General features: G+C 43.0%; 5 protein-coding genes and 1 long non-coding RNA gene across 10 annotated transcripts; 3 read left to right on the top strand and 3 right to left on the bottom strand.

Annotated features, from left to right (window-relative positions):
- Window positions 1–42375: 42375 nt before the first annotated feature.
- LOC105017826 (forkhead box protein A2-like) lies at window positions 42376–45164 on the bottom strand. 3 transcript variants are annotated; one of them, XM_010882740.5, is made up of 2 exons: window positions 44404–45164; window positions 42376–43900 (listed from the first exon to the last, which is right to left on the bottom strand). In XM_010882740.5, the coding sequence occupies exons 1-2, from the start codon at window positions 44485–44487 to the stop codon at window positions 42725–42727; spliced, it is 1260 nt and encodes a 419-aa protein (XP_010881042.1). In that variant the 5' UTR covers window positions 44488–45164; the 3' UTR covers window positions 42376–42724. The 3 variants fall into 3 exon arrangements, with proteins under 3 accessions (XP_010881042.1, XP_010881043.1, XP_010881044.1); XM_010882741.5 differs by having other exon boundaries at window positions 44419–45163; XM_010882742.4 differs by lacking the exon at window positions 44404–45164 and adding an exon at window positions 44194–44372.
- A 5893-nt stretch (window positions 45165–51057) lies between these two features.
- Window positions 51058–54065, top strand: LOC105017823 (protein CEBPZOS). Of its 2 annotated transcripts, XR_004574735.1 has the most exons (7): window positions 51058–51115; window positions 51436–51553; window positions 51627–51671; window positions 51842–51923; window positions 52063–52172; window positions 53206–53268; window positions 53495–54065. XR_004574735.1 is itself a non-coding variant. In XM_034287791.1 (5 exons), exons 2-4 carry the CDS (start codon window positions 51436–51438, stop codon window positions 51919–51921), a joined length of 243 nt encoding a protein of 80 aa, XP_034143682.1. In that variant the 5' UTR covers window positions 51058–51115; the 3' UTR covers window positions 51922–51923; window positions 52063–52905. The 2 variants fall into 2 exon arrangements, 1 of the variants encoding a protein (XP_034143682.1); XM_034287791.1 differs by lacking the exons at window positions 53206–53268; window positions 53495–54065 and having other exon boundaries at window positions 52063–52905.
- On the bottom strand, window positions 51560–60573 carry cebpz (CCAAT enhancer binding protein zeta). The gene is made up of 16 exons (XM_010882738.4): window positions 60335–60573; window positions 58458–59956; window positions 58034–58265; window positions 57705–57870; window positions 57465–57556; window positions 56340–56393; window positions 56079–56181; window positions 55664–55732; window positions 55511–55577; window positions 55115–55221; window positions 54398–54464; window positions 54082–54275; window positions 53149–53238; window positions 53002–53066; window positions 52812–52893; window positions 51560–52126 (listed from the first exon to the last, which is right to left on the bottom strand). The coding sequence occupies exons 1-16, from the start codon at window positions 60518–60520 to the stop codon at window positions 51975–51977; spliced, it is 3225 nt and encodes a 1074-aa protein (XP_010881040.2). The 5' UTR covers window positions 60521–60573; the 3' UTR covers window positions 51560–51974.
- On the top strand, window positions 55203–56345 carry LOC117593294. Its single transcript, XR_004574736.1, has 2 exons — window positions 55203–55293; window positions 55536–56345. It is a non-coding gene; the product is annotated as an uncharacterized LOC117593294 (long non-coding RNA).
- Window positions 60574–60798: 225 nt separating the features above from the next.
- Window positions 60799–68144, top strand: ndufaf7 (NADH:ubiquinone oxidoreductase complex assembly factor 7). The gene is made up of 10 exons (XM_020056168.3): window positions 60799–61200; window positions 61291–61454; window positions 62401–62481; window positions 62644–62754; window positions 63392–63605; window positions 63744–63802; window positions 63926–64039; window positions 65075–65218; window positions 66321–66494; window positions 67200–68144. The coding sequence occupies exons 1-10, from the start codon at window positions 61131–61133 to the stop codon at window positions 67437–67439; spliced, it is 1371 nt and encodes a 456-aa protein (XP_019911727.2). The 5' UTR covers window positions 60799–61130; the 3' UTR covers window positions 67440–68144.
- A 1078-nt stretch (window positions 68145–69222) lies between these two features.
- On the bottom strand, window positions 69223–109748 carry LOC105017821 (serine/threonine-protein kinase D3). 2 transcript variants are annotated; one of them, XM_020056167.2, is made up of 18 exons: window positions 109307–109748; window positions 87734–87872; window positions 83673–83804; window positions 83020–83222; window positions 81333–81498; window positions 81096–81173; window positions 80668–80848; window positions 80365–80488; window positions 80145–80222; window positions 78672–78948; window positions 76945–76997; window positions 76681–76753; window positions 76165–76271; window positions 75233–75394; window positions 74635–74733; window positions 73686–73953; window positions 72332–72417; window positions 69223–71971 (listed from the first exon to the last, which is right to left on the bottom strand). In XM_020056167.2, the coding sequence occupies exons 1-18, from the start codon at window positions 109658–109660 to the stop codon at window positions 71798–71800; spliced, it is 2754 nt and encodes a 917-aa protein (XP_019911726.2). In that variant the 5' UTR covers window positions 109661–109748; the 3' UTR covers window positions 69223–71797. The 2 variants fall into 2 exon arrangements, with proteins under 2 accessions (XP_019911726.2, XP_010881036.2); XM_010882734.4 differs by having other exon boundaries at window positions 81333–81525; window positions 83065–83222.
- Window positions 109749–110457: the final 709 nt, after the last annotated feature.

Below are 110457 nucleotides of genomic sequence, written 5' to 3'. Positions count from 1 at the left end.
TAATAAGGATTTTTTGCTAACATAAAAATAACTCCTACCACACACATACATGCATTCATAAAAATACTTACACTCACCTAAAGGATTATTAGGAACACCTGTTCAATTTCTCATTAATGCAATTATCTAATCAACCAATCACATGGCAGTTGCTTCAATGCATTCAGGGGTGTGGTCAAGACAATCTCCTGAACTCCAAACTGAATGTCAGAATGGGAAAGAAAGGTGATTTAAGTAATTTTGAGCGTGGCATGGTTGTTGGTGCCTGACAGGCCGGTCTGAGTATTTCACAATCTGCTCAGTTACTGGGATTTTCACGCACAACCATTTCTAGGGTTTACAAAGAATGGTGTGAAAAGGGAAAAACATCCAGTATGCAGCAGTCCTGTGGGCGAAAATGCCTTAATGATGCTAGAGGTCAGAGGAGAATGGGCCGACTGAAATAACCACTCGTTACAACCAAGGTATGCAGCAAAGCATTTGTGAAACCACAACACGCACAACCTTGAGGCGGATGGGCTACAACAGCAGAAGACCCCACCGGGTACCACTCATCTCCACTACAAATAGGAAAAAGAGGCTACAATTTGCACGAGCTCACCAAAATTGGACAGTTGAAGACTGGAAGAATGTTGCCTGGTCTGATGAGTCTCAATTTCTGTTGAAACATTCAGATGGTAGAGTCAGAATTTGGCGTAAACAGAATGAGAACATGGTTCCATCATGCCTTGTTACCACTGTGCAGGCTGGTGGTGGTGGTATAATGGTGTGGGGGATGTTTTCTTGGCACACTTTAGGCCCCTTAGTGCCAATTGGGCATCGTTTAAATGCCACGGCCTACCTGAGCATTGTTTCTGACCATGTCCATCCCTTTATGACCACCATGTACCCATCCTCTGATGGCTACTTCCAGCAGGATAATGCACCATGTCACAAAGCTCAAATCATTTCAAATTGGTTTCTTGAACATGACAATGAGTTCACTGTACTGAAATGGCCCCCACAGTCACCAGATCTCAACCCAATAGAGCATCTTTGGGATGTGGTGGAACGGGAGCTTCGTGCCCTGGATGTGCATCCCACAAATCTCCATCAACTGCAAGATGCTATCCTATCAATATGGGCCAACATTTCTAAAGAAGTCTTTCAGCACCTTGTTGAATCAATGCCACATAGAATTAAGGCAGTTCTGAAGGCGAAAGGGGGTCAAACACAGTATTAGTATGGTGTTCCTAATAATCCTTTAGGTGAGTGTAGAACAAGTATTTGATACACTGCCGAATTTGCAGGTTTTCCTACTTACAAAGCATGTAGAGGTCTGTAATTTTTATCATAGGTACACTTCAACTGTGAGAGATGGAATCTAAAACAAAAATCCAGAACATAAATAATTAATTTGCATAAGTATTTGATCACAGTCTCAAAGAAAACCATTAGTAACACACTACGCCGTCATGGATTAAAATCCTGCAGCGCACGCAAGGTCCCCCTGCTCAAGCCAGCGCATGTCCAGGCCCGTCTGAAGTTTGCCAATGACCATCTGGGTGATCCAGAGGAGGAATGGGAGAAGGTCATGTGGTCTGATGAGACAAAAATAGAGCTTTTGCTTTGGTCTAAACTCCATTCGCTTTGTTTGGAGGAAGAAGAAGGATGAGTACAACCCCAAGAACACCATCCCAAACGTGAAGCATGGAGGTGGAAACATCATTCTTTGGGGATGATTTTCTGCAAAGGGGAAAGGACGACTGCACCGTATTGAAGGGAGGATGGATGGGGCCATGTATCACGAGATCTTGGCCAACAACCTCCTTCCCTCAGTAAGAGCATTGAAGATGGGTCGTGGCTGGGTCTTCCAGCATGACAATGACCTGAAACACACAGCCAGGGCAACTAGGGAGTGACTCCGTAAGAAGCATCTCAAGGTCCTGGAGTGGCCTAGCCAGTCTCCAGACCTGAACCCAATAGAAAATTGAAAGTCTGCATTGCCCAGCGACAGCCCCGAAACCTGAAGAATCTGGAGAAGGTCTGTATGGAGGAGTGGGCCAAAATCCCTGCTGCAGTGTGTGCAAACCTGGTCAAGAACTACAGGAAACGTATGATCTCTGTAATTGCAAACAAAGGTTTCTGTACCAAATATTAAGTTCTGCTTTTCTGATGTACCAAATACTTATGTCATACAATAAATTGCTAATTAATTACTTAAAAATCATACAATGAGACTTTCTGGATTTTTGTTTAAGATTCCACCACTCACAGTTGAAGAGTACCTATGATAGAAATGACAGACTTCTACATGCTTTGTAAGTGGGAAAACCTGCAAAATCAGCAGTGTATCAAATACTTGTTCTCCTCACTGTATGCACATACTTACAGCACATAAATATCCACAACCTATTTATAAACTGTCTGGTTTCAGCCCTGAATTGCTGAAAACCATAGTACATCCAAACGTAAGCAATGGGTACAGGAAATAAAGTTGTTTTCGTTCTATTTACATTGGTAACCAATGCATTTGGCCAATACACCACCCATGGACGGCTGTATCCAGGAACTAAGTGTGGAGCCTCTCTTACCTGTGTATGTTTGTATGTACAGTGGGTATAGAATGTCACCACCCACTTTCAAAATGTTCACCTTTTGTTGCCTAACAGCCTGAAACACATAAAAGCAGAGTTTTTCCAGCTTCATTTGCACACAGTTACCAACAATAAGTGAAAGAAAATCTAAAAAAAACTCTGAAAATGTATACAAATTCAAACAGTGTAATACCCAATCTAGATAACACCCCTTGAGTTAAAACTTGCTGGAATCATCTATTGCTTGAATTATAGCAATACATCGGGGCTGGTGATATTGTGGTAACATGCCCACATTGACCAGTCTTTGCCATAAAGGCCAGAAGCCCCTTCAAAGTTGCAATTGGCATCTTGGTATCTTGACCTCTCTGATCAGTCTCCTCCTTGCCCGGTCATCCAGTTTGAAGGGGCGGCCTGATCTATGCCAGGTCTGGGTGGGGCCATACACCTTCCATATGTGCAAATAATGCCAGGAAAAGTCACATTTTAAGTGTTTTCATTTCAAGCAGTTAGGCAAGAAAAGGTGAATATTTTGAAAGGGTTGGTGACTTTCTAAACCCACTGTATAAATATATATATTGTATACATACTGTATAAATTGTATATATATATATATGATAGTGCCAGCCATCGAACGTCAGATCCTAACATTGGTGCACAGACTAGCCTTTGCACCCGTCCTTCGTGACAGCTATCAAGGAAACTATTTCTAAAAACAATGGCAGAGACAGCTAATGTTGTTCATTTCTACGCTTGACTTCCAGTGAATAGCCACATTACCCCATGCTAAAATGCTCCTCCCAGGCAGAAAAGGTCTGAGCAGAAGCAGGACTGGCGCCTTCTGTTTCCCAACACTGTCATTTCACCTAGCCAGGCACTTTAATGGAATATAGAACGAAACTACTGAGCCGATAGGTGACTCAAAACAATCTTTTCTTTGGGGAGAAAGGTTCTACTTTGAGGTGCCTGCAATAGTGTTTTATACCTCTTCGCTCAAGTGAAAGACAAAATGTGTTCCTTTACAGACTGTGCAGAATGTTTGAGAAATCACAATAAGATTACCTCCCACAGTTACATACCACTTCACAAACACTACAAACACTAACATATAAAAATCCACAAATATGAAAACATACTTTAGATTTCTTCACAACAAGTTCAATAATAAATTTTTTAAACAAATGTGATTTTGTATGTAAACACTCATTTTACGAACATACTTCCATCCTTTCTACAGGGCATAATGCTGTGGGTATATATTTACTTTGAAAGTGCTGGATTAGAAAAATATTTTATTGTTAAATATGTAAACGCACTGGATAGGAATTTATCTCCTATGAGGGTTTGATTCCAAAGAATCTGGTCTGGACATGTAGGGCTTTTGTTTGACATGATGTGGATACGCTTTTTTCCGATTTTTTATGTGGAATTCAGGGACAGTCATGCATGGAGCATTTAATCATAATATGATCCTTACTCCCCCCCCCCAAACACAAGGTACATTTTTACTGTCTTTAGCATGTAAAAAGGCTATGGTAAAATATCATACAGACTGTAGAAGATTGTGAAATAGAATGCAATAAATTCAAAAATGTATTCATTATATTTAACATCATAATGAACATGAGTATGACCTATCCTTTTCTATACAACTCTTAGTTCTAGTTACTAATCACTATAGGCAGTCAGATAATTGCATTTCATTGACATATATCTACATCACATCGATAACACACAGACAGAACATTTTGTTTTCAATGGAATGTAACATGGATTTGAAAGTAAAGTCACCACTTGTCTTAAGTTTCCACCTGGCCTGTGAAAATATATTTCATTCAAAAGGCTTTTTATCTAGTCATTAAACAACAGACACCTTGCTTCACAGCAGGATAGGAGAGTGTGGCTGTTTTTCCACACATACCATAAATCTCTTCATTTCCTGCTACCCAGAATGCACCCTTTTCTTTATTTAGTGCACAACTTTTGACCAGGGCCCATTTGAAAAGCAGCTTATGGCAGAGACCTGCAGGTGAGGAGACGGTCCTGTAGCCAACACCAACATAACCACCGAAAAACTACTGGAACACTGACCCCTGCTCCTGATGGCACTTTCGTCAGACAACCCCACACAACCAGACAGCTAAATCAGGCCCCAACCTGGTCCTTAGCAACACTTTCCCTGAGAAGCATTATTAAAAAAAAATCACCATAAGTAAATATTTGCCAACTCATTGTTTTCTCTCAAGGTGACTCAAATGAAATGGTGAGTTTATTTTAAAAGCTGAATGGAGTCTTGAAAACGCTGCGGGTATGTAACAATCCTTAACAACGCTGCCACCTACTGTTAAAATGCAAGGCATCCTCGTATACACATCCTCTGCCTGTATAGCACATTAACACCTTGCAAGTGTGTATTTCTTATTTTGCTCTAAATGTACAATGTTGGCAGTGAGATCTATTGCACAATAAATATACTTCATATATACAGAAGACATTCACATGAACCTATTAATTTCTTCCAGCTAAAACGCTGCATTTGCGAACATCAATGTTTTCAGGCCTTTATGTTGTTGACACTTTGTCAAGAACCCAGATCTAAACATGCAATGCCTCTGTGCTCGACAAATCTGTGTAAAATGTCTGACCACCAGTAGAGGTCCGCTACGTGGGTATTCACCCAGGGGAGCTAATGCTTGACCGATTTGAACTCTCCAAGGTAAATGCTCAGTTAACTCATGTAAGCTGGAAAATCACTTAAAGTCCCTCTGGCACGGATAAATACCTTGATGCTCAAACTATTGCATTCATTCCTGTCTTCCCACTGCTAGGGACAGAGTAGAAGAGAATTCAGAGATCAATATTATTTAAACACCATTGAAAATTACATCTGGGTAATTTCTCCACTTTGCGAATTAGTATTGAATTAGTATTGATAAGGAGAATGTTTCTCTGGCCACTGGTTGTAAAAGTGCCACTGTCGAGCTAAAACTGTATCCCCCAGAAATTGTCATGTCATGTATGTGCCGATATCTCATCAAAACTTCACGCTTTCAAATTTGGGCTTTCATGTGAGGAACGTTAGTGATTCTACTTATAGATTATCCACATACAGACAACCTATCCAACACAAAATGGGACATAAAAAAAAAAAGGTTTCTCATAATAGTTTGCAAAAATCTGAAACTACATCTTTAAGAGATTTGCAAAAGTCGCAACTAACTTGTTAATAAGTTTCATTACTGACATATAGAACGAATCCTCTGACATAAGGCACCTGCAGCAGAGCCGGGCAGAGAAACAGGGTTTTCCTTCTGGACAGGGGAACATCTTGTGAGGGCTCAGCGGCCTTTCTTCACATGCAGGCAAACGATCCGTGAGGGAATTAAATGGAAGTTGTAAAAATAGATGGAAAAAAAAGTCCCTGTTCGGCTGTTGTGGTGGTCTCTACTTCTCCCGGGTGAATAGTCTACAGCTGAAAACACTGAAGATGTTTGTGTTTAGAGGGAACATTTCACATCTATCATTCATTGGGGGGGTAGCTGGCGGTCCCGTTTCCACAATTGACATACCACTCAGTAGAGCACGAACAGCCGAGGGACAGAGCGAGAACAGGGAATCTAGCCTAGAATGGTCTCTTAAAGCTATTCTCACTGCATCGGTTCTTATTGATTTTCCATAAATGTTTTGGCCGAATTCTCACCAGGGGCTATGTGGCACTTTGCTGCCCTCTAGTTAAAGTGTGAGACCCAAACCCACCTTCTATACAGCGTTAGCAGCATTAACAATCGCCCTGATTAACAGACAGGCAGCATTTTAGAAATACTGTGAATGTGCAAATGGCATCAAGTCTTGCCCTCTTACCTGTCGTGGATGTTAAAAGTGATTTTGGGAAACTTTGGCTCAAGCTGGTTAGAAATACAGTAGTCTAAGCGCCAATATCCCAGGCGTCTTCATCATGAGCCAAGTCCACACAGACACCACTTGTTTTTAAACTGAGGCCTGGGATGAATATGTGGAGCTCATCTGTGTAAAAAAAACTAAAAACTAAAAGACATAAAATTTCACAGAGCTGGAGTCATCTACACAAATATCTTGCCTGAAACTGTATGGGCGACACCCATTGTATATTTTACTTGGCCACAAAAGGTGCCCAGGGTGTAATACACTGTGTGTCCTTTGGTACTATTTAATGTAGAAACTCCAAAACTCACAAATGCAGTATAACCAAATGGAATGTTCCAAATACAAAACCAATATGGCAAACGCTTCATAAATCTTCCCTCTTCTCCGGACACAGATCAACCTCATTGGATTGATGGGTGAATCCATGCCCAGATTTTCTGTTGCTGGTTCACCATCGTTCGTTTTTTTCAGTCTGTTGGTGGCCTAGGCCCTAATCACCTTGGCCTCCCTCAGAGACCGTAAATTGCTCAGATGAGATGAAGTCCTTGTGTTGCTCACACAAGCAGCAAGACAGAATCTGCCACACTGTGTTTTGACAGCCCTGGACATTAAATCATGGTTTTATGACGGCTGGGGAAAACGTGTCCATGTTCTCTGGTGTTGATTTATTCTCATTGGAGTCTGGAGGATTCGATAATTCAGCCCCAAACAGATGTATTGAGATAGAGAGATACCGAAGGGCATTCTAGTCCATGCATTCTTAACATAAATGGAATTTACATGCTTGCAGATTCAGAACATGGTGACATCTCCATTCATACTATGGGTGCTTATCACACGTAGGCAATAACAAGCTATTTAAACAGGCTCTTAAAATTAACATAATATCCACTGACTTTTCAGTTAAGCGCTACTGGCTCCACTAAATGTGGCCTATAAATGGCAAGTTCAATATTCCACGCAGTATATTGCGTATCGTAATTGAGAAAGGGATCTTTGGTCGGTTGTGTTCACATCACATCACTCACAGTTACAATAAAGAGATGCACTGATACACCATGAACTACGTAATACAAACACATGTACTGTAAATCTAACTGATGCATGAAATACGACTAATCCCTGCTTGCTCAACCACTAAATGACAGTTAGTGAGAGAATGATTAGCAGTTACTAAATACATTCATTTTCTGGCATTCTAAATTCCATAGTCTGGGGAAGCATGCGTGTCCCAACTGCCTCATTATTTCCTATATAGTGCACTACCTTTGGTTCCATTGGAGGTTAACGGTAGCCCCAGAAGAACAGGGACAGTGTGCCTTTTGGGACGCACATGAAAGGTCACAAAACAGTGGCCCACAGTGTTTCCCTACCTTGCTAACTGAGAAATTGCCGCTGCCTACACCTGGAACACGTCGGCAATGCTGAGACGTCCACAGTTCAGTAGTGACATAATCATACACACAACCACCATGTGAGCCTCCTGAATGATTTACAGTAGCTCTGTGGGATGATCTCAGTGAATGTGGGATTGGCAGCCATTTTGGTTTCTTTTCCATCCTCTCTGTGTTTTTTTTTTAAACTGCATAGGCCCTGAACATTATGAGGTCAGCTGGATTGAAGGTTTGGTTTAAAAAAAAAAAAAAGTGTGTGTATCAACACAGCACACATTTGTGTATTTGTGTGTGTCCACTGTTAAATCCAATTAAAATAATTTTTGAAAACATACAGTAATGGAATCTCTGGGAAGGATTCACTTCTCAGGAAATGAATGTCCATGCGTTGGGAATTAAATAGGGACGGGAAACATAAACTGTCCTGTCATCTGTTAGATGTAACATACGGTCAAAGGCCTGATAATAATACCTAACATGTACGTTTTTGGTAAGGTCAAATAAATACTTTTCACAAACCGCTCACAGGGCCTCCCCAGATGTTTCCCAAAAATGGCGTCCTGTCAAATTCTTGATGATAAATCGGCTAATTAATTCACGTGGACAAGTTTAGGATGAAAGCTAAAATTGTGAACGACTGAGGAACATGGATGTAAAGCAGTGGTCTATTATATATACAGTATGATGGGGAAACCCTACGATACAGGAACACGTTTTTTCGAGCCATGCTATTCTATCTATTCTATTTTATTATCCAATATGGTAATTCCCTGACCTCTAGTAGCTCTTAACAATTTCACGTAGCCTATTGCTCGTGATGATAGCTAAACACTAGGAATAGGAAATACTAAACATTCCCTATGTCCACATCTCAAGAATAAAAAAAATATATTTTACCTTTTCTCGGGGATTACAAATACAATAAAAGTCAAAGACTGAAATTCGTTCAGCTCCTGAAAAATACAGGTTTTCAAATTTGTTATTAACTAGAATACATGTTAGAACAAAACTATGGTCTGTCGCTGACAAGGTCACGTTCAGTTTTGCGCGCTTTACGCGGAGGATGGTTTTCCAACATGTGGTTTCATCCAGGTTAGCTAAACAGACGAAGCAGCTATGACGTTAAATGCTTTGGATTGTGTAACAGTTTGGATCGACGGAATTCAAAGCCGTACGTAACATATTTTGTTCCAAAATTACGAATCTTTAGCATTTTAATTGTGGCACATAACTTTTTTTTTTGGTCGGTTGTGAAAACAGCCACTTTCGTTCAACCTCCATTTTGGATTTATTTGTATGATTTATGTCTGTTTAAAAAATCCTCCAACTTTATGGAAAAATATTTATTTGACAATCCGTAAAACATTTAACTAAGACACAGCAGTGACATTAGTGGGAATTTGGTCCATGTAGAAGGCAGTGAGTGGGCCCTCACAGCCTGGAAAGCCATTTAGATTCAGTCTTGGTGGTCACCCATGGCCTGCAATGGTTCCCTAGCCTGGCGCAGCAAATGCTTTTTTCTCATCAGTGGCAGCATCGCCCAGTCCCAATCCCACTACACTATAGAGTTGCTACCATGCTGGCACCCTATTATTTTTATAGGGCACTCATTTTGACCCGGGCTTTAATGTATTTTTGAAAAGTGTGACATTCTGGATGCAGGCAGAATCCAGGGAAAATCCCCATTTATTTTCTTTACGATCGTATGGCTAATCTGTTTTACCTTCTGCTACCATTACAGAAACCTCGAAATGTGTTACGCTTCAAAACTATGTTGATAGCCTAAGCAGCTAATGGAAAAGGGAACCCGGTATCGATCAGCAAACCTTTCCATGGCGGTACCGGTTTTCATTCATGATTCGTGGACCGGTTACTGGTGATTTCAGAAAAGACATGTACATTTTTTAAACACGATAGGGTAAACTGGTGTTTGTGTCACGCAAGGACGTTCCTTGCCGTAGCCTTAACTAGTACATTAGCATTTTGCCCGATGTATTGTTTTCACGCACACCTGTACTGACACTACCTGCAACTAAACACCAGCAGTTTAGGTGACATGTCTGTACAAATCGAGAATTAAGACCGTAATCGCCAATATGGTTAATAATGGTTTGTTTAACATTCTCCTGATTTACCTAACTGTAGTCACCAAACAATGGCTGTTCACCAGCTGATATCCCAGCGTTATAGCCTGAACCAGCCCATGTGTCAACAGCTGCCTCACCTTTATCCCTAAAAGGATGTGGCATGTATTAATGGGGTCAAAGGTGAAGGAAACGGGGGTCGCAGCTGAGAGCTGTGTATAATCTATTACCACTCAAGACGGATACATTTTATGTGGAACAGAACGACTGATCTCAGAGCTGTCCTCTCTTTCTCTGCTTTTTCCAGGGTGGGTGGGATGCTGGCCGCTGCCTCTGTTATTGTTAACCACTGAAGGATTTCAAATGGAGTGGGGAACAGTACGGACTGGCTTGTGGAAAAAGTGGGCTTGGTGTGGATTGAGGAGGAACCGATTTGACTGCGTGGAGGTCTGTGACTTCTGAGCGACGCCTAATTTGTCACCACCTTGCTGTCTTTTCAGTGATATGGTTTAATATTTTACAGAGCCACTTATTGAGGCTGAGTGTGGTATCAGGGGAAAGTTACATATGGACTGTCAAGGAGTTGTTAGTGCCTCTCTGTGTTCTCCTTAAATGCCCTCTGTCTTTAAAAACTGGTTAGAGTTGGTAAAATGAAGGACCATCTTTATTTTGCTGGTTTGTGGTGGTGCTGTCATGGTGGTGTGTCCATCAAAGCACTGAGAGTTAAGTTTTGGTTAAAAGAGCTGTTGCCCGATGTTGCCTTTATTATTGCTGTGGAATGGTGGTAAGTTAGTGAGAATGGATGAAATGAGGTATGATGTATGGATGGTTAAAGGGGAAAGAAAAGGCAACTGGGGTAGTACTGCATACATTGCATATGAATCTGAATAAAAAAAATGCATATGGCTAACTTAAGATATACAGTGGATATAAAAGGTCTACACACCCCTGTGAAAATGCCAGATTTTTGTGGTGTAAAAGAATGAGACAAAGATTAATCATGTCAGAACTTTTTCCACTTGTTATGTGACCTATAATGTGAACAATTCAATTGAAAAACAAACTGAAATCTTTGAGAGGGAAAAAAGAAAAAGAAAAACCTTGTGCACACCCTCTTATAACTGGGGACGTGGCTGTGTTCAGAATTAACCAATCACATTCAAACTCATGTTTAATAGAAGTAATTATACACCTGCCATTCTTTAAAGTGACTGGTTAATCACAAATAAAGTTCAGCTATTCTAGTAAGATTTTCCTGACATATTCTTAGTTGCATCTCAGAGCAAAAGCCATGGTACGCAGATAGCCTCCAAAGCATCAAATGGATCTCTTTGTTGAAAGATATCTGTCAGGAGAAGGGTACAAAATGTTTTCCAAAGCATTAGATATACCATGGAACACAGTGAAGACAGTCATCATCAAGTGGAGAAAATATGGCCAACAGAGAAATTACAAAGAACTGGACATCCCTCCACAATTGATGAAAAGATGAGAAAAGTGGTCAGGGAGGCTTCCAAGAGGCCTACAGCAACATTAAAGGAACTGCAGGAATTTCTGGCAAGTACTGGCTGTGTCCTACATGTGACAACAATCTCCCTTATTCTTCATATGAATGGTCTGTGGGGTAGGGTGGCAAGACGGAAGCCATTTCTTACAAAGAAAAACATCCAAGCCCAGCTGAAGTTTGCAAAAACAAACATCAAGTCCCCCAAAAGCACGTGGGAAAATGTGTTATGGTCTGATGAAGCCAAGGTTGAACTTTTTGGCCATAATTCCAAAAGGTATGTTTGGCGCAAAAATAAACACTGCACATCACCCAAAGAACACCATACCCCCAGTGAAGCATGGTGGTGGCAGCATCATGCTTTGGGGCTCTTTTTCTTCAAAAGGTGCTTCAACAAAGTATGAGTTTAAGGGTGAGCGCACTTATGCAACCAGGTTATGGTGAGATTAAAATGTTTCCCCCTCAAAGATTTCAGTTTGTTTTTCAATTGAATTGTTCACGTTATAGGTCACATTAAAGGTGGGAAAAGTTCTGACATGATTTATCTTTGTCTCATTCTTTTACATTACAAGAACCTGGCATTTTAACAGGGGTCTGTAGACTTTTTATATCCACTGTACATAATAACTGAAAATGATGTTAATCAAAATACAGGTCATTAAAAATGGTAGGAACGGGGGTCAAAAACTAGTGTTGCATTCTCTGGAACACAATGTTTTAGTCTGCTCTACTGACTGGTGACAGGACTGTGTTTTTCAATTGTTTAACTGTAGAGCTGAATAAATACAGTTAAAGAAGGATCTTGCACAAGCAGATGGTTGTAAGTGCAAGATATTATTATAAGAATTGTATAAATGATTTGTGCCCTTCAAATTGAACATAACTAAGTCCAAAAGGAGATAGTCTTTAACAATTACAATAATATCATACATGATTAATTAAAAAGAGACAAAATCAAATAATGTCGCAAAGTCTATTTTGTGGGAATACTTGAGAACAGATTTCCTAAATGAAACACATTTCTAACTGAATTTCGGCTGATTTTACAATATTTATTTTACAAAATAATTTGCAGGATGGATTTAGTCCACAGGCTGCCAGGAAGTGCCTTGGGTGCAGGGGGATTGGGCAGGGATGTTTAGTGATAGGAGGAGGGGGCTGTCTGTTAGGATAGGAGCCAATCAACAACGGTTTCTGTCCTTTAAGGTTAGATGCCTCTGGTAAGTAGTGCAAACCCTTCAGACACATATTTAAGTCTAACACAACTGTGGTCCTAAAACAAATTCCCGAAGATGTACAGTGTTATTATTAGCACCACTCTTGCGTTATATAGTATACCTACAATTATTATAATGTTATATTTATTGACATGGACTGACATTTTTAGCCCAAATGTTTAGACCCTGTGTCTGACACATAATTGTCACATTATTCCTTTGCTAGCAAAATATGAATAAGCTAGCACTCCACATTTAAAATAAAATGATTTAGAAAAATGTGAAATGGTCTGTGAAATGGAACCAGGAGCTGGTTCTTTCCATGAGTTCGATATTTATTAACAATTCAATTTTTGACCAGAGTCTCTCTCAAATAACTAGGCAATTAGCCTTTGCTTAAAATGGGGGAAATGTCCTCAAACTTTGTCCCATTTTGTGGGAATAAAAACACTTTTCTATCCCAAATGAAAATTCACGTAATTATTAAAACTGTAGTTTAAATAAAAAAAAAAAGTAATATCCCAATAGCTCTTTCAATGAGGATGTATTTTTTAGATTATAAAACTTATGACCATACTTTTAAATCAGCAGTGTATTGATTTACTGTGATTTAAGAGAAGAGGTTATGAAAAGCAGTAGAATGCTTAACAAATCATATTATGCTGGGAAATTCACAACTCCAACCAACAATTAACATGAAACTTGGTGATTCAACTGTTAGTACTTTATTAATATAATTAAAGTAACAATTGTTTAGAATTAAGAAATTAAAGTGGAGATCATTCTAAAAATGGGTGAATCCTGATTATTGTCAAGCATATTGAGGTTCTAAAAATGCATTGGATTACAGGGGACTCCTAGACTCATGCATACAGAAGTCTGCAATAGCCCAAGACATTTTTATTAATTTACCAATGGATTGGTGGTCTAATCCCATAGGCTAGAAACAACTCTACAGTTCTTTGCGGTGATGTGTTGCTTTGGCTGTTTGGCAGCACATAAACCTAATTCTCCTTAAATAATGCAACAGCGTAAAACACCTATACTTATTACTTCAAACTGTATACATGACTGCAAGCGTTGTTGGTGTGGCCCCTGCTAATACCCAAAACCACTGAAGTGTACAGGTGGATATAGGTTGTCTTCCAGGACCTCCATGAACCTTTACGTTTGCCATGTGTGAAATACCTTAGAAGTCACAAAATATTGATGTGGAAACTGTGCAGTGACATAACAGATGAGCCTAAGGCAAACTGTCCTCGAGCAAGAGTTGACTCTTTTAGTTGATTTGTGCACTTATTTACACAATTTGAAATGATTGCCCTGTGTGAGAGGCATATGCTGTTAATGTGACTGTAACTGGTTTTTGACTAACCACTAGGTGGCGCTATGCGCTAACAAAATAATCGGCCCACTTTTACACGTTCTGAGAGTGAGTCATGCTTACTCAAAGAACAAAAGCTCCACAGCTATGGTTTTTACTTAATCAATCATCCTTAAATGTTGACACAGCGATGTCTCGTTTCAGCAGCTTCTAAAGTTAACCCAAATGGCACCCTCTTCACTATATAGTGCACACAAGGCCTATGTAATTGCTCTGGTCAAATGTACTACACTATAAAGGCTGCCATTTGGGACATAAGCAAAGTTTTTTTTTTGTTTTGTCTGAGTCAGGCTTGCCTTCCCCCAGGACTAGTTAGAACTTGCAGGCATGAGAACAAATGGCAAAACACAGACATCTGGGTAAGGCCTAAAAAACTAAACTGGATGTAAAATTCCAACCTTAGTTTGTGTTACGGACTGATATCACAGCACCTGCCTGAATGGTTATAGGTTTATGCTAATTCATTGTAAAATCAGTATAGCTAGAGTAATTAGGACAGGTCTTATGTCCTGCATGATGGTGTCTTGTCGAGAAGCAAGCCTTTAACTGGGCAAGCCTATGTCTATGGCAGAAATTAGCTAAAAACGTTACTGCTTGCAACACATCAAGCAGAAATGCTGGATTGGGTGGAGCTTAAGATACAACACCTATAAAATTTATCAAAGCCATCAAATGGCTTTCTTTTTTTGCTACATGCTTTTTTGCTACATCCTGGAACTATTTCTACTAAATGACACAAACCTGCAAAACTTTACGAATATTTTTCTTTTCTTTGTTTGAAATATATTTTAGGCCCCTTCTTAGATGTTCTTGAATAGATGAGGTACCCATCTGGTGGGTGTGGCAAGGAAGGTGTGGCTTAAGCAAAGACTGACGGACTCTAAAGGACAGTAGCCATAGTGATAGTATACACTCACCTAAAGGATTATTAGGAACACCATACTAATACTGTGTTTGACCCCCTTTCGCCTTCAGAACTGCCTTAATTCTACGTGGCATTGATTCAACAAGGTGCTGAAAGACTTCTTTAGAAATGTTGGCCCATATTGATAGGATAGCATCTTGCATTTGATGGAGATTTGTGGGATGCACATCCAGGGCACGAAGCTCCCGTTCCACCACATCCCAAAGATGCTCTATTGGGTTGAGATCTGGTGACTGTGGGGGCCATTTCAGTACAGTGAACTCATTGTCATGTTCAAGAAACCAATTTGAAATGATTCGAGCTTTGTGACATGGTGCATTATCCTGCTGGAAGTAGCCATCAGAGGATGGGTACATGGTGGTCATAAAGGGATGGACATGGTCAGAAACAATGCTCAGGTAGGCCATGCATCATTAGGGACTACAGAAGAAAAATAACTTTTTAGCTAACTCTGGCGCATTTACATTTTGAATGTAAACAAAAATGTGCATTGTCCCTTTTAAATACATTTGAAAAAAATAAATAAACAATAGACGATGCCCAATTGGCACTAAGGGGCCAAAAAGTGTGCCAAGAAAACATCCCCCACACCATTACACCACCACCACCAGCCTGCACAGTGGTAACAAGGCATGATGGATCCATGTTCTCATTCTGTTTACGCCAAATTCTGACTCTACCATCTGAATGTCTCAACAGAAATCGAGACTCATCAGACCAGGCAACATTCTTCCAGTCTTCAACTGTCCAATTTTGGTGAGCTTGTGCAAATTGTAGCCTCTTTTTCCTATTTGTAGTGGAGATGAGTGGCAACCGGTGGGGTCTTCTGCTGTTGTAGCCCATCCGCCTCAAGGTTGTGCGTGTTGTGGCTTCACAAATGCTTTGCTGCATACCTCGGTTGTAACGAGTGGTTATTTCAGTCAACTTGCTCTTCTATCAGCTTGAATCAGTCGGCCCATTCTCCTCTGACCTCTAGCATCAACAAGGCATTTTCGCCCACAGGACTGCCGCATACTGGATGTTTTTCCCTTTTCACACCATTCTTTGTAAACCCTAGAAATGGTTGTGCGTGAAAATCCCAGTAACTGAGCAGATTGTGAAATACTCAGACCGGCCTCGTCTGGCACCAACAACCATGCCACGCTCAAAATTGCTTAAATCACCTTTCTTTCCCAGTCTGACATTCAGTTTGGAGTTCAGGAGATTGTCTTGACCAGGACCACACCCCTAAATGCATTGAAGCAACTGCCATGTGATTGGTTGATTAGATAATTGCATAATTGAGAAATTGAACAGGTGTTCCTAATAATCCTTTAGGTGAGTGTATCATACTCACCAAAATGTCTAATTGTGAACACCATGTCTTTGGTCTATGGTCCGTGTGCCTTTTATAACTTTCTTATAAACAATCAAATTTTCTTCATAATTATCCTAAATAATTAACATTAGTTTCTGTTGGACACAATCTGAAACACAAGGGTAGCAAACTGCAAATTACTACGCGTTTGTACATTAGCATATTTGATGTAGTTGTTGTGTGCTTGGATTATGGGACCAAATCCTGAAAGTTTGTCACAGCCATTACACAGCCATTAAGGCTGTGTACGTATCAATATAACTTTAACACTAAAAGTGTTGTAGTTTTTCAATAATATACCAGATATGGATGAATGTTACCTGGAATGAAAGCTGACATACTGCTCAAAATGCACTTTAACCATTTAACCATTATGTAATTTCATCAACCAACAATGTCTCACTGTCCAAATACATGTGACTCCTACTCAGTGTTTGCACTTCACCTAGTATGATACGTTAAAGAAATACAACATTCAGCCTAAAGATAAATCCAGTGCACTGAGTTCTCACATAGGACGTCAGGCAGGCCCGTCCCATCTAATTTTGGAAAGCCTGTGCTCCGTATGAGAATGGTGGCTTAGTCCCTAGTCCACAGTGAGCAGACAAGAGAATAACAGCTTTTGCGTGGCTTTACGCAGCTTTAGTCTTCCTGCAGAAAGATGTCTTTGAACATTTAAGGCATGATTTGGATGGGTGACTCGGCAGCTGGTGATAATAGAGAGCTGTCTCACCCCTGATCAATGCAGGGGTACTGACTTAAAGGATTTCTCGTCCGGATTCCCATTTGGCACGCACAGAGGAAAGTTGAGAGATCCTGTCGTTGTGCGATTGCCAAATGCGACGTCGTGTATGGTGTCTATGGGCTGATGGAATGCATTACATTGTGTGGCAACTGCAGTTTTTAATTACGACCACATGCCCGGTTATTGGGAGATGGCGGAAGAGGTTAATTTTCCTGCGCTGTTTTAGAAGCAATGAAAGAATCGACAGTAAAGAGTGATCGCTATCACCATGATACAAAATGGCCCGCCATTTATGATGACCTCATGAGCAGGGGACAACCATTCAAAGCACTCAACCAAACCACTCAAAGGAAAACACACTATTAACCATAACTGGACGACCATTAAAATATCGCTGACTGAAATTATCCTGGCAATGTGCTACCCGTGTTTTCATTACTTGTCCTTTTTTGTGCTTTCAGACACTGCCAGCGAACACTCAGCAAGGTAATGTTTTCTGATGTGGTTTTTTACAATTTTCTATAAGATTAAGAGTTCAAACAATTTGGCAACACAGGGGCTGTGTCTTAAATGGTGCCCTAGTCCCTAAATAGGGCGCTACTTTTGACCACAGACCTATGGCAAAGGGTGCCGCTTCAGACGCACCCAGAGGGCGGAGAGGCTTGGGTTAGGAACGAACAGTGGTTTTCATAGAAACCTGTGAGTCATCGCCCTCTTGGCCATTAATGCTGAACCAAAGCCTTGTCAACAGATTTTCACACAGTAATGTTAACATGTTGTAGCTAAGCACCATGTCAATAGTGTCTGTGTACTGTGTGAACATTTATTTTCTGCTATGAGAAGTTTCCTTACTGTGAAATGATAAGGTGTATCTGTGTGCTTGTGGCTTTGGGCCTACTAGTTTTTTTTTTAGGGTTCACCTTTTGTTGAATTCCTAATTATTTGTTGTTATGTACTGGCCTGGCCTGTAGATGGCAGTACCTACCTTTTTACCCTCCACTCAGCCTAGCTATAACGCTGGCATGAATCATCCACTTTAATCCCAGTGGTTCAATAGCTTATCATGTTAAAACCAACACGGCATATTTTTATTCTTGATAAAATGTCTTATTTACCCTGTAACTAATTATAGGAATTAAAGTGACATTATGCAACATGTTTTATACAATTGTCTAAAGCTAATTTAGCAGAGGACCACACCGTTCTTAATCCAAGTTTATTTGCCCCAAAAGGCCTCGGTTTGCTCTGTTTTCGTATTCTGTTTCCTTTCCAGGCATTGCGTTCTGAAGCGTATGCGTAGGTGCATTTAGGAGAACCGGTTGAAATATTGGATGGTAAATTTAGTTTTGATGGAGAATTATAAGAAGGAAATCATCTAATTATAAGAATTATGATGGTGATCAATGAGCCGTTAACCACAATTATGGGATTTCTCGGTAAACTAGGCCTACTGTACGTACAACCAGTAGTAGGCTACTGTTGTGGTTTGGCGTGGCATATTATTTTCATCCCTGCAAACTGTGTATTCAACCCTGTTTGCTAAGTTATAGAGGATTTGTTTACAAGTCCTGCTTGTGTAAATTGTATGTGGAAAACGGTATGTTTCATTCAGCTCGTTTGCATCGGGTGAGGAAGGGAGAGTTTTATATTCTGCCGAAATCATAAAGTGACACTCGAGATAAACAGAATGTTTACTCTGCGCGTGTGAGCCGAAGCTGATATGTAAATCCAGTCTTTTCTTTCGTCACATTTGCATTCAACCTCCTAACCAAACACCATGGGGCTCCAGTCCAAACAACTTGAATGATGGTCATCTCTTTATGACTGACTGCTCTGGCGCTGGAAAGGGAACAAGCAAATGAGATTTGGATGAAAAGGAAGGAATCGTGAAACTTCTTGTCGCACTGTTAACAATAATTGCATCAAGGTTTTTTTTTGGTTTGAATGGGCAGTGATGTGATGCTTCACTGGGTGATGTGTGATTCCACAGATTTTCCACTATTTATCATCGCCTTTTTATCTGCCGCGGACAGACCCTGCCTCGACTGCATATGGCTGCATTTGCAAGACTTGCTATACAAACAAGTTTGATCACTAAAGAGGCCAGCATCAGTGTAGCCCTATGTGGAATTACTGTTTTTTGCTGTGCATAGGTCCATAGGTCTGAAGATTTGCTGCATTTATTCCCATACGAAATGTCTATCATTGTATAAACAAAAAACGGATACGCCAGGGGTCGGCATCATAGATCAAATAAATGAATACATGGATTTGTATTTTCTCTGAACATTAGAAAATTAGTAGGCCACAGCATCTCTTTCACGAAAAATCCAGAAGCTATTGCGCACGTAATTAGTCACAATTCTCACACACTGCTCTGATTCGATCAACCTGATGTATGAAATGTCTAGCTGTGTCATATTTCGGAACTTGAGATCAATCTGCCAAGACGTGGGACGGTAGGGGACCCTGATGCCGATGTTTAAATTATCTGACCAATAACGGGAAGGTCAGTCCATCGAATCTCTCTCTGTGCAAGGCAGTTAGCCAAAATTGTTCCGTTTCATTGCTTATAATTAGATTGGGTTCTTAGTTACACCTGCAAAAATAATGGTTAAATGAAAAGACTTGCGGCTATTTAAATGAACATTGCGAAATGAATCAGCCTATATTGCCTAAGGACACAGTCATGTAATTATTTCACTCGTGAAACCATATGACAGCTAGCTGAATGCAGTTGCAGCCGTCTGCTAGAGTTATTTCTAGGTTTATTCGAACTATCAAACCGTATTCAGTTTGGTTGTAACTAGCTTACTCCGTATAAAGAAACATGCACAGAACGTGATCTGCAGAATCTTCTGGATCATTTATGTTTTAATTTGTTAGGTAAGAAATATGTGTAACCAAGGGTCTATCGCTTGGTTACACAAGTCACATAATCAGCTCACTAACAGAGATTGGGGTTCAATCCCAGCATCTTCTCTTCCTATTGTTCTTCCTCCTGTCTGTCTCTCCCTCTGTTTCCAAGTGTATAAACAAAAGGAAAATATCACCTCCCCCTCCTTAAAAAACCCTAAGTAAGAGTTTAGTTAGACATCTATTTAATTTAGGAAATTGTTATTCATTTTGGCTTGGGGTCATTTGCAGTGTAACAATATGTTTGTAATAGGAATACATTGACATCATCATAGGGAAAGTTGCTGTGTAGTTCATGAGGCCGAACAGAATCTGCCTCATGAAGTAGTTCGGAGCGCCAGAGCACATGAGAAAGGAGAGAATGCGGTGAGGACGAATTGGCCTTCTAGATGGCGCGGTGGTCTTACGGCAGTCTTTCGTATCCCCAAGCTGTTCACCACAGTCTAGATTAAAGTATTGCCCAATGAGTGGCTGTGAAGCCCTGTGGGCAATGCAAATTGGCAAACATTTGAGATTTTGTCAGCTGAGATGTCCTGTTGGCTAAAATGATCACTTGAGCAAGCGTGCCCAGCACACGCGTCAATCGACATATGACTCCATGCTGGTGGCGGGAGAGCTGAATGGCTAGGAGGAGGGAATGTCTGTGAGGACAGCTTGCCACAACTCTCAAAAAACCAGTTGAGAGGTGTTGCAGTGCGGCAGGGGCCGTAGATCCAATTAGATATGACGATATTGGGAAGGGAGAGAAAAATGGTCCAGAAATGCAAAGGGGTTTCAGGACAGGAGAGTCTACTCGACTTGAGCCTGCAGGTTGTCTGCGGGAGGAGTTGAGGGAGTTGCTTTTCCTTGTAGGTTTACTGATGGGATGTAACATTCCTAATTCCATATCTCTTTCCCCATTGTAATTAACATGCCTTGGTTTTAATGCAAAATCTCACACTGTCTTGCTTTGAAATATTTATAGCTTTTTTTTTGTTGAAAGGGCATGGTTCCTAAAATGGAATGGCTGCTGGGATTCAGGCCGGGCGAGTAAATCCCCTTCCCACCTCCCCTTCTTCCATCTTCCTGGCAAAGGTTCCTCCTGCCATTCAGAGAACTGCCTGCCTGCACCGTGCCCAACACACACAGCATGTTTGTTCTCCATGAGCAAACAGATTGCAAACTGGCTGATCATTTTTTGCTCTGACAATGTCATTTGCGGCCGTCAGCCCCCTTTTGCCTGGGTACTGTTTGCTTTATTTAAATATGATGAGGGTGGACTTCCCTCTGAATTAAAATCACATCAGGCCCCATATCATTCCTGCCCTTATCTCAGAACTCATTGGAGGCAATCACCTGGCTGACTGGTTGCTTTGCTGTTGCCGTGGAAACAGAGAAGTATTTCCTGGGACTTCAGGTGGGCACCGTGGACAACCTGAGAAACCTCAAGTGTCCGTTGTGTCTTCAACTGGCTTTGACCAATGGACACGTTGTCTCCTTACTGAACATTGGAAATGTAATTTTAAAAAAATAAGGATTTCCTCCACACTGACTAATGTAAACTTAAGATGTAGACCTGTTGTTCATCGAGGCTAGAGCACCAAGTCAAAATTAATCAGGAGCCAATTGTGTATATTATATTATCAGTTCATTACAGAATATTGGACTGTAAACCTTCCACTCTTAGATGTTCATCAAAGTGAGTTGAAGGAGGAAATTGAGGAGCCGTTGTGAGCCAAATAAAACAAATTGTGGACTGTGTTTACACTGCAACATTCGCAGCAGAGCTTCATGCTGATTGACAGACCATGACTACTGTCTTTGCGTCCCTCTGTTATATTAGAGTCTGCGATGCAACTAAACCGTTGCCCAATGCGAATCTGTACTTGTTGTTTTTAGGCACAGGTGGTGAGGCTTTTGATTCCACGGTAGCGGGCATTGTGTCATCGCGCTCTAGAATCCAGCCTCCCCGAGTTCCGTTCGTAACACATCGGCAGCATTGTGCTCCGATTGCATTCATTGTGTTCTCTGTGTAAAATGGTTCTTCTTCTGGGATTAACTGTAGCCGGGATCACTGTCATAGTAGACTTAGTTCACTAAATGAAGGCTTTATGGTGTTAGTGGGAGGGGGCTTAGATCGCGGCGGCCACCCAGGTTTTTCTGGATGTGGTGTCTGCCTGCCACACGCACAAGCCTGCAAATGAGACCTCATAGTTTGCCAGAGCTGTGGCTTTTCGAAGCCGTGAACCCATGAGCTACCTGGGTGGAACTTTACCCCATTTATGCCAGATGACTAAATGAACAGTCATATTTGAATGAAATAGCTTGCACGGCAGCCAAATGGCAACACTGGAAAGAACAGACACTGACTGTGTTTGATCCAATCACTTGTTTGTGTCTGATTAACAGATTCTTAAATTGGTTCAAATCTTAACAATTGCCAAGGAGCGAGCTATTGAGTTTCCTGTCACTCTTGATCACTGTTATTACAATTATTTTCTTTATCTGGCATTACAACGGATCCTTTAATGTTATTTTTTTTTTAAAGTTCTGCCTTTGATTGTTCTCCCGTTATCCATGAAAAGGATACGCAAATTCGATCTGAGTCACATGCATTGTTTTGTTCCTGACAGCTGGACCCCTGATCACTGGGTCCTCTATCCATTATAGATGTTGACCTTTATCAGATGATAAGATATAGATTAGTCACAATAGTCTTTCATTTGGATTTTACATAGAATAGCCTGTTATCGGGTGTTAGTTAAGTGGAGTTTGGAAGGGTTTGATGGTGTCTCTTGGTGGGCTGTGTGTGTGTGTGTTCTCGTCAGGGGCTCTTTGTATGCAGACAGGGGCTTTATCTCCTCGGATTCTGCTGAGCTCTGGACCTGTGTGAGTGTGGGGAGGGGACGGGAGGGGGGGGTCGCTACCATCTGACTGAGTTGCTCGGTTTATTTAAGGAACGATCACTAATTTCTTGAATAATAATAAGCCTCTCTGACTAATGGAACTGCTGCATGCTTCTCAGGCCAAGGGGAGGCTTTGTCGGAGAGCCCAGCCATCAACGCCGTGTTTGGACAAGCACCAGTTTACCATCATTGATCTAGGGATACACAGACACACACACGCACACACACACACACGCAGACACGCGGTAGATATGTGTGTGCTGGGGGAATGGGGAGGTATCGTCTTGATATCTGCTCGGTTATGCAAACGGTCGTCTGAATCAAGCCTACCCACAAGGCCACTGGGTCATTGCATGCTGAGCAATATTTCTTGTCCTTTTCTCCCCCCCCCCCCCCCCCCCCCGTCTTTGGAGCAGTGGCGAGGGAGGTCGTTGGGGCCGTGTTTTGACCTATTGACCCCACTGAGTAAACCTGCATTCCAGAACACTTACACCGTTAGCACTTTTACTCAGGGGCTACTCACACCAAGGTCGTTCTGTACTGTCTGTTTACCTGATTCTCTGTTGTTGTTTTGATGGTCTTCAGATCTCTAGCCAAGCTCAGCCCCCTGCCTTCAGAGCCCTCCCACTGAGTTAACCTGGACACGTGGATGGAGATCTTCCTCATATTTGCAGTGTGCTTTTATCAAGCGCTGATTGGTTTCCACAACAAACTTTAGGAAAGGACAACACCGCTGACATGTTGTGAGCTAACAGACACAGCGTGTCACCAGCGCCAGATATTTACATCGACACAAGCTGTTTTGCTGAGGCTTTTCTTTAAAGTGAGAGGCACAAATTAGTCCGTGCACACAGAGGTTAGGATGAATGCAGTGACAGTCCTGATCAAGCTATTATGGCCAGATTAGATCAGAGTTTATCTTTCACCTTTTGAAAGGATTTGATTTCGTGGATCTAATCAAATAAACAGTTGCAGCGGTTTGTATTTGACCATTTATGGCACTGGCTGTCCGTGGAACCACAGTATTTGCCTAAAACAAATACTTGTTTGGCGAACATGTTTGGCAAAATGTCCATTTGACTGCAGTGAATGTGTGCCATGCATATGTAGTGGTCAACGTCCTAGCATCCTTTTAAAAGATGCATGCCAACTAATGTGGAGAGCCTAACGTTATTGTCACATTGTCGTCTCATTGTCGTTGTTTGTTGTACGTACCCAGTACTGTACATTAAATGTCAGGCAACTGTTTTGCATTTTGTACTTAGTTGTGAGAGAAAATCCTTTTAGAGGGGAAAATATATTAAAATACAGTACACTTACACATCTGGTCTGTTTAATAGTACTTCTTTGTTGGCTGTTGAAGTTTGATATTCTTGGGCTTTATGGGATTTATGCTATGATTTAAGTGTAATGTGTCTGTGTGTGATTTTGATGTGTCTGTCTTTCTCTGAATGTCTGTTTTCTATGGCTGTCTATGTCTGGATGTCTGTTTTCTATGGCTTTCTGTGTCTGGATGTCTGTTTTCTATGGCTGTCTGTCTCTGGATGTCTGTTTTCTATGGCTGTCTGTGTCTGGATGTCTCTTTCTGTCTTTCTCTGGATGTCTGTTTTCTATGGCTGTCTGTGTCTGGATGTCTCTTGGTCTGCCTTTCTCTGGATGTCTCTGTCTGTCTTTATCTGGATGTCTCTCTTTCTGTCTTTCTCTGGATGGCTGTTTTCTATGGCTGTCTGTCTCTGGATGTCTCTCTTTCTGTCTTTCTCTGGATGTCTCTGTCTGTCTTTCTCTGGATGGGTCTCTGGCTTTCTCCGTCACTGAACATCAGTCTTAATAGCCAAGTGGAGTAGGTCTTTTGTGAAACATGTGTTTAGGGGTTTGACACAGGCCTGATGAGGAACCACTGAAAGGGGTCTTTTGTGGAAGAGTTAATGACTGATACAACCCTCCAAGCTGCCTTCCTTTTGTGAATGGGCCCGCATGGCTCAGCAACCTCACTTCGCTCTTCTGACTGTTTATTCTCTCATTGTGCTGCCACCTTGTCTGAGCTATTTTTATTGCCACTCATGTTGTCCATATTGCTGCTCTGGTTGCAGTCAATCACCTTTACAATCAAAAGCTGTCTGCCCTGTGCTTTTTCTTTTACTATTGGGGCCTTCTATAAAGACTTATCTGGGCCAGTTTGGACCTCCCCTCCAATAAGTTTTCATGTTTTACGTGCTAACCTTATCTTATCTCCATCATCTTCACACAGTCTGGGTGCTGACCCTGTGCTCCTCCTGGTTAATCAATGTTGTCAAGGTGCTCCCTCCATGACCAAGAGAGGAACCCATGGACATCCAAGTTCCAGTCAACTTATCCCTGCACTGAAGCACCTTCTCGTCTTTCGGGTTCGAACCTTTTCTGCTGAATGTATTTTATTCAGTTTTCAATCGCCCTGTCATTCCTAAAGCCCATAGGTCTTGTGCGTGCTGTTAACGGGCTGCTGCGGTAGTGCGCCTTGTTTTATTCATGAGGACAGGAGATGGTGTGTTTGTTTTATCTCATCAGGCCCTATTGTGCTACAAACACACAGTTGGCTGGATCCAGACAGGTCACCTGCCGCTAAGGGTTTTCCGTTTGTTACTGCTTCTCTCCGCTGCAGGCGATGGGCTGCACCCCAAATTACACCCTCTTCCCTATATAGCACACTACTCTCAACCGAGGTCCATCAGAAATAGTATACCGTGAGGGCCTTTTTGTGCCTAAGGCCATGGCTCACCGGCACTGCAGCTGCCCCTGAAGGACAGACCATGTTTACCTGACTTGACAGGTGATTCTCAGCAGCCTCCCAAATGCCACTCTGTTCCCTGTATGCCTCAAACTGCCTCCCAAATGCCACTCTGTTCCCTGTATGCCTCAAACTGCCTCCCAATGCCACTCTGTTCCCTGTATGCCTCAAACTGCCTCCCAAATGCCACTCTGTTCCCTGTATGCCTCAAACTGCCTCCCAAATGCCACTCTGTTCCCTGTATGCCTCAAACTGCCTCCCAAATGCCACTCTGTTCCCTGTATGCCTCAAACTGCCTCCCAAATGCCACTCTGTTCCCTGTATGCCTCAAACTGCCTCCCAAATGCCACTCTCTTCCCTGTATGCCTCAAACTTCCTCCCAAATGCCATTCTGTTCCCTGTATGCCTCAAACTGCCTCCCAAATGCCACTCTGTTCCCTGTATGCCTCAAACTGCCTCCCAAATGCCACTCTGTTCCCTGTATGCCTCAAACTGCCTCCCAAATGCCACTCTGTTCCTTGTATGCCTCAAACTGCCTCCCAAATGCCACTCTGTTCCCTGTATGCCTCAAACTGCCTCCCAAATGCCACTCTCTTCCCTGTATGCCTCAAACTGCCTCCCAAATGCCATTCTGTTCCCTGTATGCCTCAAACTGCCTCCCAAATGCCACTCTGTTCCCTGTATGCCTCAAACTGCCTCCCAAATGCCACTCTGTTCACTGTATGCCTCAAACTGCCTCCCAAATGCCACTCTGTTCCCTGTATGCCTCAAACTGCCTCCCAAATGCCACTCTGTTCCCTGTATGCCTCAAACTGCCTCCCAAATGCCACTCTGTTCCCTGTATGCCTCAAACTGCCTCCCAAATGCCACTCTGTTCCCTGTATGCCTCAAACTGCCTCCCAAAAGCCACCTTCCCGAGGTAACACACACCTAACATCTTTAACGTAGATGCATTATCAACTCTTTGCCCGGCTGTTCACCGCTAGAATGTCACAAATGACATAATTAGTAACACCAGCACTTGTGGCTGGCAACTGAGCTGCCGTCAATTTCAAAGTAGACAAAACCTCAACCTACCCGGAGTATTAAAACAAGTCACCCTAATCCGTTTTGGAACAGGTCATGTCGAACGGCACGTCAGTCAAATGTCGTGCAGCACCTCAACCCAACAGTAGCGCTACTGGATGAGGGCGAAAAGACACCCTCGGTATTTTGAGTTCTGGTTTGTGCAGAATGTTGTCCCTTCATCTGGAGTATTTTAATGGTTAACACTGAGTTTTGTACCTGATAACACACAGTTTTGGTGAATTCTGTTGTGGGGTCATTCGACCAGCAGAATATAAAGGTTTCACTGTAAAACCACGCGTGATCCTGCATTTTCAAGTAGGACGCGTGGGAATGGATCATCTAATTAAATATCCTGAACATAATCTGGGTGTAATGTCGTACCCATAGTATACAATCTCATATACCATGGCCATCAGCCAACCAGCATTCAGGATACAAACCACCCAGTTTATAATACAATATAAACTATTTGCATTTCGTAACTCTATAATTGTAAGAAGAAGCCCCAGTTGGTAATCCCTCCAGAGAGGAACTTCTTCCCCCTGTGTCCTGGTCGCAGTACCCCTTTGGTTCTGGACGTGCTGGTTGCCTCTATAAAAATTCACTAAGAACATGGCGGGGTCTAGTCAGAGAGGACCATACTGGTGAGAGGAATGTAAACAGACCCAATGATGCAATGGCAAATTGTCCGTTGTCTCTGTCAAAGCAAATATAGTACACTCACGGAGACATTGCATCCATAAAGACAACGCAGTGAAGTCTTCATTTATGAATCACTACATCAGTAAATGCTTTTTTAAATGATGTGTACAGTGGTACGCTCCCATGCTCTGGCATTGGCCTTTTAACTGATTGGAGAGGCCGCTTTTTCTCTTTTACACTCCCAGCTGTTGGAAGAGCCTGCCAAAGAACCTGAGGAGGGTGGAAAATGTCTTCATTTCGACTTTACTTTGCTCTTATTCTTCAATTTTTTTACTTTTATTTTGGTCCTTTTTTGTAATGTAATTTGTACAGGGTTTATTTAATAAAAGTTTTTAAAAAAAATCTATTTTGTGCATGTATTATTCCTTTAACAGATGGCCACCTTCATAAAGATTCCCTCCCAGTCTAATTCAGACCAACGAAATTAGTTAATAGCAAACCTGTAATCTGTACCCCTCGTCGTACAAATGACCGTCACTGCTGATCATTCCAAGCCACAGTGAAGCCACAACATCTGTGCTTCCCCATTGTTTTAGGGGACATTGGCTTATTGGTAACACTTTAGTTGGATTGTCCCAATAGTGTATCTCTAGATGCTCTACAGATTATCTACCAGCTAACCCCCACCCTAACCTTTTCCTAACCTTAACCCCTAAGCCTTATTTTTAACCAAACCTTAGTATTTGCTTAATCAAGATTGTTGATGGCATCACTATCCATAGAACATCTTAATATGGAAATTAAGCATCTCGAAATAGTTTGAGTGCCTGACACATGGTCTTAATTGGCAGCGTTATTGGTTCACTTAATTGGATCCTTTGATATGTCATGTCTTAAAAGTGATTGTTTTAAAAAAACACAAAATGATATATAGCTGCAAGCAGCAATTAGGGGTCCAAGCAAACAGAGCGCAAGACAAGGATTGGCCACGCAAGCCCAAGAGTAGGGCCAGCAATTTGTTTTTGCGTTAGGTGATAATGAGTGTTTAAACAGATTTTCCGAAACAGCGCCCCCACATGACCGATCAGCGCCACACACCACAGGCCTCTTTCGCATCTCGTTCCGACCACATACACCAAGTTTGGTGACAATTGGAACAACGGTTGATGAGAAACGCCCTCACTTCCTGTGAAATTTTCAGATACAGGAAGTTGTAGGCAGGTCACGTACGCGGACCTCCACGGCACCTCATTCCGACCAAGGATACCAAGTTTGGTGACAATCGGACAAATGGTTGCTGAGAAATGCCCTCACTTCCTGTGGAATTCTCGGACACAGGAAGTTGTTGGCACATGACGTATGCAGACCTCCCATGCACTCCATTCCGATCACGGATACCAAGTTTGGTGACAATCGGACAAACGGTTGCTGAGAAACACCCTCACTTCCTGTGGAATTTTCAGACACAGGAAGTTGTTGGCAGGTGACGTACGCGGACCTCCACGGCACCTCATTCCAACCAAGGATACCAAGTTTGGTGACAATCAGACAAACAGTTGCTGTGAAACTCACTTCCTGATAGTTGGCTTTGCCGCCATTTTTGATCGGCTGCAATGGGCAAACGATTTTGCAAATCAAAAATCCACCAAGTATCTTTTGTTTGGCTTCGCCTGTAGATCATCTCTGCCAAGTTTAGGGAATATTGGAAAAAAACTGCAACCTCTGACATTTTTTAGAGCTTTAACAGGAAGTTGAATATGGTGAAAATACAAGATATTGGAGCTCGATGTTCCAAGAGGCAATTTTGTTTAGCATACTGCCAGTCACATTGTGAGATAGGTTTGGTGATTTCAGATTCAAGGAGCACAAAGATATTGCTATTTGAAAAGCTCAAGTTTGACGACACACTGTAGCGCCCCCCCTGTGGGCAATCTTGCCCAAACCTTTACTGGTTGTTGGGGGCCTATAAGGCTTTCTATTCATCACCATTTCTGATTGACTGCAACAGGCAAACAATTTTGCAAATAAAAAATCCACCAAGTAACCTTTTGTTACGCTTCGCCTGTAGATCATCTCTGCCAGGTTCCGGGAAGATTGGACAAAACTTGCGACCTGTGAAAAAATGTTGAGGTTTTTCACAAAATCCAAAATGGTGGAATATCTAGTTTAAATTAAAATGACCTCTAGGAAGGTTGTTCAGCACGTGGTCATGCATCATGTGACACTGGTTTCATGTTTGGCAGAGCCCTCTATGGATGTGCCAAGTTTCAAAAAAGGTTAGCCAGTAGAAATGGGTAAATTTGCAAAAATGGCGGGAGAAAGAGAATAATAATAATAATATTAATTAAAAAAACTAACAATTACAATAGGGTTCCCGCAGCTTCGCTGCTTCGACCCCTAATTAACACACTGCTATAAAATATTATTCAGTAATGATTGTGAAGGTGGATGATTTATCTGTATTCCAGCAGTGTAGTTTTTATTCCCTGTAGCCACGCTAATTTCCTCTCTACCCTCACTTTACAACTTCACATCCTCTTCTGTTGGTTTTGCGTGTTTGCTTCAAACACCTTTATCGTCTTTTTACTGATAATTCACTGATTTACTGCGACCGTGATTGCTGTGAATTTGAACACGAATGGATGAAGTACAAACACATAAATATTTGAACAAAAACAGATCAGCCTCAGCATGACCCAGATATAGTTTGTGTTGAACACCAGTGGTTGAGCCGATTTGTAAATAAACTGTTATATTCTCAAGTGTCAATACGTCTGTTATTCATAAAGAAGTGATACAACTCTGATGGGAAGTGTGGTGTTTAATAGCGTTTATGTATTTGTATTTCCCCGAAAACTGTATTTGCTGTGGGTGACGCTGCCGTCTTGAGCACTGGCCTGCTTCATTAATTTGGGGTCACGCATGGTTATGGATCCACTTGAGAATAATTTGTCTGTTTTGTTTTCCGAAGGGAGGGCTTTTTACACTGTAAATTAGTTAGCTCCCACCCATCGTTTTGCCATACGGCGCTCCTGTTTTAAAAGATTTAGCTTGCCTCTGCCTGCTCCTCTGCTCTTTCCCAATATTCATTTTCTTCTCTTTTTTTCCCCTGCATGCGTTCAAATGTTCTGGGTGGATTGTTACAAATGGGAGGCAGTCGTTAGAAGCGGTTAGACTTGAAATGTTAGATCACCAGGAAGTGCCCGGGCAAACACAGGGTCTCATTGGATCAGGCATTACTGCTCGTGTTTGCGGTTGTCCCTGACAGCGGGCGTCACTGGCTCCAAAACACCTGTGTTTGCTCACTGGCTTTCCCCAATCTACTAGGAAAAGGCCCAGGCCTGTCACATGGCAGCCAGATAACCCAGGCCCCAAGGGAATACAAAGGGCCAGGCTTTTAGCACGGTTAATGATTAATGGACACCTTTCCTTCTGCTTTGTCCCATTCAGGCTCTTTGGCGAGAGCGTTGATATTTCATATTTGCTTTGGGACTAAAGAGTAATCATATCTTAATAGCACAGTTAATATTCCAGCCTTCAGATTTTTCCCTCACATCTTCCACAGAAAGGTTCAGACGGTAATGGTGCTGATGAATGGACTGTTGTAATTGAAAAGGTGATGCAGGGGTGAATCTACGGACAGCAGTGAATGTTTCTGCTTGTCTGAACAGTTGTCTGGTTTAACACCTCCTTCACGGTGCCAGATCAGCAGAAAATAAACCTGTAAGACAATCTACATTAACCAATTGGGTTGAAGCTCTGTCATAAAAAAAGATCTTCCGAAATATACACTTGAATGCAGACATTGTAGAAACAAATATTTGAAACATTGACTGCATATGTCGTCTCATCATTTATGCTTGTATTTTTGGTAGTAGTACAGTAACAATCTCACATATGGCCCCTTAACGCATGTTGTTTTTCTCCTCCAACGAAACAACAGCTGATTCAGAGAGCATGTGACAGAGACCAGTTTCCATTTTCAGGGACACGTTATTCCCCTCAACAAATGTTGGCTTTTGTGGAAGGACACCTCAGGTACCCTATTTCCTCGAATCTCTGAACCACTTTTGGATTTCCGGGTAACAGAGAAGAAAAGCCAGCGAGGACTGAATGTTTCATTATAATTGAGAATCTCCGATAGTCATAGTTGTCTCCTGCCCCGGGCTATGTGTGACAGAAGTGTGTGACAGTTCATTAAACCTCCACTCATCTTATTAAATGGGGAATTTGTGCTTCCGTTCTCATTCCTGCCCTGAATGAGGAACATACTGATTTCCTCGTTGTCAAGTGCTTTTATTGGATGGAGGAAATGAATCTCTTAGAAAAAAGAACCTTATCATCATACTGGGGTACTCACAGAGACCCTTGTCCGGACTCTTGGTGTCTTTGTCGCCGTGGTGGCCAGGAATGCTTTCTTTAGTTTGTGTCCGACTGTGACGTTTGTTTATTTGCTTTTTCCCAACAGAGAGCATTTTACCGGTACGTTGTGGGACTTGGAAGAGAGGGAGAAATGAAAAACATGCTGAAACTCCACTGAGTCAATAGACAGGGCCAAACACTGGACGACTAGAATGTGGGAGTGTCACGTCAATAATTTACTTCAGCGGGCTGAGTGGCCTGCGCTGAAGGGCTTTAGGGACGGAGAACGTCAGGATGACCGCACAGGTCGATGAAGAGGAGGGTGGAGCGGCCGGAGACGTGAATGACGGAAAAGTTCAGTCAGGTTTCTGCTCTTCGTGGGGCTCGGGTTTTATTTCAGCTTGTGGACGTCCAGCAACGTGCGACTGCTTGATATACGTGAAAATCGAACGGCCACTATGCAACGATCCATGTTTTGTTAATGCTTGAAAGTCTCTTGCTGAAAATGCTTCTGACTCTTACCTCTGACTAACCTGATTATAGAAATAGTCAATAACCATTGGGTGATGTTACCCTTTTCTCTTGCTGAAAGTGCTTCTGATTCTAACTGTGAATGTGAGCTGATTAAATGAACAGTCAAAAACCATCGACATGGAAACCGTTCCAACGTGGGTGTCTACGGATAGAACTACACAGATCATAGGACGTTTACCGGCCGCTTGCTATCGGTTTTAGTACATTATGGATGAACCATGTTGACACAGACAGGGAAACACCTGTCTGGTTTATTTTATAGTTCTCTGCTGTTTATGAAGGTACCCCCGCCCTTCCAGAGAGCACCTGGCCAACTGTATTTCACATAAAACTAGTTTGTGCTGGTAAGGAAAAAGTGGTGTGCAGTAAATGCTGTCAGGCTGCGTTAAACAAACGTGTCTTGTGTTATCTCCACACCAAGGAAGCTGAGGACACTCGCCCATATCCGTAGTGACGTTTTGTTGATGGGGGGAGCCACGGCTTTGACATTGTAAATGTTGACTTCCAATCCTGTGTATCTTTCTTAAAAATGTTTTTTATTATTTTAATATTTTATTTATTGAAGCTGTTAGTCCACACAGCGGTCCTTGTTGAGCATCTTGTGATGTTTTGTTAGCGTGGAGACCTGGTGTGTTGGTCGGTGCTGTCACAGTAGACTGACAGTAGACTCCTTTCCAAGAAAGAGGAGCGAATTCCATGTGGCTCCGGAAAATAGCGTGGGCTAAATGACTTGGGTGTAAATCTGAGGTGAATGTCTTGTTGTACATCGGTGCCAATGGGCCATCATTGACCAGAAGCCATGCATAACTGAAGGGCTTCTTTAACACTCATGTTTCGCGTGTATCTCACACTTACTCACTCACACTGTTTTTCCTCCATCTTATCTTTCTCAGACTTGACCAACCCCGGGTTTACTGGTATCAAACTAGCTTTGGAAGGTAAATGGGGACCCTAACACCTAGTGATAAACCTTTTTATAAGCCAGACGTGTCATACAGTCCATAGAGAGAACGTAATGCAAAAACACTCACACAGACATGAGGCAGAGGTTAGTATGAAGAGCAGTGTTGTAGACCATTCCATCTTATTGTTTGGCGTTCCTCTCTAGAGGACCATTCCCTCAGTATTGGCATTAAGTCCTTTTCGCATTGCTTATTTATTTATTTTTGCCCTGTGCAAACATGGCTCCTGGTGGTGGGGACAGAGATATCCCTGGAAGACGTTTAACATATTATTCACGTGTTATTTCATCCAACCTATAGTTATTTCATCCACCAGGATACACAGGAAGCTTCTTGCTCATTTCTTGTCAGTGAGGTCAGTAGAACAGGGTTGTGTCCCAAACGGGTGCACTGGTTTGGGACACACTCCCTTTGCGGTGCGCGTGCTTGTCGCCAGGGCCACCCGGGATAAATCCTAGGACTGTGATTGAGTGGTGAGTCCTTTGAACTGAGCATTGTTTCAGCAGCAGTGAAGGGTGAAACAGGTACCAGCCTCGTCCACTCACTCACAGAGGATTTACACGATATCTGGCTAGACCACAGGTTACACAAGGGGCACGAGCACATCCAGGTTATCTCAGTGGGCCTATTCAAAGCCTGTCATGAAATCAGGCTGCATGAGACCTTATATTGTGGTCTAGGTGTTATGTATTACTGCTTTACAACATCTTATCAAAACAGGAGTGTCAAACGGTGGAAAGCGGGCTGGAGCCGGCCTGCAGGGGGTCTAATTCTGCACACGGGTGGTTTGCGTAAGAAAAACTAAATATCAAGGAGTATCGAAAATAAGACTTGTTTTGAATGGAAGGAAATGTAGATTTCTTCACGACATTTTTACAAGGAGCGTGTGTCAAGGAATTGATGCGCACGCTAATACATTTAGAGGCACAATAGAATTGTTGAGGTAGAGTTTAACCACAACAATTATGGACCCTAAGAGACAGCGGAAACAGTGAGTCTATGCATGAAGTCCATTCGCAGGGCCTCCGACCTGAAAGAAGTTCAACGTGTTGCAACCTACTACTTCTTTCATTTTTGGCACATTTTGGTACTTTTCTCATCTTGCAACTTTCCCCCTAGGCCCTTGTTGTACAATAAATTGGACTGCGCTACGTTTTCTGTCAATATACCTGGATAAATAGGGGTTCATAAATGACTCCTATAAAGTCTATTAAATGTTTTTGAGAAATTCTGTAAACATTTTTCACAAATTTAGTTTTCTCTGTTGTATCTTTGCTGGCTAAGGGATCTTTTTTGGGGGGAGATTATTACCTACTGATATTACAAATACTAAGAGAGAGAAACTAAATTCCGGTCCATTTCAAGGATTAAGTGAATGTGCTCTTCAAACAAAAGAGGAATGTGTGGCCTTTGACAAATGTAGCCTAATGCTGCTACTATTTTGTACAAGTAACAAGTGGATCCAAATAATATTCTAATCATAAATATAAAGTGTTATAACACCTATGGTTTTTACTGTTGCAATATCTGTGGTTTAAACTGTTTAGCTCTGAGGTGCAGCAGGAACAATTGGTGTTGAGGTAACATTTACGGATCTGGCACAGGCACGTCTGGGAGTTCCTATTAGCTGATGATCAAATACCACAGACAGGGCACGCACACCCTGAAAATGATTTTTCCAGACACCATTTAAGGTATTACTGCTATTACTACTACCATTACTACTACCATTACTACCGTACCATCAGTACTACTACCATTACTTTACCACCACTACTACCATTTCTACTCCCATTACTACTGTACTGTCACTACTACTAAATATTAGTTTACCACTACTACTACCGTTATTACTGTACCATCACTACTACTACTACTACTTTACCACCACTACTACTATCGTAACTACTGTATCATCACTACTACTACTTTAGCACCACTACATTTACAATTGCTACTGCACAATCACCACGACTACTACATGTACCAATACAATCACTACTGCTGACAGTACTACCTCAATCTACTACCATTACTACTGTACTATCACTACTACTACCATTCCTACTGTACTATCAAAACTTTTAGAATTACTACTGTACTATCACAACTACTAGCATTACTACTGTACTATCACTAATACTACCATTACTACTGTACTATCACAACAATTAGCATTACTACTGTACTATCACTACTACTACCATTACTACTGAACTATCACAACAATTAGCATTACTACTGTACTATCACTACTACTACCATTACTACTGTACTATCACTACTACTACCATTACTACTGTACTATCACTACTACTACCATTACTACTGTACTATCACTACTACTACCATTACTACTGAACTATCACAACAATTAGCATTACTACTGTACTATCACTACTACTACCATTACTACTGTACTATCACTACTACTACCATTACTACTGTACTATCACTACTACTACCATTACTACTGTAACCACGCAAGACTAGAAAGTTACCTCAGCAACTGTTGTTATTATAGTTGTTATTATTTCAGTGGAACAAGATGCAAATTAAATGGATGATATCCAACATTCACATCCAAGTACCTCTATCCAGATCACTATCTCATGTAGGTCATTATGTGGCTTACCATTAACACAATCTACAAAAGCCTGATAACGCTGTAACAACCCTTATTTCATACCTGATCAGTCAGTCAACATGTTTTAAAAGACTCCTTATCACAAAGCCTTCCTGACAGTTAATTAAAACAGCCAAGAAAGCAATTGGACGATGAGTGAGTGCATCCAAAATTGCACCCTATTGTCTATGTAGTGCACTCCGTGTCACATGACTGGAGCACAGTGTGCCCTGTTCAAAATAAATTAACCAACTATATAGGGAATAGGGCGAAATTCAGGACATACACAACCATCACAGGATACACAGGAAGCTTTTCTATTTCAGACTTGGCTGCATGACCACATTGAAGGCATAGCACATCTTCAACCATTGCTAACGAACCAGAAACTATAGTTTACTCCTTTTGGGGAAAGATGTTCCTACCAGAGAAAGTAAAAAAAAATAAAAAAATAATTGGTTTAGAGATATTCACATTGCTGTGAGTTTTTTTATTTTCCCTCATCTGTCCTCCATTCATAAGGACGTACAATGTTGTTGTTTTTTTTTCTAGCGAAAAGAGCTTAAGTGTGCCTTTCAGGCCCCAGGTCTGGCCACCCAGCGTGAGGCAGGCTGGGGGGGGGGGGGGGCTTAAGTGGGATCGAGAGGCACCTCTGCAAAACCGATGAAATGCTCTGAGATGCACGTCATTGTAGCACCATCAAAGGTTTCTGATGTGCCATTCGACTGCATGGAGAGGCTGGTCACGGGCAATCTGATGCCATTCCCCTGCACTAGGCACCGTCAAAACAAACTGTAGAACGTGCTAAATCGCGCCACGTGCGTGGCTGCTGACTGCCAATGAAGAGATTCTGCACTTTGCTCCCAAGTCAAACTGGCCACGAGAAGGGCAGATGAGCCAGATGAGATCACGTGATGCTACAGTTTTGCGGGTAAAAAATGTATTTTGGAGGCGCAGGACATCTGTAGTCTTATCTAACCGATGGAGATGCAAACTGGCCTCAACAAAAGGAGCCTTAGATGCCGCGCTTGATTCATGGGAAAGCCATCAGTCTGTCTTTGTGGCTGCCCTTCTGCTGAGTAAATAGTCCAAACTGTTCATTCGACGTCTCCCATTCTCTCCGCGGCACATTGTTTGTGTCCTCGCATTTCATTCTGACTGGGGAAGGTTGCTCTCAGGGCCGGTGAGCAAACAGTGGAGAAAGGAGCCTGCCATCTTCCTCTGTTCCCAGGAGAACTAGCATTTTTATTTCAGCTCCAAGCTGTCGAACGAGCCAAGAGTTTATGTCAGGATGCTGAATTAATTGCTTTAAGCCGAGGGGGGCTGGCCAATGGCACCGCTGTCCCCAAATGCTCTGTTAAATGTTTCCTAGAGATTATTAGAAAATAATTCATCCTCCCCACTATCATTCAGAAGATCTGTATGGATTAGAAAACGTTGCATTACTTTCACAGTTGCAGCCTAATGCAGTGTGAACAAACATTTTAGTGTGGCTGTCTTTTATTATGGGTTTCAGTGGAAAATCTTGGTCATTATTTGTTGTGTGAAATAATGAATGTCACATTGGTTTCACTTTGATTGCTCTCAAAATGTTTTAAATTCTGTCTTGTGCTGAATACGGGACTTTGCTGAATCCATCCACTGAATAATGACAAATATATTGGCATCCAATAGCCCTGCGCGTGTACCTGCATTTTCAGAAGGCACCCAATTCCCTATAAATAGTGAACTATCCATGGACCCTGCTGAAAAGTAGTGCACGAAATATGGTGCAATTCGGGCTGCAGTGGTATCGTACATACCTGCTGAAAAACATTGATCCTGTCTGAGGTCCACTAGAGACCCTCAGGTTAATAAGTAACTCACAGTGTCTGTACCACAACCCACTATAGCTGACACCTCTCACAGCCAGACCGGTTGGTTGTCGGTTCTTACTACAGGCTTCTCACCCTGTTACCAAGGGGCTGTATTCCAAATGACACCTGTCCCCTGTTTTATAGTGCACTACTTTAAAATAATTGTCCAAAGTGCCCTCACAATGTAGAGGTTTGGGGCCGTTTGGGTCCCATCTAGCTTAGTTGGTGTATTGGGCTTAGATTCTGCTTGTGCTGTCCGTGTCCTCCACTTCATTTGATTGTAGATCCAGGCCGGGCCATTTGTGTATTGGCACAGTCGCTCTCTTCCCTCCTCTTTCTCCTCAGACGGACATCAACACAGTGGGAAATGGGGACTACTGTAGCTCTTTCTACGGAGGATGAACCGCGGGCGACGGCCTTGTCTCAACCTCAATGTCTCCCCCGGGGGTCTTTCTGTTGCTAATGGTAGAACAAGTTCCAATCACATCAGATGAATCTGGATTTGGGTGTTTTGATGCGTCGGCATGACAATGGACCGTGTCTTTAATCTGGTAGATGATTAAAATGGATCCCGGGCGGAAACCCCTTTAGTTTGTCAACCTCTGGAAAACGGTGGTGATCAGGGGAGGTGTCTGCAGGGAGCCAGTGGCTTTTCAGTCTGCAACCAAGCACAATACACATCCCAGAGCTTTGAAAATGACGCCCGACTTAACGGCACAGCTCAGGATCTTGGCAAGAAGTGCTCTTCTCCACTTCACCCTAGTCTGATGAATTTGTGGTTTTTCATTCTTCAATGCACCTGCATTCAGTTTGAGGGAGGTTTCAAAGCTCCCGACCGTCACCGCCGTCGCTAACAACCGTTACGGACTGGACGTGTACGGGAAAGGCTTGCTCTAAATAACGGCACAAATGATTGTTAGAATTGTCTTAGGGTCCTTTATACTGAACGGACCCAATCTGAGTATCCCCTTTGAAGCATCCATTGCCTGTTACCTTTTGGTCTGTGCGTGAGCGCGTGAATACAATCCACAGAAGACATGTCCAGGGTATGAAGTGCTTTGATATACTTTTGAAATACGGCGCTGTTTCACATTCTTAGGGATTATTAGCAATTTCAAAAGTGAAATGTCTTCGTCATACCGCGGCTGTACTCCAGTGGCCCGTGGCCTCGTTTAAGAACCGCACTGTAAAACTATACCAGCTGACATTGGTTTTCCCACACTCCCCAACACGGATCCCAGGGTTTTTTATTGCACGCGGGGTTCTTGACGGAAGCCCTCTCAGCAGTTTGGCTTTGCAGCGCCGAGCAGAGATCAGCCTCCCCGTCATGAGGCATGGATGGATGGATTTATCGATGGGTCGATTGACTGTTTACTCAGAGCGAGGGCCGTGAGGAGGACGAGGAAGGGGAGCCTGTGGCTGTGAGAGGGTCAGCGCCGGGTTCAGACCGCGGGCAGGCCTTTCAGCCCAGTCAATGCGACGGTGTTGACACAGAGCTCTGTGTGTGATAGGGCTCCGTCTCCCCCCCCCCCCCCCGTATCCCCATTCCTCTGCCCCTCCGTCCCGGAGTGTCAACGCCAATGTGCCGACCGCCTATGAAAGGCTCCCCCGCGGCAGGAATTTCACACCAGGCCGCCAGGAAAGATCAACCTTGGCAAGTGGTCTCCTCACTCATATTCTCACCCATCGCCTCCACCGGCGCTCCTCCCAATCCGACTCCGGTTTGGCCTTTTCACCGATGACCTCAACAGGGAGGAAACTATGTATTAGAAATGGCTCGATTTCCCTGTGTGGATAGAAGTCGGACTCAAAGCATTTTAGGTTTCATGCACATTGTTGAGGAGGGGATGTCCAACCTGAGACATGCATCTTCAACTTCATACAAACAAAATATAAAAGGTAAAATAGCCTCAAGCCTCCCCTGTAAATGTCTTCCTGTATTAGGAAACATGTTGTACATTTAAATTCAATGATACTTCATTCAAAATCTTAATAGAATGGTCAAATATACCAACCGGTTTGGTATTTCAGTATTTTTTCAGCAAATTTTGGTTTGCAGCCTGTTCTAACAGACTATGGGGCTGTTTTCTCAGTCTGATATATGGGATTAGGACTATATCTCAGTTGAAAGGAGATTTAGGGTTAAAACCAGAGTGGAATGAACAGCCCCACCCCTCCAATAGGCTAAAGCAGTATTACAGCTTGTAAAACCGGTATCAGAAATCACCTTGGAGACCACTCTTCTTGGGTGTTCCAGGTCCAGCCAAAACTGCTCATCTGGAGGGTATCAGTTGGTTAGTGCCATCCATTGAAGCAATGGGCATCATATTGTGCCAATTAGTATAATAAGGACTATATATTTCGAAACAGCCCAATATATGGCTTCTGATAAATGTGAAGGCAACAGCCAGGAACAAAGCTGAATTTTTAAAAAGATATCTTTTATTATTTTTAATTTTTGAGCAAGATGGTAAATTGGCTCTTTTGAAAAGGTTAGGCTATAGCTTAAAAAAAAATATCTCAAACCCTGTACATTCCTATTACTTCTTTCATCTGGAGGACTGGTTTGTGACCTGAGCCTAAACGTTTTCAAACAGCTGAAGCCCTATTTCGCAGAGGTCGTACTTTCAACCGATGCTTTGAGATGAAGTTCGTGAGCATACACTCATTTAATGTCTAGTAATTGACAAATCCAGGACCTACATTACCACGGAAGGGGGAGTGAATTAATTATTTAAAACTATTACACAGGCACTCTCTGTAGCCTACCTACCCCATCTCCTGAAGACGAATTCAGCAATCGTAACTGGATATGCAGCTAGCGCCGGATCTATAATATGAATGTGCCTAGGTTTTTCTAGACCGATTGTAACAACAACGCAATTCATAACACTGAAAAGGAATAACAAAGTATTATTCTTAATGTAATTATAATTGTTTTATTATTAGGCATATAAATATTATTATGCATATTGCCTAACATTCGCATTTTGCGTAGTGTAATCATTTATATTACCAGAAAATTGAAAATTAACACTACGATAAGGAGTCGTACATTGTATGCCATTTTGGGGTGTGTCTAAGATTAATCAATAAGAGAAGCTCTTGAATATGAACATATAACAATCAACAAAAGGTCAAGGAATGAGAAGAATCAATAGAAACTGTCAAGAGATAATTTAGTATGCTTACCTGCATAGATTTGTGCCTGTGGACGTAGAAAATTGTCGAGATCCTGAAAGCCTGACCATGACGAAAATCATGACAGCAATTATAAGAACGCTAACTCTGTCACTGTTGATTTAGCCACAAAGCACAAATGCGTGTTTTTGTTTTGTTTTGTACTGATAATATAACAAATATGCACGAGAGAGGCAGACAATTGAAATATTCCTGTAAATTCACCTGCGGTCATCCAGATGTTACTATTATGAAAACAAATGCGACCTTGATACGTTTGCTGTAGACTGTAAACTTATCACGGTCGCGTTTGCTTTCATAATCGTGAATGTGTTTTGTTTGCATTAGTATCCCCAGGTGGAAGATAGTTGACTGCTGGATCACTGATGATTATCAGAGAGGATCGTTTTGCCCTGCATGGTATTCCTGAACTTACAATTTTTTTTAATATATATATATTTGAAAAGGGAAATGATTTTTTAAACACAGTAGACTACATGTAAAACAAATTGTAAGCCTTGTGTTTTTTAAGGGCGCGTATATGCTATTTTTCCTGTGTGTTTAATATTTACTTTTTGCATTTCAAAGATGTTGATGTGTTTCTTAGGAGCTGTTGCCAAGGCTTTATCTTATCAGTTAGATCAGTGGTAAGCCACACGTTAAGTGGTTTAAGGGCAGCGCTTGACTTGGGATAAAATAAGTGCATGAACTGACAAATCGCACATTAGACGATGTTCATCAAATGTATGGGTTAATACGGCTTGTTTCAGTAAGTAACCTATCCCAGAGGTCCCAGGCGGCTCTTTTACCTTAAAAAGGAACCAGAACGCTGTTTGTCTAAAATAGGAAGTACCGGGACACCGTTCCGGCCCAAGTCAAGCACTGTTTAAGAGTAACCCCATGAGTGTTGTATGTGGAACTCGCATCACTGTCATCGCTATCATTGTTTTGTTATCCCACGGGCATTTCTCCCTTTTGCCTGAGACATTATTTGATCAGAAAACAAACGTGGTGGTTAATTGGCACATTACTGGTGTTCGGTGAGGTTTAGAAAGGATTGGTTGTGTGGGATATGAGAAATTAATTGGGGATTTGTGAAGACCAAAACGTCCCTTTTTAAATCTAAAGTTAATAATTGTAAATTATTGTTGTTATTGTGGTGTGGTAATAATGTGTTTATGTTATGCTCAATAATATGGATAATTTTGTTATTTTGATGTGGTGCTTTTTGTTTCGTTTTTCGAAAACAGTGACTTTGGGCCTTAATGTATGCAATGGATATATTACCTAAAAGGTTATATATGCCTATGAATACAAACATCTTAATAATTGATTCATTTATACGGCTTTTTTATTTTACCTAATTGCATTAAATAGATATTTTCGATGTTTCAAGTTTCGCATTATGTACTTTAGCTTATAATATAATATTTGCAACGTTAGCCTATAATCTCGAGCCGTTGCCATATAATAATGCACACAAAAAGGTAATCTCAAAAACACAAAATAATACTTTATTATAGATGTTTGCCTCCTACACGAATAGGCTACACATTAACAACTTACGTTATAAGGGTTACACAAACGATATCGTCTCACAATTTGCAACATCAATTTATGCCGGGCCTGCGAATCCCTCGGTCAGGCCTACTACGCCTTCTAATTAATCTAGTGGATGTATGCAATGATTTCGTTGCATACCAGAGTACTCTGAACGACTTGACACAACATAAGTCCATTCCGTGCCCGCTGTCCATAGAATGTGATGCATAAAAAACTACCGATTTACAAATGTACAAATTGAAATTGTTGGGGGAAAAGTTCGAATGCATATTCAACTTCAAGAAGAGTTCATGATTGGCCTCGAGTACACACCTTGGTAGTAAGAAGTGTCCGTATGTGCCGAAGCAATATCTAAGCCAGTTTTAGTCGACATTGAGCCCATAGACAATGCCCCTGCCATCGGTGAACCGTAACCGTACTGCATCATCTGTTCATAAGTTTTTAGGTCCATTTTGTGGTGATGCTGCTGCTCCGAGATTAGATTGTTGATGGAGAAAGGGTGGTTGAATGAATAATGATGCTCGGGCTTCAGGTGCGCATCGTGCACGAGAACAGAATGATGTTGAGAGAGCAGGTGGTGCGTCTGGGGAATTGGAGAGGGCGCGTGTTCCGCGGGGCTCATTGTCTGCTGCCGGGGTTTCGGGTCGGATGCCGGCCGTTTGACGTCTTTCACAGAAGAGGTATGATGGGGTGATTCGTTACCGTTGCAGCTCTCCGAGCTGCTGTTAGAGCCCCCCTCGGAAGTCTTCCTAACGTTGTCCAGGCCGAGGCCTTTCTCGCACTTAAACCTTTTCTGTCTCCGGAGATAGCAGCCGTTTTCAAACATATTCCCCGAATCAGGGTGAAGGGTCCAGAAAGATCCTTTTCCCGGTTTATCCGGAGACCTGGGCACTTTGAGGAAGCAGTCGTTAAATGATAGGGAGTGACGGATAGAGTTTTGCCAGCGCTGCTGGTTCTGTCTGTAGAAGGGGAATAGGTCCTGGATCCACTGGTATATTTCATTCAACGTCAGCATCTTCGTCGTAGACTGCTGTATGGCCATGGTGATGAGTGAAATATAGGAATATGGAGGCTTGGCGTGCGTGTAGCTTCTCCGGTATGTCTTGGGGTCTCTTGCCCTTATAGTGGATTGTCCATACATGGGGCTCATAACGCTCATGTTACCGTATGAGGTCAGGCCATTCATTGACGGAGACTGTGTGCTTATGGGGCTCATGTTCGAGTTCAGTGCCGCAGTCATGCCCCCCATCCCCGTTCCCATGCCGTGCATGGCTGCGGAGCCAGGTGACATCCCGGCCATGGAGTGGTTAACACCCGTGTTGACGTATGGCATGTTCATGGGGCTACCCGTCATGTTGCTGGTTGAAGTCATTCCGGGCATGTTCATGTAGGTGCTCATCGAGTTCAGTCCCAACCCGGTGTTTTGTGTCATGTTCCCAACTGAGGTGTAACACTGAAAAGAAACGAGCAGATAACGTTATTAATATCTTCAACAATTTGAAGGGAATACATTGAAATTTTTAAATTGCAAGGACATGTTTTGTTATTTTCATTAAATTAAGTGCATAAACATCTAAATAATAGCTATTCTGGATAAGAGCGACTGCTACAGGACTTTATTAAAACAAAAACAAAATATTTTCTGATTTGATTACATGGCTAAATATGTGGGGGTGTATATGACTAAGTTATTAGGCAACGTAATAATTCGAAAAATACATTATGAAATAATAAAAAATAGCATACATTTCAGATTCCATTAGAAATTAAAACATATATAAGCCTGTGTATGAAAGTTAAATGTGTCTTAAGTTATTTCGATCCTCATTACAAATTGTCCAGGAGAGCGAAGAAGATATCCGGGAGTATTTCTAGGTGCCTCAAGTCAATATTTGATCACAAAGTTAATATTATCTCAGGGCTAATATTGAGTTGTATAGACAGCAAAATACATACATAAAGTCTACCCACCTCGGGCTCTCCGTAGTATGCGCTCCAGTCTGAATGCTCGTGTCCTTCCATTTTTACAGCACCTAGCATTGTGAACTGTCCAAAACAAATTTCCCTTAACAGCCTCTCAATCTCAGCAGAATATTTAACGAAACTACAGCCCTAAAACCGATAGGGGCCAACCGGACACCTAGGTCATTTAGTCAGCTTGCTGCCTGGGGACTGGTTCATGAGTAGCAGCCCGGAGTGCCTTCAGACGCTGTAAGCGACGATGACAGGAGTTGTAATGACGTTAGCAGCGCTCGAGCCTCCAATCCTCGCTCCTTCAGTGCCCTATTTGAATAATCTGCTCACACCTCACACCTAGGCAGGCACGAGACTCCACTGTTGGCCGTCTATTGACTACCCCATTTGAATTCATCCAATATGTCAAATGTGATTGTTTTCCGCAAGGGGAAAAAAAGGTCTAGAAAGAATTGTTAGAAGGAATGTGGATTGGCATCTTCTGACCGGGTAGGCTATTCTTATTTCTCAAGCAGTGTGGTCCTGACCTCACCTCTCTTTATTTGCCTGGGTTTCAACTGTGGTCTGTAGGCTTACGATCCGAATTTTTTTTTCGATCCAAACGTACCTGTACAATCTGCACCTACTTGCGTTTTCCGTTAGAGAATGGCTGGCGTTTCAGATTTGAGCAGTTTAAGCATGCAATAAAAAAGCAGTAACTAAAAACTGGTCTAACCAGTTAATTTCTCAAACTTTTTGTATTTATTTATTTATTGCAACACCAATAAATTAATACATTTGAATATTGATAATGATACTTTACGGTTCACCAGGTTCAATGCTGTGGCCATATTTAATAACGATTCTGGAATGTAAACACTGGGATGTTTATAGTTGAGCAATAGTCTTAAAGTCATCGGGTCCTTCGATTAAAATCTGCAGTGAGGGGGTTGATAAGGGTAGCCTACAGCGTGGTAATGACAGCAAAGCACAAATTCGTAGAACGCTGTGTTCCATCATTTTCGAATTTCGAAACATGGCAAACATTGCAGGGACAGCTCAACTCGTGTGACATCGTAAGATTTTGGATCTATAGTCGTCACATGATCATTAACTTGCAGACCTAAAACGCATGAATGCCCACTGAACTATACTTTTAAATGAAACGCGTGATTGGAACATGGATTGTAGGCTTTTATTCGTACGTTGTGTAGTAAATAAATAATAATTTAGATTGACACATGCTTAACATGAGCTCTAAACCATAGCCTATTCTGTTTTCAGGAAATATAGGAAAGGGATTTCCCCATGAACTAGGCCTAATTTCCCCTGACTTCGTAAGTGTTGGTTTCATGTAATATATATTATTCTGACAATATTTTTTTCCCTACCCTTTCACTCTGTGATCATCATTTACTTTAGGCGAGGGCCTGCATTATTTTTGATTTGACAATTTCAGGAGTAATTATTTAAGCTGTGGGATCGCTAAAACCTAAATGGATATCCACAGCAAGTTCTGATACATTTTGTTTCGGAACACAAATGCACTATTGAAAGGATATTAATGGACCAGTTTACCGGTCAACGTTTTTTATTGTTGTTGCTTTTTGTTGCCTAATAGGCGAAACACCACGCATGCACGTACCAGCCTACATCACAATTAATCATTCAATCCAAGGGTTAATAATTTTACTTGTGAAATTAAATTGTGATAGCCTAACTATCACAATCAAATATCTACAAGTAATATGGTGGTAGTGTTAAAAAACAGACACAACAACGTTGTATTTGGTATAGGCTCATGAGCCTTACAAAAGCTATATAGCCTATAATACATTAAGCAGCATACAAGCATTTATTAAATGCTTATGTCAACAATTGATTCATGCTTTTATAAACAAAACAAACAAAACCTTTTTTTAAACAAAACCTTTTCAAACAATGCTTTACTGTACATGTGTTGCCTATATTTGTGACAATTTGTGATAAAGGGTTGGTGCTGTCTCATAGAGTACACCAGAGCCTATACTTCCGGTAAACATCATGTCAGCTGGCTTTGTGTAACGTCACACTCTCAGGGTTCTGTTGGCAGCTGCTCCAGTGGGTCTAAGCGGGTCTCCTCACCAGCTATGATACAGAACAGCCTGTTGCTCTCATCACATGCACCAGGGATAACTAATCACAAAAAGTGACAGTTGAATCACCAATTGAATCGCCAAATATAAAATCACCAGCTGAATCACCAAATGTAAAAAATTATATTCAATCAAAGAGTAGTATTAGAAAATTGCATAACCCTTTGGTAATTTCTTGTCATCTATTTCATTCCATAAACAGCTTGTGACATGTGCTTTTGGTGAAGGAGAGAAAGTAATTTAGAATAGGGATTAGGGAGGCGAGACGGTGGATGGCGATGAATTCTCAAAGAGAATGAGAGGACACAAAAGAAGAAAAATCTAATTTAAATATCCAGAGAGCTGGAATAGGGATATGCTAGTTTCATTTCAATGTCTTGCACTGTGGCATAAAGAGTTATAGTTCCCTTAATTAGTTGTACTGTCAGTCACCCTTGTCGGCCTGAACAACTTTTCAAGAAACACAAGGTCGGGAGGTTAAGCTTGTGATTCATCAAAACAAAATTAATAAAGAGCCTTTTGTGTGCACGAGACGAAACCACAAAATGGTTGCTGCCAATTTCCTATAGTGACCGCAAACATACCAGAGTGACTGTGGGTTGGACTGGGGCCTTTATCCTGTACAGCTGTGACAACGGCTGTTGGCTGCAGGTTTGCGGCCTGCCACACTGTTTACCTGGAGATGAATCTGAAAGGCCGCGAAACAGAGAGGACACACAACCAAGGTGAAAGAGAAAAGAGAGTCTTGCTGTTTCAGATCAGAGAAGAGCCGTTATTGCGCTGCCTGACTGGACCACCGTGCTCTCGGCACACAATAGACCTAAGACCCGAAATACCTCAGGATCTCAACCAAGAGACTTCATTTCTTTTCTGTTTTTTTTTTTGGGAGGGGGGCGGGGTTGTAAGATTCAGACACAAACTTTCACATCAAAACACGGCTTATCATATTGAGAGCATTTTGTTGCTGTACAATTGCATCCTTAATTTTTGGCCAATATGTATTGATTTTTTTTTCTATGTGCATATTAACATTCACTGCAAAGGAGTCATTTTGTTAAACAAGGACTCATCTTCATCTGCTTATCCGGTATCGGGTCGGAGGACTAATACATTTATTTAAAATAGCTCTGTTGGTTAAAAAGCTAAAGTGTTAATATTTCCCAGGATCCATTGCAATGTAATTTTCTGTTCTAGCTCCCTAAAATGTAAATCGCATGTTAGAAGACTAGAAGCAGAATTACTTGGGTTCAGGGTTGGGCATAACAAATAACAACACCTGGTCAAGTTGTGTTTTTTGTTCATTTTCCCAGTTACTGGTATATGGTTGGGATCAGATTGTGTTGTGATGGTGTTCTTTCAAAACAACACAATTATTGCAGTGATAAAAATATCAGAAATTACAGCTGATGTGCATTTTCCATTAGACCCATGGTTTAACCCGTGGACATTACATACTGTATTTATAGAATATATACCTTTATCCCTTTCTGACAGTAAGGGAAATACAACAGATGACTATTCAATCTATCCCCAGAGAGATCGAGCACCCTCACATGTTTCCCTGACGAGCAAGATGCAATTTGTAGTGTTGACTGAGAAACAGTGTGGGGCTTTCTTCTAAAACCAGTGAGAGCTTCCCTGGTGTCACTCCCAGCTTCGTGACAAAGCTCCCTGCAGGCAAACAACATAAGTGTCCAACCTGTGTTTGTCTACCCTAAGAACACCCCCTCCAGATCCTAATAAATTGTCTCCTTTAGAGGAGATGACAGCTAAAAGGTTAACCACAGTGGAGGCCAATGGCATGTCCTCCCTCCATCTCAAACTGCTTCCTATTCCCTACATAGTCGTCCACTACGTCGGATGAGAGCCCATGGGTCTGTTGAAAGTAGTGCACTCTTTAGGGAAAAGGGAGCCATTTGGGACACTGCCTCAGACTCATCAGCCCCCTGTGGCTTGGGACAAACACAGCCCTCCTCCACATAAAACACAATGGTGCCAGCAGGGTGAGAAAAAGCCGCCTGGCGGGGGAGCCGCTGCTTCACCCCGAAACGTCCCGGGCCTTCCCGACCGCCCCGTCTGCGGTTTCCCCTCAGCTGCGGCAGCCAGCCGCCTCCCTGGCCAAGCAGGACACCCCAACAGCCGGCCAGATGTGTGTCTCTCAGGTGAACAAATATTGTCACTTGGTTAAGACTTCTCCGGTCCCCTCCTTCAGAGGCTGCTGTGTATTCCAGGGAATGGCAGGATGTTTAAGTAGCGCTGTGAAGTTTCTATGGTATGACAAGTCGGAAGATGCATAGCAGGGGGTCAGCTAATGAAACCGAAGGATGCCCCCCTCAACCTGCCTTCTTAACCCGTGTAGGGGTGCATCCCAAATGGCCCCCGGGTTTCTGGATAGTGCACTGCTCTTGTCCACAGTTCACTAACTTCATGGGATAGGGGGAAATTTGGGATTAATCCTTTCCTAATTCATCTTTAGCAAACAATTTGATCACATTTTGTAAATAAGATTAAAATGACCCCTGGTCTGAAGAACAGGTTGCACTTATGTCTCGGGAAGAGGAGTTACCGCTGATTATGTAAACCCAGTGATGGTTATAACTAACTACTATAAATATGTCTGTGGTCAGCGGGTCAATATGCTTGTGCTTTACACCTGTTTTCTCCAGTGGCTGTGGAGAAACTGATTATTGTGATTTTGTTGTTAAGAAATTCCAAAGCATCATTTGACGTGTGAGTCCACTAAGACCTTATAAACACAGGTGCCACTTCAAATGAAATACAACGTGTAAAGTTTTCACCTAGCCTACATGAGGTTTTCACAAGCATCCCATAAAAGGTTCACAAATAACCTATAAGCACATGGTATACACATTGTACAAAGGTTAATATAACCATACCCGTTGTAGGGTAAAATGTGAAACGTGACACCTGGTTTTGTTACTGGGTTGTTTCTTGCTCATGCATTATCATTTTGGTGCCAAACCCAGAGCTGGCGTGCGAGGCCAAAGTGCCCTGTTTTCATGTCACCAAACAAATGTAAAAGCCTGGAGTTTGGCACTTCTACTGGAACCGATGCTAGGGTCAGATTACATGAAAATAAAACTCTTTGCCAGGTCACACCAGCGATGACTTTTGTGTCCATTACAATGCATGAGCACAACAGATCCCCGTTAGATTTTTTCAATGCATCAGTTGCATTATTTGTTCACCCAACATAACAGGGTTTGTAACTGTGTTCAGATTTAAACACGTTGCACATCATTTCTGTCATCTGACATTAACTGAAGGAATTCTGATAAACTCTAATTCAAATGAGTTGTTCCTATAGGATTTTCCAAGTTTTCTCAGTTGCGTACTACAGAGATAGGCGTGGTCCACAAGGAGCTAAGAAAATATTTATTATTGAAATACAGATCAGGATAGGAATAGAAGAACTGTGGGATATTTAATTATTTTACTATCAGCACAGTAGGAAAGTGAGATTAAGGAAACAGAGAGAAAGACCACAGTCAGTAGCGATGTGGCTCTGTTTGCTAGTGGGCACGCATTTTTTAAATATAGTTTACAAATAAATTAAAATGAAGAATGATCTAATGGAACTGATAATTTGTTTGTGCAAAAGTGGAGATACTGGAGATAATGCTACATGGTAAGACAGTTTAGCCTACAGCAAAAAGCTGTCTCAGCCCAAACTGACAAGGTGAGGTATCGAAAGTAATTGAAAACATGGGTGTGAATAATTTTGGCACGATTAAGAAATCCATAATCCCGGGACTTGGTGGTTCTACAAAGACCTACAGTAGCTATTCGGTTTCCTAACCACTGTATTTTGAAATTTGTGAAAGTAAAACTGACAGCATAAACCAATTATAGAAATAGACCTGTATATAACCTCTATCTGGCATTTCCCATTCAAGTTGGAACTGGCAGCCATTGATAGTATAGGCCTCCCAGTGAGTTGGACTGTCAGTTTGACTCCAAAACCCTTCTAGAGGAAAACCCATCTCAGAATTAACCAATTACTTTACAGTCTATATCAGCACCACCGCTCCTTTTTGAGAAAAACTATTATTTCTTAAATTAAATCTTTTTGGGTTGTTAAAAAAATATAGGTTCCCAAAACACTTTCCCACACTCCTTTAGCATACAAATAACTCGTTATTTTATGTATTTCTTTAAAACTGTCACTAAACACTACACGGTTGTATTGTAAGACAAATGCTATAACAATTAATATTGAAAACACACAGAGACAAACATTATTTAATCTGTGGGTGAGTGCAGCTGCTTTAGGTAGTCTCTCACCTGGCTACAACAAAATGGTGATATGTCGGGGGTCCCTAAGGAGAAGGTTGAAGACCTAGGAGTGAATTTAAATGGTTTTATCACGTCCTGTTAGATTGTATCTTGAGTACAGTGACCTCTTGTGTTGATTTCGAAGAGTAGCAAGGAGTAGTGGTAGCCTAGCCGAGCCTAGCCCAAGGATAAATGTTTTTATACCGCACTGTGTCTAAACCGAGCTTCCGTACTTCGTACAGGAAGTACAATTGAGTTCCACAAGGGCATGCGTGCGTTGAGAGGTAGCTGTTTCGTTATCGCATGACCTACAATATAATGTAGTTAATTCGTGACACACTATTTTATGTGTTTGCAATTACAACGAAGTAGGGTCGACGAGTTAGGGTTTAGACGGATAGCAACCAGAAGTAAATATTGCCTGGTTCTTTGAGACTGCTCATCCTCAAAAAAAATTCGACTGTCGCCTAGAAAAATACATGTCCATTTTACTCTTGTCGACTGTCGTTGTTCTTGCCGCCTGCCTTGATCTTGGCTGTGTATGTGGATAAATGCATTGTGAGCTCCGTTGAAAGAAAACCTTACCAAAGCTTGTTTTCCCTAGATGGCACCAAAACCATTGGCACCGTTCGCAAAGAGGATGTTCAAAGGAATTGTACTACTTGAAGTGGCAGGTGTTCTGGGTGCTTATGGTCTTTATTACAAGATGAATACAAGTCAAGGTATGGCACCATTAAAATGTTTATTGAAATAATCTTTGTCAAGGAAAACCACTGAATGTGTTTTGTTGTTCAGATTTCAGGAACAGTATGAACAACAGTCTCCCCTCTGTTTTGGAAGGTATCAGGTGCAATCCTTTCTAAACGTAAAAACTCAAAGAATGAATCCTCAATTCCAAACTTAACTGCAATGAAATTAGTGACATTTGTTCATCTTGAGTTACTTAATGTAAATCACACAATGTCTTTGTATGCTAATGTTTTCATTTTGCATAAACCATTTCTGCCCAGTTTATTACAAGTCTAATGAATATGCTGGGGTTTATGGAATTCGAGAGAAAGACCTTGAAGATTGGTCCAAGAAGGCATAGAGGTATGTGTTGATGTTAACACACGAGAAACCACAGGTCTGGAAGTCCAGAAACTATCGCTTCTTTTTCAAAGTCCTTTTGCCAGCCCTTGGTTGACCAAACTGTTTCTTCTTGTTAAATGTTGCTTTTTTCTTCCGTAAGGTCTTCACGTCTCTGCCTCTGATCCAGTCGTCCCTCTGGGCTTCCCACTTGAGCTGCCTGACACCTGGAGGAAGAGGAGAGAAAAAAAAACATCATTACTTCCTCAACAGGTGTTTACTAAACCGTGTTTACTGAACCGTGTTCAACCACCGGATCCATTTATAAGAAAACATGTCCCAACATGAATTTAATTCAGTTATTGGTCATCGCACAGTTACTACCGTCACGCTTGAGAGACAATATACAAAACTAATTTGGTTGTAGTTCTGAACTAGTTCACTTGGTGGTATATCACTTTGCCATGCAAAACATTTAGTCAGTTTCAATTGGACGAAATCCACACCTTCCCATTTTGATTGACAGGAAGCTTCACACCTAGAATGCTTCCGTTTGGTGGAACGAATACACCTGATTCACTAACTCAAGTGTGTGATGATCAGTTTACACGTCGGGGTGCTAGCTATGGAATAGATCAAGTACACGGATTGGCTGAGGGTCCTGGGAGGGATGTTTGAGGAACACTGTTTCTGAGTAATTAATGTGATTGAAGTACTCCTGAGTATGACTGGCTGTACGTCTAACTGCAGTTATGTTACAGGCTGTTCTTGGGGGATACGCTTTGGTTTTTGGCTAGTATCTAGCCAACTGAGGAAATTATATGATTTGGCTCTGTATCATTTTCTTGCTTTCTGTCAAGTAGTGCCAACTGACTTTGTAAACAAGACAAATTGACTTTATGGATTGCTCACCTGCTTTGTCTTTGTTAGCCATTGCATTCATGCCGATGTTGTCAAACTTGGAGCCAACATTTTCATCCAACATAAACCCAACCTGTTAAACAAAGCATTTAGTATTAACAAGTTCTGTATGTTGGTTTCAATTAAAATTCAACGTGGAAAGCGAGTGGTGAGAAATACGATTTGGCCTTGGCAATCTCACCTCTTCGGCAGACGCAAACATCCCAGTGTCCCCTTTTCCTTTCCTTTTCTTCCCCGGTTTGGAACCTGTGAAGAACAATTGATACTTCAAATTCCTTACAAGTATTTAGGTTTTAGAAAATATTAGCCTAAAGGCCCCACTACTAACCTATAGAGCCACTGAAGTCCAGATCCTCTGATGCCTTCCTCTTGCTTTTGCACTTAGAAAATGGAGTGATGTCTGGAACCTCCATCTCATCTGGGTATTGAAAGGAAAACAGTACATTTGGTAAGAGTTTAAACAAAAATAATGATTTTGCGGCATTTGATGGTTTATTTATGCAGGAGTCTGCTAACATAACAGTAGGCCATAGCTGAACTGATGTTGACCACTAGACCTCCCTTGACAACAGGATGTTTTGTGCTAGCAAACCTGTATTGTAATATTTAACATTTTGATAATATATTCCAATATTAAACTGCTGATGTATTTCATTGCCACTTTATTGCACCAGGTGATCCTACTGGAAAAAAACTCTAAACCTACCCCCCAAATGACAGAGGAAGTATTAAGAGAAATACATGGAGATTGAGTAATTATGCAGGAACATGCTGATTTTGAGGATTGTCTGATGACTTAAAAATATTATTTGCTAGGTACAGGCACTAAGAGAATATATAGTCACTAAGAAAACTACAGGGGCTGATATGCTAGATCCAGGCTTATTAGTGCTGCCCCAATAATCTCTGGAGCGCAAATGCATATATTTAAACTAACATTAATTAATGTATTAATATTTTGATAGCTTTTATTAAAAAGTAATGATTTGCATTGCATCAAATGTAAACAGAAATTGCTTGCATCAGCTCTCATGTCAAATCACATGCAAATCTCTGGTGTGATATGTCTACATACTAAATATCTGAACAATACAAATGTTGTGTTTTTTTATTTTTATTATTCAGTTCGGGCCAGTAGATTTCAGACCACAGAGGAGTTCTACAGGGTTATATATACTCTGTATATTAATGAAATCTGTAGTGTGCGCTACGGCTCCCTCTCTTGAACAAGCTATTGCCATTTCCTACCAGTAATACATACCTTCATCATCCTCGCCAAAGGAGTCCATGAAGGCCCCGCCCTCCTCCTCCAGTTCGTCTCCAGAGTCTTCCTCACCCATACTGCCCAGGGACACTTCTTCATCATCCAGATCACCATCCAGTTCATCATCCAAGTCGGAGTCAGATTCATCCTCTCCACCTTTGTTACCCTTCTTAGGTTTAGCCTTTACATTGCTGCAACACACACACACACACACACAGTTAGCTAAATAATTCAGTATAGGAAAATATTTTGTGTGTCCCAGTTCCTGTTTGGGTAAATCCTGAATGCAAAGCTTTATCAAACTTGTACCCACCCAGCAAAGTCCAGGTCTGTTTCATCCACACCCAGGTCTGTGAAGTAGCTGTCACCTTCGTATGCATCTGGACAGGAAGAGATAACCACCAGGAAAGAACACTGAATTCTGACATGTCAACAACACATTGCCATGGCAATAGCAGTAGGCTGCATCTACCAGATGTAACCATGGAAAATACTGTGATAGATACATACTTTGTTTTATATCAAAAGGACAATCGCGCAAAATTATTTCTGCACTAGTTGCATGTTTCTTCAGTTTGTCCCCTTCCAAACTGGTTCTCCATGTTTTTAAAATAGGGAAACAATTTGCTATGAGCACATTCACACCCGTTACTGATCAAATTCTTCTCATGGCCCCCTTATAGTGCAACAATCCGTAAACTTTGGAACAGTGAATTGAAATAAAATAACAATACTGAATTGCAATAAATATGGCTAGAATCACATTGTCAGAACTCCAATGCGTATAATTTCAGCACCCGAGTATTATGATACCATTGTATTGTGAGGGTCCTGGCAATCCCCAGCCATATTTGTAAAGGGGATATTGTCTCATCCAAGGTTTTCGGAGTTCTCCCTAGTGGATATGTTCCTATTAGGTTTTTTTACCCCTCTAAAAATTGAAATTCAGCACAAACCCATAGTCTGACATTTCTGCATTTCAGGAAACAGACGTTCTATTGGTGAAGTCGGGCAGAGTCGGGAATCTTACCGAGAAGCTTTTCAAACTCATCATCGTCTACATCCTCTACACTCTCGTTATCTCCATGTCGTTGTGGATGTTGCAGGGCCTTCTCGGCCGCTTGCTTCTTGAAGAACCTAGTGATGGAAACATGCAGGGCAACGCATGGCACTTAATGACTGGAGGACCAGAAACCTCATCATTAACAGGTTAAGGGGTCTTTAATAGGGTGTTTTGTGTTTTTGGACACTGCAATGTATAGACATATATTTCATGATTTCATATGCTTACAGTTTATTGCTGCATATAAATGTACAGTACCAGTCAAAAGTTTGGACACACCTACTCATTCTATATTTTTTACAAAAATAAAAAAACTCTGATACTATTAGCCAGGAGGACAGTCTGTGACCATTGGCTACTCACCGATAGAAGAAGATTTTATCCACAGGAATCTGACTCTCCTCATTGGACAGGAACTCCTTGCTGTTCACTGGAGAAAACGTTGTTTCCTTACTTCCGCACAATTCAGGGACCTACCAATCTTTATCATTGTTAGACTTAAAACACCCAACTCACCTGGTAAATTGTGGATGTTGCCCATGGACTGCTTGTGTTTGGGCTGCATCACCGCAGCGTCTGTGTGCTCTGGGAAGGAAGGCAAAAACGCTTTCAACAAGGAGGAGCAGCAGGCAGTGTGGATATGGATAACTGACCACGGTACTGGACTGATAGTCCAGGCGGACTAGGCTGCTGGCCCTATTAACTGACCATAAGCCCCTGCAGCATGGGGCTCAATTCCACTATCTCTACAAGTAAAAGCAAAAACATTTCTTCAAGATTACAATAAGAATGCAATTTCTAAAATGAAGCATGCGCGTGTGGCTCAGTTCCAAATGAAATCCTGGTCCCTCTACAGTGCACTACAAAGGTCATGGGGGCATGTTATATCCGGCGTTCTGAGAAAAACGTATGACAATCTTAGCGGCATTACGTTTGCCCTTCAGCTGTTTGGGATTCCGGAAGACGAAGCGATCCAAGAACCTGCCGAGAGTGAAGTCCTGGAGAGGATCTCCGGTGTAGCTGATGAACTCTCCCTAAGGACAGGTGCAAAGGACGACTTAACACCCAAAACAAATATCGGAGTGGGGGAACACTCCCAAGGTTTATCCAGGCTTGTCGGTTGCATACGCAAATTGTTGTTGATAATAAGTACAGGGTTTTGCAAGAATAAATCAATAAAATTGAATCTTACCCGTAAGATTGTCTTGGCAAACAGTGACACAGAGGGGTGGAAATGTGCGGCGAGCTGATGGCAAGAAGAACAGAAATGTCAAGTGGGTTTTTCTAAGGTATACTACTTTTACTAAAGCAGGCCCACAACAATGCACATTTATCACAACACTTCTGCATCCCATGAGTCATAAAAGAACCTGGTTAAAAGGTAGTTTGTTATAAAAGGGCCCTTGTCTAGGGCGGTGCATTATAAAGGGCCCTTGTCAAAGGCAGTGCGTTATAAAGGGCCCTTGTCAAAGGCAGTGCGTTATAAAGGGCCCTTGTCAAAGGCAGTGCGTTATAAAGGGCCCTTGTCAAAGGCAGTGCGTTATAAAGGGCCCTTGTCAAAGGCAGTGCGTTATAAAGGGCCCTTGTCAAAGGCAGTGCGTTATAAAGGGCCCTTGTCAAAGGCAGTGCGTTATAAAGGGCCCTTGTCAAAGGCAGTGCGTTATAAAGGGCCCTTGTCAAAGGCAGTGCGTTATAAAGGGCCCTTGTCAAAGGCAGTGCGTTATAAAGGGCCCTTGTCAAAGGCAGTGCGTTATAAAGGGCCCTTGTCAAAGGCAGTGCGCTATAAAGGGCCCTTGTCAAAGGCAGTGCGCTATAAAGGGCCCTTGTCAAAGGCAGTGCGCTATAAAGGGCCCTTGTCAAAGGCAGTGCGTTATAAAGGGCCCTTGTCAAAGGCAGTGCGTTATAAAGGGCCCTTGTCAAAGGCAGTGCGTTATAAAGGGCCCTTGTCAAAGGCAGTGCGTTATAAAGGGCCCTTGTCAAAGGCAGTGCGTTATAAAGGGCCCTTGTCAAAGGCAGTGCGTTATAAAGGGCCCTTGTCAAAGGCAGTGCGTTATAAAGGGCCCTTGTCAAAGGCAGTGCGTTATAAAGGGCCCTTGTCAAAGGCAGTGCGTTATAAAGGGCCCTTGTCAAAGGCAGTGCGTTATAAAGGGCCCTTGTCAAAGGCAGTGCGTTATAAAGGGCCCTTGTCAAAGGCAGTGCGTTATAAAGGGCCCTTGTCAAAGGTAGTGCGTTATAAAGGGCCCCTGTCAAGGGTAGTGTGTTATAAAGGGAAACGTGTGCCATTTGGTGGTTGTAGCCATTAATAGACAAAACTCACCCTGTGCAGCTCCCATAAGGTGGTGTGATCAGCCCCACAGAACAGTGGGTTCCTGTGCAGGGGATCGTATTTACCCTCCACACTCTTCCCACCTGAACAGAAGAACAAGTATGGATCACCGGAGAGTTTGGGGGACACCTGAACCAAAAGGTGACTTTCATTACAACAGCTAATGCCTTCAACTACCTCCATGGAGGTTCTGCCCCCTCCAAGAAATGAAGTCCTAAAGATAAAACGCACCTTCTAAGTTTTGGTGATGTACCCAGGACGAGGCCATGGGTTTCAGCTCTTCTGGCCTCTTCTCACTTGGTTCTTCCTCTTCCTTATCAGCATCCACAAACCTCTCCTCCTCATCATCATCATCCTCCTCCTCCTTTAAATCTTTGAACTTCTCCTCTTCACAATCCTGCAATCGTAATATGTGAATTTAAGAGGAAATGATAGCAAATCAGTAGTAGTTCAGTTATGCGACTGTAAGATATACAAATAACTTGGCGTCTTTTAAAAGGCATTATTTTAATAACTACATATTATAAATAGCGTCATCGCGTCACAGAGCTCTGCCTCACCCCATCCTCCTGCAGCAGTAGCTTGAGGCCTGGTCTGGACTTCATGACCTCTGACACCAGAAACAGAGCCCCGCAGGCAAAGGTTGAGTTCTGCTCACAGCTGACCTGCAGCAGCCTCTTGACAAATGCTTTAACCCGGCGCAGGACGATGTCAGCCTTCAGGGACTTATAAATCAGGTTGAGGAACATACTCTGCCTGGAGCACTGAGACAGGCCCGGGTCTATGAGCTTCCTGTTAACCAAAAACAACGCAGATGTATCAAACATTACTGCCATCAGTTACGGGCGCGTGTACGGTAACGCTGACAAAGAAATTACCAAGCAAAATCTGAGTAATATCACAGAGACTTTGCAGCTATTAAGATACACGGGTCCACAATTTTGTCTATCAACTTTCATAGCAAGGCGACTAAGAGCAGCTCACCTGTAGAGAGACACATAGAAGCGGTCGGAGACAATCTGCTGGGAATCCATCACCTGGAACAACAGCATGAGAGCCTGCACAGCCGTGTTGAACTTGGCCAGATGCACCACTTTAAACAGCGTGTCCAGCTGCTCTTTCACCTTCTCATCTCCTGTCTCGGCATACGGATAGGCCCTGTTCACGCCAGACAGCAGGGCGCCGAGCATCTTGGACTCCACGTCCTTCTTCTTGATGCACGCCCGGAAGAAGGAGAAGTAAATGGAGATCAGTTTGCCTGCGAGCTCGGCCTCATCGTGGCTCAGCAACACCTGGTTGAGGAAGCACACGGCATAGTACTGCGCCTTCAGGCTGACGTTGGGCCGGAACATGAGCCGCTCCACCTCGCTGCACACCACCATCTTCATGTTGGGGTGCTTGTGCAGAACGGTCTCCAGCAGGTAGGAGGCCTTGGCTGCAGTCTTGTACTCCGGGTCTCCTAGCTTGTTGGCCACCTGGATGAGCACGGCTCTCTCCTGCTCAGGTTTCTCCATCAGCAGCTCGTGGGCTGTGGCCAGGGCCTTGGCCTTGGTGGCCGCCACGGTGTCGTGGGCGAGGACGTCCAGGGCCACCACGAAGTCGGCCACGTGGTGCTTCAGGAGGTGCTCAAAGTGCCACAGGATGAGGCGGCGGTCGCGTGCGTCCTTGTTCCCGCTTGCCATCGTCTCCAGTTTGTCAAAGGGATGCTGGGCAAACGTCCTGAGCTTGCGGTCGTCAGGGAGGAGGTCGGACATGAAGAGCTCCCGGAGAGTGTCCAGAGCCATCAGGCCCTGTCTGCGGCTGCCCCTCTTCTTCACCATGGTGACCAGGTTCTCGATGTGCTCAATGCTGTGCACTGGGGAATCCTGTATCAGGACAGTCATGGCTGCCATCCTGTCTATGAGCGTTCCGGCAGAGACAACGTTCTTCATCCAGGCTGAATTGGCCCCCTTCTGCATGTTCTTCTTGGTCTTGTAAAGCCCCGTTTCAGCCTCAAACAGTCTTATAGCCAGGGCCTTGTACTGGGAAACCAGAGATTCATCTTGCGGGTCAGATGTAGTTTCTGTTGTGTACTCCAGATCAAACCACTTACCACCTGGTTTGATGAGCAGCAGCTGCCTTTGCTGAAACTCAAATGTGTTTGCATTTATCTTAACTTTCTTTCCAGTCTCTTTATTCCCCTTGTTCTTTGTCTCCACTGGAGTTTTGTCAGGCAACTCCTTGCCTTTCGCCTCAATGGGTTTCTGTTCAACCAACTTAGTTTTCTTGGCATCAGCATTTTTGCTCCCCTTTTGGCTGGTCTCTGCCTTCTCTTCCTCTGTAGGCTCGTCTGGTACAATCTGTTGGTCTTTGTATGAGCGGATGCCCAACTTAGTGATGAACGTTTCCAACTCTTCAGGTTCCAGGTCATCAATGGCTCCTTTTTTACCACCATCGACAAGATCGTTCTCGTCGGTGATGTTGACAAGTAAGGTATAGTCAGCCTACATCAGGATCATGAGAAAGGCATGAGATAACGGATCACGTTGCAGTCATGAATTACATGTGAACATTACCAAATCCATTACGTTCGCAACTGTACTGACAATTCAATAACGTCGTCCAAATAAATACTACTGTACGACACTAGTTAGGCTTACGCTAGCTAACATCATCATCATCAATAACTGCCTGCCACACTTCTTCAAAGCCGAGCAATGTTTTATACAACCAAATGTGCAATAGATCAATCGTTCAAAAAAGTTAAAAATAATATTAAACAACAATCTAGAAAACGTCAGGAGCAAAAAGCCACGTGTTTACATAAAAGTTGTAGTTGTAGCAGTAGGCTAACGTCGAGGCAGCCAGCCTCAGTTACTTACTCTGGTTCCACCCAAACGTAAAACCTCGTCCAAATTGAATTCACCGTCCGATTGAGAATCATCTTCATTAATATCTTCATTAATTTCTTCTCTTTCGTCTCCATCGTTATCGTTTTCAAATACGTTCTTTACATTATCAACATTTGTTTTGACTACTTTCTTACGGTTCTTTCGTATGGGTGCCATGCTGAACGCAGCATGTAGAAATATCACAGGACCTGCAAGGAAGGTGTAGCTAAAGTGTATAACGCCATTAATAACGGTTGAAATAAAATATTTTATTAACTTTATATTCTTTTTAATTTCACAAAAATATCTGCTATTTTATCTCTAAACTGGCATTATTATAATAATAACAAATACCAGATTTTTATTCCAGATTCTATTTGTAGTTATCAATCAGGACTAGTTCAAAGTTCAAAGAGAATATGAACCAATCAAAAGCTTTATCACTAGCTTTGCGTCCATGGAATTGTCCAATCAGATGTATTGTTACCGTAAGAAAGCGGATCTACTTGGACATGCAAAAAAAAAAATGATTTAGCTTGTTCATCTCACTAGTTATTTGGGGAAAAATATGGACTAGAGTTTGTTCTCCTATTGAATTAGTGCAACGAGTTAGCTGATCCCCGATTGTACTTTTAGTTACCGCGTGCTACATGTTCAGCCATAGAGCTAGCTGACTAGACTACAGTACCTGCTGTAAAAGTCAGAACTTGTTAGGAATTTCTAAACTAAAACATTTCTTTTACATTGAAACATTGTTTACCTGTATTGTATCTAAATTGCGGGCTCAATGAGAACAATAAGAGCCCTGCAGAGTTTTAACAGAGTCCTTGTTTGCACTTGTCCACAACCACCATCTGGTAAGATATATTTTTCTATTTAATGTGGTTTATATCAGATAGGTAAGGTAATTATATCAATATGATCCAATGTTTACTTATTTTCCATAGTTAGGTCATGGAGCGTGGCACAGGACAAACGTTTTTCCAGCAGTTCAGCAGAGAGACCAATTCCAGGGAACTCAGTGCTCAGACACCTAACCTCCAAGATCAAATCTACTGGTCCTATCTCAGTGGCTGAGTACATGAGGGAGGTTCTAACTAACCCAGTCACGGTAACTACTACATTAACACAAACACACACACACACACTGGTTGCGTAAGTATTCAACCCATGTGTCAGGGCAGTTCCCCATTGAAACATATGAAGAAATTGCCCTAACGTTTAATTGACCATTGGTCTGTGAACCTTTAAAGTTGCTGTCACGTTTTCTGGTTAAAAAACACTGTTGAAGGATCAATGGTTGAGCAGTGTCTTGAAGGAAAATGAAAACCGAATAGCATTATACATAAGTTAGAGATAAAATAATAGAAACGCATAGATTAGGAGAAGACTACAAAAATAATATCCATGCTCTTGGGTAAACCAGTGAGCAGAGATGGATCAGGAAGTGGAAGCGGCATCACACCAGTCAGGAACTGCAAAGTAAAGGCTGACCGTGAAAATTGGTTAAACAAGAAGTAGATGTGTAAGAGAAGCCCCAGAGAAGCCAACAATCACTTTCAAGGAGCAACAGAGTTCTGTGGCTGGGAGTGGAGTAAAGGTGAACCAGTCAACCGTATTTAGAGCTCTGCATTACACAGTTCTGTATGGGACAGTGGCAAGAAAGAAGCTGTTACTCAAAAATGTACCGTCTGAAGTTTGGCAGAAAGCATGAGAGTGAATGCAGGTCAGATGAGACCAAGATAGAGCTTTTTGGTCTAAACTCAAAGTGCTATGTGTGGCGCAAAGCTAATACTTCTGTCTATGTTGTGGGGATGCTTCTAATCGGCAGGGTCTGAGCATTTTGTTAAAATGGATCAACGGATGCCGCCAAAATACCCTGCCGGGAAATTCTCCTAAAGAACCTGCTCCAATATCACCTTACAATTAATTTGTGTATCTGAGGCTGTCCAATCAAGCTTCCGGTCTGACAAGCTTCAGTCTATTTGCTTGACATACAAGTACTCTGTATAAGGGTGTATCAGAGATTAAGTGGTCTGTTAAAATTGATTTCCCAGGGCTACTATGTGCAGAATGATATGCTTGGGCCGGACGGAGATTTCATCACATCCCCGGAAATAAGCCAGATCTTTGGGGAGGTAAGCATTCATCCAGAATAATGAACCTGTGTGTGTTATAAAAAAGTTGACGTGTGCATGTAGATCAACAGTCTCTTGACGGTCTAGTCTCTAGATGCCGGTTCCATCCTAAAAGGCCTGAGCGAGGACCGTGGTCTGAGCTCATTCTTCCTCTGTCTTTAGTTGCTGGGGATCTGGTGTTTGAGTGAATGGATGGGAGCAGGGAAGCCCAGTCACTTGCAGTTGGTGGAGTTTGGACCAGGAAGAGGCTCCTTGATCAGTGATGTCCTTAGGGTGTGTTCTCTGTCTGCTGCTGCCCGCTACCGCCCACATGTTCAAATACCGTGTGTTCTCTGTCTGCTGCTGCCCGCTACCGCCCACATGTTCAAATACCGGGTGTTCGTGATGGCCATTCGAGGCTTCATTACCGTTGTTCTAGCAGCAGGATATTATACTAGCCGCAGTAACTCAGATTTTCCTTTTTCAAAATTAAAGCCATCATTGAAATATTTGAGGGAATATAATTAACAATCTAGTCTGTACATTTTATGTTTTGATGTCCGTTTCAATGTTGTTCTTGTCTGTTCTTTTTCACAGACTAGATTGTTAACTATAATATAATGCCTTATACATTTCAGTGACGGCTTTTATTGTGATAAAGAAAATCTGAGCGCTGCCAGCATTGTATAGTGCTGCTAAAATAATGCTAATGAAGCCTCGTATGGCCACCACTACCGTTATGTTATTCAAGTCAGTTCACTCTATGACCAGGCGAGGGAGCCATTCCCACATTTAAAACGCCTTTATTTTGGACCATCACAGCTGGTCTTGACCATCATCGTGGATGGTTTTATTGGGACATTTAAAGTCCGGTCCGATGGCCGTAGAGTCCAGTGTGTGACCCACCCGTACTCTTGCCCTGTGTGCCCAGGTCTTCAGCCAGCTGAGCGGGGCCCTGGGTGGGGCTACAGTCTCCGTGCACCTGGTGGAGGTGAGTCCTAAACTCAGCCAGATCCAGGCCCAGTGTTTGTCAGGGGACCAGAGCCGGGTATCAGCCAGTGAAGATGAGCCTGTGTACCGCCAGGGGACCACTGCCGCTGGACTGCCCATCTCTTGGTACCGGAACCTGGATGATGTCCCCAGAGGTAATAAACAATCGTTTTAAATAGACTAAGTCCCAAAACGTGGAGGTTGTGAAAACTTGGCCGGAGTTCAACTGTAAAGTTTACTATAATCTCAAGGTGAAGCTGTTAAAGTAAGACCTATTCTTTTCTTTCAAACAGGCTTCAGTGTCTACCTTGCTCATGAGTTCTTCGATGCCTTGCCGATCCACAAATTCCAGGTAAATTAGCTTCACAGCTATTTCAATAGAGATCTGGATAGCGGATCAGAAATAATTGAGAAACACGAATTGTAATTGTGACGCCCTCTGGTTTGTTCTGCGTTAATTGTGTCCCGGGCACAGAGGACGGAGAAGGGGTGGAGGGAGGTCATGGTGGACGTTGACCCAGAGGAACCAGATAAGCTGAGGTTTGTCATTGTTCCAGCTCCCACTCTGGCCTCTACTCAACTAATACAGGTGAGTGCTGCCTTGAGACCTTTAAGTCTTCAATAACAATTTGGATCGCATTTGGTCTGCATGTGCAGCGTGTGTCAGGTTTGTGAAAGGTTTGCATGAAACGGCCGATTTCATTTTCAAGCTAAACATTTTCGGTCCGTTCGTAAGCTTTGTACACCACACGCTCGAATTCGCAGTAAAAGAAAAGTAATGTATTTATTAAATGTCTGAACGTCTGCGCGGCATCTGGCTTTTATTACCCATGTTTATGCAACATATACAGTACCAACCTATTTGATCTCGCTCCTCTGGAAGAGAGCAGGGGCTTTCAACAGCCTGCCAAAGGCTTACATCATCAGTGAGTTTGGATGAAGCCCCCGTACAGGTTTTAAATCCTGGCTAATGGCTGTGCCTGAATGGGCGTCTCTGGTTCCACATGAAGATGCACATCCTATTGCACGTATAAATCTGCTAATGTACACATACTTTAGGGTAGAAGAGTTGTTTGTTGATGGGTTTTCAGGCCCCCGGGGATGCAGTGAACACTGAATAAATCACACAGAAAAGGGACTTATGGCTGTGCTTACTACTTAAAACTCTGCATAATGTTATCTTCTGCTCTGTCATTTTTCTGCTGTAATGGGCTTTACTATTAGAAGTCGACAGGTCTGGGTTTTAATACTCCACTTTAGTCTCTCTTTCGGCTTGTAGATGTTCCAGAATGTGTTTCCTGACAGTTTACTTCAAAGGTCTGTCCCATTTTGCACTCCATTTCCATTACGGCACATAACAACCATGCTGTATAGGGATCCAGTTTGGGCCACGTCCCAACCCCCCCAAAATTGCCCCCTCCTCCTTGTTTTGTGATGCCTGGGGGCTTGGAGCTTTAGGTGGAGATGAATTGGAAGTGAAGTCATGTGTGATTGATGATGTGTGTGTGTGTGTGTGTGTGTGTGTGTTCCTGCTCTTGCTGCGTTGGCCAGCACTTCACACAGACAGGAGGTAAGCAGAGCTGCTCTTGTTTTTCACCCTGAAACGCCCTGATCTTTGACCTAGTCAGATGAAAAGAGACAGCACGTGGAGGTCTGCCCAGAGGGCGGGGTCATTGTCCAGCGCCTGGCCAATCGAATTGCGGGGGATGGGGGTGCGGCGCTGATCGCCGACTATGGGCACGACGGGACCAAGACCGACACATTCAGAGTGAGTGCGATCCTGAAAGCCTGCTCATCAGACACTTCTGAAAGGGTGTGCGCGGGTGTGTGTGTGCGCGCATGTGTGTGCTCGCGTGTCTCAAACAGAGACAGTGGATGGCTTTGGGTTTTTCAAAGGGTCAGTTTGTTTTTGTCCAATTCTGTATTTATGGTGTCCAGTGTGTGCGTGTTTTTAGGTAAAACCAGACAAAATTGGACTCATGGGGACCTTTTGCCGGTCCTCATGAGGCAAAAGTCAATTTCCGGCTCAGGGTTTAGGTTTAGGGTCAAACTTACAATTCATTTTAGGGGTTTCTTTAAGGTCCAGGCGTTGTTGGTTAAGCTTAGGGTTAAGGTTAGGCATTACATCTAGGTAAAGCTTAGGCATAAATGTTACTTTATTGAGGTTAGGGTTAGATTAGGGTTGGATTAAGATTAAGGTAAGGGATAGGGTTAGGTTAAGGGTTAAGATTAGGGAAAGGGAACATGCAATTTCTATTTTCTGGTCCCCATGAGGATAGCCATACAAACTTGTGCGTGCCTGCGTGTGTGTGTGTGTGTGTGTGTGTGTGTGTGTGTGTGTGTGTGCGTGCCTGCGTGCGTGTGTGTGTGTGTGTGTGTGTGTGTGTGTGCGTGCGTGCGTCTAAAGTAATCAGCTGAGCCTGCCTCAGCTACATGGAAACAGATGCAGGAAGCTTGCATGACTTTCTTGCCCATTGCTGCTGGCACACGGAATCCAGGGTCAACTGCCCTCCGGGCCTGTTCCTGGGGCTCCACCCTAACCCTCCGGGCCTGTTCCTGGTGCTCCACCCTAACCCAGCCTCATCTGGCCCCTATTAAGAGGGGTGGGCTTTCCCTGCTGGACTCACTGATGTGTGTGATGAAAGGCGGCGGGAAACCACGCGGTCCCGTCTGCCAACGGGATGGACACGATTCATTGCGAACTTGCACTTAAGTCGCTTAGATGACTGTCGGTCGGGCTCTCATGAAAGGAAACACCTGAATAGGTTTCAAACTGAACTACTTCAGAACAATGCAACATTTAATGGACTGCACTAGCGGTCGTCGTGTTTACCGTTAACAGTGGAACACCACCTGTTCCCCACCACCAGGGTTTTAAAGGTCACAAGCTCCATGATGTCCTGGCCTCCCCCGGCTCGGCAGACCTGACTGCGGACGTGGACTTCAGTTACCTGAGGAAGATGGCTGGAGCTATGGTGGCCTGCATGGGCCCTGTTTCTCAGAGAAGCTTCCTGAAGAATATGGGCATTGATACACGCTTACAGGTGATGGAACCCTATGAGCTCGGCATGGTAACACCGATTTATCAGTCATGAAAAAATAATTGAACCCTTTCCAGATTTTCTCTTTTTTTTTTTTTTTGTATGTTATCAGATCTTCAACCAAAACCTAATGTTGGTTAAGAGGAACTTTATTTAGCAAATAAAACATTTGTATACCTTATTAGCAGGGTTTCGCAAAAGACACATTTTCCAGTTTAAATACGTGATTGCCCCTTTATGATCAACAACTGCCTATGCCACACTGGGCAGCGGTGCCTAGAGTTAAAAGTTCCTGTAGTTCTTTATCAGTTACTTACATTGATGTGTAGGAATTTTGGCCCACTTTTCCTAGCATATCTGCTTGAACTGAGCAAGATTTGGTGGGATTGCAAATCCTTCAATAGCAACGCATTTTTGTTTAGGTCTGGACTGTCCAGGCCATTCCAACATTTCAAGTGTTTCTTTAAAGGCATTCCTTTTATTAGACAAAAACATACATTGAGTCATTCATAAATGCAGATGAAAATGCAAAAAGTGACTGAAATAATGTTTATCAGTTTGTGTCAGTATCCAACCAATAACGCCCTTCGACGCAGTGACATAAGAGCACACTCATGGTTTCCAACTGACCAATCGGAGCTTAACAAAAATTATTGAACAAATGATATTCAGCCAACACTGGTCTAATAGCGTTTTTTTTCACCTCAGGTTCTGCTGAGGAACTGTGCAGATCCGTCCACGAGGGCCCAGCTAATCCACGGCTACGACATGCTGACCAACCCTGCGAAGATGGGTGAGAGGTTCCAGTTCTTCACCATGCTCAACCACATCCGTCTAACCGGGCCCGAACCCAAGCAGCCTGAGCTGGGCGCGAAGATGGCCCCAGTGCCCAGGAAAGCTCCAGCGCCTCTGCCTGTGGCTGGCTTCAGTGAGCTTGGCCTGTCCTGACACGAGACTCACCCTGGGTTACCTAGCAACAGCACCGCAAGGGCTGATTGTCTGCTCCTTACATGTGGGTGTCGCATTGTACCTTGATTAAAAACAAGGCCTTCTGAATCGGCGAGATTTTGTCTTACCGTAGTGTTTAAAACGTACGTGCTTTTAACTTATTATCCTTGGATTTATGTATGCAAGCAATTTGCAGTGTGAAGTTAGGCCCTCTGACTGAAAACACAGTGGAAGGTTCCACACTGTTCTCATCTGATGAACAGTATACTCAAGTTATTTTCTTTAGGGACAGAATGAAAACCAGCTAAACGCTTGCTCAGCATCTGTCAGATATATCTGGCACCAAAGTACATGCTTTCAGTTTGACTATGAGAAAAAGTGAGACAAGAAAGTGGCATTTTTTACTGAACGGCAGAAACATTCGAGCACGAGTCTACAGATGGAACACTCACCGTGTTAGATTGGCCACCTCAGAGTCCCAACCTCAATGTAATTAAAGCTATTTGGGATCAGTCGGTCATGCAATACAGCAAAAAGTGTTTTTCTTACAAAAAGTGGTTTGCTACAAAATTGTATTGCTTTCGGTTATGTATTATGCTGGAGGCCATGCAAAAGATTCACCTGGTCTAAAAGCACAATATATTTTTGTTTATTTTCGTTCTAATGGTGTTTGTTTTCCAACAAATAAACACCTGTTTAAATTAATGGCTTTAAACATCGTACTGTACACTGTGTGGTAGAAAATGTAAATGTGCGCTGTCAGAAGTATGTCAACCAAGGTCACCAGTGTTTGAAGCTATAGGAAACCATTAATGGGCCACGTGGTGCCTAGCTGCCAACACATCTTGAAGCAATTTGGTGAGCTGGGAGTTAGTGTAACCCATACGTCACAAATGCGGTCCTGTTCGCTTTTTAGTACGCTAACTTTGACTAGAACCCTATTGGCACAGGTCTGAAGTAGTGCTATACAACGTGGATTAGGGTACTACATGGGAGGAACGCTGCCACTCACAGCATGCTTGTGTTTTCCTCCGACAGGCTCTCGGTTGCTGCCCCAGTAGCGATTAAAATATACTATTACACAGGACGCTTACTGTAGCCGAAATGAACAACCAGGCCTACTGAGGGATGATAGCACTGAAGCTTTCATGTTAAGACCTGACGCTGAAATTGATTACGATTTGTTTTTCTCTGTTTAAGTAGGACCGCCGTTTATCTATTCTTGAAATTACATGATGACCTGTTTTTGCTTTATTAAGACAAATTGTATATCCGAACCATACAATGTTGGTATAGAACGGCAACATTTCTAATTTAGAGGGTTGTATTTTCTTGGAGGCTTCTGTAGGCCTAGACATGTGGTGCGCTGTTACTACACAGCAGTAGCCACAAACGTCTCTTGATGTTCGTTTAACATTTGAACGATGCAATTGAACAGCCTCCAATGGCACTCTGACATTTGTAATTAACAGCACAGATTAGAGCTGTAGCCCAGTCCTTCTGACTCCACGTCCTGTATAACAAACAGAGCCATCCTAATAAAGAGGACTAGGACCTGATCAAAAGTAGTTGACAACATGCAGGGAATTAGGGTGACGTAGTTCACTCACACGCGACCGATTAAAGTGAGCCTTGCACTGTTACTCTTCAACTAAAATAGGATTTATATTGTGTTTTATTAGTTATTGTAAAGGTTCACAGTAGTTTTGTGATATCTGTTTCATAAAGCAACTTTTGGTTTGAAACGCGCAATATACAAACCAATAAAAAAAAAAGATAAAAATTAGTTCAGACTCAGCGGCACCGACCGAGGCATTCTTTTATTATTAGATATGTGAATATTGAAATATAGACAACACTGACATGTGCCAATCCAGTGGCAACACAAAATTAAGACAAAATCTCAGGTTTAAGTCATCACTCTACTACATGTGCTTTTTGCTAAACTTAAAATTATACAACGTAGACTGTATGGCAAACATCATACTGTACCACAACGTTCACAGTAAGAGGCTAAATAGGGTGTAGTCAGAAGAAAACGTATTGGTTTGTTTTCACAAAGCAATAATCAGCATGTTTGTCCCTGCACTGCACACAATTGCAGTCATCTCATACAAAAATAATAATAAAAGCAATTCTAATCGTTAATTGTGTAACTCTAAAGTGTGTGTGGGGGGGGGGGGGGGGTTCCATGTTCCACTGTCAGGCAGCCCTTAAAAAGCACAACTTCATTAAATCCCGTCATCCAAAATCAATCCACCTACCCAACCACAATACCTGAATTACATTCTTCGGATTCCCACACATTTCAGACATAGAAAGATATGTTTTTACTAAATATCTTGGTATGTTACGGCAAGTATGCACTCTGGCCTGATCTAGGTTGCCATTATGGAATTGACAGCTCAGGTCGCTTGATATTGGACGTGCTTTCAAACGAAACGTCTGAAAAAGGTAAGTTAATCATGTTCTGGGGCAAGTGACATTTAGTTATGCTTCTTAGCTATCTAGGTAGTGTTCATTCAAATAGAGTACCATGCACACGTTTGGAGAGCACAGGAAGAACCTACAAAAACAGGGCTGGGCTACTTGCGTAGATATTTCTGAGTAAGGTTTTGGCGCGTGAGGCAAAAGGGAGTGTGTGAATACCTGAAACCGAATTTGTTGTAGTGTTTTCCATTTACTTGCTCGATGTAATGCTGATCAATGTGATTTAATTCCCACCAAATCACAGAAAAGCCTTTGAATTTGAGAAAATATGCATATTGTTTTTCAGTATCCTATTTTGTGGCACAGTAAATATTGAAGTGAAGTTAAAAGCAATCTGTTGCTCATGCGCAGAAATAAGCCCCATCCGCTCTTCTGTCACCTTTTCAGCCCTCGAAAGTTTGCACGTCCGTGGTTTTCTGCATTGAGCTTAACTGTCTGAACTTGGTTGCATTGGTGTCAGCCTTGGTGTAATATGCTCTATTTTGTTGAAATCTACCTTAAGTTCTTTGAAATCTATTTGTCTATGTCTTCGGGTCGGAGAAACACAAATCTTTTTTTAATCACTGTGCTGCGGCATGGAGTGCCATGTTGGATGTATCGTTCGTGCATCTGCCAGGCTTGCGTGGCCTTGCAGTGTTCACAAAAGTGCGGCAGTAGCTGGCCTCGAGTGAGGACCAGTCACCCATACAAACGCCACCGCCAAGGACATGACAGGGTATTGGTCAGATCTGAATAAGGCAGAGCTTTGAAAATGTCACATCAGTTTTTAAACAACAATAATACATTTGCTACCTGAGAAACATTTCTCAGCTATCCTTACCTCATTCAAAAAAATATAACTTCTGTAAGCAATGGCTGACAGCAGAGAATTACGAATTCTCAGAGAGTTTATCATTGATCCCCTGCGTTATTCATCATTTAGTTGATATCCAGAGTCTTTGTGGTTCTATAAAAAAAATTGGGTAGAATCAAAAATATAATTACTTCTTTTACCTATATTTCTATGTATAGAATTCTCAGGCTTGGGTTTGGCTGGTATCAGCTTTGCTTCTTTTTTTCTCAGGAATTTAATGAGGGACATTAAGACTGTATAGCAGCTGCTGATTGATTGGTACAAGGCATCCAATAAGGACCTGGAAATTACAGGATGTAGCCAATAGTGCAAAAACATAAGCCACCAAATAAGCATAAAAAATACTGAATATTCAAAACATATGCCTTTTTTGTACTGACTGTTCCAGTTCAATGGCTTAACTTGAAACCTTTGGAAATAAATGTTTTCCAAAATTGGCACTCTGACAGTAAATTCATAATTCAATGTAGATGCATGATAAACAAAGGACATTAGAAAAATATGGTTTAGAAGCGGAAAAACTTGAACATCTCCTTGGATTTGGTCCACATTTGCAAGGTGAGTCCACTACTAACTAATCAACAACAGTTTTTGTCTTTTAGGCTTGCGAGACATACAGCGTATTATGGCTTTTAGAAGGCAGTCAGTGCAGAGAGAAAGCCACGTACGTAAAGTCTCTGGAATGTGATGAGAAAACAAAACAACTTGAAGACACTCCATCTCGATCGTCGCGCCCCCTCCCTCACAACACCAGAAATAGGTTCCATTGCCCGGGTGTTCGACCACCACACAGTATGGTGTGCAGCGCCTCCTGTCTGATCCACGCAGCAGTGCATGACGACTCATTCATGCACATGGATGTGGGCTATTACATGCGTCTCTTAAAGCTTACAGTCTCAGCCAACTGTGGCCGGTTCCAGGGGCCCAAGTGACGGTCGTGGGACTTCCGTGTCCCAGGATGCCCACGCAAACTCCTCCCGAAACGTGTGCCGGCTGCGGGCAGACCGCCGGGCCACTAGGGGTCCTCGTCCATGTCATCCAGGTTCGGGGCCATTATGAAGTGCTTGGGATAATGCAGGCCCCTCTCGTCGGCGTGCTCTTCCCAGCGGGCGTCGTCGCTCTCGTGGGTAATGTAGCGCTCCCCCCGGCGCGTCTCGAACTCCCGGAGGTCCAGCCATGTCTGATAGTCCTGGGAAGGAGCGTTAACTGTCATCACTGAACAGCGAGTGAGAGCAAGCTAAGAAGTAGCTCTTCTTAGAACACTAGATGGAGTGAGTTCTGTTTTCGTAATATAGTAAACTATTAACCCCACAGGGAGGTCTTGTAACTCTACAATTCTTGGTACTTGAAAATAAACTGAACTGGCAATTTTTTCTTTTTTAAATGGCGTATGTGGCATCGCCATTAGTCAGAAACATTTACTCTAGTGTCAAAGTGAACAAATGTAACTGAACTTTTGTTATAAAGTCAGTCTTGAGAGATTTTATTAAGGTGATGACCACTGTAACAGAATGTATACTAGATCTTGGTCAACATTCAGGTGTGTTACCTGCAGCCAGGGGTGACTAAGAGACTTATCCACACTGTAGCGTTTCCTCATCTTCACCTGAAGGAGATTGTTAATCAGGTCTGTAGCTGTGGATGGACAAAATGGATGTCAGGACAAAACAAGGCATATGTATATTTCCATCGATATGTTCTTCTACTGTGGTCACTAACTAGTATCAAATGCACAGCCACATCAATGTTTAGTCATTTAGGACTACAAAAACAATACAGACTAAAATACTTTAATACTGCTTTATCATCTAAGCATGTAGCTTAGTTGATAAAGCATACAACGTGATGGTTCTGGGTTCGATCCCAATGAGGGGCCAGTAAGAAAAAGTATGGAAATGTATACACACTAAACAATTACCAAGTCCCTCTGGACAACCTGCTAAATGAACCAGTAATACAGAAATAAGTTTAGCACATGTAGCTGAAGTGTGCTACATAGTGGTGGATGAGGTGAGCTTTCTATAATACTACATAAAACATAGTTACTCAAATTTACAAAAACAGTAAGTCTGATTAGAATTGCTGAAAAAGACCACGCTTTGAGAGGTGATGACCACGCTTTGAGAGGTGATGACCACGCTTTGAGAGGTGATGACCACCCGTTAAACAAAGAGACTCTAGGGAACTAACACATATGTTTGTCTACTAGCGGACCCAGTGGGAACAAAATCTTTTTTTTAACAAAAAAAACAATTTTAGGTTAGAATCTGTATAAAGCCGAGATTAACCACTGACCGCACACTGTAGCTAACTGCGTCAACAGGGACCTTTATGTGTACCAATTACAACCAATTACATGGTAGTTATAGGCTCTCTTTCACTGTAAATAGATGCTGTGCCTCGCTATTAAGTTTCAGCCATTACAGATCAATTATCTTTAATGTTAAGTGTTGGAGGGAATATAGGTGTTATTCCCAGGAAAATAGACCACTTGAAATGGCTCCCTATTCCCCAGATAGTCCATGTCCTTTCAGCAAAGTAGTGCACTTCATTGAAAGTCATTTTACCAACAACCTAATCCAGAGACACACAGTACCAGGGGTGTGAAAAGTACAAAGTAGAAGTACCCGGCTGTGTTCCCCAGTTTTGGGAAGTTCCTAAAGAAGGGTTAAACGACCATGCAAACAGAGTTCATAACTCACCAGTGTCCTTAATTGATCATTTACACTCTTCCTTTTTAATTTAATTGATCACTAGTCAGTTTTGAACTCCCTTCACCTGGTTATTTAGATCTCAATTAGATCCTTCCCAAAAGCGGTGAACACCGCCGAACCCAGTCGAGTACTTTCGCGTTGTGCTTTTTACACCTCGGCGCGGCGCACTCATCCTCGGACGGCTCTTACCCTCTCCAGAGATCTCCTTCCATGGGTTGGAAGGGTACATGAAGGCGGCGTTCTGGATCTGGTCGTTGATGTCCTCGTCCTCGTTGAAGGGGAAGGTGCCGCTGAGGCTGACGTACACGATCACGCCGACCGACCACATGTCCAGGGAGCGGTTGTAGCCTTTACTGCGAAGGACCTCGGGGGCCAGGTAGGCCGGGGTGCCCACCACGGAACGCCTGAACGACTTCTCGCCGATGATGCGGGCGAAGCCGAAGTCGCAAAGCTTCACCTGCCGGGAACACAAACGGTTGCCGATCATCGCCGAGCCGTTGTTTTTCCCAAGGATATGTCCAATTGTTTACGATGAGTATAATCAGACGCCGACAACGAATAAAGCGTTTGGTACCACAGCTTTCGGCCAAGCGGCTGACAGTGTTATAATTTACATTATAAACCGTCTGAGTAAAGCCCTGAAAACACACAGCTCTGGAAAAAATTAAGAGACCACGGCAGCTTTTTCTTTCCTTTCCAAGAAAGTCGAAAAGGAAGGTTTTGAGTCAGGAACAGAAGGGTAAAATTTAAGAGACCACTGCTAATTGAACGCGTCTGTTCCTCACTCAAAACATTCCTTTTCAACTGTTTTGGAAAGGAAAGAAAAAGGTGCAGTGGTCTATACATTTTTTCCAGAGCTGTATGTATGAGACTGAATACCATGGGTAATCTAGCTGTGCTGTTAAGTGATCACGCCAATGAGGCACCAGGAATTTGTCATGCATGGCTAGTATATCACGGCCAATAGCAGAATATACCAGTCAACTGCGGTATGTTAGCCACATGCAACATCCTGTCACACCATATTGCCTAAATAAAACCCCACTTAAATAGTACAGAAAACCATATGAGTCAGGACTTCAGCTGGCTAACTCAGCGGTGATGTCCGGCATCCTTATTGTGGTGGACATCAACCTACCTGTGGGAAAGGCTCTGCAGAGGCCAACAGCACATTCTCAGGCTTCAGGTCACAATGGACTATGTTCTTAAAATGGAGGTGCCTGAGAGCCACCAGAATCTGTGGGGCAGAGAAAAAGATTTGGTACAGACTACTGTGTTGTGTTAAAATGGAGACGTCTCAGGGCAAAACTGTGGCACAGAAAACACACTACAGACTGTGAGCTGTTGTGGTGAATCAATTAACTCAGGACGAATTTGATTTACAGCGTGTAGTGCCTTTTTACCAACTGGGGCACTCCAAGCACTTCACATAGTAAGGGGGAAAGTCGCCCCATTCGCCAACAATGTGCGTCGCCAACCTTGGTGAAGTAAGGCGACCATTTTGTGCCAGGTCACTCCCCACACATCAGTAGTCCAATTAACTAGTGTCCTTATTTCTGTTGCTATGGTTACTCCTGCACATTGTGTACAGTTTAATAGTAGCTTTTTTTTTTTTTTTTACACTAAACCATGAACAACTGAACAGGAAGAACAGTTGAGTAGAGCATAACAAGTATGGCAATGTCAAGAGTTACTTTGAGGGTCATCAGTATGAGGGATATTTTACAGTAACTGACCTGTGTGACCAGGAACTTGGTGAGACGTTCAGGGAGCTTGCTCTTCTCACTGGACAAGATCATCTCCAGCATGTCTCCATGGAGCTTCTCCATGACAACAAAAACACGCTCGGGGGTCTCAAACATGCACTCCAGATTAACAATTCCAGGATGGTGGAGGTTCTGTCAGAAGACGTTCAGTTCAATCAAAACATTGAATATTTACCGTGCCCTTTCAGAATTATTGGACATCTTGGTAAAGATCGGTTATGAAAAACTATCAGTTTAAACTTACATTCAAAATATGAAAGAGATCTAAGATTAAATTTTGGTACAATTTGTTTTTTTTATTTAGCAAAAACAAATGTTGATGTTCGACTTGAAACAAGGAGACTATATATATGAAGAGCCAAGCGCACTATGGCCCGGGAGAGGGACTTTTGAAAAGAAAATCTTGCCAACATATTACAGGTGTTATTTCAATCGACACCACACTCTAGACAAGGAGATTTAATTGTGAATTCCAAATGCTGATTGGTTAATAGCCGTGGTATATTAGACCATATACCAAAGGTATGACAACTTTTTACTGCTCTAATTGCATTGGCAACGGTTTATAATAGCAATAAGACATCTTGTGGGTTTGCGATATATTGCCAATATACCACAGCTAAGCGCTGTCCAGGCACAGCTCTTAGCTGTGGTATATTGGCGATATACCACACCCCCTCCTGCCTGGTTGCTTAAATATACCAGGGTCCGCAGACATACTTGAACTCTTTAATAAATGAAACCTTCTTCCCAACTGCCTCGACCCGACCATGGACTCCCCATTTCACCACAGCTCTCCAGTGAAACCACAGTGAAACGTATCTTACGTGGATCAGATTTACATGCGATCATGGTTCATACTGTCACTGAAAGAGCAAGGCCTGCGTTTGTCTTCAAACTACCTGGAGAATGGCCACCTCGTTCCTCAGCTGGCTCTCCTGCTTCGTCGGGAACCTCATTTTGTCAATGATCTTGATGGCCACGTCTCTCCCGGTCTTTCTGTGTTTCCCTAAAAAATGAAAATTAACAAGACAAGTCACGGGCTACTCCCTGCAGACTGTGGCAAATTAACTGTCTGTATTTTGTTCCTGACTCAAACTATAGAGCTGAGAGACAGTAAGGAATTCCACTAATAAAAGTTTATTTGCAAAGCAAGAAAAACAAGCTGTCTTCCCCTCCTAGTGAATTTAAACTCCTATAAAGAAAGAGAACATTTGGATGTACATGGAGCCAAAGGAATGGGACTGCTACCTCAGCCTCCAACCAAGGCACACAAATAGAGCTGAAAATGGACGGGAAGAGGAAATTCAGCAATTCCTCTATCGACTTCCACTGCACTCTAGAGCTGCTGAGCTTCCTTTCCACTTCACAATGTCCAACAGAACTACGAGAGAGTCAACCAGACTATTCTGACTTACCTCCATACACAATCCCAAACTGACCCGAACCAAGGACCTCGTCAGCAAAGATCTGATAGACTGAACTGATATCCTGAAGAAGAGAAGAATACATATTTCGCTTAACAGATACTTCGTCTAAACACTTTGCAGACCCACATGTAATATTCTCATTCAGTAATGGTATTAGAGCTGAATTCATACACATGTAATACAGTTCTGATTCAATAATAGTAATTAGAGCCATACACACGTAATAACATTCGGTAATGAATACACACTCACCACATTCTCTGTGATCTGTGAGTTAGACACTGATATGCTGACAGAAAGGTCCTCTGAAGAGACAAAAAGCAGGTGATGTAGTTATATTAAATGATTAGACATCAAGGGTTATTTGAAGGACTCACCAAGGACAATATAAGGTTCTTAACTGTGGACACTGTTATTGTGTATATTAAAGGGTTCTGTCATTTTTTTAAGGCTGCGGAATAGAGTAGTAGAGCCATGCCAGCAAGGTAAAACTGTTCTGTTCCTGAGAAATGACATTAATGCTAATTGCTCACAGGTCGTGGCCGAAAATGTGTTCTCTATTATACTCACCCGGTAAAATAAGGGTTAAAATAGCCTGTCTTGCCTGAGTGTCGGTCTAGTATGTTTGCGCTTTAAATAACTGCCAACTTGCTGTCAATCCCTGTCATGCCATGACTTCACAGCAACAGAGTCGGCAAGAGCACGGCAATCTGGAACCAGGCTAAATCACAGCCGTTCAGTGGTAGGAACAAGCTAGCTGACGGGCAGCCTGTACTTCCAGTACATTTCCATTGGGTATTGATCGTGAACCCGCAGTGGTCCAGGTCACACCCAGTGATGTAACACCCGCAGTCTGGGCCCAGAAGTGGGCCACCAAACACATCTGTTGGGTTAACCTACCACAACGTTCCCGTCACGCGTTCCTGTACAGGGCTAGGGGGCACAACCGTCCGTAAGCTTGCACATGCACTGCGATCGCCATTGGTGCCCTGTTCCCTTGGCGACAGTCGCAGGCGCCATTTGGGACGCGCTCAAAGTGTGCAACGCAAGGTTGAACATGAAGGCCGTCTGATCGGCTTTTGTGGTATTCAACCAACGTTGGCCATAAAATCCTGTGAATCGTGATAGATATTGGGCATGAAAAGTAGCTGAATTACACAATGTACGAGAGTATTAATGATCTCTGTGCGAACGACACTAGGTGGGAAATGTGATGCCCCATTACTGATGGTTTCCACACATCCTGTCCATACCTCCTGATAGGAGTTTTCCATCTGACGGTCATAGACTCTATGAATAGACCCATGGACCGTAGGTTGGCACACACCATTGTGAGGAAACCTGTCTGTACCTGATGATATGCATGTATTTTAGTTCTATTCTGTTGTTAGAGGAGTGGTTCGTTACCTTGTGCTATATGAGGTACCGTATCACAAGCAGTTGGTATCTACTACTGAGGGGCCCCACACAACCTGATAAGCTGTGGAGCCAAGAAACCCAAGAGGGGACACTATTAGGCCATGTAAGGTTAGGATGTAGAATACACGTATGTGATTGGAAGACAGCCAGATATCGGAGGGGATGTGCTGGGGCATAAATACTGTGTCCACTTTGAAATCATTGGAGAGAGATAGAAATGAGAAATGGATGGTCAACATCATAGACTCGTGCTGAATAAAGATGTCTCTCCCCTGACTTCCGGTTGCATTTATTTTGTTCATGGATCAAACTTGGACAGAATCTAACAATCGTCCTAAAATGCCAACGGTTAACTGTAGGATCTGGGCAGGCAGCGGGGGGGTCTCAATCAGGTCCCCCCTCCCAGTTTTATGAAACAAGCGACCTTATCGTCTTCCACTGAACTGCACACGCACCACTCAAAGGCACACACACATACACACATGCCCATAAACATTGCGTGACCGATCTCCTCAGCAGATGCCGATTGCAGCAGGCAGTCGGGTTGAAAGGGTACTCACTGTGATCCTTGCCCAGTCCTGGACCGGTGCAGACGCTGGGCTGGGGAGTGACCGGCATCAGGGCCTGGCGGATGGCCTTCTCCCAGCCCTGGGCCACCTCCAGCCCCACGCCGGTGGCTGCCAGAGCCTGGTTATGGAAGTGGCCGCTGTTGTTCTCCCCCACGTAGTAGACCATGGTGGCTGTGATGACCTCGAAGCAGTGGGGATTGCTGCCCTGGGCCAGGCAGTGGAAGTCCTGAGCCTGCTCCACCTGAAGGATCTCCGACAGCGGGATCTCCTGAGGACGGGTTCAGGGGTGCGAGGTCAAAGGTCACCGAACATCACAATCAACTGAATCAGCCGCAAAAATGAAATAAAAAGGGGCTTCCAAGAACTAGAGTGGCTGTATAGTCCTCCCAGCTCCTAACTGTCCCACTAATAACGGCGTTCTCAGCTCTACCGGTCTACACTCTCTTCTCCTCCCTCTCTGACAAACTGTGAGGAATGAAGTGTGGAGCATTTCAAGTCCACTTTAACATTCCGCCTTTCTTCCCCTGCTCTAGCCAAGCAGGCCAGCGCGCGCACACACACACACACACACACACACACACACACACACACACACACAAGCAGAATAAAACATCTGAAGAGAGAGAGAGGGAACTGCCAGCCAGCCAATAGGCTCTCAGCTCCGTCGGCCCAGACCGCCGCTGTGCCCGCCTGGCCTCTCCGCCCCTCAGTCGCCAGTATCAGATGAACCTCTAGCGGTTTGCCGAGTACACCACATAAAGGAGCGCTCCGCCGGGCCAGGCCGGGGGAGTGGGGGGGGGCAGAGTGCTCCCTTGATTAAAAGGCAGGACGTGCCTCCCCAATCTGGGCATGAGGCATGCTGGCAGCCTGCCAGTCAGGGAGGGAGGAGGGACGCCACAGGGAAGCCCCCCGAGTTCTGGCACTGACTGTTGGTCTGCCACAGTGGAAGCAGGCACAGAGGCTCAGCCGCAGGGCTCCCTCTCTCTCTCTTTCTTTCTCCATAATTCTCTTTCTCCATCTCTCTATACCTCTCCCTCTCTCTCTTTCTGTATACCTCTTTCTATGCCTCTCTCTTTATATCTCTATTTCTACTTGCACACCTCTCTCGATCTTACTCGCTCTTTCACTTCCTCCCTCCCTCAGTGAGCTTCAAAGGAAAAGTGATATTCAGGGGGTTGTTAGGTCACATTGAAAAATAACACGAAGGGGACAATACAGAGAAGAAAAGCCTGTCTGTCTGTCTGCCAGTCTGTCTTTCTCACTGTCTGTCTGCCATAAATGGAAATGAACATCTCACTGAATCTAAATGTAATCAGCCACCAACCCTGTAACTGTTTTTATCTTGTCTCACACCCCCACACCACAGTTTAAACCTGTGAACTGTGTATGGTGTTCTGTCATGTTTCTTTATGACTCATACAGCTGGACAGCGGCGGTACAAAGATTGTGATGATTCTCACACACCTTGTAGTACTTGGATCCGGTCTCATTCTGCAGCAGGGTGAGACACTTGCTATCCAGCCTCCAGTAATGCCTCTTCCTCTGGGGACAGGATCAGACCAAAGCACCAAGTTAACATCACAAAGTCGAATGACATCAAGGCTGTAGACTCACAAGCAGACCCTCCCTCCCTTTTTGTCGCTCTCTTTTGGCCTCTCATATTACACACGGACAGGTTTCTCACCAGATTGTCTCGACTGGTGTAGTGGACCATCCACCCCTCCCGAACCATTGTTGAGCTCTTCCGTTTGGTTTGTTTTATGGATTGAACCACTCGCATGAGGGGGATGAAACTGCTCGTCATGGGGCTACGCAAAATAACAAGAGGGTGCATTAACAAACCTACTTGAGAAGCAACCCCAGAAATGAAAGAATCTGAACACATTACAGGCATCCAACTGCCTGTACGCGAGACAAGCTGTGCAAAATGTCCCTGACCGCAGTGACACAAGAATCCTGTACATCAGGGACCCAGAGGACTAAGTACCTGATGGCCTTTACTGTCTCCTCGTCCTTGTCCCCATCCAGACAGGGCCCCTCGATGTAAAACTTATCGTCCGGGGTGGAAGGCTCTTCCTGTTCATCCATACTCTGGCTGCCCTCGCTGTTGACATCACTGTTGTCCACCTCCATGGTAGCCTCAGAGTCTGGGCCAGGACTGGCCGGTCCTGGGCGAGAGCGATAGATCGATCGATTGAGTGATGGGTGTGACAGTTTGTTTGGTTTGACACAATATGTTTTCAACTGAAGTTGGCAGCAGAAGTTATTCAAATTCATGTAACTTAGCAGGCTAACTTATCCAAACCTACTTCAGTAGTGAGTGGATACTTTTTTCACGTTCTTTTCATCCGGCCCCCTTGTGGGAGTTGTGTTTCTGAGGAAATCTGTCTGGCCATATTCCTGAGACAAACGTACCTCCGTTAAAGGAAACCTCTCCAAGACAGTCTCTAGGAATCTTGGCCGCACATCTCTTATGGCAGTTAAATTTACAATCTGAAAATATGAAGAATCAAATCTCAGAAAAACTCAACTGTATCCTGACGGCATATTCAACACACCAAAAGTTAATATTTGACACCAAGCAATTACTCTAATGTTACTACGTTACGATGAGAGACAGAACACAAAGCCGGGGCCCCTGGACGGGCTGACCTTTGCACTGCATGCCCTGTCGGAACAGCCCTTTGAGCAGGCGTTTGCAGTACTGGCAGATGGTTGGTCTGGTGTAGGTGTGCACAGAGAAGGTGTGAGGCACTTTAACCCGACCCAACACCATCTTCTCCATCCATATAGGCCTGCCGCTCAACAGGCTGTTGCGCTTCCCTGCCCCCAGGAGAGGGCGCAGCTGGGAGGATGAGGTGGGGGGACGGACAGGGGAGGGGGGACAGGGGGAGAGAGAGAGAGAGAGAGAAACAAGGCAAGAGAGACAGAGATGTCAGAGAGTAGGAGAGAGGGAGATAAAGGGAAGTAGATAGAGAGGGAGACAGTGAGGAAGGACCACAGTGGACAAGAGAGGAGGGTAAATGGGTAGGTCAGTACGAAAAGGACAGCATGTGAGAAATCGTAAAAATATCTAAATCCTACCAGACCTTGCCGTACTGTAACCTCTGTACTGTAACCATTTTAAAAACGTTAAGCTCTTAATAAAGCGTTAGTACAGACAGGACTGTATTGTGCAGTATTTTCAGTCAAGAGGAGAGACCAGTGTAAAATGTAATCATGAGCAAAGGACCTTGAGATGTGGACAGAAAGGAATTTCACTGTGGGCTGGTGAACAATGTTCATGAAAATACTTTGTTTCAACAAACCTGTCTGGGTGGCTGCAGAGTCGACAGTGCATGGTGCCACTTACTGAACTTTATCTTATCGGAAATAAGTTTAAATATTGGTACATGGGTTAGTAAATAGGTATTTCACATTTTGATGTGTAACCAAGTGGGAAGTGAGAATTTACAACAACAAAAAAAACTTGAACAACAGTCTCAGTACAGGGAAGCTCTTCTGTCCTTAATGAGATCCGTCTCAGTAATCACCGCTAAATCAGCTAGATCTTCATCAATTAAATTTCACAAAACATTACTTATAACAAATCTATTAACATTTTATTTTATCCCTATAATTTATATTAGGCTGACAAAGCGTGTCATAGCTTTTCAAAGCATGTGAGAATGCATTTGTATTTGCAGCTTGACAACTGGAAAATTCCCATCAGCTTAATAAAGGCAATACCTCAAATCCACCATTGGATTATATCCCAGCAATGCTCCAACAGAACAAAAGGGCAGTGCACATTGCATACATATTTTCAGACACAAATGGCGTGGGAAGGAAAACAATCAAGAGTGTTTGTTTGTAGGACACAACACCCACAACCAGCATTATTTATTGAATGAGTGCGAAGTGGATTAAATTATCGGTGTTTAAAATAATCCTTTGTATGCTTGGATTGTTTGATACTGCGTGGGGAGGGGACAGAAAAGGCTTTATGGATGATTAATCTGAAGAGCCTTGTTTCGTTAGTAAAATGCTCCCTGGGTTTCAGTATGTATACATAGCATTGTGACATAAACATTCTCCTCAGGCTCCCAACTTGGCCAGCCGGAATGGAAAAACCATTGGTTTGCCTGAAGCCATTGCTCCTGACTGAGTTTAACTTGTGTGGCTGTCGGTATACGGAATGTGTGTGTGTGTGTTGAAAACGTGGAGCTGCTCATGGAGGTACAATAAGCAAGAATGAGCAGCAGCGGCACAGAAAACGTGTTCCCAAAGTGGCGCCCTCCTCATACATCCTCATACATCGGCCATTTAGAACCCGGCCGAAATTAGTGCACTAAAATACAGAAGATGGTGCAGTTTGGGACACGGACATAGAGTGTGCCCCTACCTCCTCCTGGGGCACGGGGACATTTTCAATCGGTGCAGGGCGGGGCCCGGTCATCGTGGTTCCAGGCAGGGATACGTTGGACAGCCGTCTCTTCCTAACCCCGCTGCAGTTGTTTGGAATCTTAAAGGCGCAGCGTTTGTGGTAGTTCAGCCCACATCCTATAGACAAAAAAGCACAGTTTAGACTTAGAAACACTTAGAAACATGCCCGTATTTGTCTGTCCGTTTGTCTCATCTGTCGATGTCTGTCCCTCACCGTCTCTCTGGCTGTCTCTTTGTCCCCGTCTTGTCTGTCTGTCTGTCTACTCTTTTGCCAGATTATGTAAACAGAACAGCTTCGACTCTGATCTCCAAAGAGAACTATAAAAGCCTGTTTGGCATCAGTACAATGAGATCCTCTCAAAGGCTGTCCGGACCAGACTTGAAAGCTGTCCTCTCCGAAAAAAGTAGGAAGCCGCACAGTCAATCAAGACATCCTGCTGTACAGTTCCCCAGGCTTTGATTCAGGCCTTTGTGAGCCAAGGCCTTTATTTAAAGTGAACTCAAGGTCAGGCATGACATAACTGGAATCAGCTTGGGGGTGGGCACTTGGGCTGGGTCTGGACTTACCGTCACATTTGAGGCCTTGTCGGACGAGCCCCCACAGCATCTCCCCACAGTCATCGCAGAAGGCCGGGGCCTTGTAGGAGTGGACATACAAGGCATGTGGCCTGATCTGGAAGTCCTCAACCGTCGCTAGAGCTGGGACACACACACACCCTCTGGGTCACTGTGCTGAATACTACATTGTGAGGTATCAACATTTCAACGTGAGGTTACACCACTACAACGTGAGGTAACAATACAACAACATGAGGTAACAACACCACAACCTGAGGGGAAAAGCGTGTGAACTGTATGTCTGAGAAGGACAGAATGCTGAGGAACTGGTCTATATGCTGTCTGATGTACAGACCAACATATCTCTACTAGGGGTCTAATGATTATCAGTCTGACCGATAATTAGACCCGATATTCATACTTTTTACAATAATCGGAATCATTCATTTATCTTATATAACTGCCGATAAAATACTTAGTTTTAAATGCGCTTCTCCAGCAGCCACAACTCTCTGAAAGGTTTCTGCTTGTTTTGCTCAATGTCCCGCCTGCAGAATTATCAGATTGGTTATACATCACAAGTAAATAGCCAATCAACACTATAAAGTAGAATGCAGAGAGATGCATGGCTGAGACGAGACGTTTGAATGCTGACGTTGCTATAAACGTTACAATAATCTAAACTGATGTCGCAACAAACATTACTTTCATTATGATATTTTTCTATGATGACTATACCCAGTTTACTTTTTTGTGGACTAACGTTAATCCAACATAAATGCCTGAACTAATGTTTTGGTGTAGCCTAATAACAGACAAATTAACTTTGGAAAGCGATTTTCCAGACCCCCGTTTAATAGGGCAAACGTGAAGAATCAGCCACATCTGATACACAAAAGTCCCTGCCTAATGCGCTTTGTTGCAGTAAAATATGTTTTAGTTTATTTATGCAGTGATAGTTTTGTGTAACAACGTCAGTGCGAATGCAATTGGAAAGCTAACGTTCTTAATATGGTAACAATTAATATAACAGCATTCCTGTAATTGTTTTTTACATGATGGTAACTAGGTTTAGCAAAAGTTACGTCAACTTTGCTAACATTAATGATTTCACCTCCGTCATGAGGAAATTCTCTTGCCTATCATTTGCACTTTACTGGCTACCTAGTGAACTACCCGAACGTGAGTGTAACACCCGAACGTGAGTCATGAATTAATCAGCTAATGTTAATTGAATGCGATAGCTAGTGTAACTCTAACAAGTTTATTTGTTTACCGTTAATTTGGTCAGCAAAACAAAACTTCACAACGTTAATTCTTGCACGTCACTTACACCAAGGCTGGTCATATGGTTGCAGTGGTGTTTGGAAGTATTCTGAATGCTACGCCAGACACAAATATCAAGGTGTCCCCTCATCCTATTCACTTTGGGTACTATTTCTGACCACCACCCTATGGACCCTGGACAAAAGTAGAGCCCTATTTAGGGAGTTGGGGTGACATGTTGATTACATTTAATAAATGAATAACTTGAATGTACTTTGCTAAATGACTAAACTGCAAGTATTCCAGAGTGATGTGCCTGTTTCTTTTCCCCCTGGTGGACACCGAGATTTTCAGACATTTATTTTCTCTTTAATGTCTTGGCAGCTTTGCTGTTTGTTCAGTACAGCCATTCATTTCATGTCCTTTTTCCTAGAAAATTGATTTTCTGCCAATAATACGCTCTCGCTCTTTTTATCAATAGATGAACTTGCCGCCTTCGGACCAAGTCGTTGTGATGAAAAACAGCGCCATAGCAACCACATTCCCACTGAGTGCACAACAGTCCTTTTCACTATAACTTCAGAGGAAGGAGAGTGTTCTGTGCTCAGACAATAACACACAGCTTCGCTATTAAAGCTGGTCTACAAGATGTCATTCAGGTACTTCAAATATACTGATAACATTGTATATGGCCGTTAACAAATAGAAACTCTACTAGGTAGAAATAGGTGCAAAAGGTCATGACGAACCTTCACGGCTCACAATCAACATTATCGTAAATCACTGAGGACCCACAATTGTAGAAATAACAATTGCATGGCTTTGAGCTAGGAGCAGAGACATTTTTCATGGCCTCCCTCTGAGTGAGACCCAGTTCAGTACGAGCAACAGGGTTGAGGTTCGGAAACAGAGCCCACAGGCCATGAAACACACAGAATGGTGTCAAAAGAGAGTGAGAGGGATCTGACCCAAGCTGAACTGAGCTGCCAGAGAGGAACTCGACAGGCCTGTCTGGCTGCGCATTACCACAGGTAATGCGCAGCCAGAGTACAGAAAGCATCAGCCAAGAAACTGAAGGCCCAACAAATAGGGGACGTCGTAAATAAAAAATTTGGCTTACATTTTCCCCCCTAAATGACACTATAAGACCAAGAGTTTTTAAAAACCTTAATAACTGTTTTCTAAACAGATACATGTTCTCTCATGTCTGCTGAGGAAATCTGAAGCTCTGTGAATGGTGCCATTGGGTTCTTCGCCATCTACCTGACCAAGGCCTTATTTGCCCGGTTACTTAGCTTGGCTGGACAGCCAGTTGTAGTCTTAGTGATTCCATACTTATTTCTATCTGTGCCTCGACACAATTCTCTGAGGTATACGCAGAGTTCCTAGGACCGTGTCACTTTGTTTGCGCTGCCATACACTGTTAAGTGTGGGACTTAATTGACATGTATGTGCGCCTTACTTTATCACTGTCTAGTTAATTCAAGTGGACACCATTCAAGATGTAGAGACATTTAAAAGATGATCAAAGGACTATTATTTTTATGGAATATTATGGAATTATGTGTGTAGATTGATGGCAAAAAAAGGTGAATATAAAATGTAATGAATTATATATTTAATAATAAATTATAGAATAATATATAATAATGAATAATATTACATAATTATATACGTTCTGGGGACCATGACACGTCCTGACGTTCTGGGGACCATAACACGTCCTCCTGATGTTCTAAGGACCATGACACGTCCTGACGTTCTGGGGACCATAACACGTCCTCCTGATGTTCTAAGGACCATGACACGTCCTGACGTTCTTGGGACCATGATACGTCCTCCTGACGTTCTAGGGACCATGACACGTCCTGACGTTCTGGGGGCCATGACACGTCCTCCTGATGTTCAGGGGACCATGACACGTCTTCATGTTCTGGGGACCATGACACATCCTCCTGACGTTCTGGGGGCCATGACATGTCCTCCTGACATTCTGGGGACCATGACACGTCCTCCTGACGTTCTGGGGGTCATGACATGTCCTCCTGACGTTCTAGGGACCATGACACGTCTTCCTGACGTTCAGGGGACCATGACACATCCTCCTGACGTTCTGGGGGCCATGACACATCCTCCTGACGTTCTGGGGACCATGACACGTCCTCCTGACGTTCTGGGGACCATGACACATCCTCCTGATGTTCTGGGGACCATGACACGTCCTCCTGATGTTCAGGGGACCATGACACATCCTCCTGACGTTCTGGGGGCCATGACACGTCCTCCTGATGTTCAGGGGACATCGGAATGACTTGCAGGGAGAGCAGTGAACACCCTCTACAGCTTGTTATCACTGTCATGAACAATACCTATGTACCTTTGAGTAACTATGGCACCCGGCTGCACCAAAAACAAGCAGAGAGGATGAGGAAGTGGTTTAGGGTTGAATCCTGTGTGGTTGTGCTGTGAGTTCACATGTTTTGTCTTACGCGTTGGGATTCTACTTGAAAACGACATTGGGTTTTGCAGCTGTTCACGTGTTGGCTGACTTTTACATCTAGGATTGTCAACAACAGGCACTGCCAGAGACAATGCACATGACCACAGAAAATGTAAGTTTACAGAAAACCAATGGGTGACATAGGGCCTACATAGTCGCAACAAAGGAGAAATCTGACAGAAATTAGATTAACTTGAGTCGTTGCATAACTTAATGTACCATTAAAAAAATATAAACGTAATCTTTATCGACCAATGTCGTCTCTTGTGACGTGGAGTATCTCCAGCCCTTTTCTAGGTCTCACCAGAAAGGACCACCTCGATCAGGTCCCCCTCGTGGATGTCCTCCGCCGACGTCAGCCTCTTTAGGATGTTCTCTGAGCTCAGGTCATGGCGGAACAGAAGGATCTTGTCGTACATGCCAAAAAACCCACACTCTGGAAACTGGGAGAAGAAAAAGAAGTGAGAGATGTTACAGTTGGCATTGGCTGACATTTATTTTGTTACTGTGCATTATAGCGTTTCCAAACATTCATAGTCCTGTACCAAGTAAAGACACGGATAGCAAATCCAACCTGTTTTCTGAGATTGGATTGGGGACAGGGCCCTTGTTTACTGGGCTCGTAGGAAACCAGTGATGTTTGCATGGAGAGCGTGTGTGTTTGTGTGTGTGTGTGTGTGTGCAGCAGTCGTTCAGGCGGAGAGAAACAGCAGGAAACTGAACCCAGAGGCTCCGGAGACGTTCCGGCGCAGCTCTCATTAGGAGACGGACCGAAGAACCTCCGCCGATCATGAATTATGCCTGAGGTCCTGTCACCGACACCGGACCGCTGTTAGCCCTCCGTGCTGCTCTGTCCAACCCTGCAGCTGCCACCTGAACAATCTGACACCTGGCTGACAAAGCAAGTAGTGCAGCCCCCAGCACAAACTCTCGGTCAGAAGACGCCGATGTGTTGGCTAAAGCACCGCAGCCCAGACAGCATGACCACTGCCACCCCGAACAATGGCACGTTGACTGACATGCTGCAATATGCTGCGCCACAATCCAACCAGCCCAGTTTTTTCAAGCACAGGCGTCATAAAATATGCATACGCAGTCATCGGTCAAGCACTAGAGCCGACAAAGACAAAAGCATATGTCCTCGCACTGTGTATCGAGAGGGATGCACTTTGTGCCTTCAGAGGAACTGTTGTTTGACCTTTGTCAATAAAACTACAGTGAAAACCTAACTGACACATCAGCAACAAGCAGTCAAGATTTGGCTTCTCTGTTTAAACCAACCCCTTGAAATTAACGATATGTCGGGGCGCTGATACAACTAGAGCTCTGGGGGGGCAGGGTCAGCTGCCTTGCTAGATTCCTCTCAACTTATTGGCGTTTGATTCAGCAACATTTGCTTACTGGTCAGATGCACAGATTAAGGCAAACTGCCCTTATCTGCAGAAGTTTGGATCAGACAGTTTATCTGACTCCACCGTTCATTATAGATATTATAATGTATATGCAAATCAGACACATCTGAGCAAGACAAACAAGGATGTGAGATGTCATCTGTCCATCCAATCAGGTTGAAAACCTGTGGTCACCACCTGAATGCTATTGGATAGAGCCTGCAGGGAAGAATGTAAATATGCCTTGTAACAGGTGGGACAACTTTTGGTCTGTTAGAGAACTATGGTTCAGATGCACCTTCCTTTCTTTAATGTCAAAGTCTTCTCTTGCATGTTATGCTTAAGGATAAACAATACATCAAAATCACACTGACAGACTCCTTTTTATTGACAGTCGGACCCAGAGACACTGAAGGGGTACTGAACCCTGGTCCCTGGCAGGGTTCCGTAGATGTGCATTAAGCCGGTTAGCGTTTACCACTCAGCCACGGCTCCGTGGTCCAGAACGTTCCATTTCCTTCTCTAATCAGCCTACACAGTGGTTAGTGACATCACCTCATTTTATGTTGGGAGCCACTGGAAAAAGCCAAAGGTCAATCTGGCTGCAGTCCAAATATTACCTCCCATCAGCATCCATTAACAAAGGTTAGATTCTTGGATTTGCAAAGGAAATGAACACGGCCTGTACAGCATATGGAAATCAAGAGATTTTTCATGTGGACATTTTATGGGATGCGTTTGATATTCATATTTTGTTTGGCGGTCTACTATTCATAAATCTTACAGAATGAGAATCACCTTCCTTTGCTAAGTACATTTACACATTCCCAAAACGCTACTCGCGTGATGGCGCTTCTGGTAACAGACAATATGCAACGAGTGAATGCAAAAATATCAATATAATGGGAAACGCAGAGTGAATATTGAAAATACCTGAATCTAAACTGGACATATTTATAGTCCCAGCTGATCATCATTCTGGCTAACTGTTTGGACGAGCCTTGATCAGTTTTTTGCCATGACTGCCCTGAACTGCCCATCTGCCCTCTGCCTGCTGGAGGTCACTGAGGGCGTCATCAGTGAACTCGCCAGCAGGCTATTCAGCCCAAAGGTCACGTACTAAGACTTTGATGGAGCGCAGGGGGGCAGCCGACCACCTTTGCTGCGGGCACTGTGATGTGTTGTAGTCCAACCCCTTTGCAGCGCACAGACGCAGACTCAAACCAGGAGGCGATTGAGGTGCTGAGGATGGACTCTTCGATGTACACTCACCTAAAGGATTATTAGGAACACCTGTTCAATTTCTCATTAATGCAATTATCTAATCAACCAATCACATGGCAGTTGCTTCACTGCATTTAGGGGTGTGGTCCTGGTCAAGACAATCTCCTGAACTCCAAACTGAATGTCAGAATGGGAAAGAAAGGTGATTTAAGCAATTTTGAGCGTGGCATGGTTGTTGGTGCCAGACGGGCCGGTCTGAGTATTTCACAATCTGCTCAGTTACTGGGATTTTCACGTACTATTTCTAGGGTTTACAAAGAATGGTGTGAAAAGGGAAAAACATCCAGTATGCGGCAGTCCTGTGGGCGAAAATGCCTTGTTGATGCTAGAGGTCAGAGGAGAATGGGCCGACTGATTCAAGCTGATAGAAGAGCAACTTTGACTGAAATAACCACTCATTACAACCGAGGTATGCAGCAAAGCATTTGTGAAGCCACAACACGCACAACCTTGAGGCGGATGGGCTACAACAGCAGAAGACCCCATCGGGTACCACTCATCTCCACTACAAATAGGAAAAAGAGGCTACAATTTGCACGAGCTCACCAAAATTGGACAGTTGAAGACTGGAAGAATGTTGCCTGGTCTGATGAGTCTCAATTTCTGTTGAGACATTCAGATGGTAGAGTCTGAATTTGGCGTAAACAGAATGAGAACATGGACCCATCATGCCTTGTTACCACTGTGCAGGCTGGTGGTGGTGGTGTAATGGTGTGGGGGATGTGTTCTTTAGGCCCCTTAGTGCCAATTGGGCCTCGTTTAAATGCCATGGCCTACCTGAGCATTGTTTCTGACCATGTCCATCCCTTTTTGACCACCATGTACCCATCCTCTGATGGCTACTTCCAAGCAGGATAATGCACCATGTCACAAAGCTCGAATCATTTCAAATTGGTTTCTTGAACATGACAATGAGTTCACTGTACTGAAATGGCCCCCACAGTCACCAGATCTCAACCCAATTGAGCATCTTTGGGATGTGGTGGAACGGGAGCTTCGTGCCCTGGATGTGCATCCCACAAATCTCCATCAACTGCAAGATGCTATCCTATCAATATGGGCCAACATTTCTAAAGAATGCTTTCAGCACCTTGTTGAATCAATGCCACATAGAATTAAGGCAGTTCTGAAGGCGAAAGGGGGTCAAACTCAGTATTAGTATGGTGTTCCTAATAATCCTTTAGGTGAGTGTATGTTGATTGGTGTAAGCAGGTCCGGGTTAAGTGGGAGATTTTATATTTTTCAGCTGCTTTCGAGTGGTGAAGCAAGTCTAGGATTTTAATGGGAAAACTGACTCAACAGCGATGTGAACTCATGTGAAAACCACTGATCCCCTTGTTGTGCTAAGGCACCATTAACAGAGCTTAACGCTGCAGAAACGCAATCCCCTCACCCACTCTCCCTCCCTATTATCACACTGGAATCAGACCCTAAAGATTTTAGTTTTTCTCCTTTCTGCTTTTTATAAAAAAATACAATAAAATCTCCCCCAATTTTATTATGTTGAATTCGCAATTAAGACCCGCCTCATTACAGCAACTCCCAGCAGGTCTGGGAGAGTCAAAGATCAGAACATGTGTCCTCCGTTGCACCTCAGCCAAGCCAAGCGTTTGATCATATTGTTTACTAAAACAGTATTCACCAAACCCTGCATGTTTGGAAGGCAACATGTTCTCTGGCCAACAACACGACCTCAGCAAGCAGGCGCCTGACCCACCACGGGTCGGTTGAGTGCCGTGAGACAAGCCAAGCTTATCCATTCTCCATCGACAGCACCAAGCCTATTTGCATCAACCTCTGCGGGACCCGCGGGCGCTGTTAGTATACCGCAACTAGGGGCTAACCTTCTGACATAATAACGCAACTCTGCTGAGGAGTGTGACTTTGACCGCAGCGCCATCCTGGAGCCCCGTAAAGAGTTTAGGATCATGCAACTGAGGAGAGAGTAAGAGGTCAGGGTCACGTCTGTACCTTCATCCCCTGCTACATCGCAGTGAGGGTTAAATTTTTTTTGAAATGCAATAAAATCAGCCCCAAAATGCAGTAAGGTCCCTGGCAATTTCCAGCACTAGTTTTATTTACAGTGAAGTTATGCAGACACTCTGATCCAGAGTGACTTACAGTATATACATAAACATACTTCACCGACCCGGCACTGGGCATCAAACCCACAGCTTGGGGCATTGCATATGCCATGCATTACCAACTGAGGTACCCAGCACCCAGTGGCAGGGCAGACCAGTGCAGAATGCCTGTGTTACGTAAGTCTGTCTAAGCAGCTGGAGGCCCGGCACCCTGTCCCCCTAATCTCCACGGTACTTACGCCATTATCTGAGCCCATTAACCAAGGCCCGTCTCTACGGAGGTTCACTACATATCGTTTAAGGTCAGGTTTGGGTTTTCTCTGTGTTTCAGTACCAGGCACTGGCTGATGCATCTCCTTTGTTCAGGTTTGGGTTTTCTCTCACAAACGCACCAGCCATTCAGTATCGGGTATGGTGTGGGGGGGGGAAGCCTAACCGCCAAGCCAAGCCTGTGTGATGGTAATCTTCCAGTGGAGTGGGTACAGGGACGGGGGATGCCTGTTTTCTGCTAAGTGCAGAAGATTTTGCAAACGCACAGCCAGCAGATGTTGCAACAGACCGCGGGGTAATAGGTGTTCTGCTTCACTCTATCCACCAACTCGACTGTCTCGCGATGAACAAAACCTGAGCCTAAGCACTCAAACAGGCCATCAACCGACGCGCGATAAGCACCTGCACTACATTAAATTGGGGGGAATGGCGCACAACAAGACCTCGAAAACTCGAAATCAGACACAGCCATTTCCCCCCGTTAATAATATACAGTCGAAGTCGCTGATTTGGTTATGGCTGCTGGGGATGATCCTCGGCAGCCAGACGTGGCTCTTATCAGGCCATTACGGCTTCATATTAGTATGCAAGAGGCTCCAGGCAGCCCAATAGGAAAACCGAAAGGTAAACAGCTATTTTCTAGTTTCCCTGCACCTCACTGATCTGTCACCTCAGTAGAGCACTTAGCAGAAAACAACAGGAAGTACGGCTGACTGTGCCAAGGTCGCCATGACTTCCAGGGCCCCGTTGTCGCCATGACTTCCAGAGCCCTGTTGTCAAGCAGCGGGCCTCATTCATTTTGATGGTCAAGGCATAATTAATGATTACAAGAGACACGCCCCTCAAAATGAATAACTACGAGAGAGATGTCGTTCTTTATTCTGAAGGGTGAAAATATATAATTTCTTGCCTCTCAGTGCCGGTGAAACCAAAATGTTCATCTGTAGTCATGAAACTAGACTAGATAGACAGTAACTCCGACCACGCAAGTGTGCCTGCGCTGAACAGAGTCTTAATCTATTCAGTTTCACTACAAAAGTAGACAGGCAGTATCCATTTGCACTATGTTATCAAAGCACATGATGGCAGTGATTACAATAATAACCACTGAGATGTACTACAGAATAGCGCTAACCCAGCCCTGACGCTTTGAACCATGTAATTACATTCTGTAAGGTTATATGAGCCAGATCCAATCCATGTCCTCACAGAAAACACACCAGACCACATTCAGAGATAACCTACCAACAGACAGCAGAAACCGGGCCCCAAATGACACCCTATTTACAAAATACTGTACATTAATTAACCAGGTGGATTGAATCCCGACTATTGATTGGCTGATAGACGTGGTTTAAGATACTGTACACCACAGGTATGACATCACATCCATTTTTACTGCTCTAATTGATTCTGTAACCAAATGTATAAGAGCAGTAAGGCATATTACTGCACAGGTTTGTTATGTATTGCCAATATACCAAGGCTAAGCGTTCAGAACCACTCTTAGCCGTGGTATATTGGCCATATACCACACCGTTTCGTGCCTAATTGTTTACATACATGCATTCATACAGTATATATCCAACAGCCCTGGATCAACACAACGGACATGACTGCAGCAATGTATGTTTAGTCAACATCCAATATCAGGATAACTGGTTCTTATAAAGATGGGAAGCGTTATAAGCATGACTACACTATAGGGCCAGTGTAGTTGGGCAACCAGAGGTATTTATATCCATAGATTTTACCTGTGGACATTAACAGCTTTAGCACTAGGCTAGTACCATCTGTTGCATGATAATGGACATCATTAAGCCTCTGTGTAGACGGACACACTGTTCAAATGCACACTACTGTATCTGTCTGTCTGTCTCTGCCTTACCGACCTGGTGAGCATCAGTTACCTTAATATTGTAAATGTATACTTCAAAACTACAACCTACGGCACATTGTTGCCTTCATTTGCCTTCCATTGATCCGGGATTGTTACTTACACGTGTTACATTTTGAAAAGGAAGCAAGGATTGTTTATATTCAAACATTCAGTTTTTGTTTTTTTTAATAGAAGAGACCTGAGAATGAAAGGCAAGTTTGAAACACTAAAACATAAGAAACTAGGCAAGTCAAAATATCAATTATGAAAGGAATGTAAAGGGCAGGAGTCACCACACACAGACTGCCTCCCAATTCATTGTTCATCATAAACCATTAAGCTCATACAGAGAGACGGAGAGGCTGCTGCAGTTTGTTCTATGTGGAAAAAAACAGAGGTCAGGAACACCTTTTTCCCCAAATTTGTAAAAAGGTCAACAAAAGTCCCTTAAAACTATGCAGAATCCTGTCTAATATTTCAAAAAGTGAATTTTAAACACTGACTTTCCTCCTTTCCTCTTCCCCTAAGAGACCGGAATAGTATTATCTAGTCCAGGGTGGTGTAGGGGGTGGGGATAGCACGGCATGTCTATATCGAGTATGAGGAGACCACAAGTCAGCGCAATCTGACAGGCGGACCGGTGAGAAACACTCATTTAAACCTGCAGTTGTCTTCTGGTCATTTATGCTTTAATTTATGCTAGTAGTACTGTAAAAAGCTTACATGTTGCCCTTTTAACTCTGAAAAGCCACAGTTGTTAGAAAAACACTTTTTTTACATACATCAGCCTGAATGCATTTTTACCTAGCAAAACCCAGTTCCTGTGCAGAGGAAGTGCTTCAAAAAGCCACTTTGGCAAGTTGAGTCTTTACAGCTCAACAACAACAACTGAGAGAGATGCCTTTTTGAATCTGTCAAAGGCTCTTTGTGTAACAGAGGCAGTTTGTGCATTCCAGACATCTAAAGACGATGCGATGAACAAGACTCATTTGGGTAGAAATATAGGAAAATACTCTGATCCATTGGGCCAGTAACAATTAATTTAAGATCAGTGATGATTTCACAAGTTCCAACAATTTTCAAACCCATTTTTGCAATATCTATCTGAAAAGCACACTAACCAAACCCCAGTGACATATTTTTCACCAGAGTAGGAGAGGGGGAGGGGTGGCAGATGGTTAAACCAATCATTTAGCGACAGCCGGATGTGTGGAGAACATCTACATTTTACATTAAGTGATTTATCAGAAGCTCTGTGGAAACGCAAATTCCAATCCATGGAGTTCACAACTTTAGACTTCAATATGAGATGTTTGTCCATGTCACCATAACATCTAATGACATTTTTTAAGCTCACCACAAAAATGTAAAGTACTGCTTAGCACTGGGATCAAACCCACAAAGCCTTGGAGCAAGAGGCAGCAGCTTACTCCAATCGGCAGCTATCAACGTTACAACTCCATCACAACTGACCTATCGTTTTTTTTTGGAGGGTTTCAACACAATCTCAAAACATTGTCTTGACATTAACACTCAGATTGAATGCTCTGCATTAAGTTGTTTCTTTTTTAACCCTAAATCAAGATCTGTAACCACGCAGATGATTGCCAAGTCAGAACTGCCACAAACCGATGGTTTTTTGATAACGAGTCGATGTGAACTTGTGAGTTGCTGTTGGTTGATCCAGTGCCATAGGACTCTTCTAGTGTACTACTCAGGGGACAGGGTGTTTTTTTAGGACACAGCCCTGCTGTGACAGTCTGAGAGGTGTCGTTGAGAAGAGGTTATTGACAAAAATGCAAGACGCATATGATTTAAAATAATTTCTGACTGACCGTGTATGAAGAGGCTTTATTTGAGACCACGGTTTTGAATTTGTTCTAGTGGTAGTCTGAGATCCATGATCCTGGCCCGCATCTATTGAATGTGGCCCACTTGACCCGTTAAGGGAGGGGATTCTGTGTGTGTGTGTGTGTATGTCTGTCTGTCTGTCTGTTTGGGAATGGCCATAATCAGTGTCCTCTGTTGAAAACCTGTGATACAAAGTGTGGAGGGCGGTCCATAAACATGAAGAATATGAAGATGAAGAATATCAAGAATCTGAAATAATTCTGTATGGAGAAAGGGCATCAAATCTTTTGGAATGTGTTTGGATTTCATGAAACATTCTTTAAATAGTGAGGTATTGATAAGTTTTAAACCAATGGGTGCCAAAAATGTGTACAAACAATTATGTTAGCATAAAATAATATAATTTCGACAATTTCTTGAGCATAAAGCTCAGCATTTGTCTTATTTCTTTCAGTATTTCTTCACCACAGGTGACATTTTGGACTAGACTATCCGTTTTTTGCAGCCTGGAGAGCTAGTGTTACATTTCCTTCAATCAAAGATTGTGAGAAATAAATACGCATTCATCTAGTTCTTAGAATCAACTTCAAGTAGCAGTTTTCCTTTCTGACTCTCTTCATTCCGACCCATCAATAGACACTCGCTGCTCAGGAAGTCCCAGCTATGCGTGTCACGCAGAAAACGTGGCCCACTGGTTACACTTGGCAAGTAGGTTTTGCGCTAATATTCCGAGAACCAGAATATAAATAAATCCACATTGTTTCCGTTTTCCGTCTGTGATCTGCCTTCAATGGGGATTGGAGCGTATTCTGCACGGCACACTGTAGGGCCTTAGCATATCGCAAACCACGCAAACAACAACCCAACGCATTTCATATTCCAACACTACAGCTCACAGTAGGAAAAACCAGGGGTCCATTTGGAATTTGTGATAGTGCTATAATGACTAGGCTAACAGTGTGAGATTCCACGTATTAATACTGTAGGCAGTCATTTCCGTGGGTCTTTTTATTAACTCTAGAGCGCCAACTTTCTACAACTTGCTGAAGGACTGGCTTAAAAAGTAGTATTTCTGTTCTGGTCAGGAATGAGACGTATTATTACTCTGTTTTCTCTGAGCTTTTTGAAAGCAAATCAGGAATATATAACGTTACTGTCACGGAGTTGTGCCACTGCATGACAGGTCCGTAGGCCTAGCACTGGCTAATTGTATCCATGCATTGGCTTAAAAAAATACGAGGTTCCCTTAAAAATAAATTTGATACGATAACACCATTAAAAAACTGTGTATGATTGTATTAAATTACTACACTATTGTTTTGGTGGTGTTTTAGGCCGATTTCGCTGTGCATTAATAGATATAATGAGGGCACGAACAGCTCTGTTCCACTATAGAATCCCTACATCCTCCTCTCAAATGTTTTTTCTCAGCCCCCTCTGACCAGAGGAGGAAGGGAACCGACACATTTATCACTAGGGAGGGACTTGAGGCATTACAACAAGGTCTGCATTCTTAACAGTGCCCTATTCCCTGTACTCCAAAAAGAAAACATTTGATGGGGGCACTTTGAGGTTTCTTCATATTGAAACTGTGGGGGAACCTGTGTAAGTTCAACTACTTTTTTATTGTTCCTCAAAGAACCATTTACAGAACTTTTGAGGGTAGATTTTTGAACGGGCAGGTTGTTCATTATGGTCATATTTCATATAACTCATAAATAGTTATATGAAATATGACAGTCTTAAACAGTCTTTCTTCCAATAAGTGGAAGTTAAGTATGTTAAAAATCTGCTTTACCTTTTCAGGGAATTGTTTGGGTGTACATAATAATATTGTGGACGTATACTGGTGAATAAAAAGGACGTGTGAGTATACACAGCTGATTGGCCAACTGGTCTTTTTTTCTCTGGCAAGCACTTTTGGAAGGGTCTGTCTGAGGTACAAGTTTGAGGGGAGGTGTTTTTCTCCAAATTATGCTTTGGCCCACAACAGCCGGCCTTCTGCCAGGTGTCAACAGCCTTATTTGGGTCCGAGTTCACGGATACAGGAGCAGTTGTGCGAAGTTACTTTAAGTCCAAGGTTAGAACATGCGTAAAACATGGAAGCACACGAAAAGGGAATACAGTTCCACGTCCTGCTGATTCACACCTTAAAGGCACAGCAGACGTAGGAGGGGAACCATGTACAACGACGACAACAACAACAACAACAAGCGGTGGCAAGAAACCATTAACTCCCCATTTACAAAATTACAATTACACAATTCACTAATACTAGCTGTCTGCCTATGGCCTGGAGGGCACTTTAAAAACCCGTAATAATCACTAGTGGATGAAACTCGGCCACTCTTAATGGGGATTGTATAATCGTACCCTTGCCTGGCCACAGGGATAATCCAATTCCAGTGCAGAAGCCCGTTCCTGCAGGCCAAACAACACCCTATTCCCTGTATAGTGCACTACTTGTGACCATGACCCCATAGAGTCCTAGGAAGAGGTAGTGTGCTGAGGCCCTATTGAGCGCCGGCCTATGTTTCCAGAGTTCACAGTCAGATTGGGAACAGACTGTAGGGTTATGCCTGGTCCAGTTGAGAGTCAACCCCAGGCCTCCAGAGAAAAAAAGAACCTGTGTGTGTGTGTTCCTGTTTGATGGCGATCGGTCCTCACCACGATAGTAAAACAAGGACAATCATGCAAACCTCGCTTTAACAAGAAGCTTCATCTGATTTGGGGTTAAAAGTAGGCCTAGCATTAGGGTTATTGTTAAATCTAGGTATTAAGGGTTAGATTTAGGAGTTAGGGTCAGGTTAAGGTTAGGTTATTGACGTTACAGTTAGGGTTAGGCTGGATTAATATTAGGGTTAGGTAAAATGAGATGCTGGTCATGTTGCATCTTGTTTTATTTTATATCCTGCTTTTTTATTTCATTTGTAAAAAATATTCTTACATTTACTTAGTTACTTTCTTTTACTGACTGCATTGTTTGAAGTGCAGAGACTGAAGCATTTACCTACACCCACAAAAACATCTGCCATGATGTGTACGCAATGAATAATACCTAGAGACTTTGGAGCACGCACACACACACAGACTGTGAGAGATACTTGGAAATAGCAAATGTCATTGTCTTTCAATTACATTTCAATGGAAATCCATAAATCACATGATTACATTTTCAAATCAATTCAAATACAATATTTAGCACAATTTAAGTCAGAACATCCATTATGAGAAATCTACGTTTTAAAGTGGAAGGTTACCAGTTAACGCTAACTCACCAGAGACAATGTGCATGGTCGTGTCCAAAAAGGAACTCTTATCATTTAAAAAAATATATTTTTAACCTTATTCATTCAGAGAAAACAACTGAGGCTCAGGCCTCTTTCACAGCTGAGTCCTGTATTACAATGACAAAAGCACACACATAATGAACATTTTAAATACACGCATTAAGAAAAACTATCACAATTAATTGATAGAAATTTGATGTCATTTAAATGATCCTATAGTCAGTAAAAATAAATTGTAGGTCACTTTGAATGGAAATGGAGTATGGGGAAAAGTAAAAGAACACAGTTTAACCCAGTATTGAATGAGCACACGGTTTCTCCAGGACTATCCAGCCTTGGGAATATATTTGAAAACTGCTGTTTTTCCAACTAATATTCAAGGTTTGATAGTCAAGAATTTTCTGCATGACAGACTTTTATAAAAACATTAACCAAATTCTTAGCCCTTCTAGAGGTCAGGTTGTCCAAGCCAACTGAAGTATATAAAAGATAATGATGTTTGCCAAAATTCTGACAATTAATAAAACGCAAGGCTGATAGACTGCATTCAGAGGTTTCAGTACAGAAGCTGAGGCATGCATATATGGCACATCACCATTATCTAGCAGGACATAAAGGTTGCTTGCACAATTTTATTTCTATGCTGATGTGATCATTTATTCTTGCTGATGTGATCATCATTTGTTTCTTTAAAAGACACCCATTTCGATCTTTAACTCTGTAATGTGTGTTTTAAAAGAAATTTTTTATCTAACCAAATCCTGACATATTTGTAGGAAGGAAAACATTTTACATCACAACCATTCAGGATAGTGATTTTGGAGTACACCAAAAGTGGTGTTTGTGACCTAGAAAATGCCAATTGGTTTTGTTTGCATTTAGTCCCAACCTACGATCCGTAAGAACATTTCTTAACAGTTGGAACTCAGACCGCAGGTGTGTAACAGCATGTTCCAGAGAGAGAGCAGCATCGTACAGCACTGCGTCATCAGCATAACAATGAAAATAATTTCTCACAGAGTTGAAAATATCATCGATGTTCAGAGTGAACAATAAAGGACCAAAAATGTAACCATGTGGAACATGGCTCATAGGGTTCAGTTGAAAACAACTGCACTATATGGGGGATAAGTTGCCACTGGAGAGTGTGTAAAGGCCTCAGTAGATAAGGTAAGGTAAATGTGAATGTTTTCAGGTGTATGAAGATAGCTTAGTCCTTATGTCTGTTCAAATACATATGGCTGCCACGTTCCCCTGCTGGCTAATGCCACTACACTTCACACACACCCACACACACAGAGACCCAGGCCTGTCTCTGTTACCGTGGCAACACTCATCCCGTTGGGGTCGCGGCCCCCTCTTTCCAGAGTCTGGATGTGGTGATGTGTTTTGTGTATTTCTGTGAACCAGCTACCCAGCTGAGATACCTCATAACATGTTTCCTTAGATTTCCTACAAAGGCTGAAATGAAGCGACGTTCTGGTCCAGCACTGGTGGAACTGGGGACTATGAATGAAATTCTCTGCTACCCAGCATGTGGAGCCAAACGTTACAAATAAATCTAGAACTCGATATAAAAAAAAAACCCGTTTAATTAGGGGCCACAGCTGTGTAACTGACACCCGTGAGTGACTGAGTGGAGCCCACCATGCAGTGTTCCAACCAGGAAGAGGAGAGGAATCCCCCCCCCGCCTTGAACCGCTGCCAACAGGCATGGTGAAGAACTGGGCTCCCACATGCTCGCAATCAGCCCCAGAGGGAGCAAACATACAGCCCAGGGAGTTGAGACAAGGTAAAGCTATTCATTAAACCTGTCCCTTTTTGGGCAATATGGGACAGCTTTTCCAACTCAGAAGCCACGCCACCTCCCCACTCCCCAAATATCCCTCCCTGTGCAGAGAAGCTCTCTGCAGAAAAAAAGAGCCTCAAATTGTAAGGTACATGAAGTACAGTGCAATCAAATCTCAATTAGTTTGCTTTCTGAAGGGGTGCACTGAGGTATTATGGAGTAGCAGGGGAATATCGGTATTTCAGAATTTCTCTGCCTCCCCAATGGCACGCCTGTCTCTACTCTTAGGCGCGCTACTTTTGACCAGGGAGTCCAGTACATAGGGATCCGGTTTAGGGTGAGTCCCCCAGGACATGGTGCCCCAACGACCATACCCAGGACACTGATCAGACGTTGGACCGCCCTATTGGCCTGAATAGAGCGCTAGTCTCTGAGGTTGCTTAAATGCAGACAGACGTGCTCCCCATTAGACTCAGATAACCAGCAAAGCGTGCTCTCCGTCTCTCTCTCTCACATTCTCGTTCTCGCTATCTTACTCGCTATCTCTCTCTCGCTCTCTCTTAGCCTCAGTCTCTCAGTCTCTCACTTTCGGGGAGAGACGAAAAAACAGCACGAGGCCTGACTCATCTTGGGTAAAGCAACTGATTTAAAATGATATTATTTCAGACCAGGGCTGATAACCAAGCAGGCTCATTTGGACACACTGTGTCATTACACTGAGGTGTAGGCCCTGTCGGAGAGTAGCTCTGGGCCACGCTGTAGTGCCCTGCAGTTAAGTACGCAAACGTATGAAAAGCAGGTCCCGCGAAAAACTGTTATCAATGAACAGCATCTCAATGAGACACCAGCCATTGTCGCTCACGACGTGTCAACGGGCTTGGCAGTGATGTCAGTCAAATCCTACGTTCTCCTTCCTGATGCAAGAAAGATACCGGCGAGCTGAGCTGACCTTCCCTCGTATTCGGTGGTGTGGACAGCTGGGTCAGTGCATAGCAGAACGATTTAGTGTACGTTCAAAACCAGATGGCGGGGTTTTATATCCCGTCTGACCAAGAAACGTTGGCTGTCATTTTGTGAACATGTCCTGCTGATTGTACGCGTTAAATCAAAGACTTTGTTGGCATCCAGCCAGAGACAAAACGCGCTTGGTGCCCCTCTGTCTGCGGTGGCATGTCTTGTTCTCTAAGCTCCCTGTTTTACATGGCTGAACAGAATAAGAATAATGCAGATATCCTATTGGACAATAAGAGTCCATCAGTAGATCAAACTCTCCACTTCCTGGTTCCGGACTGGTCAAGCTGGAACTGTATCAATGGAAGTCTTCGTAACGAGCACATGCTGACAGCTGTACTTCATGGAATGTCAAATTGAATTAATGGCATTGGCTTCCCAGAAAGCTAAGATAACATTATTCAATGTTCAAGTGTTTGGGTCAAATACTCGAAAACACTCTCTTGTATAGCCTCGGTGCGCCTTGGCTATTTTTACTCTGTATTGTACAAAAGACAATTTGTTTCCTCATCGCAGTGAGAGACAAAGAGCTTTGAATGTATAAAAAAAAAACATCAGGGACATTCTGAAAAGAGACAGACGCAGCCTATAGCAGTACTCTGACAGCTCAAGACAGATGAAATATACTTTTATCCAATAATCAACATGACTGTCGGGCAAGCTGGCCAGCGTACTCTCGGCTGAGGAAGGAGTTCAGAGCTGGCCGGGTTACAGAGACTGCTGGAGGTGGATGTCTACATGGTTGAAATCACCAGCTGGAATGCAGTGGAGTATCATTCAAATTAAATCCAGTACTAGTCCCTGTGTCCCCAAAAATGTCATGGATGGAGTCTGCGTTCCAAATGGCACCTGATCACTCAGAAACTCTGGTTGAGAGCAGGGAAATGAAAGGATGATAGGCGGTCATTCATGACAGAGAAATTGTGTTGTCTAACCAAACATTTCATAACCTTTTGCCTTTTGGAAACCACCAAATAAAAAATAGAACACTACACACACACACACAAACACATTAAAAAAAACAATGCAACTAAAAACCACTGGTCTAACCAAGTGAATGAAAGGATAAGCATGCCCCCAAACCACTCCGCTCACGCTTTGACACCAAGTCATGGAGGGGCAGAGGCCCCCGCAATTCAGACACATATAGAACATGTCACCACTCCACAACTCTGTGCACATACTACAGTGAAACAGTCACAGCAGCTCAATAAAAAGGAAGCGACTTTTGCAGACAGGAACTAAAAACTAACGCCATGTTGGCTTGGAGAAGCAATCAGCAGGATGTAACGCAGATGTCTGTCACTTTGAGGTGAACGTGAATGAAAGTGTTTCTGAAAGACGTGTTTTTATTTGAGAATAATTGAATGCATCAAGGGGAAACTTAAGCAAAGTAAACACTGTGGGGTGCCAAGGCCCTGTAAACACATTAACGCAATCATGACTTGGTCAGCTGATGGAAATCAGAAATAAAGGAAAGTCGGGAAACCGTTGGTTGAATGCAACATTTGGCATGTTTGAGAAGGTATATGAAAGTAGAAGATGGCTTTATTCCTCAATGGTACGAAATGAAATTGAATCTGTTCAAGCCACTGTAGTCAACACAGGTATTTCACCTCTGAGACTGCTGTGGAAAAACAAATACATATTGTATAACACAACAGGCTGTTACTGGGCCCTCTGAAGTACATAGTACTAACCCACCGAGAACCTTTTCTTTTTAGAGTGTATCAGTCAGGCTTCACATGACGTAGTCCAAACAGCCACAGGGTTTCGTAGGTATTCCCAGCCATCAGCAGCCCCATGTCTTAGCCATTAAACAGGACACAGACCTTGCGTCCCAAACAGTAGCCTATTCCAACTGAGTTCACTAATTAGCGGAGCATTAGGGTATATGCTGTCATTTGGGATTCAGCTAGGCCCGAGATGTTCTGCAGGGCACAAGGCCCCCCCACCGCGAATGCAGCCCTTAAAGCTCAACAAATTCTGCAGCAACGCGATAATGACCCGTGCCTGTCCAATAAAGACGGAGCTTGCCAACAGCGTGGCCCAGAGCGTTGGCGCTGCCTGCCGATGCCAGGCCTGCCTAAACATTAGCAAGTCGCCGCACCAGAACTGGAGAAGACCTAGAGTTCCGCTGAGCACAGTCCTCCATTCTAGTGACGCTGCGTGACAAGGAACACGGTGAAGTCAAGGACTGAACAAAAACCTGCTTGAGTCATTACAGCCAGAATCTCAGGGATATGCGATGATTTGTGGACATTGTACCTGGTAATGACAGGGCCTCCTTACACTCCGGCAAGCAGGCCTGGTTTAACAATGTATCATAAATGTTTATATGGATCTTAAGAAGCCGTGTTTTGATACTAAACAACGTGGCCTGAGAAAGGTCAGGTTCACCCGGCAGGCTGCGGCATTCCCGGCAGGGTCAGAGTTCAACGGCGTTTAGGATTGCCCCTCTGTGAAACAAATAATACCGGCTAACCAGCCATTCGGCTGCATTCTAACTCGACCTAAACGTTGATGATATGCTGTTTAACGCGCCTGTTATTCCCTATGGGCTGTCCCTGACCTCAACCGTGCGCATGGACCGCAAGGCAGTAGGTCTATTGCAATCTCGCTCTCTCTCTCTACCGGTCTCTCATCCACTATTTCTCATTCTCTCCGTCCCACTCTCTCCCACTTGTTGTTTCTCTCCCTCCCACTCATTCTTTTTCTCTCTCTGTCATCACTGCCTGTCAGTGCACCAGAGGCTCGTCCCAGCCGGTGCCTGTAACAGTGATGATGCCCTGCTGTTGCCAGGGCCGGCTGAAAGGGCGGTGGTCTTCACAGCGAAGAAGAGGAGCTCTGTCAGCAGGTGGCCCAGTTGGTTGGGAGCATTGGGTCCGTAAACGGACTGAATCCCCAAGGTGAAAAATCGGTTGTTCTGCCCTTGAGCAAGGCAGTTAACCCTAATCGTTCCAGAGTCACCTTCGATAACGGCTGATCCCTTGGCTGTGAGCCTGACTCTCGGAGGAGTCTCAGTGTGAGTGGAATGTGCAAGAAAAATATTTCCGATTCACAGGTGTATAACACGCCTTGTACATGTGTGAAATAGTATAAATACAAGAAACTCCCCTTACTGCAATACATTATATCTCCAAGATACAACGCCACAACATCTGACTGAATCTGGTACAGGCCTGATGAGAAATGGGATTTAAAAAAAAGCATGGTTTAGAATCTAGGCTACGTCGTTAACCGTTGTTCTCTCTGCTGATCCAGTCATGTCCTGTGCATTGGCTGAGACTAATTGCTAGCCCATGGCACTTTGGAGCAGGAAACCCACATTCCACCAACACGGCACAGCTAAACATGCAAGAGACCGGGGGAGGGGTGGTCAATCTGCCTCACACACCATCAGGTCAATAAGCTATATGGCTTCTGTCACCTTGACATGTCATTCCTGTCCCACAATGTGAGTTGTCGAATAAAGGTGTGGTATTAAATGTGAACTTGTAGGGTAGTCAAATTGCAGTCTTTATCATTTTATTTTATTTCAATATGTGTGTGTGTATATTTAGCAAAGTCCTTCAAACTTTGCTTTGATCAAAGAATCCTCCATTTGTAGCAATTACAGCCTTGCCGACCACTGGTGCCATTTTAGATGTCAGTTGGTTGAGGTCATCTGAAGAGGTTTCACCCCATGCTTTCATTAAGCTCCTCCCACAAGTTGAATTGGCTTGATGGGCACTTCTTAAGAGTTACAGAAGAAAGTTATTTGTTTCTGCCCATTTTGAACCTGTAATCAAACTCATAATTGCTGATGCTCCAGACACTCAACTAATCTAAAGACAGCAAGGTTTTTTGCTTCTTTAATCAGCACAAAATTTTTCATAACTAACATAACTAACATAATAGACAAAAAATTGCTTTTCTTTCAAAAATAAAGGCATTTCGAAGTGACCCCAAACTTTTGAATGGCAGTGTACACAACCCGTTTAACACAAGAAGAACTGTTGGTCCATCATAACCAGATAATAATCTTGGTCAAAAATTAAATCGCACCTAAACAGGCAGAAATTGCAGGACATTTATTTACACCAATATAATAATCACAATTTCACAGTGTATTTTTGACTAAAATAAATCTCTCAATTTTAACTGGACTGCCCATTTTAAAAGGCTTAAATAACTTTCTACTTAACATGTGAAACATTATCTCCCCTTGTAAAAAATGCATGACCAAAAGAGTATATTCATTATAATCAACTTTAATTAAAAATTGAAAGTTTCCTACCACTGAAGGATTTTTTTTCCTGATGAAACTGGATCAAATTAACATACAACATCATTAATGGCCATAATGACAATATTGGAATAATGCAAGTCGCTTAACCAATAAAGCCTTGTCCAGAGAACACAAAAATATAATTATTGCACTGGCAAAGAGCCACATCTCCGGGAACTAATTTGACCGTCTCGGGGTAAGCAAGACCTGCGCCTTTTCAGGCAAACGGGCTCTGGGCTGACGCACACCATTTCCCTAAATAGGGGCGGTGGACAATAAGCCTGGGATGACATCTCCACAGGGATGACATCTCCACAGCCATTAGCCTTTGGTTTTCAGGACTGATGAAAACAACGATGAGCGGTGACGATCTCTGTGAAATATGAAGTGTTCTGAACTGTTTGTTCTAGTTCTAGCTCATTCAAAATTCAAAAGTTCCAGAGTTTATAACACAAAACAATCTCTTTATTAGACCAAAGTGCATTTGGTTGGACATTAATAAATAGGTCAGCAATCTGCGAGTCAGTCCTAGGCTCTATTTTGTTGTTTAGTAAGCAAAACCAAAATGCCTCAAAGACTTCATCTGTTACACATTAATGAAAAACAACATCAGCTGAGAGCACTCTACGCTGATTCATTTTCATTGTCACCATGAAAAGTTGCTCTATTCTATCCTCATACCTTGCAGTTTGTATAGCATTGACAGTAAAACTGAATGTACAGAATTTAATTTCTTTCTCATCCACTTTTATAACCATAATAAACTGACTAAACAGTTGAAGTTTCAAGGAAATTAATCTTCACCCCCTCGACCATGACAACACGACGACAGACAGATCTTGTCTCAGCCGCTGTCACTTTCTGTCCCATTCTCTGTCATTTGTGCTGTCAAATAAATAAATGCCGGAACCCTAAGCAAGTTTCCTTGCTATTTTACTCATAAGCACCTCTCTGTCTGTGGGGTGCATCCTACAGAAGCCTGAGTCTGGGGTGAGTGACAGGACAGGTAGAGCTGAGCTGACAATGGGGCCAGGCAGGGGCTGCCTGGGACAGTATGGCGGCCTGTAGGGGAGGGGAACTTCCTTACTGGCTTCCTGGACACCCCAGGGACTGTCCCTGTTCCCTCCTACAGGAGAACAAACATTACACATACCGTAAATATGGGCCCAGAACTTCAGTACTCCCACAACCTGTTCCCCATTCAGGGCACTACTTTAGACCAGAGTCCTATCCATAGTCTCTGACAGTGAGGTGGTGGGAGGTCCTATCAACATATCTTAGAGTGAGCCAACATCAGTCAAGCAACTTCTTATCACACTGTTTGCTCAGTCAGGATGCATTCGCCATACCCAACGTACCACAAGGGGTCACTGGAGTGCAGCAAGACAAGGCAGCCCGGTCCGCCCCCCGAACCCTCAGCACTGTCACGATGCCGCCACCAGAAGTAAAACTCGAAGTCAAACAGGCGAGGCACTGCCACTTTGGAGGGCTTTCGTAAAAGTCTAAAATGGCAGGTAACAGGGTCATTCCACAAATGTGGTGGGTTTAAATTTTTTTTTTACAAAAATTCTTAGGCTTTTCATGTCATACAGTAACAAGGTTGACATGCTTATTTTAAATCACCCCCATTGCAGGAAGAATGAAAGCTTGCTCTGCGAAACCAGGGAATGGCAATTGGTTTAAAAAAAAAAAAGTTGAGCAAGCTCACTGGCTTTTACACAACGATTTGAACATGAAGGGTTTACTTATCAGGGGACATGATGCAAATGACACCCTTTCTGACGGATCAACCCAACCACAGAAAACATACATTGTTTTTACAGTATAAACATCTTATGTGTTGACCTGTGTATTGGTCAAAGAAAGACCGGGACCGGCACGTGTGACACGGCGATGTTCTGTAACATACAGTTATGTCTTGGATAAACAACCGCTGGGGCATCTACTGCGTGCAAAAAACAGATGTCAAAACCACATCTCAGCTAAGCAGAAACCTAAAAACAAGCCAACACGACAAAACCATGATAAAATATCTGCAACATTTTCAACGTATTTCTCTAAAAATCCCACCTATAGTTATTTTTTTTTTAGCTCTGATGCTCATTTTACAGTATAAAGTAATACTTAATGGCTTGTTACTACACCTACTTGTGGTCTAGTATATACTCATTCCTACATTTCACATGTGAATTATAAAACTTTTAGAAGCCAATAATGTCTTTAAACAGAACAAACTAGATGTCCCCTGAAGACTATTGTGGAAATCAATTGTATATTTTTGATATAGGCATTTAAAATCATCGATTATTCAGAGCTAGAGTCTATGTATAATGCCTGTATTAAATATATAAAATGTCAAAATACATTTACATTGCACATTACACTGTATCATTGCTATGACATGGGTTTGATGTACATACCTAGTTCATTTGTGTGCTTCTAAGTCACTAATAGATTATTTGATTTATAAATGCAAACATAGGTACCATTGTCTTGCACTGGTGTTATTTTGCCCTGAACAAAATCAGAAAACGGATGTTTCTGTCTAACCAACTGGGTGATCTTGATGCTCCCTACTGGTATACAGAAAAAGCTTGTAGATTTAACTAAATTAAATGACATTAAAAAAAAAATCTGAATTACACTATTTGGCACAAAAAGTATTTGACTATAGGTTAGGGTCTAAAAATACCACTCTTATATATTACATTTTAATTACACAGTTAAAACAGCACTATACTGAAAACCGTTACCTTACCTTTTGGTCCACTATTGAACATACGAGCTCCTTCACCGCAGATAAACCGGACAGATCGCTCGCGTCCAGGTTCACCGTTTCCCTTGTGAGTCCGATCTGTAGAAGAAATGAAACCCCGTGGAAAGAGTACCGGGAATTGGTGGGGCTCGGGGCGCTAAGACTACCATTTGATAGTCGACTGATAAGAGTCGCCGGCGGACTTGGAGACGGTGAAGGAGTCGGTGGGGCCACTGGATGCGGAGCGACAGACAGGGGGTAGAGTCTGGGCAAGGGTGGAGGGGTCGAACTGCTGTAGGACGACATTGGCTGGCTCATGTCTTCTTGACCGGAGAAAGACGCAAAGTTGACCGACATTTAATGTATTATTTATAATAGTTGCTCTCAAGTTCCATGTATCAACAACTTCGGGTGAGTTGAAGCATCTGTTTCATTTGTTGGTGGGGGGGGGGGGGGGCGAGAGGCAGGCAAGAACGAATTCAAGCAGCGGCGTTTGGCTTTTTTTCACAAATCATAATGCATAAAACCTAATACTGAGCATGGACCAAAAAACGCTCTGAAGTGTAACTTATGCCCAGTAGGTTTCTTCTTCAACAACCCATACGAAATCCAAACAAAAAGCACTGTTTCAATTAAAGCCTGTTGATTCTTCCTCCATTATCAGTTCTACACCACAGTCAGGACAACGTGCCTCTGAAAGAAATGTAGAGCTGCAAAATCTCCCAAGCCCCGAACTATTGAAAAATGTTCACCCCCAGGGTTCTTCAGATGTGAAGAAGAAAGTCGCAGAGCAGCTCTTATCAGTTGAAACTCCTAGTAGTAGAATGTTTCTTATTCCCCGGAAATTATCTGGCAACAAAACAACAACAAAAATATGAAAGAATATAGCCATGTTTGACTTTGAGAAGAAACGCTTTCATTGGATCAATGAGTCTGAATAGCATTTCTTATTTATTAGATGTATTTTTAAAATAAATATACGGAAACCGTTGGTTCTGTATCATTTAATATATCCCTAAAGATAATTAATCCAAAAAATAATGGATTATTATGATTGATTGTAGTAATATTACGGGTCTTATAGTGCCACTGCATAAGTAATTGAAACTTTCTGACATCTGGAACCAAGACACATCTGCATAATGTGCTCCCAT

Source organism: Esox lucius, chromosome 18 (assembly GCF_011004845.1).
Source record: "Esox lucius isolate fEsoLuc1 chromosome 18, fEsoLuc1.pri, whole genome shotgun sequence".
Lineage (NCBI taxonomy): Eukaryota > Metazoa > Chordata > Actinopteri > Esociformes > Esocidae > Esox > Esox lucius.
This window is presented reverse-complemented; position numbering and strand designations above follow the sequence as displayed.

What these genes read in the sequence shown, in the direction of transcription:
- LOC105017826 (XM_010882740.5), bottom strand. Translation starts at nt 44,487, where the DNA reads ATGCTAGGTGCTGTAAAAATGGAAGGACACGAGCATTCAGACTGGAGC. An exon ending in CCGAGGTGGGTAGACTTTAT is followed by an intron (nt 43,901 to 44,403) that starts GTATGTATTTTG and finishes GTTTCTTTTCAG; the next exon opens with TGTTACACCTCAGTTGGGAA.
- LOC105017823 (XM_034287791.1), top strand. Translation starts at nt 51,436, where the DNA reads ATGGCACCAAAACCATTGGCACCGTTCGCAAAGAGGATGTTCAAAGGA. An exon ending in CAAGATGAATACAAGTCAAG is followed by an intron (nt 51,554 to 51,626) that starts GTATGGCACCAT and finishes TTTGTTGTTCAG; the next exon opens with ATTTCAGGAACAGTATGAAC. An exon ending in TCTCCCCTCTGTTTTGGAAG is followed by an intron (nt 51,672 to 51,841) that starts GTATCAGGTGCA and finishes ATTTCTGCCCAG; the next exon opens with TTTATTACAAGTCTAATGAA.
- cebpz (XM_010882738.4), bottom strand. Translation starts at nt 60,520, where the DNA reads ATGGCACCCATACGAAAGAACCGTAAGAAAGTAGTCAAAACAAATGTT. An exon ending in TACGTTTGGGTGGAACCAGA is followed by an intron (nt 59,957 to 60,334) that starts GTAAGTAACTGA and finishes ATCCTGATGTAG; the next exon opens with GCTGACTATACCTTACTTGT. An exon ending in ACAGACCTGGACTTTGCTGG is followed by an intron (nt 54,276 to 54,397) that starts GTGGGTACAAGT and finishes TGTGTGTTGCAG; the next exon opens with CAATGTAAAGGCTAAACCTA.
- LOC105017821 (XM_020056167.2), bottom strand. Translation starts at nt 109,660, where the DNA reads ATGTCGGTCAACTTTGCGTCTTTCTCCGGTCAAGAAGACATGAGCCAG. An exon ending in ACACCAGTCGAGACAATCTG is followed by an intron (nt 80,223 to 80,364) that starts GTGAGAAACCTG and finishes TCCTGTCCCCAG; the next exon opens with AGGAAGAGGCATTACTGGAG. An exon ending in ACGAGGTGGCCATTCTCCAG is followed by an intron (nt 75,395 to 76,164) that starts GTAGTTTGAAGA and finishes GTCTTCTGACAG; the next exon opens with AACCTCCACCATCCTGGAAT.
- ndufaf7 (XM_020056168.3), top strand. Translation starts at nt 61,131, where the DNA reads ATGAGAACAATAAGAGCCCTGCAGAGTTTTAACAGAGTCCTTGTTTGC. An exon ending in TAAGCCAGATCTTTGGGGAG is followed by an intron (nt 62,482 to 62,643) that starts GTAAGCATTCAT and finishes CTCTGTCTTTAG; the next exon opens with TTGCTGGGGATCTGGTGTTT. An exon ending in CCTCTACTCAACTAATACAG is followed by an intron (nt 64,040 to 65,074) that starts GTGAGTGCTGCC and finishes TCTTTGACCTAG; the next exon opens with TCAGATGAAAAGAGACAGCA.